The sequence below is a fragment of the Schistocerca americana genome, chromosome X (genome assembly GCF_021461395.2).
Source record: "Schistocerca americana isolate TAMUIC-IGC-003095 chromosome X, iqSchAmer2.1, whole genome shotgun sequence".
Classification (NCBI taxonomy): Eukaryota; Metazoa; Arthropoda; class Insecta; order Orthoptera; family Acrididae; genus Schistocerca; species Schistocerca americana.
The window spans coordinates 133,459,621-133,603,799 of NC_060130.1; the positions used below are offsets into that span (position 1 = coordinate 133,459,621).

A 144,179-nucleotide genomic window follows, 5' to 3' on the forward strand; every position below is an offset into this window, starting at 1 on the left:
CATCGATTCGCTACAGCCAGCAGTGCGAGGGTTGATAAGACACAACTCTACGTAATAGTTGATAATCAATTGTACTTTAAGAGAAGAGATATTATCTTGTACCGTATCATGTCGGAAGTGAGTATTCAGTGACTGTAACAAATATACATGACATTCCTGTGGCAGTGTATTGTTTCAAAGTATTTCGTCTTTTCAAGTTATAATAAACTGATCTAATATATTATGTGTTTTATAGTATCAACTCGGCATCCTACAGCGGCAGTCTAATAACCCACATCTGTGTCGAAGAGTGTTATTCCGTCTGGCACAACATCAACACTGAGTGGCTTCAGCTGAAGAAACATGTGAAGACACCACTGAATTGAGGCAATTAATAAGGGTAGAGGGCGTGTTACACAATATAATCGTCATGTCTCCTGGACGTAACAAATGTTTGTCCATTGTGTTCGTAAATGAAAATTTTAATGGTAATTTCGGTTTTTTCTTCTTACCTGATTTGTTTGTCCATTTGCCCTGTTTACTGCTTGTGGATTAAATTTGAACTAATGATGTGAAAGCATATACCTACTGACTCTAATCTTTTGAGTATATTTTGTGTATTATGTTTGCATCAATATTTTCATGTGTGTTTCCTGACTTAGTATTTGGTAGTAAGGCCTATTTCTCTAATCCATTAAAATAAAAATATATTGTACCTCAACTATCATTTGTGTGTTGCTTAGATAGACTCATTTCATAATGCTGCATCTAGTTCTCTAGTCTGGTAGACAGGGGACGAATATCTACGGAGCGAACAGAACTTTTGCCGCCAATATATGCTGCCTTCAAAGTCACGGAACTTTCTGGCACTTGCCTATGAAAAGGACCTGTTAATCCTTTCGAGTACTGCAAAATGCATCTGTGTCACTGTTACTAATAAATAAACATATAAAAACGTTATATATATGCATAATACTAAAATTTTCATACTTGTTCGGAAAATGTAAACAATAGGTCATTACCGAGAGTCACATAACATTTACCGCTCGGTGTTGACGACGTGCGCATTATGTTATGGTCGCTCCGTAGACATTCCAGTGATAGTGAGTGGGAGGTAGTAAATGAAGACACAGGCAGCTGTCTACAGAGTGGTTTATTACATGACTCAACAGTAAATAGACGGTGAGTGCGGTACTACGGTAGGAGCTACGGTCGCGCTACGAGTGGTGTCCGGCGGGCGGCCTACGCGGAGGGGGCGCCCGCGGGCTGGTGCGGCTGCTGGTGTGTGTCGCGGCGCCTGCGGCCGGGCCCTGCTGCGTACTGAGCTGCTGCCAGGCCCATCAGGTGCTTAGCCGCCTGCGCGCCCGAGAAGCCGCGGTTGATGCCCAGGTCCAGGCCGCGCTTCGCCCTGCAACAAGTTCCGTCACAAATGCAGACCTGCAACAAAACAGCACTCGGTGTTACGTATCACTCCACCTCTCGTAAGAAGCCAGCGAGCTCTCGCTGCAAGATTAGAGCAGATTCGGTCTCTCCCCGTGCAGAACGTTTCAGGCAGGTCGTACAATGCGGCTGTGGCTGGTTGGAAATCGGAATAGTCATCTTTACCCCGGAAAGGTTCTTTGCGAGTCGAAAACCGAGCTATCAAACTCCCGAACGTCGATCTTCCTCGTGTCACCTGGTGCAGGTTGGACATGGAGATTAGCTGATACTTTATAAAGCTGGGAATGGCGAGACTCTCCAAACTGTCACTGCAGTGAGGTGTAGTCTATCTGTATGTGGTTTAACAACAAAATTCGGAAAACACCGAGGAAGCAAACCGTGTTGTGCTCTCGGTTCAAATGAGAAAGAGCAAATGACGACTGGCTAAAAATAGTGAATATCTGTGCGTTTGTAAAAAGATCGATGCGCGAAACATACAGCTGCCACCGTTATACCTTTTGCAAAACAGAACTCGCCGAGAATGCGAGAAAATTTCGGTCTTACGTAAAATCGCTAAGCCAGTCTAAGGCTTCTCTCCAGTCACTCGTTGGCAATAGAAGACAGAGAAAGAAAAGCCGCAGTTTTAAATTTCGCGTTTAAGAAATCGTTCACCCAGGAGAGTCGTACAAACATACTGTGGTGTCACCGCCAGACACCACACGTGATAGGTGGTAGCCTTTAAATCGGCAGCGGTCCGTTGGTAAACGTCGGACCCGCGTGTCGCCACTATCAGTGATTGCAGACCGAGCGCCGCCACACGGCAGGTCTAGAGAGACTTCCTAGCACTCGCCCCAGTTGTACAACCGACTTTGCTAGCGATGATTCACTGACAAAATACGCTCTCATTTGCCGAGACGATAGTTAGCATAGCCTTCAGCTACGTCATTTGCTACGACCTAGCAAGGCACCATCTTCAGTTACTATTGATATTGTGAATAATGTACAGTCAAGAGCGACGCTCATCATTAATGGATTAAAGTTAAGTATTCCACCAGCTACGTCCGTTTTTCTAAATTCTAATTTCCTTGTCCTGTTCCAGACCCCACGCCAGCCTGCGTGAGCTAAAACGCGTGCCTTTCGGCTTCCTCTAGTAACACGGTGTTGGCTCTCCTGCCAACCACAACACATACCGTCGATTGACATTAGCACAGACTCCCGTACGGAGGACATAGTAATAGGCATCCCTGGCGTAGATAAACAACTGAAGGAGCTGATAACAAATAAGTTACCATGTCCAGATGGATCTCGATTCGATTTTACTCTACGGCATTGCGTTTATTGCGAATCTCTCACCCATTGCAAAGTCCCAAGCGACTGGAAAAAAGTGCAGATGACTCTTGTGTATAAGAAGGGTAAAATAATGGATTCGCAAAATTACAGACCAATATCATTAACACGGATTTGCTTAAGAATTTTTGAGCACATTCTCAGTTCGAATACAATAAGTTTCTTTCTTTGAGACGGGAAAGCTTCTGTCCATGAATCAGCACGATTTTAGGAAGCACCGCTCATGCGAAACTCAACTCGCCCTTTTCTCATGTGATATCCTGCGAACTACGAAAGAACGGCAATAGGCAGATTCCATATTCTTAGGTTTCCGACAAGCATTTGACACCGTGTCCCACTGCAGACTGTTAACGAAGGCACAATCATGCGTAATAGGTTCCGCGAGACTTCTTACGTAACAAAACCCAGTTTGTTGTCCTCGACGACGAGTGTTCATTAGAGACAAGGGTATCGTCAGGTGTGTCCAGGGAAGTGTCACAGGACCGCTGTTATTTTCTATATACATAAATGATATGGCAGACAGGGTGAGCAGCAATCTGAGAGCTGTTTGCTGATGATGCTGTGGTGCACCGGAAGGTGTCGCAGTTGAGAGACTGTAGTTGGGTAGAAGATGACCGAGGCCAAATTTTTAGTTGGTGTGATGAATGGCATAAAAATGTGAGCTATTCCAGATTAGTGGGAGAAAAACCCCGTAATTTTCGAATAAGACATTAGTAGTGTACCGCTTTACAGAGTCACAGTGATTAACTATCTAGGCGTAACGTTGCAGAGCGATATAAAATCGAAAGAGCATGTAAGGATTGTGGTAGGGAAGGCATAAGATCGACTCTGATTTATAGGAAAAATTTTAGGAAAGTGTGGTTCATCTGCAAAGCAGAGCGCATGTAGGACACTAATACGACCCATTCTTCAATACTGCTCAAGTGTTTCGGATACGCACCAGGCCGGATTAAAGGAAGACACTGAAGAAATTCAGAGGCGTGCTGCTAGAGTTGTTACAGGTAGATTCGAACAACACGCAAGTATTACGGTCTTTCTCGAATGGAAAACAGATTCTTCACACTGCTTGCAACGTAAAAAATGAAGGAATAATTGCCGAATACTCTGTCCGGATTCTAGACTAACTGAATTAAAAAAATATGTAAAAACATGTTGTAAGAGAAGAGAAGAGAAGTAATTTAGCAGTAGGATTGAATTTTCTCATTTAGAGAGGTAAAGGGCGATCTGTTTACTTGTTAAAAACCATTCAACAGCCAAGACCGCATAATTTTTTTATATTTAAGATAATCGGTTTCCAAGAGACTATGCTGTCATCATCAAGTCTTAAAATCTTTTTGTTCAAAACATGTTCATTTTACTCTGACGTCACAAACAAGTGAATTCGCACTGTTTAGAACATGTCCAGCATATGTAAACAATTGTGCTTTAGTGTACCACGTTTGGATATAGCTGCTGGCCGAAGTGGCCGTGCGGTTCTAGGCGCTGCAGTCTGGAGCCGAGCGACCGCTACGGTTGCAGGTTCGAATCCTGCCTCGGGCATGGATGTGTGTGATGTCCTTAGGTTAGTTAGGTTTAATTAGTTCTAAGTTCTAGGCGACTGATGACCTCAGAAGTTAAGTCGCATAGTGCTCAGAGCCACATATATAGCTGTTGCATAAGGTGCTTTACGTTTTTTAAATATTTTAGCAATGACAAACCATTTATAATGTACCGTTTTTATGCACTTGACATTTTGTGTGTGATGTCAGCGTAAAATGAACAAGTTTTACAACGAAAAGGTTTTAAGACCTGAAGATATCATAGTCTGTCGAAACCGGTTGTCTTAAATAAAAAAATATTTTATGCGATATGGGCTGTTGAACGGTTTTTACTTGTAGGAAGCAAGATTATGGAGGCTATATGAAGATAGAGGATTGTAAAACGTGGGATGTACAGGCTAAGAACCCTTTCCTCAGAAAAACAAAATTCCCTGGTGCCTAATATTGATCGGGATTAAGCAAGAACTATCTAACATTACCTATCTAGAGCACCTCACAGTACAAATGTGAAAAATAGGCAACAAGAAATTTTCAGAACTAAACATTAGTAGCATTTGATAAGTGACGCTAAAGCAGGGCGTTAAAATAAAATGGAAAGACAAAATGTGAGAAGAACACTTTTCAAGTGGAACAGGCAAGGAAACATGCCAGAGAAATATTCTTACTAGAGGAAGGAAGTTGGGGATGGGACATGTCCCAGAAATATAGGTTTATTTAATGTGTAAGTGAAGGGATCATCGCCTAGTACTCAAACTAAGAATACACAGGGTGTGAAATAACAATTTGACCGATGGTGTGGAGCAGAAAGTCAGGACCAAACGAAGAAATTTGACTACCGGAACTAGGGGTCGCAGTTTTTGCTTACGGCGCTATTTCTGGTTGGAAACGGTGATCAGTTTGAACATTTGCTACGATGCACTTACGTTAATTAAGTGGTAACAAATCTGTGAACAAGGGCATACTCATTTTACAGTTACTTTGACCTTTCTAGGACATAATGAAACATGGAAAATGGACATGTAAGTATTCTGATTTCTAAAGAAGTTCTGTATGGTACGTCAGCTAAGTGCGATAGACGTGTAAGTGATGCTGTAAGTTTTTCGTGTTCTCATCGTGACGATTAGCTAGTTCACATATTTTGTTTACGTATACTTTTCTGTGAGTTACATTTGATTTTGAGTAAAGGCAGCCATATGTCAGATTTCAATTACGTTCCTATAGCGCCGAATATGTGGAACTGTGACCCCTAGTTCCTGTACTCAAAGACCTTTGTTTGATGTTGTCTTTCTGCTCTACATTTATGGTCAAACTGTATTTCCGCAGCCCGTATAAATATTGAACTACACTTGAATTTTACCAGCGAATTAAATGTTCAAAGGAATTTTGGGTTGCAGCCGGTCGTCGTTTGCTCCACTCCACGATATTTCGGCTGGGGACCTGCCCGGTATCCCATCTAATACTCACTACATGGGGAAACGTTTCGGCAGTCTTCGGTGGTTCACTTGACGATGACTGACAGATGCCGACTCAAAACATTATAGAGTGTAGTAAACTGCGACTGACTGCAAGTCTGCAATTACTTTGAACATTGAGGTACATATCATAGAGCATCGATGATATTGTTTGGAAGAAGAAGAGATTCGGTCAGACTTGGGAAAAGCTGAGTACGGCACGCTAGATCGTCTGCAGACTGCAAAACAAAAAACAGGTTATACTCTTGTACTGGAAAAATGTTGGAAGATTTCGTTGTAGTATTCTTGTAGCCGAAACTTTCTGGCAAGATAGCCATTTCTACACAACTTGCGGGTAAATCTAATATATCAGAGAAAGGAGAACCCTGCTTTTTACTGAAACATGTTCTTCCAGTATGAAAACGTCGTATAGTTATTTAACTTTGCGAGTCGTAAATGGAAAGCTCTCTCACTGCCTTTGTTTAGTAGAATGTGAAAAATAACGTAAATCCACGCACTAGGTATCTAGAATACTGGTAGTAAAAATAATGGAGCTGAAATTTCGGAAAGAAACGTTGTCTTGCTTTCGTAAATCCTAAACGATAACGCTTAATTGCTAAAAAGAGGCTCGTGTCTTACATAGCAATCAAATCCGGCTCTGAAATCAGTAATTACATTCTTATCACATTTCCGCTGATCTCCACGTACTAATTGTTCTTTCTCGTCTGATAATTCAGCATCCTGTAGATATTCGTCGGAGAGATTGCTGCAAAACCTCCGACGTCTCTATCTGGAAAAGAAATTCTTCCACAGAGCCCGGGTTACGATATTGATCTCAGACGTCATTTGCCTAAACGCCCTCCGCACCTATCAGGCAACTAGGACTCTTAAGACTTTTTACGGAAAGGGAACAAACTGTAGACGACGGAAATACCAGTGGCGAAGTCTACATGGTAAATTTGGAAATTTGTGATAAGGACTATGGGACCAATCTGCTGAGGTCATCGGTCCCTAGGCTTCCGCACTACTTAATCTAACTTAAACTAACTTACGCTAAGGACAACACACGCACCCATGCCCGAGGGAGGACTCAAACCTCCGATGGGGAGGGGGAGGGGGATGGGGGAGCCGCGCGAACCGTGACAAGACACCTAATACCGTACGGCTGCCTACATGAAATCCTCCCTTTAACAATAGCTAGCTGATCAGTAGGTCTTTCCATTCTCACGGATCTATAACGTGAATCTGTTTACTTGTCTGTATAAATATAATACTGGAGCTTTATTTAGGCGTGATACATGTCTTCATGCTGCTATGTACAACAAGTAAACATCGCTGTTATTTTGTTGTCTCATAGATGTATTGAACCCAATATAAAATAAAAAGTTAACTACTTGAAGAGGCACTGAATAACCTAAAGATCAGAACATGTTACTCTTCCGTTGACGTATTACACGAAATATTAAAGTCCTTTATTGCATCAGTCACCTTTGGAAAGACAGGGATGAAAAGGATCTCATCAGAGATTACGAGCAGTCGTATCAGAACATGTGACAGACATGATGCCTTCAGTAAGTCAGTATAGAGATTCATGCTATTTACAGCGCATACAAGTTGTGCAGTTTGCTGCTCTTCAGATCAGGCTTAAGCAGGCGTACAGGAACCCTCAAAATCTCCACGTTTTATGAAATTCACCAGCATAGCTATTGACTGACACAGGTACTTGGGAAAATCAATCAGCTCATGATTTTTTTTTGTCTTTTTTATTCCTGCAACATATTCTGCATCTGCAAGTCATGTATGCCGGCCGCTGTGTCCGAGCGGTTCTTGGCGCTTCACTCCGGAACCGCGCCGCTACTACGGTCGCAGGTTCGAATCCTGCCTCGGGCATGGATATGTGTGATGTCCTTAGGTCCGTTGGGTTTAAGTAGTTCTAAGTCTACGGGACTGATGACCTCAGATGTGAAAGTCCCATAGTGCTTAGAGCCATTTGTAAGTCATATATGCTCTTAATACTCTAAGATGCTTAATTTAATCTGGTACACACATTCTTACATAAATTCTCCAATCTGTATCTCTAGTCGTCTTCCTAATAAGTCTGTTTCTTTTTAGGTTTATATCTCTTTTTTACACTACATTCTCCGAGACCATAATCACTTTAATTTTGAAGATGGTTTAGGAACACCACATTCTCAACAATGTATTTGTTATTTCATGAAATAAAGTCAGCCTCTTTTCTGTTAAATTTGTTCCTTATCGAGGCAATACTCTGACTGTTTTCTTTTGAAAGAATGTATTAAGCACAAAACTGCAAATGTGAAAATCTTGGGCCGGCTGGCGTGGCCGAGCGGCTCTAGGCGCTTCAGTCTGGAACCGCGCGAGCGCTACGGTCGCAGGTTCGAATCCTGCCTAGGGCATGGACGTGTGTGATGTCCTTACGTTAGTTAGGTTTAAGTAGTGCTAAGTTCTAGGGGACTGATGACCTCAGATGTTAAGTCCCATAGTGCTCAGAGCCAGCCATAAAAATCTCGGTAGTTACATTTCGGGAATAGGCTACTTGAACGTTGTAGAGACTGTCTGTGTTGAAGTAATTGGCCTATCTGTTCCAAACTGATACGTTAAGCATAGTATGTAATTTCGAAACAGAATAAGTCTGCCTTAATATCTCCAAGATGCACGTCAGCGGAGCGAATTCGGCGTTTACGAACAATCGTTAGTTGTAGACGTTGGTAGTTTCTGTTGTGGATTCGGTTTCCACCATTATGATTCTAGTCGTGTTTCTGCTCCTCTTGTGACAACGAAAGCGACGGGAACAGACATTCTAACTGTTAGTGTCTGTTACTGTGTACAGTAGAATACTGCTCGTGGGCAGTTTGTATTGCTCTTTGCCGTTCGGAACAGCAGTCAGCTTAACTGAGCGGAGACAATCTCCCAACGATATTTGCCCTCGATACGTAGACCTCGCACTAATCTGCATGCCTTGCGAGATAGCGATGTTTGAGTTTAGAATTTACTTTAGCCACATTCATGCCGGAGGTGGCCAGAGACTGTAGCGGACGTGCCACAGTTCCCCGCTTCCTAAAAGACTTTTTACGAGCAGAGTTCTTTCAGACGCGCCGCCGTATTCATAACGCACTACTAACGAGGGCAATAAATCGCGTCGGAAAGTTTAAAAACAATCACAAAGAAATCTCAACTACTTAGGAATTTCATTAACGGGAAAATAGTGGTATCATAAGAAAAGGATACACGCGAATCTAACCTGCAGAAGAGTAATTATTTTCAGAGAGAGAATCCTCGGGGAAATTATTACAAACCGTAAAGCCTTTAGAGTGTTACCAAGACTATTGTCACTTGAAGTAAACTGCGAAAATTTAATGGTGTTGTGCTGCAGAAGCAATATTTTCCAAATCGCTGAGAACACTCTCTAGCACTGCGGATAAGGTGTAAGCAAAAATCTACAAATAAATTACGTAATGGGCGCATATTTCTTGTTTATATATCACTTAAATTATCATAACTTTGTGAAACAAAGACTGAAGCTGCTTGTATATGTTCGGGGTTGATGTAAAGTGTCGGTTAAATGAAATATTGTACGTTTTGTAGGAGTCGTTACAGTAGTGAAAATCAGTACAAAGAAAGGTTCTTAAGAAAGTAAAGTATCCAGCATATATGTATCGAATTTATTATGAAGGTACTCCATACATATCTAACATAAACGATCATAACGAAATTACATAGTTTCTTTCATAACACGAGTAACAAAAATAAGGCGTTTGCATTTCCTGGATGGAAATTGGTATAAAGGCACTCACTGTCCTGTTGTGGTATTGCATGGTTAGTACTTTGGCCAACACCGTTCTTGTTAATTACCTCAAAGATTCTCTTCAGCATTGAATTTGTTAGGGTTTGTCGATCTTGCAATGAAATTGTCTCCCACTCTTCTCGTATCGCTCTTTTCAGCTCACTTGCGGCCACAAATTGACTTCTATTTCGACAAACACCAATTGCAAGTATTCCCCAAAGGTTTTCACGAGATTCAGGTCTAGGCTACGTACAGACCTGGGCAAGACATCGATATACTTCAAACCACTTTTTGTTGAACGGAAACATGCATAGATGCATTATCTTCTGGAAACATTAGACTTTCGTTCCCTAGGTCTTATACATTCTAATCCATCCTGTCTCTAGTATCTCAGTGTACATATTAGAGTTCATTCTAGCGTCCACCCAAGCAATTAGTTATTTACCTTTAGTGCAGAAGACCGGACAAATCATAATTATACCACCACCAAAATTTCTGCATACTGAAATCCATCCAGACAATCTAAATTAAACTTATTTTCATCTCTGAAGATGACTTTATCCTATTCTCAAGTCCATGACTTGTTTTGCAGAAATATCCAGTCTAGCCTGTTTATGTTTTGGTGTTAGAGCAGATTTCTGCAGTCTTTTCTTGAAAGCAAGATGTTTTCGTTTGACAATATTTCTCGTACACGTCTGACAATTACTGGTAACTGCAAATCATCAACAAGTCGAGAAGAATAACGATTTGTGGCTCTTGCTTTACGCAATGTAACCGTTTCGATACCTCAGATAACTTTCTACGTTGCCCATATTTTCCGTGTATCAATATCGCGCGCATAATCTAATGAAATTTTATCAATGTACTTGAACGGTTAATCTTCTTGACGATTTGACGATTAGAGACTTCCATTTCGTTCTACGCACGATTTTTGCTTTTTCATCACATGATAACTGTCTTCCACGTGACACTGTCACAATCATGGTCTATGTACGCGATACACATTGTCACTAATGGTGTCTATTTCCCATGTGCAGGAAAGGTAGTACGCACACACTAACACCGCACAGAGCCGACATCCATTATACCGAGTTCCACCCTCTACCATCTGAATTGATGTCTTGTTATATACTGTAATACTGACATCAAATGCTATAATCAGTGTACTGAATCTCATACTCTTGTATATACACTGTGCAGAACTATTGCAACCGACATTGTTTATTTTCCTACAAATGTTCATGCCTTTATGCTGATTTCTACTACTATATATGTCCTTAGTCCTCGAAAATTTTTCAGTTATAGGAAGGTAATTTGAGTCTGGTTTCTGTTCATCACGTATAGTGAAACTTTTGTGTACATAAGCAACGAGAGGATTAGCAAGACCACACGAGTGAGACACGTAATCGAGTGCAGATTGCTGTACTCAACACAAATATTTTTTTCGAAACAAATAGTGTTCAGTTACGATACCATGCTTCAAGCAATGTACAGTTATCAGAGATTCTTACACAAGTATTTCATGATAAGAAATAGATCTGAGCCAGTGAATTTTCTAACGTTTCGTAAAAACACTTCATACAAGCTCTAGAACACTTATTCCAGCTAAGATAGTTTATGGTCAGTCATTGACTTAGAAGTATTTATCTGATTTTCGTCCTAGGGTGAGTTAAACAGGTGGTTTGGCTCATTGACTTACGCTGGGTCTTCAGCGATGCTGCTTGTCTGTCGCAGCTTGGAAATCAGCTCCAGGATGCTAAGAAGGGGCGCTGTTTGCTCCATCTCGTAGTCTGACACGTAGTTGTTTCTGGAAAACAGAAAAGGCAACTGTACGCAATATCTTACCATCTCTTGCGCCACATGATTGTTTTTAATTATAATAATTAATATATTGTGCTTTATTGATCGCTTTTTATTTTCATAGACCACACACATTAAAGCGTTTCGGTTTAACCAATCGTAAGAATCGCTTTTAAAAGTGCAGCGATAGACAGCATCTTGCCGGATTGCTATGTACGAAAACGTACCATTGACAATTTCTATTATGACGGTGAACGCGTATTATAATTTTATTTCATTTAGCGACGTTTTCAACTGTAGAAAAATGTACAATTAACAGCAGCATAAGATAGTAGGATTTTGCTGTAATTTAGGTCGTTTATTGTACATGAGGCCATTGGATTACATTTTAATCGAGGCAGTTTCATCTGAATTTTCATACTGAAAGACTGTCCTAGATTGCACAAAGCTTTTTATTGGCTCAAAAATGACACGTTTCACGCAGGTAGAGCATCATGATGTTATCACGTGCAGTGTGGGTCGTCGGTCATAGCAGCACCGAGTAAGGCCACACTCACAAACTCTTAACAGTGTGTACAACGCGTGAGTGCGGATTGGCCACCAGCAGTTACCTATGGGGCCATGCTTACCGTTTTCTAGCATGCCCCTACACTGCGCTGACATAACTGACTGACCACAAGTCACGAAATAACCTGATGATGCCCTACCCTCTTAAGAAGCGTCGGTTTTGAACCAATAAAGAGCTTTCTGCAACCTTTTACCATAAATCACAACAGAAGGTTGCTGCACTACCACGCCAAAATAAACTGGAATAAATTTCATCTGAAGTTGTTTCCTCCGACTACATTCTTTCCATTATGAGCAGAGATAAATTTGGCTTCTAATCATTTACTTCAAGTAACTGACCTGCAGACTACCATTTACGTAATATGTGCATGTGAAACATGGAAGTGTGAGTATCGAAGAAAACGTGTAAAACCTAGTAATAGTGAGCACTATCATTCCGAGAGAATTACGAAGAAAGTAATGCACCGCATTTTTTTTTCTCAGCCGAAAACAATTATACGAATGTGGAACGTTACTTGTGTATTATCTGAAGTCTCCTGAGTGAGAGGGCCAAGTTTCCGTCACTTCCGACAGATAGCGTAGCTGAAGGACAGTTTCAAAATGGCGTCTATACAGTGGCGGATTTACATACAGGCCCACTAGGCACGGGCCTAGGAGCGGCGCCTTAAGGGGGGCAGCATTGTTTGCTCTGTACTCATTTTAACCTTGGACGTTTTAAAATAACTGCGCTTACAAACGACAACAATTTTTAATATTGTTAGACAACTTGCTAGTTTAAATAAGCCTTAAGAACGAAATTCAACAATACAAGCTTGGAAATATATATAGTTTACTTAGTGACTAAATGGAAATTTAACATTGGGTCTCTGTCTGGTATCATCTTCATGATTGTTCAAAATATTTTGAAGTAAGCTGTCAGGACGGCAATCTACAATACAATGTCTGAAACGTTATTATTCCGAGAATGTTGTCGGCTCCTACTTAACCCTACCATATCTTCCCCGTGAAAATACCGGAACCCCTGAAAAGCTGTGATAAACTAATCAGCAGTTTCTTAAATACTGTAACATGTGTGGGCCTCAGTACGTAAAACCCGACTCTACTTAAATTTCTTGTAGAAATTACGGGGAAGTATCAAGTCAACCCTCCATTTCTGTAATTAATGTGAAAGCTCTGTGGTCTTCAGTATCAGTGCTTTGATTTAATGACACCCATTTAACAAAACATGTTGATACTGGGAACGTTTTACATTTTTAAACACATGTGTATACGAAAAGAACATAAGCAGAATATCTAATAATGTGTGAAATATACTTCACAACAGTTTAAAAACTTTCTTTATTTATTTACTTTGTTACTTTCTTTGGCGAAAAAAGAAGAAGGAACCAACTTTCGTTTGTCTCATTTATTGTGCTGCAGCCTGCACGATATCAAAGTTCCCACTCTGTGCAATCGAATGGTACGTGGCATTGCAAATTTTATATTAAACTTCTGAGCTAAGCTTTTTTTTCTTCGAGGAAAGGCTATTTTTATTTTATGTTGGAATAAGAGGTGCATTTGCATTTAGACATAACAGAAGTGCTCACACAAACAACACACCACACCAACTGCCAACAAGACTACTTGAACTTTGTAGTCTGTCCACTCTGCACACAGAAACCGCTAAAATGTAATAAGAATAAGTGGGATAAGAGTCGATCCAGCAGAGCTCACTGCAAGAAATTGCGAAAATTACTTGCTTTTTAAATTAGAGAGACAGTGTCAAGAATATTCAGAACATATTTGCGTTCCAGCTAAAATTCCGGTGACGCGGGAAACAGAAAAAAAAAAAGGTTCAAATGGCTCTGAGCACTATGCGACTTAACTTCTGAGGTCATCAGTCGCCTAGAACTTAGAACTACTTAAACCTAACTAACCTAAGGACATCACACACATCCATGCCCGAGGCAGGATTCGAACCTGCGACCGTAGCGGCCACTCGTTTCCAGACTGTAGCGCCCAGAACCGCACGGCCACTCCGACCGGCTGCGGGAAACAGAAGCCAAAAAAGGGGCTATCCCGTTTTCTTTACGAGATGAGCTCCAGCCTGCAGGTGTGCTTCTACTGTTCACTGACAACAGAGAAACAGGCGGCAATGCAATGAAATTATTCTGCATTGTCGTTCTTTCATAGCACAGCCACGTCGAGTAATCCGAGTTGGTCAGTTCATCGCTCCGTGTTTAAAGGAAAAATCTTTGTGCTCGTGTGCCGTGTTTAAAATAAAAAGCTTTGTTCTCATGTGCGGCGCAGTACGATTGGAACTGGATACAGTCTTTCTTTCTTTCCTTTTACAAATTTTTTTCCTTTGTTTTGACTGTTGGTTGACAATTTTGTAAGCGCCTTAACACGAATAACAGTGAAAAAAGCAAACGTGCAAGATTAAGTGGTGCGGAATTTCGGAAATTATCGAAGGAAAGGCGAGAACGAGAAGCGAATGTTCTAAAAACGCTTGGCAGAGTAGATAAATTTTTCGCAACAAATTTTGCTGGTTCGACTGCGAGTTCAAGTAGTACGGATAATATTTCTGCCACTGCAGCTGTTGTAAAAAAAGTAAATACAGACGAAACAAAATTTAAAAATGAGGAAAAGCAAGTTGTTACTGATTTCAAGTTTCACGAAACTAAGTGTCGAGTCAGACATTACCAAAACAAATAACCTCGTTAGTGATGATCGTGCAGAATGGTGTGTCAATGAATGAACAATCGACATTCTCTTACCATGTGGCATTAATCAAAATTCTAACGGTGATTTTTCTAATTCAAGAAGACCAATAGGCGATAAAACCAGATATTTAAAAACAAATTATTTTACCGTAAACTTTTAAATGATGAGTAACTTTGCCCGATTTTCTAGTACAGTCCTGTAGCACCGGTGCTGTTTTTTGTGCACCATGTAAATTGTTCGGAGGTAAGGTCGCGATTGCTACTAATGGTATTGCAAATTGGAAAAATATTTCTAATATTTTATCTCATCATGAGAATTCACTTGAACACAAAAATTCTGAGTTATCACTCTTAACAAGAAAAAAAGTCACTTGGAATAATAGATAACCATTTCGACTTATATGTTGAGACAGAAAAAATGTACTGGCGCAGTATGTTGAAAAGGGTAGTGAAGAAGCTAACAAGACGTGGACTTCCCCTACGTGGACACGTTGAAAGATTCCATTCATTACACAATGGTCAATTTATGATGTCTCTTGAACTTATAGCCGAGTTTGATGCTTTTCTCGCAGAGCACATTGAACGATATGGAAAGCCAGGCAGGGACATACAAATTATCTTTCATCAACAATCTGTGATGAAATTCTTTCTCAACGAATAAGAAGAATTATCATAAGTGAAATGAAACTGGCCAAATATTTCTTCCTAATAGTAGATTCTACTGCAGAAATTTCACATATTGATCAATTATCTTTCATACTGAGAAATGTGAACGAGACTGGTGAACCTGTTGAACGTTTCCTTCTGTTTTTATCAAATCCAGGATACATGTCCGAAAACTTAGCTGAGGCCGTACTTAAGGTCCTGTCTAGAAATTCCATTGATATTACTGACTGTAGAAGCCAGTCATATGACAAGGCAAGCAAAATGTCAGGAACCTACATTCGTTTGCAGGCACGCATTAAAGAGCGAAATCCGAAAGTGCATTGTGAACCTTGTGCAGCGCATTCTTTGAATTTAGTCGGCACTTGTGTAGTGCTGCAAGCTGTTGTCGGGAAGCATGTTCATTTTTAAATGTAGTGCAAAACCTTTGTAATTTTTTCTCTGCTTCTACACAGTGCTGGGATAAACGTCTTTCTTTCATGAAACCAGAAAGCAAAACGGTAAAAAGTTTGTCAAAAACACGTTGGTCAGCAAGAGAGGAAGCGTGTGTAAGCCTATATGAAAACTGGGAGGGTGTTATCGATGCCCTCACACATATTGCCAATAACACGTTTGAAAAACCACTTGTGCGAAATGAGGCTTTAGGTTTATTGAATCAACTCAGCAGACTAGAAACAGTATTCATGATGACAGTTTGGAAGGACATACTCCAGAGAGTTAATAGCGTAAATCTGAAATTGCAAATTGTAAATGTTGATACTAAAATAGTGCACGAATTATATGAATCAAGTGTAGGATTTATTGCATCTATTCGTCGCATGTTCGACTATTATGAAAATAAATCCATGGAGATTGTGACTGATATAGACTATGAATGCACCTATAAAAGATCACGAAAATGCAAACTTCATGATGACGAAGAGGCGGACTCTGAAGAAGTTTTTCTGACTGGAAGGGAGAAATTTAGAGTCGAAACATTTCTCCCAGTACTCGACAACTTATACGCCGAACTAGTGAGGACGAAGGAAGGCTATGGAATACTGTTGGACTCCTCCACAGTTTTCAGTAACCTTAAGAACAGTTCACCTGATGATAATGCTGAACGTGCAGCAAAACTGCATGATACAGATTCAGAGCCTTCCTTCCCTAGTGAATGTGTACATTTTGAGGAACTTTTGAATTCTTCTGAGATTAGTAATATATCAGTCGAAATGAGTAATTTTTTACGAAAAGAGAGGTTACAGTCCGTGTTTCCTAATGGTAACATTGCTCTTAGAATATTTCTATGTACGGCACAAATTGTTCAGCAGAACGCTCGTTTTCGGCTCTTAAAAGACTGAAATCGTACCTACGTTCTACGTTGTTTGAGGCGAGACTGAACGCCTTGTCCGTTCTTCACCTCGAAGCCGACCTCCTAACTGATAACCGTCTGAACTGTGAAAATATCATCAACAAGTTTTCTGCCGTCAAAACCAGACGCAAACTTTGCTGACTGCTGAGTTTGTTTACTTATTCATATCAGTTTTAAAAATTTAAGATTTAATGTGATTTTTATTATAACTTAGGGCACGTTCATTGGATTTACAAACTACGTATTACCTGTTTATTTTACAACTACCTCGTTTACGTGCAGACGCGACCGGAGGCGCCCGACACCATCAAACAATACCCGAATTACCCGTTCCGCTCGGTGCTGTTCAGTCAGGCCGGCCGCGGTGGCCGAGCGGTTCTAGGCGTTACAGTCTGTCGCTACGGTCGCAGGTTCGAATCCTGCCTCGGGCATGGATGTTTGTGATGTCCTTAGGTTAGTTAGGTTTAAGTAGTTCTAAGTTCAAGGGGCTGATGACCTCAGAATTTAAGTCCCATAGTCCTCAGAGCCATTTCAACCATTTGTTCAGTCAAGTCAACTGAAGTATATTACAACTGATGCTTATTATTGGTGTCTGCTGAAATGTATAGTTATCGCGGAAATATACGTTATCGGAGAGTGCACTTTGATGAAAAAGTGTTAATAAATAACGTAATTCAGTTCTGTCGATAAACACGTAAAAGCTTTGCTAATACCGTTAGAAAGAGTTATGGTGAGAGCAGTAGCTGCAGTACAAAACTGTTCAGCCCTTACACGGTTAAAGGTATTATGTACATTTATTATGCAGCATCTAGCTACACAGACCCTAATGCTTTACACGTTAACAATTAGATTATAAACAAATTTGATTTTTCAACATTAGTCTGTAAAATTATGTAATAGCATATCCAGTTCTGTGTTTTTTCGTCTGTTTTTAGTTATTAGTTCGTGCGCCGAAATCTCAATTTCATTTTCATTTCTTACGCTTTCCTATAGATTCCCGTATTAATACCGAACATGTTTTTTTATCTGCTACACGTTCAAGTTATTAGCTCGTAAAACGACAGTTTAATTATAATTTTGAACTCATCTCTGTAAAACTGCGTATTAATTTCTAATGTACGACACGTTCGTTTCAATTTTTAGATCGAAACACAACTTTTTTATTTTCATTTTCAACGATTTCCTTTAAAAGCACATATTGAAAGTGAATATGTAACAAAAATCCGTTGTCTCCACCACACTCTACTGAATTTTAGACCATAAAAGAAAAGTTATTTTCCTTGTGTTCGTTTCTATTGTCTTTCGACAGAAGAATGTGTTAACACAATGCAGTTTTAAGTTTGTTTTATCCGCTGCAGTACAATACTGTTCAGGAACCACATTACATTTTGATTGAACGCGACTAGACCACTGACGAAATGATAATTAAATCTAGACCATAAGCTGCCAACAGGTGTTGATATACATCAACGGGGACAGTTGAAAATGTGTGCCCCGACTGGGACTCGAACCCATGAACTCCTGCTTAGAGAGCAGACGCTCGATCCATATGAGCCACCGAGGGGACAGAGAAGAGTGCGACTGCAGAGATTTATCTCTTGCACGCTCCCCGCGAGACCCACATTCCCAACTTAATGTCCACACACTACATTCGTAGTGCCCCTGCCCATTACACTCATTACTCGCAGCAAACAATCTTACCGAGTCCCGCAAGAGTTCGGGCAATGTGAATGGACCCAGCACAGAAGGACAAGGTCAATGGCCGGTTAGCCTTAACTATATAGACCGCTGTCGCCTCCTTCAGAACAACGAATAGCAGAGTACGGAAGCAGTTCACAGCGCTACCACCCAAAACGGCAATTGTGAAATGATCGGGTAATATTAATTATATAAAACATGTTTTTTTTGGGGAGGGGGCGCATATAGTATGGTGTGCTTAGGGGCGCAAAATTTTTAAATCTGCCACTGCGTCTGTAGGTGATGTACTTTACAAGCAACGTGCCGTCATTGAATTTCTCATTGCAGAGAAAAAAAACAGTGAAGGGAATATTCACAAACGCTTGTGTTAAGTTTATGGAGCCTCTGCTGGCGACAGAAGTACAGTTAGTCATTGGGCATGGAGGGTGAGGTCACCAGAAGGCGGTTCGGCGGAGCTCCACGATTTGCAGCGGTAGGGGAGACCATCCACAGCTGTCACATCTGACATGTTGCAGCGAGCTGATGTCATTCGCGAGGGAGGACAGACGCATTTCGACTCGGCAGTGGGCATCTGTCAAGGATTGACACAGTGATGCTCTGGCTGTGCCACCAGGACAGGGATTGGTAGCGACAGGGCATACACACCCTTGTTTCTCACTGGAGGAAGGCCATACAACGGGATGAAGATTACGTGGAAAAATAGGGTGTGTAGATAAAACACCATTCTTTAGTGTATGTAATTATCATTATGTTCGATAAATAATTGTTGAAGAATAAAATGCGGTGCATTATTTTCTGGGCAACCCTCGCAATACTGCATATGTCCCAACATTTATCTCAGCATTTACTCTTTCTTGTAGTTTTAGTTGTGTTACGCAGACATCCCTGGACAAAAGGAAGATGAACGAGAGACTTGTCTGAAAATTTTGAATGTATTCTAAGAGAGCTACGTAGACGAAGTTTTGAGTGTAAATAATATCCTTTTTGAAGTTACACACCACACAGTTTCCAGTACATGCTACCTGGTGGTTTATAGGAGTAATCTACAGTGACCTGAGAGGGTTGGATTAACGGTGGGGACGAGGAAGCCAATCTCGATGTTTCCAAATAGAAGAAAAATCTCTTCGTACATTAAGAATTTTAGTGTTTGACAGTGGAGTACATGATATATAAAATCCAGCTTCTATAAGAATGTCGAAACTGGCGGACACGTACTTCGTCTCCAGTGTAGGATGGCTTGGACCACGTCACTTTGTATCTTGTTTATTCACGCGTGTATTTAGTACGTGCATATATGTTAACGTACGAGACGGAAAGACTTGATAGAAAATATTTATAGCTTACGATAAACGAAACGCATCTGGAAGAGAAGTTTTAACGCGTTATGATACATCTTTCCATAGGTGAATATTGTACGAACTGTACTAATTTGCTGCCTTAGTTGATTAGGGATAATCACTAGCTTAATTTTCCTAAAGACTAGGTTCCTTTTGTTCTTCAGACGGTGCCGTGGCACTTGGTTTCTTACTCTGAGACAGATGGGAAAGGTGCCATAGCACATGCTGCTGATCAGTGTAGATGGTCATCTTTCTTGCTCTGAACCTTAGCTTCTAAGTTAGTTTTTGTTGCAGAGGAACATTAAAAGAGATGTTAAGCTATGCTTGGCTCCGCTTAGCCGAGCTCAGAAGAGAACTTTCAAGTTAGCAGGTTGTCTCTTAGTGCACATGAGTTTGGACCACGATATGTGTGTACTTAGTTTATGTCACGTCCTTTAACAGCGTCCAGTGGCGGCTAGATGCGTTGACGACCCATTTCCTCAGAGAACCGCTGTTGTTTCATCGTTTAAGTGGTACAAAATAAACTGAAACTCTCTGTACTTAGAATTAAGTGGTGGAAATGAAGACCAGAGAGAAATGTCCTAAGGAGCACAATTCTCAAAAAGGAAGTGCGTGATCTCGAAAGCTCAGAGCCGCACGAAAATGTGATGAGAATGTAAATCACTCGTCCCAAAAACAGTGGTATGAGCCACTCATATGCAAAACTGTGCGTCTTACGAAGAGAGACATTTGAGTGGTCACCTATTCAAGATCTAAGAGAGACTGCGAAGAAACATCCGGAACCGTGCGACTGCTACGGTCGCAGGTTCGAATCCTGCCTCGGGCATGGATGTGTGTGATGTCCTTAGGTTAGTTAGGTTTAAGTAGTTCTAAGTTCTAGGGGACTGATGACCACAGCTGTTAAGTCCCATAGTGCTCAGAGCCATTTGAACCATTTTTTTTTGCGAAGAAACAAAATAGCGATATAATAGGACCAAAAACACGCCAAAGACAACAAAATATTGCCAATATTGATGTATACTTCTTTATGTAATACTTGCACCGAAGCACAAGCCTATGTTGCACTAAAACTAGACTCCGCCCGAACAGGCTATGAAGGCGGAACGGTACCGACCGGCCGCTGTGTCATACTCAGCCCACAGTCGTCACTGGATGCGGATATGGAGAGGCATGTGGTCAGCACACCGCTCTCCCGGCCCTATGTCAGTTTGCGAGACCGGAGCCGCTATTTATCAATCAAGTAGCTCCTCAGTTTGCTCACAAGGGCTGTGTGCACTCCGCCTGTGTTACACTGTGCAAGGTTCAAATGGCTCTGAGCACTATGGGACTTAACATCTATGGTCATCAGTCCCCTAGAACTTAGAACTAATTAAACCTAACTAACCTAAGGACATCACACAACACCCAGTCATTACGAGGCAGAGAAAATCCCTGACCCCGCCGGGAATCGAACCCGGGTACCCGGGCGTGCGAAGCGAGAACGCTACCGCACGACCACGAGCTGCGGACACTATGCAAGGCAATAGGCGTCTTATGACGTGAGATACCAACTGGAAACGTAATTAGTGAGGCGTTTGATACTGAGCTGCTTGAATGCAGGAAATACGTTGAATGTGAAAACGTGACTTTAGTCAGATATGCACATTGTTCTGTTCCACTTTGTTTTTACTACTTCTTTGAGATCTGACACCTGAGCTTTGAATTCTCGAATAGCTCTGGAACACTATCAAGTCGACAGAAAAAGTTTATTGTTCAGCTAGCGTAATTATGTTAAGCAGAGGAAACACAGCAATAAGTCACGACATAGAAATGCGTGTGTTTTCGTTCCTATTATGTCGATATTTATGTGTCTCCGCCTTTCTCTCTTAGATCTCGAATATGTGATCATTTAGATGTCTCTCGTGGTAAAGCGCGCAGCGCCCAGTGTTTTTGGGAGGGACGATTTGAATTTTAAGCATTTTTTCACGAGGCTCTGAACGTTCCAGATCACGCACCTCCCTTGTCAGTGTCTGTGTCCCAGCATTCGCAGAACTGTGATTCTACAGCCTGTCTTCCCGTAGGTTCCATAGTGCCAGCAAAATGAGCAAAATACGTTGTTCTTTCCTGAAGAGACCAAAGCGTTAACTAAAAACGTGTCAGCCCGAAAGGTACGGTGTTGTATGTAAAATAATTCAGCAAGTAATCTACAGTTCATTAACAAAAAGTGAAACCAACTATTTTTCGTTTCGATACATTGGTTCAAAAGAAAAAAAAAGAGAGAAAACAGATTCCATCTTACTCGATCGAGTCCATTAACTCATTTTAATAAACTACTCTGCTATATAATTTTGTATCACTTTACTAAATTACTGGCCTAGTACAAAGCAGCTCTATCTTATACGAGATTTTTGTTCAGATAAAAACACTTCTGCTTAAAAGATGGGAAGTTATTGCATGGGAGCCGGTGTCATCTCTCTGCAGCATCCAGAGAAGGAACCTTCCAGTCCGATGTCTCCGTTCTTTGCAGAAGTAGTCTATTTCTCAGAAAATATCAGACCGTACCACACATCTGCTCTCTCACTTGCTCTCTATATTGCTTTCCCGCAAAGGGCGGTTGGCTTTTTGTCGGTTATATTCTGTGATTGCGGGAGTGGTTTACTTCTGATACGGGGTCAGTGTCGTCACTGGATGACGCCTACTTTACGAGAGCTACTTCCTTCCTAATGCGCGTTGTATGTTTTTCCCCTTTTATGGCTACTTACTTACAAAATTAATCTCACTTGTGTCCTTTAAACTTTTTAGCCGATCTTCCCGTCCTTTATCATATAATTTGGTAAAACTCTAATTTTGAAGCGCTTGAATATATGATAATGATCACAGTCATCTATTTTTGTTGAGTTTAGTACAGCCAGAAGCGTCTGTGGGAACCTATATTAAAATTTGCTGTGGAGTCATCCTAACATTGATGAAACGCTGTGTGAAAGAAATAATTCCTGATAGCTGGAGCCGAAGTTATTATGAATCGATCACGCTACATTTCTTCTCAATAGCCTGAAAAATTTCATAAATACGTATACTTTAAATCATTTATTTTTCATGGGACAGGAAGAAATTGGCAAAAAAGACTAACGATATAGGTAGTGGGGGGCAATGACACTTTGCTTTGATATTATACACAGTTCTGTCCATAGACGGAGCATAAAAGACCCAAATACATGTTGCAAGGGACGTTGTAACATCTGTAATCACATTAGCATCTTAATTTCCATTAATTTTTATTAGCTTTCTTTTAGTGTTTTGATATAGGGTGGCCAAAATGAGAGTGACAACGATAATTCTTTGAAGTTTGACACGAATTTAGTTACTCTACCTAATGTATCTCTTTGGAGCAGATGTTGGAAATGGCTGCAGATGATGTCGTGGCAGCACTGTGCGTGGGTTCTCAAAGCGTGAGATGCGTCTAGTAAGCCTAGCTCTGTCTGAGGGTACGCAGTATTCTACTGTAGCTCTTCCGGGAGTAAGGGTTATTTGAGTACGCCTGACTGTTCAGCTTGACCTACCGGCAAAAATTACAGAGAAAAACCTGGAAGTCTTGGATACCAGATTTTATGACTTTGTTGACAGTTCTCCCCTCCACGAATACCTCATGAACGCCACCGAGATTAGATGGGAGATGTGTGGTATTTTCGAATCTTCCTGAAACTATCCATACAACCGTTAGTCGGTTTGCTGTCGTCATCAAATTCCGCAAACACTTTTCGGGCCATTTTCGTTTTTTACACCCTGCACATACTCTTAGTTCTGATTTAAACTAAGACACTTTAATGATTTATTTTGATAAAGCTATAGCTGATCCCCCCACAAATTCATTTCCAATTGTCGCGCAGCTGACCTTGTCATCTCTGTTTCTTGTGGTAAGCAGCATAGCTTGTTAGGGAGGTGATACAACGAAATAATTTGTTATTGCATATGTGAAACAGGAGCGCATGTTGACTGAAATGCCTCCTGTACAAAAATAAAACAATCAAGTTAGCCAAAATCTCTTAGCTGCAAAAGATGATAATAACATAGAGCTTTCGAGATACGAATTTCATCAACTTTAAGAATGAATACAGGAGCTTGTGTGAGGGCCCTCAAACTATGTACAGTATAACACTGCTTCCATTTTGTTTTTGTACGTGCGGCTTCACTTAGAGGGGTATCGGTACACTGGATATTAGTTCCTATTTCTTACGACAGAACTAAAGCAGTGTCTACAGTTGCGAGTTCTCTAAGAAAAACTTTGGAGGTTCCTTGGATATTATATCAACCAGTCTTTTTTTGTATTAATTTTGTCTTCACTTCAGTTTTGATTTTTTCTTCTTGCCCTCTGAAGACAGGCCTTGCCACAAGATTTTCTTGCTTGGTTCGCCCTCACTTTCGGGATCATCCTGCAGCACACGTTTCTGAGCACTCGGTTGGTATTCCCTCATTTAAAAGAAATACCGGAACTCTAGTCAATCGACTAAATTAATAGCTTGTCGTCACCCAGTCCACAGTCAGATAAGCTATCAGGGTTGCCTGGTTTGTGAACTACTAACAAGTATGCCATTTTGGTCACTGCACAGAACAGATGTCAACAACCCAACATATGTTGTGGATGTGGATATTGTTAGCGTCATTTTCTCACAAGAAAATATTTAACGTAAATGACCTTATGCAACCGTTAAGTTCGCGTTCATGGATCGCAACGCACCAAATCGCATATGCTGTACTTCTCATTTTCTTTCCCAACACGAATTTGTCACTATGGCAACCTACTGGGAGAGCTTAAATACGAATTTGCATGTTTGGTTGTTTCATTTCCATGGCATTAGAAACTAAAAAATAATATACATGCAGTGAATGAGATAGAAAGCCACCAATTTATGACGGAGTGATCCATTACAGAATTATACGCTCGAGTAGAGTTAATTGGACTTCAAATGTGCTTCAGAAAATGTGTGTGTGTGTGTGTGTGTGTGTGTGTGTGCGTGTGTGTATGTGTGTGTGTGTGTGTGTGTGTGTGTGTGCTTGTATGTACTAAGGAATGACAGTTAATTATGAACTTTTCAAATGTTATTTTTCGTAAAAATCCTTTCCGACGCTGAGCTTGCAACGAATACTGATTTAGTAGCTGCAATTTTGGTTTAGTTCCTGTAAAATGACACATTTTACTAAACAGACATTCTCGATTATGAAACTCACAGTGCTGAAGTGGGCATCAGTTTGACCATCTGCGGCGAACAGCTCTGTGTGTAAGAAGCTACATGTAGCTAACTAGCGTTAACGTCTCCTGACTCTGCACGTTCCAAAGATTCGCCCAAGAGTTACTGCCCAGCACGGTTACATTTAATTCACGGGACGTTGTTACGAGCTTTTCCAACAAGTGCAGTGAGTGAAACCACCTCGTACAATTTGTTTGGAAACACTGCAAGTAGTGGACGACGAGCGCCCATTGTAAACGGCTGGCGACTGTACTTACGACAGTTGGTTCGCCCATGCTGGCCTCGCTGGGGTGACGAGGAGCAGGACTACTGCGAGCAGGGAGGTTACCAGGCCGGCGAGATGCATGCTGTAACACACAAACACCCACATCGCTTGCTAAACAAATTTAAAACAATTCCAAGATCATCTAAATAAAATACATCAGCTCAAATCGTTTGAATTTTATTGCTGCTAACCAGTTTCGGCTATTTAATAACTATAATCAGAAAACATTAAATGATGACAAGGACCCTGGAGCCGCTGTTGCTTCCAAGATGCTCCCAAGAATGGGAAGGCCATTGAGTACTGAGAGAGACTATGTCTGTGATATAGAAAGAAAAAGAAGTACTGTCACCAGAATATCAAAAGCCAAAGTAGTCCCATACTCAGGGAACGAACGTCGAGGAACAGATGCAGAAATTCTGTATCGCTGTTCCGGGCTAGGTACTAGTCCCTACATATCATGAAGTGTCAAATGTGTGTTCTGTGTCGTGTGGAGGATTGTGATGAATGCTTGTACAGTATATGTTGTTATGGATGAAGGAAAGCAACAAGGTGAAATACGTGCAGGCGCATAACCTACTCCTCTCGAATAGCGGCAAGGGGGCCACGGAGCTTAACGTCCCCATCCGACGGACGGATCACCTTCAATAGCGTCACATGCCCTTACTTCATGAGAAACTGTAGAGACATTTGGTTATTTAATCCGAGACTTCGCTGCAAAGACTGGTGATAGGGAACTTTACGATACTGTGTCTCTTCCACCTGCTGGCCAACTACTGGGAACGAAAATTGTCCACCTCGAGGATTCGAACCATCCTACTTCCGAGTACAGCGACAGCGCACAGTCGTGCGTTAGCCACCTCGGCTAAGAAGGCGCGTTCACCAAACTATAATGACAAAAGAGAATCAAAATAACTGTGTCGAATATGACGAATCTTAGCCCAAGTGCAGAACACATCACACGGCACAAATAAAACAAGAAAAAGCAGTACCAGACTGAGACTTCTTTTCGAAACTAGATAATCTTCAATATGTAAAACTGATATGACATTTTGGAGAGTTGCTCCTATAACCTTAGCCGCTGCGTGCTATCTTGCTCAGCAGGGAGGTGAATCTGACTTGGATCAAATGCGCGATGCAGATTAAGGACTGTTGGTATGGAACACTTTCCATAAAGGGTGTGGCTTTTAGCTGACGCTCGTTTAGACTAATGTTAGGCTGGCCCCCAAACTCAGCGTTAGAAAATATGACACACAATCAGCTAAGATACAATAAGGTACAGAAGTTCTAGGGGACTGATGACCTCAGATGTTAGGTCTCATAGTGCTCAGAGCCATTTGAACCATTTTTGAACCCTGAATCTGATATATACCTTAACTCCAATAATTGCAGTATCGTCGGACGTTTTCTTCTCTAACTTTCCTTTATTTCATGTTAATCATATTCTCATCCGTCCTTTTCACAAAATTACATGTCGGTAGCAAACGTATGCTTCTACGAAGACTCTTCATGCTTTTCGCATTCCCTTTTTCCGGAAGAACAAACAGAAAGTATGGAAAAATCAATTTTTTCTTCGTAAAAACGTGCATGTTACATGTTCATACATGTCTCCACATAATAACTTTATAGCTGTATCCATTTGTTGTAAGTATTAAATATATAATTGCAAATATGTTATAAAAATCTAATTTAATATGAAAGCAATGATATAAGCACATTGTTGTGGAATAATTTTATTTTAAAAAATTGCATCGTAAATGTTTCTCAGTAGTGTTACATAGTACACACAAAATGTATCATAAATCTGAATCAAACACTACGAAGATAATGTTTTCCTCTGTTTGTAAATGAGTTGCGGAGTGACATCCGAAACACAGAGCTGCTGAAAGCAGCAGGTGATGGCGCGGAAGCGGCAGAACCATATCAGCTTTAAAACGGCCACTTGGCGATGTGGAGAGTGGCCATCCAATAAAAGCAACCGCTCCAATGGAGCCTGCAGACTGCGTACAATTTCCATGCGCGAAGGAGCTGCAGGCTATGTTTCCCAATTGGCTGTTCGTTTGCGCGGTTTGTAAGTTGCATTGCACTCTGCTCTGCAAAGAGTACGGTTATCGTTAACAGCTGTTCTTTGTTCTGCACCCTCTTTTCATTTAACCTTTGTAAAAATATTGCTTAGAACGTACTGCACTGATAAGTTTTCGGACAAATCACGTCGTTTGATTACTTTTGTGAAAAGGCCAAAAGAAACTGAAATTGCCTCCCTCCTATGTGTTTTTTATAGTAGACATTTTCTGCTGTTTTGTGGCTTGTAGCCCCAAAACACTTGACAACCTCTTAAAACTTGAAGTATTTGTGTCCCACTCTAATGACTTGCTTAGCTATTGCTTTTTCAAAACAACTTTTAATGGCGTCTTCCATCTCAAGACTCTTTTGAGCACCGTTAATCAGTATACACAGGCGTCTCTGTAGTGGAGATACAAGCGGTGTTTAGTAGAGCGGGCTGTGTATCCAATAATAAATGGGACAATGCGGGTTGTGTACCCTTTTAGGTATGGCTACATGCTTGTAACGGTCAGTTCAAGCTTAGACTGCACGTAGATATTTTACGGCAAGAAAAGTTACCGACACAGAAAGTTATTCGTTGAAATGGCATACGCCACCACTGCTTCATTCGAATATTCAACGGCTGGCGTGAGACACGACACATTGAAAATTTGCAGTCGTTGTCTGCGGTCAGTATCATCAGCTGATGACCGACATGTACAACTTGTGGCTTGTAGTTACCCGGGGAGAAAGCAACAGAGCTTCACGCTGACTTTTTGGAGGTAGTAAGAAGCGCTGTGTGGACGCGGAGAACACGCGTTTATTCTAGGTGTCCGTTACGAAGAATGGTCCAAATACCCTTGCACTGCGGTGCGTGAAGACCACCAAGGACGCTATTGGAATGGAACCTGGGTCAATGGCGTCGGGTTCTCTTCACCAACTAGCGCAGGGTTTCCTATTGTCCAACCTTACTTGTAACATTTAGGTGATAGGTTGGTCTTTCCAGACAATATTACGCAAGCGCACTGTGCCCATCTCGTGAACACGTTCATTCAGAAGGCAAGAATCAGCTAACTGGAAAGGCCTGGAGTATCTGCTGAAATAACTGTACTGAGCACGCGTGGATGGGACCAGTTGACAGTGAAAGGAACTTTCCTCACACACTACGTTATCTTTGGCAGGCCAACGTCCGAGTGTGTGACAGGCTTGAGTAGCAAAGTCTAGTGGACAACTTGACAGGGAGTATAGAAGCATGTTACAACGCATGGTATTGAAATTTTATTCTTTCGTTCCCTGTTCTCCTTAAATATAATCCGACACACATTCGGGGATATGCAACTGATGCAAATCATTTGTTTGATCAGTTTATTTAGAAACGTACTGCCCACGTGTGGGAGTGCCACTACGCACTTGTTTTTAATTTAGCCTTAAATATTTTGGGGGGACATGCCAAATGCGGCACCTTGTCTCCATACTGTGGATTTCAGATTTAATTGCCGCCTCATTTATTTTGCTGAGTGCGCGGAGACAATGGCGCACCAACGATGTAGCCACTGCTGCGCAAGCACATACTACTCAAACATGACGAAACCTTTCTCGACGTGTTGTAAAAGAACCGGTGTTGATCGTGAAATAGAGTGTTTAGTTCACTCTGCAGTAGAGTGTGCGCCGTTTCAAACTTCCTGGCAGATTAAAACTGTGTTTCAAACTTGGTCTCGAACACGGAAACTCTGCCTTTCGCAATGCAGTGATCTACCGGCTGAGCTAATTAGGCGCGACTCACAAACCGCTCTCACAAGCTTACTGTCAGGCAGGACTTACCTCCCATCTAAAAAAACTTCTCAAAAGTTCTCCTACATAATCTGTAGAACCGATATTCTCGAAGGTATTACCTCCGAAAGACAAAGTCTTGGTTTCGAGTCCCAATCCGGTACACAATTTTAATTTGTCAGGTAATTTTACAACATTTAGTTGTGTGTACAGCATCATGTTGTAATAAAATTTTTGTTATTTTATAATTTATCCTTATATGATTCTACACTGAAGAGCCAAAGAAACTGTTACACCTGCCTAGGGCCCCCGCGAGACGCAGAAGTGCCGTAACACGACGTGGCATGGACTCGACTAGTGTCTGAAGTAGTGCTGTATGGAACTGACACCATGAATCCTGCAGGGCTGTTCATAAATCCGAAAGAATACGAGGGGGTGGAGATCTCTTCTGAACAGCGCGTTGCAAGGCATCCCAGATATGCTGAATAATGTTCATATCTGGGGAGTTTGGTGGCCAGCGGAAGTGTTTAAACTCAGAAGAGTGTTCCTGTAGCCACTTTGAAGCAATTCCGGACGCGTGGGGTGTCACATTGTCCTGCTGAAATTGCCTGAGTCCGTCGGAATGCATGGATGGAGGTGATCAGACAGGATGCTTACGTACATGTCACCAGCCAGGGTCGTATCTAGACATATCAGGGGTCCCATATTACTCCAGCAGCATACGCCCCATATCAGCACAGAGCCTCCACTGGCTTAAACAGTCCCTTGCTGACATGCAAGGTCCATGGATTCACGAGATTCTCTCCATACCCGAACACGTCCACCCGCTCGGTACAACTTGAAACGAGTCTCATCAGACCAAGCAACATGTGTCCAGTCATCAACAGTCCAGTGTCGGTGTTGGCGGGCCTAAGTGAGGCGTAAAGCTTTGCGTCGTGCAGCCACCAAGGGTACACGAGTGGACCTTCGGCTCCGAAATCCCATATCGATGATGTTTCGAATGGTTCGCACGCTGATAGTTGTTGATGGCCCTGTATTGAAATCTACAGCAATTTGCGGAAGGGCTGCACTTGTGTCACGCTGAACGATTCTCTTCAGCTGTCGTTGGTCCCATTCTTGGAGGATCTGTTTCCGGCCGCTGCGATGTCGGATATTTGGTGTTTTACCGGATTCCTGATATTCACGGTACACGCGTGAAATGGTCGTACTGGAAAATCCCCACTTCATTGCTACCTCGGAGTTGCTGCATCCCATCGCTCGTGCGCCGACTATAACACCACGTTCAGACTCACTTATATCTTGATAACCTGCTATTGTAGCAGCAGTAACCGATCTAACAACTGCGCCAGACACTTGTTGTCTTACGTAGGCGTTGACGACCGCAGCGCCGTATTCTGCCTTTTTACATATCTTTGTATTTGAATACGCACTCCTATACCAGTTTCTTTAGCGCTTCAGTGTATATCCAATCCATACTTCATCCGTACACAGTGTGAGACGTCTCACGCGAGCGGTAATTCTTCCGACCAGTGTATTAGCCCGGATGTGCACGTTCATAGACAGTTGTCCGACGCAGTCTACCCAGCCAGTCGGTATCAAAATATGAAGTACAGAAAGCGTGAACTTGGGATATGTGTACGAGCCACGCTGTCATTTAGGAGGAACTGGTAGGAAGACATTTGAATGAGGACGCTGTGAGTGTTTGTTGGTTATTTCACGGCTTTTGGTCGCGATTAATTCAGTTGTTTTCCTTAAGGAAGCATTAACGTTCGGCCCGTTACTGGCCATAGCGAAGGATTAGAGTGCGTCTCGCTATTTCCTCCCGTAACGTCAACATTTAAATGTATATAAACCGATTATAAAGCTCTGTGCCCATTAAACAAAGTGGACTAAGATTGAATAGGTTCTTAAAAGCGTCGTAAAGCTACGTTTGCGGGCCACGTAAGCACACATCGGTGCAATTTCGTCCGGCTACAAGCAGCTAGAAGCGCGGAGCCGCACCTGCCGAGTCCCTCTATGGCAGCGCTAGTGCCCACTCCGTCGCTTTTATCTCCAGGCGTAACAAGTTGTGACGCTACTGAAAATACTGCTAGGATTCATAATGTTCTATGTTGTTGTGTTGCTGTTGCTGTTGTTGTTGTTGTTGTTTTATGGTGGTCCTCAGTCCGAAGAATTGTCTCAAGCTGCTGTACATGCTTTACATAATGAGTGACCTCCATTCGAATATGCCTGCTGTAGCAAAGCGTTGGTCTCCCTCTACAATATTTTCCCACCACATTTCTCTCCATTAAAAAAGCAAACATTCCTTGTTGGTTCAGGACGTCTCATATCAACCTACCCCTTCTTTTAGTCGAGTCCTGCCATAAATATCTATTCTCCCCCAGTCGATTCAGTACCTCTTCATTGCTTATCCCATCCAGCCATCTTATCTTCAGCATTCTGCTATAACATCATATTTCAAAAACTTCTATACTCTTTCTGTCTTAACTGTTAATCTTCCACGCCTCACATCCATAAAAGGCTACACCTCAGACAAAACCTTAAATTTGTATTAAATGTTAAAAGTTCCTCCTTTTTTCAGAAAAGTTTTCCTTACTATGTAACAATTCTACATTTTATATGCCGCAAAATCATATTTGGTCACTAATCGGCTTTCCGCTTCTCAGACCATCTGCAAGTGACAACTGAATGTCGCAAACACAGACTTACACATATATTATTTGTACAGAAGATACAAAAATCACGAAGTGTTTACATAGCAAATCATTACAATAATTACATTAACTAAAAAGTGGTACTAAATAAAGCTTTTATATGGAGATTCAGTTAACAAATGATGTAACATAAGACGAATTTAATGTGAATCTAGCATTTTTCACGAAAACTTAATTTAACAAAGGAGAAATACGGAAATTGAATCTGATCTGGACTGGCGTTTTGTGTCATGTGTTTATTGATATCCAGTATTTCCATTAGGTTCATCTTTGTACTTTTCTTGAGAAAATGTAAAACTTCACATTCTACATCATGTTTATCTGTGTTTGCGACATTCTGTTGTCACCTGAAGATGGCCTGGGAAGCCGAAAGCTGGTTCGTGACCAAATAAACATAATATTGCAGAACATTAGGAGGCGTTTTTCTTTTAATAGTATTGTCATGTTCTGCCAAACACTGATGTAAAATTCATTTAATTTTATATCCCATATACCTTCGCTAACGTTAGTTTTTTAGATGCCCAAATAGCAAAACTTATTTACTGCTTTAACGCCCTCATTTTCTACTCTAATTCTTTCAGCATCGCCTTATTTAATTTAACTACATTCCATCGCCCTTATTTAATTAATATTTATCTTACAAACCCTTTTCAAGCCAATATCGACTCGGGGAGTGGCCGCGTGGTTTGAGGCACCATGTCACGGATTGTGCGGCCTCTCCCGCCGGAGGCTCGAATCCTCCCTCGGGCATGGGTGTGTGTGTTGTTCTTAGCACAAGTTAGTTTAAGTAGTGTGTAAGTCTAGGGACCTATGACCTCAGCAATTTGGTCTATTAGGAATTCACTTACATTTCATTCGAAGACAATGTCCGTTCCATTCAAATCCGAGTGTTTTGCCTTGTCTGCGAGAATCACAACGCCACTGGCAAATCTCAAAGTTTTTATTTCTTCTCTCTGAACTTAAATTCCCTTCAGAAATTTCTCCTTAGTTTCCTTTACTGCTTTCTCAGGGTGCAGGTAGAGTAACATGAAGGTTAGGCTAAGCTTTTCACTCCCTTCTCACTTACTGCGTCGCTTTTTCATGTCTTGGGCTATTATGACTGCTTTCTCATTTCGAGACAAGTTACACATAACCTTCACTCCATGTATTTTGCCACTAATGACTTAATAATTTCAAGTGCTTTTTTCTAAATCTACAAATGCTATAGATGTGGATTTGTCTTTCTTCACTCTGTTTTAAAACATAGGTCTTAGGGGCAATATTCCATTGTATGTGCCTTCGTTTCTCCGGAAACCGGATTAATCCTATTCGAGGTCTTTCAGTGGTTTCATATGTTTCATGTTATCTCGTTTAAAATTTGCGGTTGCTCTCACTGCACAACTATCACTGATCTATCTTGATAGCTAATGGCACCATCTACACGTATCTCACAACAGAGAGAAAAGAAATTCTCCACGTGAGCCTACAAGTAGTGCGCCAGAATCGAGAAGTGCTACCAGAAAAAAAGTGAAATAAGTTAGACGTTAATGTAGCGGACATTTGAGGTACGGCGTTAGCTCGTAATAGACAAGCCCGAGGAAGAAAATATAACTGGTTCTTCATCTGGCTCGGTAAGTACCTATATTTTTGTGGGCACCCGACAGCGCGCAGTCGTTAAGTGTTTTTCGGAAGAAGGAAGAAAAATCAGCTATGAGATTAATGATGATATGGGCGCAAAGTCAGAGCACAAGTTCAGACTGGATCAGGTTGACGCGGGAAATTAGACACAGACTTTTCAAATTAACAGAAATTTTCTTATTTTTACTGACCTATATTCCGTACGTATAAGGGATCGGCATGTTAATCTGGACTTGTCATGTTATTGATATAGGGTGGACGGACGCCGATCCTGCCGGCGCCCCTTCTCCCCTCCCCCTTACCCAGCCAACCGCCATCGGCCCTCCAACCCCTAGTGGGCGGAAATTACGTACAACATCTGTTTGCGTCTAGTGTAATCCGCGTGAAAGAAAAGTGTTGGAAATGTTTGTGAATCGTCTGACTGAGGCGGAAGGTGAGTATGAACGTAATGGGATGAGAGAAACGACTAGCAACCATGTCCAGGCTAGTCGCCACACTGGATCTCCTCGTTAAACTGCCGGCCGGTTTCGATCTGGGGCAGCGCAATTCCCCCCATCGCGAAAGCGGCGAGCTGACGCCCTCGGCTATTAGAGCTGGTGTTTCAAACTAATAGAAATGGAACTTGCAGGTCTGCGGAGGACGACAATTTGCAAAAACTGGATGAATACTGTAGTATGCAGGAAGGTGGGTGACGATACACAGTAGAATACGAATCCAGCAACCTTTTCTATGTCATTAAGGACGTAGCTGTGGATAGTTGATGAAATTATTTGTCTAAGTATATTCGGGAAACCACAAAACTCCAAACCAGGATGGCGGCACTGCGATTTCTGTCACACTCCCATACACTGAGTACCTAATAATGTACGCGTGCAACAATCGGTTTTAATGTCACATCAATACTTCCTATAACCAGCTGGGAAGCGACGTGATTTTTACACCCTTTGTTTACTTATCAGTGGTGTCCTCAATATATCTTCCCTCATAAGAAATACCTATCATTATTCCATAGCTGCAGTACCACCATGTAGGCTGTACCTCTGCGTAATAGTAATTTTTTCTCCGTATCTGTCTCCATTTCATCCATATGACTGCAAAGTAGACTACCCGGTAATCAGCGTATCAAACAAAACAGCTCTGCGTTCGAGAGGAGATGAAAGCTTGGCATTTTCTCTTTCGGGATATCCCAGCCGTTTTCTTTCTTTCCGACAGGGAACCAGTGGCACTGTCACGCTGTAAACCACGAGCGGCCAAGAATTCGGCTCGTGAGCCATGCACTGCTATGAGTACCACAGCAGTCAGCCTAGCTACACACTTCCCCCACTACCACGGCGTGCTGTCTGAGGCCTCGACATTACGATCACAGATTTACTTCAAACTTTGTACACCTTTAGTAGCACATTAAAACAACATAATGTGCAAGTAATAAGCTGCACTACTCTGGCAATTCCGAGAAAATCCCAAATCAGACGACCTAACCTTGTGAGTGTGACGAGGGGGAAAACTGCAAATGCGCCGCATTTAAGTGGCAATGCAGTGGCACTCCATGCAACTTGGCTTTATATTTCTTAACAACACAGATCACAATGAAGCAAAATTTTCAGTATTATATAATTATTTTTGACACGCTGAAGGCATAATATAATTTTTATCTGGTGCAAACTATCGGCCTGTGGACTGACAGACAATTTCACAGATTTTCGCACTCAGGTTTCCACGTAACTGTGATCTATTTAGTTTCGTAATCGAAAACGGTATTTCACAAACACACATATGTTGATCGAAATATTGTAGCACTTTTGTAACCTCATTGTGGAGACGTTACAACTCTACCTGTGAAAAACAGTGTAGGTGTCCTGAACAATCGGTAAAATGATTTGTCTTTTAAAAGGAAATTACACTGATCCTCAATCAGTTACACCTGAACGTGCACAGGGACGCTTTCAGCTGAAAAAGCAGATGGTCTCCAGAAGCTCGAAAACAGATGTGAGATTCGCAGTCCCCTCAAAATGTTTAGGAAACTGTTCCAGCATAAAGTCAAGCCGGTATAAGCAGAGAGGGCTGTGATGAAGACGTCAGCCAATTGCACGCGGACCGACCCCTCTCTAGGACGACAACGAGACAGCAGCGGCCTCTAGGCGAAGAGAACATAAGCGCCGCTCTCGATTGGTCGCGACCCAGTTGAAGACTAGCCAGTTCTGCGAGTTCTACAGCAGCGGCATCAAGAACAGGCGCTTGTATAGCAGCGACGTAGGAACTGTATTACTTCATTCGTATTAGAATTGTTATACTGAAGAGATTGCTTATTTTTTAAGTCGCCCTTCGCATGCGATACGGCTGTTTAACACAAAGTTAAGTACTGTAATCATTTCCTTTTGTAATAAACTTCATTAATACGGTTTGCTTGAATTGTCGTCTAACGATCCGAGAAGCAGGTTTTCTAGGCACCCCATATTTGACGAGTAGGCAGGACACAGCAGAAACTATCCTTATAATTCTTTCGAGGCCACAATGAATTCTTCAAATTTCGCGTTATCTTTAACGCCAGTGACGGTCTTTTCCGCCAAAATTTATTCTCTCCACAATACGATTTTCTTTTTAAACGCATCCACATCAAATCAGAATTTAGATGTTTCTCACTGCAGTGCCTTACCGTGGACAGTATGCAGTGAAGTCCACTTAAACTGCGAGGACTGCAATCCATTCGACATATTCTAATTTTCTTTCCTGAACTCCTTTTTCATTCATAAATTCAGTAACAGCGAGTTTCAAATCGAAAAATCGTTGCAGGCATGCCCCTTGACTTAGCCAATCTACTTTGCAGTATTATATAGCGTCACCAAACTCTTCGTTCAGTTCCATCGAAAACTGTTACAGCTGACCGAGGGATAATACGTACGACTTCATAAATTTTGCTATTCGTACCATCAATTTCTTGACGTGTTCCATGCCTGAGAATTCAGCGCAAAGTTGTTCTTAATGTACAGAACAATGAATCTCGTCTAGCGATCTTTGTAATTTTTTGTCCTTTCATTATTAACTAAATGCTTCAATTCTTTCTGAGCGGTATTATAACGTTTGAAAGGAGATTTGCAGTACCCATCGATTATGCGACTGAATAACAGATATTGTGAATTCTCATGCCTTTCTTCAGTCACTACTGTTCAGTTTTAAAGGCTTGTGACGATAGATCGCTCTTTTTGTGCAAACTGCCACTGGCCCTGCGAACGTCCTTCATGCCACGAAAAAACAGCGAAGTGAAAACAGCTTTGACACCACGATTCTGCCGAGCTGGAGAAAGTTGTGCCGACAACGGAAAAATGCCACACAGTAATACTAACTGAAATGCCGCGCTGTACTGAAAAAAATCGATGCAGTCGGAGCCTCGGCCCACACACCTCTCCTGAGCCATTTGGCACGCCGTGGCCGGCCCTACTGTAATCTGTCTGAGCTTTTCTCATTCCTTTCTGTTTGTGTTTTCCTCCTTCCGTCTCATCTGGTAATCTTATTCTATTATTTCTCGCTCTTTCTCCCATAAGTAGACTTCTGGTCCCAGTTTAATTCCCTTTGTACTGTTGCCCCTTTTCTGCTAGACGTCATTAACCCCATTCGACATGGAAGTAATGAGGCATTACTTAATACGGCGTTAATAAGACACATTTTTTTAAAATTCCGTATATTCATTACTGTACATATTATCATTACTATTACGAGGGAGTGCTGATAAGTAATGCCTCCAATTTTTTAAATTATGTTCTCATTATGTTTTGAGGTACTACATGTCATGCAATTCCCCGCTTTGCTGACGCAAGTTGCAGCCCTCTGCCGCTAGAGGATTCCCAACTATAGCACGTAACACGGTGTGAGAAACAGCGTGCTGTGATTGAGTTTCTAACTGCAGAAGAGTTCGTCCATACACGGAACATCCTGTCCTTCAGCATAACAATGCCAGACCACAGCGCTGGCACATCTGCAGCAGGCTGATGCCTCGGACTCACTGTCATCGATCCTCCTCCTCCCGACTTGCCCCATCCGTTTCCAAAACGTAAAGAATACGTTCGACGACTTCACTTTGATAGTGATGAAGCGGTGCAAGTAGATGCGAAGTTGTGGCTCCGTTAATAAAGTCAAACATTCTACAATGACAGTACCAACAAACTGGGTTCTCGTTGGGAGAAATGTGTTCATCGCCAGGGTTGCTGTGTCGAGAAATAAATACATAAACATGAAGAAAATGATGTAGAGTTTTAATAAAGTTTGCTTTATTTTAAACATTGGCAAGTTTCACATAAAAAATTCGGAGCCGTTACCTATCAGCGGGCTCTCGTATCATATCGCCCCCGTACTATAAAAATTTTAAGCCGCGCGGGATTAGCCGAGCGGTCTGAGGCGCTGCAGTCATGGACTGAGCGGCTGGTCCCGGCGGAGGTTCGAGTCCTCCCTCGGGCATGGGTGTGTGTGTTTGTCCTTAGGATAATTTAGGTTAAGTAGTGTGTAAGCTTAGGGACTGATGACCTTAGCAGTTAAGTCCCATAAGATTTCACACGCATTTGAACAAAAATTGTAACGTTGAGTCACTAAGAATGTTTACTAGCTAGACATAACCACCTATGGCGAGCTAACACACACTGGACAAGCGACAACATCGACAAGCTCCTGTAAATCAGCAACACCGACTGGATTTGCCAGCTGCCATTAAAGCTGACGAACGGGCTACAGCAGGGAAGCCGACAAGCTCGCACACTAACGCACAAACAAACCGCAAACACTACTCTAAACTGTGAATCCGATACATGACCTATCGGACACTAAAAGATGATGAGCCCAACTGAACAGGCGTGCTGATGCTGACCGAGGAGCCAACGCCGGTACCCTGCTGCAGCCGCCGAGTAACACCGCTCCACAACGTCAAAAGTGTCCTCCTGAATGGTACCCACTACTAACAAAGTATGACGTGTCGCAGGCAGCAAGAAAACCGCTAATGCTCTTACAACCTGATCCAACTATCGCAGAATTTTTTTCCCCTTGGCTTTTGCTTTGGCGCTTCTTTTCCTCTGCCCTTCAAACCGGTACCATTCGTTCAACTTTCGACCCAATCTATATCCAGATGAGCGCGTATTAATGATTAATCATAACCAGACATATGAAAACATCGCAGTACCCACATCCTGCGAGAACTCCCTTTGCGAAAACTAACCAATATGGAGAGATGGCGGTAGACCTTTTGTGTTGGCCATCATGCCGGTGTGGATGTGGAGGGGGCTCCATCCTATATAAAAATAAAACAAGAAAAATCACTAAGGATGTCGGCTGGGTGTAAGACGGGGTCTGAAGGCCTCAATCTTGCCAGGTGCTATAAATACGTGAATAAAAATACGTAAATAAAAATAAATAATTAAATAATGTCTCGGTTACTGCGCAAAGTCGATCGGAAACCCGTTTCACATAATCGCTGATGAACCTCCTACCCTCGTATATATTCACACAGTTTCTTTCATTTCCTTAAAAATCAAATAGTCAACGACATTTTACTTCCTACCACAACGGTGTAAAAGTGCCTAGCTACTGTTCGTAGCTTTCGTTGTTCATTACTCAAATTTAACCGCCATCAGAAAGGTATTTGTGCGGAAGAGAACTGATGTCGCCTCTTACTTCCAGTTTACAGCTACGTAAATCAAAGAGCACAATAAGCGCTCGGGAGTGGTTTTTTATTTGCCCGCGTAGCGGTCGTGGTTTCGAAGGAGGAATTTCTTGCACTGCGTTGACGCGAGAGAAGCGGCTTTGGGGGCTGTAAAGGTGGAATGAAGTTACACTGAATTGAAGTGCCGCCAGTAAACGTAATTGGTTACTGGAGAGGGTTAACGACTCGCCCAAGCTCCGAACCCCAAGTAGTATAATGAGCTCTGCTGGTCTGTCATCCTTTATAGCGTTGCGGTGTCCGTAGTTGCCGCGCTCTCAGTACTGGAAGCTGCCGCACACTGAAGTAACCGGACACTGATGAAGGTTTGTTTAGAGTCGGGCGTTTCTTAATCTTTAAAGACATTTACTCCAGTAGTATAGCTATCTAAGGAGGTCGTAGTGTGGAGGCTTGTAGGAAGGAAGTTCATATAAACATTTAACCTGTTTGGGTTTTTATCTGCCTTAATGTTGCATATGCAGAAATACTACTACAATATCGTTTTAACCTCTCTCCATAATACACTCCTGGAAATGGAAAAAAGAACACATTGACACCGGTGTGTCAGACCCACCATACTTGCTCCGGACACTGCGAGAGGGCTGTACAAGCAATGATCACACGCACGGCACAGCGGACACACCAGGAACCGCGGTGTTGGCCGTCGAATGGCGCTAGCTGCGCAGCATTTGTGCACCGCCGCCGTCAGTGTCAGCCAGTTTGCCGTGGCATACGGAGCTCCATCGCAGTCTTTAACACTGGTAGCATGCCGCGACAGCGTGGACGTGAACCGTATGTGCAGTTGACGGACTTTGAGCGAGGGCGTATAGTGGGCATGCGGGAGGCCGGGTGGACGTACCGCTGAATTGCTCAACACGTGGGGCGTGAGGTCTCCACAGTACATCGATGTTGTCGCCAGTGGTCGGCGGAAGGTGCACGTGCCCGTCGACCTGGGACCGGACCGCAGCGACGCACGGATGCACGCCAAGACCGTAGGATCCTACGCAGTGCCGTAGGGGACCGCACCGCCACTTCCCAGCAAATTAGGGACACTGTTGCTCCTGGGGTATCGGGGAGGACCATTCGCAACCGTCTCCATGAAGCTGGGCTACGGTCCCGCACACCGTTAGGCCGTCTTCCGCTCACGCCCCAACATCGTGCAGCCCGCCTCCAGTGGTGTCGCGACAGGCGTGAATGGAGGGACGAATGGAGACGTGTCGTCTTCAGCGATGAGAGTCGCTTCTGCCTTGGTGCCAATGATGGTCGTATGCGTGTTTGGCGCCGTGCAGGTGAGCGCCACAATCAGGACTGCATACGACCGAGGCACACAGGGCCAACACCCGGCATCATGGTGTGGGGAGCGATCTCCTACACTGGCCGTACACCACTGGTGATCGTCGAGGGGACACTGAATAGTGCACGGTACATCCAAACCGTCATCGAACCCATCGTTCTACCATTCCTAGACCGGCAAGGGAACTTGCTGTTCCAACAGGACAATGCACGTCCGCATGTATCCCGTGCCACCCAACGTGCTCTAGAAGGTGTAAGTCAACTACCCTGGCCAGCAAGATCTCCGGATCTGTCCCCCATTGAGCATGTTTGGGACTGGATGAAGCGTCGTCTCACGCGGTCTGCACGTCCAGCACGAACGCTGGTCCAACTGAGGCGCCAGGTGGAAATGGCATGGCAAGCCGTTCCACAGGACTACATCTAGCATCTCTACGATCGTCTCCATGGGAGAATAGCAGCCTGCATTGCTGCGAAAGGTGGATATACACTGTACTAGAGCCGATATTGTGCATGCTCTGTTGCCTGTGTCTATGTGCCTGTGGTTCTGTCAGTGTGATCATGTGATGTATCTGACCCCAGGAATGTGTCAATAAAGTTTCCCCTTCCTGGGACAATGAATTCACGGTGTTCTTATTTCAATTTCCAGGAGTGTATTTTTGAATGAGTAACTCTTAAGAACCCTCTCGATACTTTTAAGGGGGCTTTCATCGTCGTTATACGAACTACGAATTGGTGATGTATGTAACTGCTCAAGAAACTCCACTGGAAAACGTTATAAGAGAGGTGTTGTCCATCACGGAAAGTTTTACAACTGTTTCTCTCAAAGAGTAGTTACTTCCGCACATATAAGTCCCGCCAAATGGCCAAAACGAGAAAATAGAACTCACACAGTGGTTTATAGAGTGTCAATCTTCCCACGCACCATTCGCGAATGAAACAAGAAGGAAGAGTAAGGGTAGTGGTATTAGAGGTACTGACCGCCATACACCGTACGGTGTATTGCGTAGTGTAGATGTAGATGTACGAGGGCAGAATGAAAAGTTGTCGGCGTGGCGCTTTGCTTTTGTTACGTCGACGTATGTTGTGCAACAGTCAACTGACAATTTGATCTGTAAAATAAGAGGCGACTTGCTCGCCATGGAATTGCTCGAAGGTTTTACAATAATGATAAATTTGATGGCATCCGCTACTAATCCACTCCTATGCCTTACGTGTTTCCCATGCGGTGAATCATTCTTATTAGGTCAAGAGCCGAAAATATGTGCATTGTTGCAGTTCTTACTTAAGACCCCAGCGACCCTACGCTTATGGATAACAACTGTATATTTGTATGCCGCCCGTTTTTTGAGGACGGTAGTAACTCTTCAATGCTTTTCTAGGGAACAAAGAGTTTATCGAAGTAATAAGACTGAAATTTATACATTTTTACACCAACTACTTAAGGATCACTCTTACCCGCGGATTTTTTTATAGTAAATTGTTACTTTAACCAAATGTATTAGGTCTATACTACCTGCTAGATGCAGTTCAGCTGTCTCACTCGATTTACCAATACGTATAGCAACAGAAAGTATTATTTTTGCTAACAGGCTGCACATACCTCCCCAGAGCGAGTTAAGCTCAACTCCTCAGGCGACAATTTCAATGGGTGCGTTGAGAGCCAAAGAAAAAAAATGTGGGTTCCTTCATATAGATGTACTTTTATGCATATATGAGCGCACTAAAGAGCTTTCGCTCTCCTCATCTGGGCAAGAATAAACGGCTCTGAGCACTATGGGACTCAACATCTGTGGTCATCAGTCCCCTAGAACTTAGAACTACTTAAACCTAACTAACCTAAGGACATCACACACATCCATGCCCGAGGCAGGATTCGAACCTGCGACCGTAGCAGTCGCGCGGTTCCGGACTGAGCGCCTAGAACCGCGAGACCACCGCGGCCGGCAAGAATAAACGGTTCACCATTGCTATTGAGATCGAAAAATGGGAAAAATTCTACGCACTATCTCCTGGAACTCCGTGAGATGTTAAGGGAATACACAATAATCACAGTCAACGGAAAAGTCTCAGATAGCACGTATAATAACTTGCAATATAAGGGGCGATCAAAAAGCTTCCGTTATAGGGCATTGCTGCAGTGTATATGCAACCCAATGCGACTCCGATGCAAGTATATAAGCTCCGACATGTAGGCGAAGGGTTGTGTGGCCTTCGAACGGAAACTTTTTGATTATTCTTTATATATCTTAATTTATGTTTTTATTTTGAGTGAAACGTATTTTCGCCTTCAGATGTACAATTGTATATTTATTCTCTACTGGTTTCAATTATAACATCTTCACAGAAGAAAAACAATGTACATCAATGGATCAAAATTACATTTTCGCCGAATACTTCACAACCAGATGTGGAACATACGTAACTGTCATAACAGTCTGTCCGTATAAACATACTGTACATTAGCACAATTTACTTGTTGAGAACTTCACATTTAATAACTTGTCCACCAGCTCCCCTTCTCCTCTCTTGGGCACCATGTCCCTTCAGTCTGGGTGCGGTAGTCTCCGGTGCGCCGCCGTTCATGACCTTTAACCCTTAGCAGTAAATAATGAACTTCAATCAGTGAGCAGAAAACAGCTGGTTCTATATTTTTAACAACTAGCCTGACACCACCGGACGCCCACGTCCCGCCTAAGTCATATTCTCGATCCCTCCACGAACAAGTGTGAAGTTGTCAGCAAGTAAATTGTGCTAACGTACAAAATGATGATATAGATTATGTTCAGACAGACTCTTACCTTTGTAATATATGTTCAACATCTGGTTGAGTCGTATCTGACGAAAATGTATTTTTGATCTACTGATGTATACTGTTTGTCTCTCGTGAAGGTGGTTGTTATACCTGAAACCGATAGAGAATAAAAATACAGTTGCACAGCTGATGGCACATATATGCTTTTTTCAGAATACTTAATAGCCGTAGAGAGTCACCTCAGAAATTTTTACTATGTATATTGGATTCCCATACCCCTCACCAAACGAAGTACCTGAGACGTTATGACACTAGACTCGCATTCGGAAGCATGGGTTTCATATCACTAGCCAGTCATCCAAACTGAGGTTGCCCTATATCAGTCCAGACGTTTGCCTAACAGCCCGGACAGACGTACGTATTAAAGCGCTGCTTCTGGGAGAAGGGGTGTACCAGCCGGGATCGAATCCGCACGCTGGAATAACAACGAGGGCTACTGTACTGGCCAGCCTGGATGAGGTTTTTAAGCGGTTTCCGGACTGTACCCAAGTCCCACCTCAGTTACACGATTCGTAAACATTTACAAAACTTTTTCTCACTTTCACATGAATAATAATACACGCAGACAATTGGGGTACACGTAATCCGTTCTGGGGTGGGGGTAACGGGGTGGTGACAGGAAGAACATTCGGTCACCCCTTAAATTAAGTGTGCCAAATCTGTTCATAACCGTGCTGACACTGCGCCGATGAGGACAAAGGAACGAAAAAAATAAGAGGAACAAGACTCCAGACGCTTGCTAGGATGATTTCGTCAGATACGGTGACCTATTTCCTCCTTCACCCGTCAGTAAACAGATCTTGTGCTCTGTCTATAACGACATCATCGTCGACGCGACGTTAAACAATAGCCTTCCTTCCGTTCCAGTCTCTTTTTTCAGAGTCTACTTAGTTACCGATGCGTAACAGAAATGTGTAATTCCAATATTTCACTACTACACGACGTTCCTCCCAGGCCATCAGTTCTTGAACGTTAATTACAGGAAAGTAAACCTTTCACATGGAACTAAGGGAGACGCAAATTACGATAACTGGATCGTGATTTGCACCCACTTCCTCCAGAAGACGAAGCCATTGTCTTAATTAGTGATCCACGTCGACCAAGTTTCAGAGTAAAGATTGCAGTACAAACAATTTATGAAGAGAACGCTTTGCAAACTGATTAAAGGAAGGCGAATGTTTCCGCACTGTGCAGTGAATAAATTATCTACGAGCAGAAAGAATTTCGGGACAGCGGAATTAGTCTGGCATCCGTATTAATCTGCTGTTGCACTTTCAATTCCAAGCACGTTCCTGTGCTCCGTGACAGCAATTCCATTCCGATTTCTTTCGTAACAACCCCGTGTCAAATGCTGATCCGAATTTGAACACTGCGACGTGAGACGGCTACGAGACTGTGGCTGTTGACCGTCAAAACAAACCAAAGCACCAGCCAGGTGACGGCATAATGCGGACAAATTTCTCTGGTTTATTTGAACTGAGATTTAGCACAGCCCTGCTACACAAACCGCGGAAACGCGCATTGTTTCTGCAATCAGCGATGCATGTTGCAGCAAGAGGTAATTTGGCTTTACGGCAACAGCGTGGCATTGCGCACGCTTGCCGCAAAAGCCGCAGATGTTTATTTTCCTATGTGGCAGTCAGCCGCAGAACCACGACTTACGAAGAATGCTATATGCCACCAGCAACAGGATACCGACATCTCCCAGGACGAAATATTGCATGTTGCACTGTGCGCAGAAAGTAAAAGACGCGGAAGAATGAGTGAACCAGGTGGATATAATTTTTTTCTCTTCCAATGAACACACAATGTGGTTGCATTCATATCCGAAAAACTTTAGCACTGTTAAATTTTTTAAAAGGCAATGTATAATAAATCAAGCATCTCTTCAGTAGCGGTAACTTCTAAACAGGTTCGTAGTTTAGCCTCAGGAATAAATTGACATAGCATTTACACATTCTTGTATGAACAAAATCAAGTTTTGAAAAAAAAAGAAATACGACTACCATTTACTATCTTTTGTGAGTTAACGAAGACTTTGGACTTTATAGATAATGTTACATTGATAAATAACGTAGAGTATTATGGAATAAGATTTCACTCTGTTGTTCTATAGGAAACAAGAATGCGCTTTGCTCTGTCACGACTGAAGCTCTGAAAAGCTGGGTAAACTGCTTTGACTACTTCCTTTCTCAGTATACAAAAATGACTTATTACCAAGTGTGGCAGATAACAAAGAGACTGTCTTAATTGTCGGTAGTGAAAGCATAGTTGTTACAGATTCAGTTTCGAAACTGACTACTGAAACAAACAATCCACTGTAAGAAAGCATTTCTCACTCCATAGTTGAAAATTGATTCCCTCTAGTTGGTGCGTCTCTCTCGTAATTCTTACATGAGTGACATTCTACTCCATTAACTGGTATTATGACTATTGAAGTAGAAGATATCTGATTTCTGAAACTGAGAACATGTATGCACACATTCGTAACCTCTGGTGAGAAGTTGAAAGCAGCTGTCTCAACTATCAGAATATTACCCTCTGTTACCTCCTGCGTAAAGCCTGTTTATTTTCCATTCTTTCACTCACAGACGTCATATAATGTAAGGGGCAGTCAAACGAAAACGAGACAGATGTAAAAAAAGTAAGTAATCTCTGTATTATTTCAAAAGTAATCGCCGTAACTGTTACTACATTTATCCCACTGTGATACAGGACGGTGAGTGCCTTCATGCCTTGATGCCTACGGAACAATGATTGTACTCAGGCGTGCACCTATTTTTACGAAGCATCTTCAGGGCTCCAAAACTATGGAAATCGCATGTGGAGATACCGGGGGATGTGTAAGGGCTTCCCAGAGAATCTTCTGCAGCGTATACTAAACAATCTTGGCAACATGTGACCGAATACCGAAATGGTTTCCAACAATTAACCATGACCGTCTGCTTCCCCATTCCCGACCATGGTTAATATGCTGACATAAACATTTTCTACAATACATAGTTATTACTATTACTGTTATTTATTTATTCAATTATTGAAGTGCTCCTAGGAAATAAGAATAAGAAAATATGAATATATACGAACAACATTTAGCAACGGAAATACCAAGCATTCTCCTACTTGTGAGAGTAGCAGCTTTGACGGGAGGGAGTTCTTGGAACTAGGGTCTTAAAATCAATTTTATGATCAAGTACCGCCCTTGGTTATCAGAAGTGTTTCTTGGCAATTAGGTTTGGACGATAGGAGAAGGAAACTTTCTTAACCGACGTTATTGGAATGTACCCATCATATTTTAAAAATGACATAGAAAAACAGTTGGAGAAAGGTAAAAAAAGAATGCGCCATTATGGTAATTCAATTACTTAAAAAGTGTATGAAATACAGAACACAGAATATGTTGTCAGCCTCCCATCCGAATGTAGCCACATTACGTAATAGTTACAGTTACATTACTTTCTACGGCAGATGACGTCAGCAGGTGGAGCTGCGGGCTGAAATGTTCTGATTAGCTGTCACGGCGGTAGCTACTGGCTCGATATATCGTTGCTGCGATGTCTATTAACTTTTCAATCACGAACCACGACAGTATCTTAATATAAATCAACTTCGCTCCACGAACTCGATCTTCGCCGATCGGCGCCTTTCGGTTCCCAGATAGTTTCAGGAATTGGGGAAACTTGAGACATCTGTCAGTTTGAAAGCTAAAAATGTTGTAGCACGGAGAAGAATTTATTCAGTTCTCACTCAGGGAAAAAATACAACTTAAAGAAGTGTGAGCGACTGTTCAGTCACTGATCTTGAACTTCTTGCTGATTTCATTATCAGCAAAAATGAGGGTAAGTATCACCGAGTTATAAAACTGATGCTCCCCAGAGAAATACAAAGTGGTATGTACGAGATCCGGCATACATAACCCGTAAGTTGATACCAAATACAAGGCGGAAGATGTTTCTTACTGTTATCAACTGCTCACAATCTTGGTGAATTTGTGAACATAGCAGCTGATGATGCTTACGGGTAGAGTTGCGTTCTACCAAAACTACGGTTCCGCTGTTTTGGTACAGTACATAAATGACGTAGTAAATGGTAGGGTCGCGGGTAGTACTGTCCTCCCCTGGTAGCTGAGTGGTCAGCGCGACGGACTGTCATACCTATCGGCCCGGGTTCGATTCCTGGCTGGGTAGGAGATTTTCTCTGCTCAGGGACAGGGTATTGTGTTGTCATCATTTCATCCCCATCGACACGCAAGTCGCCGAAGTGGCGTCAACTCTAAAGACTTGCACCACGTGAACGGTCTAGCCGACGGGAGGCCCTAGCCACACGGCATTTACATTTTCTACTGGTAGCATTGGTGGCGAAAGAAACATAAATGAATGTGTGAAAGAAAAACTGGTAACCGACGACTTCTCTTTGTTTTTTGATTGTTGTTTTGCACAGTATTAAAATTGCACATCTTTCAGTATTAGTCCATTGTGTATTTTACACCCTTAAAAAACGTAAATCTCATTTTATAAGTAATAAAATTTAGTTGATAGCGTAACTTCTGCGCTTTCATATAACCAAAGCAATTTAATTTGATAAAAGTACAGATTACATGCACAAACATAAAAAAATCATTATAATTATTGTTGTAACATTCTTCATCATGATCAAAGTGTGAAAGCCTTTAATGAATAACAGAAACATGTTTTATATAAGCTCGACGAAGTATTGAAACAATGTTTGATATGTTTTTGTCTTGCATTTTTTCTAATTTTCCTTTTTTTGTTTATGAAATTGCAAAAATGGCTCTGAGCACTATGGGACTTAACATCTATGGTCATCAGTCCCCTAGAACTTAGAACTACTTAAACCTATCTAACCTAAGGACAGCACACAACACCCAGCCACCACGAGGCAGAGAAAACCCCTGACCCCGCCGGGAATCGAACCCGGGAACCCGGGCGTGGGAAGCGAGAACGCTACCGCACGACCACGAGATGCGGGCGATGAAATTGCACTTTATAACGCTGTATGATAAATATTTTTAGTTCAACATACCTCTATTTCACGTTACAAATCAACGATTGTCGTATGAAACCTGAATTTAAAATTGGCAACTTCAGTTTTTCTATAAATATTGTTTATTTTTAAGTAACAGATAGGATGTTAACTACATACAACAAAAATGTTTGGTAGCTTACGCTGGCCCTTTATATACTCTCATTCAGTTTTTAGGCGGTTCACCGATTCCGGATTGTGGGGGACTCAAGTACGACGCTGAGCACACTGGCAAACAAGCTGCTATGGACTGTTAGAACAGGAGATGTCAGTCGTCCAAGTTTCGATGAGGATACTCTAAATGTGAATAAGGATGATTTAAGACAAATAGTCAATAATGTGACACGAAACACTCTGTAACAGAGTTTACACACTTGAATATACTATCGGAGGCCAAAAAAATTCTAGTCAGCAATAAGAGCATGCTGAGTACATACACATTTCTCGCAGTGTGCACATTTGATGAAAGCGGGTTGGTCACGGTTCTCATGGAAACACTCTTCCTTTAACCGTTGTTCGAAGCAGTACTCCTAGGGTATTTGAAGTACTACAGGAAAGTCTTTGTGTAGCTCATTGAAAAAAATGCAAATTTGATTAAGTTGGACAAACGATTAAAGGCGCTAAGAAATGTGCCACATGTTATGTCATTGTCAGAAGCTACGATAACGGTATCTGTGATAAATTTCACAAAATATTTGTATGGACGGAAGAAGAAAACTTCGACAGCTTGCACAATGATTGCGCACTTCGCTGAAATCAGCGTCTAGCTGAATTCAGCGCTTTCAGGAACTGTAGAGCTGTATAGTACGTCATCTCTCTCTTGGCTGTCCGAGTGTCAAGCAATAGAAGGGCTTTAGTTTTTTCTTGTATATCTGGCCGCATTATTTTTTCTAGGAAGACTTTTAAATCCCTCTTCGACATATTAGCAGCTTTGCTACCAAATACCTTGATGTTGGGTAAATTTTATTAATGTTTGCAGGAAAATTGTCGGTGAGATCCGATACGTGGACATGCAAATGGAGCATCAGCGTACCATCCATCAGAATCCCAAGTATTGTGTGTGGTGGTCGGTACGGATCCAACCGCACCAAAGACGTGCTTGCATTTCTTCACTGCGAGAGTCCATCCAGATCGTAATTCCTTATTAAATCTTCATTGGTCGGCATTAATTATTTGACCTGGAGACAGACGTTTTTCCTCAATGTGAGATCTGATTTCCCTCGCGAATTGATAAGCTTATTGTTGAATATCGGTATCTCCTTCAACCAACTTCTTGCTAACTTTGTGGTTTATTTTACGACAAACAATCTTATTCTTACATTTAAATTCTTTACCCACGAGTTGGAAGCTTTGAACTGCAGTGAATTGTGAGGGTCAGTTCTCTTCTTTATTTTCAGTGCCCAAAGTCTCAATGCGCGGTCATGAATTATTGCGTTTTCTTGTCTCTTTACTGTAAAATGATCACATAATTCACTATTTATCATATCATGCAGAATTTTTGCGTTTGAAGAATGACGTTGTGTTTTCAAAGTTTTGCTCTTTATTTTCCTCTTCTGTGCCAGCACGGTTGTAATTTTCAGGCGAGGTGTCGTATCAATTGCTAATTCAGGATGGCACAGACGGGGAGGATCAACATTTACAGATTTTTTCCTTGGTTGTTTTGTCCATACCTTGTACGCATCAGACAGATATCATTCTGGAAATTTCCTTAGTTTTCTTGGAAATCCATAATCCGCCACTGGTGACAATTTTGCATTGCCCACTGCCATGGTACTATCATTTTATTTATCTGATACCTCTTCTTTTGATGCCTTTTCATCCAATAGATTAAAAGTGTGGTAACCTCTGCTATTACCGCATCGTCTTCTGTCAGCTGTTGCTTCATTTGTTCATAAATAACACGCTCTTCTCCTGTAGGTACATCTTCTGCAATATCAAAGTACTCCACTAACTGTTTTACAACTACTGCCTGTCTCATTATCTACGGTGAAACGCACTTCCACATCACGAAGACATCTACATCTACGTGATTGCTCTGCTATTCTCAATACAATCTGATTTACTCTAATAGCCAACACAAACCCATGTGGCTTCTGCGCTACTTGCAGAGTGACACGTAAATGGAGGACTTTAACAGAGAGGACAAACCTCCACCTATTCCTCCCTCTCCTGTCAATACCGTTACAGCATAGCAGCTAAAACTGTACAGAGAGTTCTTCTTCTTAGTCAGTAACAAAACAAAATCAATTGTGTTCTATTCTCCACGACAACTACCTTGGCATTCTCTTGTTAGTTAGGTGTTACATATAAATGAAGACTAGTGTGGATGTTGCTGTTACTTTCTTTAAATTAGATATTCACTTTTCACTTTACAAGAAAAAGAATGTATTCGCTGAGGCAAAGGATTAGCATGATTCTCTTCGTACCAGTTATTAAGACTGAAGGTTGTATTTAGGGAAATCATTATGCTTCAAAGTAAACGGTTCCTGCATCTCTTAACTTTATTTCTTCAATTGGGAATCACATCTACACATCTGAATTGTTCCATCTGTACGAACTGATCAACTATTTAAGTTATTTGGAAATTGCATAAAAAGCCCCCAATCACTATTCGCTGAAGATTTACACGGTTAGTTGACACGGTGCTTCAGCCTTAGAGTCGAGGCATTGCTAGAGCAAAGCACGCAGTGACCCCGTATTCCAAGCACCTTCCGGAGGAGTCATATTCAAGTCCCAGTCGGCAGTCCCTTTTTAGAGATTTGTTGTGATTTTCCTAAGTAATTTAAGAAGATTGAAAGGTTTGCTCGATACTGTCTTGGCACTTCCTTCCCCTGAACCACGTCTTGGCCCGTTCCTAGTTACGCTAGTGTCTATGTGACGTAAACCTGAGAAGGTAGGGACGTTCGCGATAGAATCTGATTTTAACAAATCGTTCCTGACTAATTGTGCAATAAACTTTCAATATTAATTGTGTCAGTTTGTGAAAACGTTGTCGTTCTACCTGATCTCTACATACAAACAATTAGACATCTGTGTCAGTGGCATAATTTCGTAGCATGCGTCGAACCACACGCAAAAGTTACTAGATAGAAAAAATAAAATAAAGTCAGGACGATTGGATAAGGTAAACAAGCTTGTATCTAGAAACATCCCCCAGGCTGTGGCTAAGCCATGTCTCCGCAATATCCTTTCTTCCAGGACTCCTAGTTCTGCAAGGTTCGCAGGAGAGCTTCTGTGAAGTTTGGAAGGTAGGAGACGAGGTACTGGCGTAATTAAAGCTGTGAGGACGGGGCGTGAGTCGTGCTTGGGTACTTCAGTCGGTAGAGCACTTTCCCGCAAAAGGCAAAGGTCCCGAGTTCGAGTCTCGGTCCGGCACACAGTTTTAATCTGCCAGGAAGTTTCAAGCTTGTATCTTCTTCGCATCAACAGATTTCGCATTGATGAAACCTTCTCTAGATATCAGGCGAGTGTCAGTAAAGTTTCAACAGCTTTAATACTCGTCCTTTCCAGGCTTTCATATGTGAAGTAGCAGTTTAGGAGACGAATGACCGAAACGACACTTGATTATGATCATTTGCATATTTTTGTACGTATTTATTGTAGTCGTGTACGAAATTATTTACTTTATTAAATATTACATTTTTATTTGACTATTGTATTTTCTTAGCTACAAAGCTGAGTAAATATAAAATTTAAAAACTCCAATGAAATTACTTTAGAGTTGTTTGTATACACACAATGCAAATATTGTTGAGCTCTTCGCAAGTCAGTGTGTGTACAGGATTATGTGTCATTAAATAAAATGAACATATAAAAGTGTAGCATACAATAAAGTAAATAGCCACATAAACGAGTTCAATTAACGAATAAAAACTGACCTAAATACATTCGATAAAGTGTCGTTCTAAAGTTTGCCAGCGAGCTCTGACTCGTGGTTTCGTTGTAATCTGTAGGCGCCGGGCATAAAGTAGCACTTCGGGCACGCTATCGGCTACCTCGGAACCTGATTTACATTTGGAATTTCCCTGTGTACGATTCGATGTGTGCTGGTGTTCAATATTTACGTGGACTGTGATGCTTTATTCTCTTAAAAAAGAAGCGCAACTAAAAGGCTATAAAATATCGCGCAAATCGTTTTGTAAACATTGGTGTATTGCATAGAAATTTAAATATAAACCTGACGTCAGAGAACTTCGTAAGTAGGTGAGAGTAAACTGGATGAGCCTACTTTTTACGGTGTTTGTTTGAAAAGTAGCTGTCGAGTAGTGATTAAGTGAAAAGATGAGCACGCGGGAAGGGGTACTTGAAGTGGTAACATTAGCCTTGCTTGCAGAGCTGTCTCGTCTGCCACAAAATGAGTATGCCCCCACGACACTCCTTTGCTGTTCGTCATTTGGTGAAACAGTACTCTTGCAGCCAAGTAATTTGGTGACGAACAAAGGGAAACAAAGGCATTATGCGTTGCTTGCTCCAAAGGCCAAATACGTTTCCTGTGTTCGCTCTCTGTCTGGTAGCTTCGTGCAGTTCTTTATATGTTCCTCTTTAGTTCCGAGAGTTAATCCATTGCGGCCCTTGTAGCAGTATTCTCTATTATTTGCAGGGAATAATGTGGATGAAAATACAAATCATACGCTGCAAATTACCAAACATTACACTTATATTGATTGAAGATTCGTACTGTTAGAGATATTTACAAACAAACAGATATGTCGTGTAACACCACTGAGCAGCAAAATGATTATTTGGAGTCGAGATCAATACTTCATTGCATTTTCTATGAGTCTGAAAGATGGAGAGTTACCGAAGACCGCTTAGCAAAGATCAGTGGGCACAAAACTAAATAATTAAAAACGGAGGCGATTATGTCAACACTAAGAAGACCGGGTGCCACTGTTGAGGAGTAGGTGATGGAAAGGTGTGAAAAAGCTTGAAGGAAGCGTGAAAAAATCAGAAACGTCTGAGCGAGAAAATGGCTGGTAACGTAACCAACTGGAGGCTTTCGAGGACGTCCTGTACTTAATTATGAATGAAATGAATGGATGATGATGCTGATACATTAGAGATCAGAGTCACACAGTAAGACAAAGGATGGTTAGAGATTGATGCCTTGTCGATACCTAGCACGATACAGACGGAGCATTAATTCCAACTGTACAACAACAGGGATAGGAAAACATTGAAAGGAACCCTCCTGGCAACCAAAGTGATTTAGGAAAACCATGGAAAAACCGAAAATAGTTTGTTATCATTGTAACATGTTATCTACCATGAAATTTCTATTAGGGACCACAGTTCAGTCGTACTCATTCCTGTAGGACACTTTCAGGGAGGTTGCAAGAGATTTTACTGCACTCTTTCTGGGCCACTCCGTAATGCTCCTACAGGCTAGTCCAGAAAAAAAAGATTGATTTTCAGTGGATAAGAAGTTTATGTTCTGGACAAAAAGTAGTCGGGCACTATCATGCTTAAATGTATTCCCAGGAGCGTGGTGAAATAAGTTGGAAGACGGATCAATCGCTATTTAGAACATCTGCTACTAGAAGTCTCTGATGACAATGTTTCGTAATAGTGGTTGTCGTTCCTCTAGTACACAGATTCATAATGTGCGACAAACCACAACGAGTCATATAATCGACATGTGACCAACACTCTAATACAACATAAGCGAGACTTTCTTAACAGTAGTCAGGTTACACCTTTTCAGCGACTTCTTCTGAAGCGTCTGTTACTGCTACAAGCAAACCAGCCGCAGAAATTTCGGGTTGCTTCAGCGTAAATAGCCATTCTTGTTATCCATCCTTTTGGAATCAAGATCGAAATCAAAAGGAGTATAGAAGGTTAATCATTTGATAACATTTCAAACGCGTTTCTCTCTTGTGTGCGAGCCAAACGGGAGATTTATCTATCATTTCTTTCTTTCTGGGCTAAAGGAAATGTATTTTTCTGCATATGCATTAAGTAAAACTATAGCTCTACTTCGTGCAGTATTTGAAGTAATATGCAGTCAGTTCCCATGGCGTGGATGTAACTAGATTTTTCCTCGTTTGAAGCTACGAGCACATCGAGGAATGTCTGACGGTTTCATTTTTTGTGCCACCATACTTCCTTAAAACAGATTCACAACTATTTTTTGGTTAGCGCGTTCGTATTTTACTCAGACCGTGAAGCCCAAGGCGCCAAACAATGCAGGATAAGTTTTCGTTGTAAAGAGGAAAGCAACTGACGGACGAAGTTAGGCTTGTTATGTGGACACGGAAGCCCACGAGGCACTATTATCTGTCGTCGTCGGTAACGACCAAACACACACAGAGTGCTATGTGCTTGCGGTTACTGCTGGAAACATGCGGCGAAGAAAACTTCACATTCATCATATCAGAGTTGATACTTACTATAAAAGAAATCAGTTATCAATCAATAATTTAGAGACTGTTCGTAGCACTTTAATCGACCGTGCTGATTTATTTGTTTCGCTACATTAAACAAAGCGTTCGACACAAACGAAACCTTTTCTCCTGATTTCATAATAATTAGTTTCTCACCGAGAAATGAGTACTGTTTCATTTATTAAGTATTATGCTGGCACTTGAAATAATAATTGCTTCGGCTTCCACATGGAAAACGACTTGACATGCGATACTGAATGAAGATTAAACTCAATGTAAGCCGTGCGCATACACTGATCAGCTAAAATATTACGGACAACTACAAAATAGCGAGATATCCCATTCTTGATATGCACAGCTGCAATTTCTCGTAATACGGATCATTGGCACGTGCCCGGAAGTTCACGCAAGGTACAGTAGTCGACATTTTCTGTGGATTACCTGGTGGTGAAGTCGTTTTGATATAGTGATACGGTGATATTCTGAAAAATGCCGAGTCCGTAGAGCAAATCACGAAGGCGTGCAAGTGTTCAGCAATAATGTTGATTTACCGGTAATGAACATTTTACCTGATGTCTTGTTTCAACAACCACAGCGTGTTACTAGCCTATGTAGTTCTCGTACCGAGAGTCGCTAACAGATATTATCCTGGAATATGACGCACCGTAACACAATCAGCGATGTCAGTGACAAAGTTTCATACACTGACACGACAAGCCACACACATAACTTATTAAATGAACGCAAACCAGCGTAAAATATCGTGGAGCTAAGGAATGCCAGAATAAAAATGGTATTGATAACAAACATCGTCAGCAACATAATAATAATTAATGTACATTATAATTATGAACTTCATTTTTCTAGTTTTATTAATGGCGAGGGAAGGCTCCGGTCTATGACCTATTACTTGGGATCATCCCGGCGTTCTCCTAGAATGATTTGGAAAAATCTGGGAAAACTCAAATCAGGATTAATGGATCAGGCAAATTATCTTATATACTGAGAAGCTTCCTGGCAGATAAGAACTATGTGCTGAATCGGAACTAGAACCAATATCCTTGTTTTGCCATTGACTTCAAATCCTGACTCGTAACGCAGTCTTAGGTTGGCAGGAAGCTGCACGACTGGAAACACTCTGATGGAGGGAGAATGATATATTTTGTAACCTGTATCCATTTTCCGAGAATAATTTTTGTACTCCTCAACGTACGTTAGTGATATGAAATTATAATAAGACAATAATGTGCGCGTATATAAACAACATTGCTATAGTCTATTCACTTCTGTGTATTAAATCCCAGTGACAAAATTAATTCAGCCTATAGTATTCTTTGCAGAGGATAGAACGACTTCGACAGAAGAAAATTATTTAGGTTGAGATTAAAAATTTTTGAAAAATGCAAATTTTTTTGGTGTGTTTTCAGTTGACATCTTGCAGTTCTATCATCGTGTTGCGAAACGTTTGCTCATTTTGTTTTACTGCCAGTTGCGTCATAGATTGTCATCTGTTCTACTTTGGAAACAGGGAACGTCTCCGAATTTCATTTTCTTGAGTTACGCATGAGTAGTGCTCTGTCATATGCTAGCAGTTTCGTCTCATTTATACACATTCTATAAATGTTGACTACTGCAGCACGTAACCGTGTAACGAGTCTCCTTTTTTCGTTGATATTGATCGTAGTTCGCTGATCCACCACTATTATTAACTAAAGTCGCTGAAATCAGCAGATTTTCCCATATTCTGCACATGGAGGCTACTGGATGATTTCTGAGAATTCCTGTCTCCAGTTATATACTTTTACAACAATAAGAAATATCTTCCGTGAGATTTGCGCGTACTGGTTGTGATAGCTGAGAGCACTTGTGATATTCTGGCTGACGAATATATGCATCGCAATCTGTGTCTTATGTTGCTTGATATTCAGGCTTAACAATTATATTTCCCTCTCTTTCTTGGTGTTATTATCTGTTGCCGGGTCGCACGCGATAGGCGCTCTGCATGCTCATCTCATCGTCATTTGCCATAAGATGCGAAGAAAAATCTTTCACGGAATCGGTCTAAGAAATGTGTAAAATCAGTTTAGTGTGCGACCTTGTTTTTTAAACGTTTTGTGTACTGTTACAGATACTCATGATACTTAGTCTATAATCCTACCTCGTTTACAGGATGTAACTTGTTGAAACGAAATATAATCTGGATTTGTAGAATGAGATTTGAACATATGTATCTCCTGTCACATAAGGGAAACTTCAGCCTGCGACTGTGATAACTTGACAATCTGAGATGTAAAATACGTCTTTTTGTTATGGAGACAACATGAAGTTGTGAGTGAAAAACATCATTAAAGTACATCACATGTCCCAGTCCCATAAAATATCAGCTTAATCTTTAACCGCGACAATTCAAAAGTTCTTACAACACATACTGAGCTTATTCCGAGGAATGATTTCGCGATATGAATTATTGTGTTTGTGAATTTGTGGCTTTAATTCCTTGCGAGATTGCAGTCGGTGTAGTCAATAAATATATTTTAACAAAAAAATATGCACTTTAACTAATTTACAGAGAAATTCTTGATTCGCTATTAGATGACAAAAACAATTATGCAACTTATTTAAAAATTAAGATTATCATCGTAGTGTGCTAATATCAATAAACAGTGTGATGACTGTATAGTCTTATAGAGACAAACATCAATTAGAATAAATAAAAACCTTTTTAGGTTTTGCAGTGACTGTTTGACAACATGCAGTATTCTCTAGTGCTTTATCGCACAAAAATTTCGCGAAACTTTGATTATTTTCAATCGCATATACTCATCTGCTGTCGGCGATTTTTTATTTACGATGGCGAATGTAAACTGTAGCTGCTGCAACTAATACGTAGTCACGACATTAGATAGTATGTAGCAACAGGCCCAGTCGGTCTCTAACAGAAATATACCAGTATGGGACAGTAGCATCGTGAGTATGGAGATCTCAAACGGCGCAACATTGTAAGCGGGACATTTAAAATCTGCTGTAAACTTCTTCCAGTCACAAGAGGTTGGGACAGTGCAAAGGTTTTATCCAAATTTATCATTTACACGTTAAAAAATTGCTAGTATAAAACTTGACCCAGTCGCATGGTTTGTATCTACAGCCATTGTAGTATCATATGATGGCAGCAAAACATAACCTCTGCTGCATGTTGGCACAGCAGTGGTTTTCATGACTCCACTTGTAACCGCTCTCTCACAGTCTGGAAAAAATATTCATTCCGTGCAAACTTCTAGCGAAAATATTTTTCATTATCATTCTGATATTGCAATTAAGGAAATACTTATGTGACAGATTGTTTTTGATTTTATCGACGATCCCGGAGAGAGAATTCAGTGATATGTGTCATCGGTACTCTAAAGATATACTAAACCCCTGCAGCTGAAGTTTTCAGAAAACTAATCGCCTGGTTTTAGGACAGACGTGTCTAAGTGATCAAATTCTTTAACTCTTCAATACATTACTATTAACTTAGTGTTGATTATCATCAACGTTAAACCGTAATAATTTGTCACGTCAGTACTTTGGTCTGTGTACTTTTTGCAATATTTTTTGGTACAGTAGGTTCTGTCAGTAACTATTTGCGGAAAGTAGCCCAGAAATCAATTGCTGCATTTAGTTCGTTATCGTCTAGGTACTGGTAAGAAAATAAGACCCTGGAACGGTAATTTCGTTGGTTACAAAACACTGCATCTGCTGTTTATCACTACTTTCCGTATTACTATACTACTGTTTCTAAGGGTATAAATTTCGCTAAACTCTGTCAGATACAAATTTTGGTGAACTGATAAAATAAAATCTGAGAGTGACATTTGTTAATGTTAGAGGAAAGAGTCACATTTATCTCTTCTCAGAAACAGTTTCTCTATGCTATGCATAAGCGCCCCTTTTCGTAAATAGTCCTTTAATGGCTGTATCGAAAATGTGTTTTACTTTTAACATGAATCAGCTAATTTTCATCTCTAAGTTTGCAAAACTCTTTGACTCTAAAGTCAGACAAAATTAGTATTATTGTCACATCGACACAGAGATCAATAGGTACGAATAAATAATTATTCCCTTCCGCGACGGAGGAAGAAATCAGTAGCGAGAGGCCTGAAGCACTCATTCTGTACTTCTTCCGGAGAGATTTAGGAAAAGATTAGAAACTAAAGCATAATGTGAAAGCAGTTTCTGGCTGATACGGAGGATACTCCTTCCCATGCTCATGCGTAAACTAAGTTATGTCTCGGAGCACATTTCTAGGTTCACGGTAGAGGCGCGGCACACATTAATATTGCATTGTAAATTAGCAACTCTCTTGCATAGAACTACATAATTTCTGATTGATTTCTGGTGACTTCTGTACTAAGATCTCAAGTAATAACTGTACAGTACATATAAAGGGAAGCAGAAAGTGGCTCACGAAATAGCCAATCAATAAAAGACAAAAGGAATTAAATCAAATTTTCTTGTAGTAAAAGCAACAGTGATTTAGGAATCGTAAGTAAAGGCTACGGAGTGTTTTACAGAATTTTCGATTGCAAGACGTTGGGTGTTACCACAAACATAAGAATAGCACTGTTACAGAAGATTCAGTTACGAAAAGCTTTCAGCAGAATGGGTATTGCGTTCATTGATATTGATCACCAACACATCAGAGAGCAAATTTCTCAAGATTTAGTGGACGGTTTCCGGGGGGAATATAACTGTTTGGAGCCACCAATGTGTTTCCGAATATGGCTTTCGAAACTTCCAACGTACTTGGTGTTGCTTGTGTTTGCGGTTATGTACGGTTTTAAGTAAAGTGCATTCTGGTTTGTATTATGACATAATTTGAGATTATGTTATACATAAAATAATTTTAAATTGTATTTACCAGCATCTTCACGGACATCTGCCCCTGTAGGACCTTTTCAGCCCGGTGCTCTTATAGCTAGAAGTATTTACTTTTCATAAGTAACCAAGTTTGTCGCCTAGGGCATCTACAGAGGAGAAAAGCCCTACTGTCACTCTTTCAAAATAAAAGCATAATTTATTGCATTTTAATAGGCTAAGTTCTTCGGAAAAACGTCATATTTCATCCCCCAAAAGCTGCTGAGAAACATTTTGTTTACCAACAGGTTTCGATATTCAGCTTGTCTGGAGGTTCCTTTATATTGACCAGTACATACGTATATTTTGCTTTGAGGATCAGGTATTTCGTATTAAATTTTACACTTTTAATGTATTCTATCAGTTTTACTTAGGTCCGTTGATACACAATATTTTGTGGAGATGATGCTCAATCACCAAAGATATCTAGAAATTATGTAAAAATCGAAACTGGTTGTGAATGAAGAATTATTTGTCAGCAGCTGTGGGCCTTTGTCCGTCTCTGATGAACTGGTTGTCAACGGTACGTTAGACACAATGTTTTTTTTCTTTTACTTATTTACATATTAATATCTCACTAAGTCAACTAATCTTTCACTCATTTTTGCAGGTTTACAGCAGGATCTTAACTCTACGTCAAATTAACGTCTTAGGACGTCTCCATAATCTGTTGTGACTCTCTTTCAATGAAGAAGAAGGATCTTTTCCGTAGAGACAGTGCTAATTCGGAAACATGTTAGTGATTCTGGGAAGGTGTCTATCATATTTTTAACCTTTTCAAGGTGGAAAATGAACCTTCTACAGGACCTTTTCAGCCCAGTGCTCTTATAGCTAGAAGTATTTACTTTTCATAAGTATCCAAGTTTGTCGCCTATTTCTTTAAATGAATAAAGGGCAACGCGTTCGTTGTTTATTAGAACAAAAAGCAAATTCTTTTATAAATATATGTAAGTTGACTCTGTGTACTTTGTGCATGGGCGGATCTTAGTTAGATGTAAACCGGTAATAATCTCAGAAGTCAAATCTTTAGTCTATTTGTACGATTATGATGCCAAATACAAATTTATAAAGTAGGTCACCATGTCCATCATCACGTTTTCGTTTAGCAGGACTGGCTTCAAAATCGTGAAACGACAGAGTCACTGCCCAGATTAATGAATCTGTTTCCTTAGGTTCAATATCGATTTCAGTGTTTCCTGAACTTTCTGCTGCAAAAGCTGTTTTTATTTTGTATTTATTTCTTTCTGTCCTTTCTTTTTCTGTTTATAGACTATTTAGTAAAGAAATAGTTGGTCATTTACTGGTAATGACGCAGTTCGGATGCATATACTCACTTGTGATTCAGTACGGTAGATTTTTGTTGTACTGTACTTCGCAGTAAACCACTGGAAACCACGAGACCGGTAAATAAAATAGTAAATCTGAGCTCAATGTAATATCGTAACTGGCTAACTTAATGGAAAAAATACTGACTGCTAGTCACAGGACTCAAACCCTTAGTCCCACGCGCTGAAGTCACGCACGTAGGCCCGGAGCCACAACGACGTGAATACTTGACTTTGATTGGGATGAGTAGGTGTGACAGACCGATAGGCCCAACCTCAGCACGTGCGGCGAGGTGCGACATCTGGTGACGTCATACGCTCATCATTGGGGTATTTCCCGACATTTGCGGCACCACGTGTCTTATATTAAATCACTTGTCTCAGTGTCATCTAAGTCGCTTCTGTGGTGTTTATGCGATAGTAAGAATCACCCTGTCTATATGAAACTGAAAGAATTATTTTTTGCTTCCACGCCTAAGTTATTAATAAGTGTTATTAATATCGACTATTAAGAGATTATTCGTTTGTTATCGTCCGTTGCCTTACGTTTTAAATGATAGTACAAGACAAAAGCGGTAGTTCAGGCAACGGACACTGCAGAGGTATTCTTACGTTTCTTCATGTTACTCTGAACGGTTGTAGGCATACCTTCACAATTGTGAAGAACCTGTAATATGCGAGAACAAAAAAGTGCAACACAACACAGAGTAAAGCAACAGCCCTCGGACAGACGCAGAAGTACTGTTATGTGGCTGCCGTCGCCTCGGAGACAGCTCAGCATAGCGTCATTGTGATGCCCATCCATTGTACACAGTAGGGGTGTCCAATATGCGGCCCTCGGGACACATGCGGCCCAAAGCAAGTATCAATGTGGCCCAAGAATTGAGCACCTATTGCACGACCGGCAAAAAAAATCCATAAAATTCCGTCTAAGTAAAGTTATGATAAATTGAATATTTCCAATTTGAACCTCCCACCACGCGATGATAGTCAGTCATTGTTCCACCCCTTTTTTTTGGAGTTTTAAGTGTATCATATGCTTCCCAAAAATAGTCTTCTCCCAATGTGGCCCATGTAAACTAAAGGACTGGGCACCCCTGGCATACAGTGAACCCATACACGCTGTGCATATCAGCCAATCCTTCATTGGTAAGGCTATTCGTACTGCTGTGTATCACTGTTAACGTAAAACTGCTACTGCCAGAATAGCAAACACGAGACATAACCGATCAATACTGGATACAAGTCTAAAGGCGAAGGGTGATGTCAGTATTACTGTTGCCAACAGCACATGCTCCGAGTTAAATAAATAAGTTAATTTTCCAACAAGATATCCAATGTATACCGTCGACATTTGAATTGTTGTCCAGATATTTTAGTGCGATACAGCTACAAAGATAAATCAAACAAAATGCAATTTCTCTGTATCGAGCCACCAGAGGGCACGAATCCTTTATATAAAATTTCTCACAAGATATCTCTTAAACAGCCTGCGGAATTTTGTAGGTGGAGTTCGGGTTCACCATATAAAGGGTGTATCACAATTTCTATTACAGGCTTCTGCGAGTTGCAGAGAAGACTTACTACATAAAGTGTTGATAGGGAACCCATGTACGGAAACGTACCGTTTGGATGTGAACTTATATTGAAGATCGGATCACTTTCAAATCTCCGGCTTTGCGGTACGCATACAGTGGAGACGGTGAGCCCTGACCTATGTGCTCTACAGGAGGCCATGGCATGGGCAATGTTTCGAGAACTCATCGTCGGGTACTCTTCTGCGTAATGAAGTCCAGAGTGCTGCGCGTTCGTGGAGTACCACAGTCAAAACCTCCTAGTTGCATACGTACCAGTTTCTCGCAGCCGTTCTTGGAGTCAGACAAGAATGTTATATGACGTCGTTATTACAAAAGAAACAGGCGACGGCGCTCTATTCTCAGTTTGTGTGCATACCGTGAAGCGGGAGATATGAAGTGATCCGATCTTCGATGTTAGTTTATATTCAGACAGGAAATTTCCGGACATACTTTCCTTATCAAAACTTCACCTAATAAGTCCCCTCTAAAAACCCTAGAAAACCGTAACGGGAAATGTGAAATACACTGTATGCTCAACAGAAGCGATGTTTGTCGTGGCAGAGACGAGAGATCTAAACGGAGAGGATAACAAAAATGGCGAAGGAAAGTAACTGTAACATTACCCAAAGAACCTCATTTTCTTGCGTCTGATGTTCTTTCATTTTTAAAGAAACGCTTTATTTAATTATTTATCAAGTACCTAATTTCTCCCTATTGGGAGTTTTCGAACTACATCAGAATAACCTAATGTTAAATGATCTGTCCGTCTGTGCGATGTAAAATTTGTAACATGTGTCCTAGTTGGTTTTACAAATCTCCCACTAAGGCAAACGTGGCGAGCTGGGTTGCTTTACCGAATTACAGCTGTGAAAGTTAATATGCTCTTCTGTGTTGAGAAAGGAACACGCTGTTTAGAATTTATCTATATTTTGCCTACTCAGTTGCATATTCATTTCTATAGTATTACTAGTTTCGATCAAAGTTGATCATCTTCAGATCTACAACTATTCGGAAATTCCCGTTATAAACTTCTTGAGCTTGTGAACGGAGTGAGTACATAATATTTTGAATAGGAACCCATGTTCGGAAACGAAACATTTTCTTTCTGCAACGGTTTCAGTTAAAATTTGTAACTCGTCCACGTATACTGAGGAAATGAGTTGTTTGTAATGGTTTGCACTTAGGGTAGACAGGATGACGTGTACTGCCACTGAATTTCCGTCAGAAAATGTGGTTTCACCATGATGGCGCACCACCTCAATCCTCACGTGCGGTTCGTAGATATCTCAACAGAGTGTATGGTGAAAGATGGATTATGAGGTGATCCAGCCGTGTGGCCGCCCAATCACCGGATTTAACTCCTATGGACCACTTCTTGTGGAGTCGTGTGCAAAGTTTAATATACGAGACTCCTGTAGAGATGGAGAGAACCTCTCCCGGGACGAGTTTTGGCCGCTGCACTAGAAACTGAAGAGGCACTAGATGGGATGGAGAGCGTGTACCAGAACATACTTCATACATACAATGTTTGTAACAATGCTGGTGAAACCCACGTAGAGCCGCTGTTGTAATACATCAGTACTGTTCTGTATGTACAGTATGCTGGGTTCTGTTTTGCTTTGGAATGATGTAAACACTTAATGTTTAAGTGTTAATACAAACAAATGTGCTTAAGTGATAAATGGATGTTTCGTTATGTTTCCTTTCGAATTGCACTGCGCTCTTCTAATTCAATTCCTCAAGCAGAAGTGGTTCAAATGGTTCAAATGGCTCTGAGCACCATGGGACTTAACATCTGAGGTCATCAGTCCCCTAGAACTTAGAACTACTTAAACCTAACTAACCTAAGGACATCACACACATCCATGCCCCAGGCGGGATTCGAACCTGCGACCGTAGCGGTCGCGCGGTTCCAGACTGTAACGCCTAGAACCACTCGGCCACCTCGGCCGGCGCAAACGACCTGAGACGGCTGCTCACATTGTCTCCTAAATCATTCGTATAAATAAGCAACAGCAGAGGTCTTATAACAATACTTTGGGGAACGCCAGAAATCGCTTCCGTTTTACTCGATGACTTTACGTCAATTACTACGGACTGTCTCCTCTCTGACAGGAAATCACAAATCCAGTCACATAACTGAGACGATATTCCATAAGCAAGCAACTTCACTAAAAGCCACTTGTGTGGTACAGTGTCAAAAGACTTCTGGAAATCTAGAAATACAGAATCAATCTGAAATTCCTTGTCACGTCTTCTGAAACCTTGGAGGTACTTACAAAAAGCCATGTTCGACTGCCGAGGCAGTGAAGTGTCTGCAGTGTGTGTCTAGTCACATCTGATCTGCAGCGGAGAGCAGATGTGGATCTGCCTTGAGGTGAGTTCAATTAAGTGCGAGACCAACCTGACGCGCCGCTCTAAATCGTGCGGTCTGGCCAATCAGCGGGCACGCGTGATTAGCTGCGACATGTGTGGCCCACGAGAGGCTGGGTAAACTCGCGTTCTGCTGCTGCCCTCTTACCGATAATCGAGCGTCCCTCGCGCTGCTGGCGACAACGTTTCACACGGGTTCTTCTTCTGCTGTTTCCTTTTATCCTCCCTCTCGGACCACCACCTACCGTGTACGCCATGTAGCCGGACCGAGAAGCTGGCCCTACAGATACCGTTTTTTTTACAAGCCTCAGCGTTATATCTGGCATTCAAAAACCACTCGCGAGGTTTTCATACTCTCTAGTTCGCTACGAGCAAACTACACTCCTGGAAATTGAAATAAGAACACCGTGAATTCATTGTCCCAGGAAGGGGAAACTTTATTGACACATTCCTGGGGTCAGATACATCACATGATCACACTGACAGAACCACAGGCACATAGACACAGGCAACAGAGCATGCACAATGTCGGCACTAGTACAGTGTATATCCACCTTTCGCAGCAATGCAGGCTGCTATTCTCCCATGGAGACGATCGTAGAGATGCTGGATGTAGTCCTGTGGAACGGCTTGCCATGCCATTTCCACCTGGCGCCTCAGTTGGACCAGCGTTCGTGCTGGACGTGCAGACCGCGTGAGACGACGCTTCATCCAGTCCCAAACATGCTCAATGGGGGACAGATCCGGAGATCTTGCTGGCCAGGGTAGTTGACTTACACCTTCTAGAGCACGTTGGGTGGCACGGGATACATGCGGACGTGCATTGTCCTGTTGGAACAGCAAGTTCCCTTGCCGGTCTAGGAATGGTAGAACGATGGGTTCGATGACGGTTTGGATGTACCGTGCGCTATTCAGTGTCCCCTCGACGATCACCAGTGGTGTACGGCCAGTGTAGGAGATCGCTCCCCACACCATGCTGCCGGGTGTGGGCCCTGTGTGCCTCGGTCGTATGCAGTCCTGATTGTGGCGCTCACCTGCACGGCGCCAAACACGCATACGACCATCATTGGCACCAAGGCAGAAGCGACTCTCATCGCTGAAGACGACACGTCCCCATTCGTCCCTCCATTCACGCCTGTCGCGACACCACTGGAGGCGGGCTGCACGATGTTGGGGCGTGAGCGGAAGACGGCCTAACGGTGTGCGGGACCGTAGCCCAGCTTCATGGAGACGGTTGCGAATGGTCCTCGCCGATACCCCAGGAGCAACAGTGTCCCTAATTTGCTGGGAAGTGGCGGTGCGGTCCCCTACGTCACTGCGTAGGATCCTACGGTCTTGGCGTGCATCCGTGCGTCGTTGCGGTCCGGTCCCAGGTCGACGGGCACGTGCACCTTCCGCCGACCACTGGCGACAACATCGATGTACTGTGGAGACCTCACGCCCCACGTGTTGAGCAATTCGGTGGTACGTCCACCCGGCCTCCCGCATGCCCACTATACGCCCTCGCTCAAAGTCCGTCAACTGCACGTACGGTTCACGTCCACGCTGTCGCGGCATGCTACCAGTGTTAAAGACTGCGATGGAGCTCCGTATGCCACAGCAAACTTGCTGACACTGACGGCGGCGGTGCACAAATGCTGCGCAGCTAGCGCCATTCGACGGCCAACACCGCGGTTCCTGGTGTGTCCGCTGTGCCGTGCGTGTGATCATTGCTTGTACAGCCCTCTCGCAGTGTCCGAAGCAAGTATGGTGGGTCTGACACACCGGTGTCAATGTGTTCTTTTTTCCATTTCCAGGAGTGTATTACTCCTACAGAGGAAAGTTCTGTAGGAAATTTAATGTAGTTAAATTCGTACAGAAGTGACCTTCAAACGGTCTTCCACCTCCACACTTATCCTCAGCGGGCAGGATTTCTAATACGTTGTTCGTGGCACTCCCTCCAATCGCTGTATAAAGATTTACGACTATTCGAACTATTTCGGATACTCGACCTTTTCTGGTCTCTACTGATTGGGCTATTACACCACCAACAAAGTCGGCTATTTCGTTAACATTATTAATTTAAACGTGAGCGCGAGGGCAATAAAATAAAATGACTTTTGTTAACATTACGCTAAAACTAATTGTGTTGACAATTCGACCCAAACTTAACCCTTAAAATCACGGTCGTTGCGTAGTAAGAAGGTCTTAAAGAATACAACGATAAAATTATTTGTGTTATGCTCGTAAAATTCAAAAAATTGTTAGCTAAAAGTGACACAAACGTCAATTTTACAATTTGTAAGTGCTCAATTAAGCCGGTGTCGTAATAAGGCTAGTCAAAGTAGACCAAACAAGCTGGAATGCGCAAATTTTTGGAGTGGTAGGAGAGAGAGCCATGAATAGTGTACTAGAAATCTTTACCGGTTGGCCGCGCGGGGTAGCCACGATGTCCAGGGCGTCTTGTTCCGGTCCGGACGGCTCCCCCCGTCGGAGGTTCGAATCCCCATCGGGCATGGGTGTGTGTTGTCCTTAGTGTAAGTTAGTTTAAGTTAGGTTAAGTAGTGCGTAAGCTTAGGGACCGATGACCTCAGCAGTTTGGTCCCATAAGACGTTACCACAAATTTCCAAAATTTGATCGGTGGGGGCTGAGTGTGGGAGTAAGGGGGGCGGGGGCAATCTTGCACACTGCACGTACACGCCGACCTTAAGCCACGACACACGGCAAGAGGGACATTATTGTCTCAGCAACGCTTTACCAATTCTTATGCCATGTGTTCGTTGTTGGTTCCTGTCGTCATTCTTATTAAAATATCACTGATCGCTTTCGACATTTTCTATTTTAACGCAATATTACAAACCAATGGAAATTTTACGAATAAAAATTACTCTTTCTTTAAAAAAGATATATTTAAAAACCAAAAATTTTAACAGTCTGGGATGGTTAATCGATATTGCGGTTTTCTTACCTGCTTGTTGGTAAAAAATAAAAAAGATCTGTTACAACTCAGGCCAAACAAATATCGAAAATTGTCGGTTATTCAGAACTAAAGTACCTGTATGGTTTCAACCGGTCGGTTTTTTCCATCCCTGTCTACTAGGAATGAAGACATGTACCGCGAAACAAACAAACAAATTATTTTTCCTAGGCGATAAATAAAACTTCATGGCTATCTCTTGTAAAAACATCTGTAATTAAACTGCAAGACCTCAAATTTAAGCAGCGACTGGCTTGGGAAGTTATTGGCAGATACCGCCACACTTGGTCCCTCAACCGACTCTGTTGCCAGCAAGGTGGCGAGGTAGTTACGATACTGTGATTACTTTGGCGAGGAATTAGGCTCTATCACCGTCCGGATTTCTGTCGGTTTCCCAAATCAGTTCGGCAAATGAATACTTAAGTAGCAGTTCTTTATATAAACCTTGTCTAACTTTGAGAGCTCTGTGTCTACTAACATCGACGTCGACGTCAAACATTTACATTCTCTTCTTATCGAACTTCTCACACTATACCTGAGCATCACCTCCTTTCATCTCTGATAATCTCAACGAAGGCCACCTAACCATCCAAGTAACGTCCAGATGAAAGACTTGCACCAGACCACCGAATCACATGATATTATTATTATTGCTATTACTATTATTATTATTATTGGCTATATGAGTGTTTGTATATGTTTTCCTCTACAGATCTTTTCCTCTATGGATTTTATCCTCTGCAGTTCCTCCAGTACCATGCAAACTAATCCCTGGTGTCTTAACGCAAGGACTAGCATCTTGTTCCTGCTCCTAGTCAGTGTTTTCTACGTATTTATTTCCTATGCGATTCTGCCGAGAACCTCCACATTTCTTATTCTATCTAGAGCGTAGAAATTACGAATACCTTTCTTCAACTTGTCTTTCATCTCGATGTCTTTCTTCCCTTTTGAATCAGTTGCGACGTACATTCCTGCTTGCCTTACGTATTTAATTTCTGAAATTATATCGTACAATATCGTATCATATCAAAAAGATCTCTTATAATAACCTTCTGTTTATTGTTTCCAAGCGATAGCGGACTTCTATCAGTATTTTTAGCACCTTTAAGACACTGGGTCAGTACAGAATTTTGATTATACAACTAAATTCGTTAATTTAGCATAAAGGTCCTTACTTCACCGGCCGGCCGGGGTGGCCGAGCGGTTCTAGGCGCTACAGTCTGGGACCGCGCGACCGCTACGGTCGTAGGTTCGAATCCTGCCTGGGGCATGCATGTGTGTGATGTCCTTAGGTTAGTTAGGTTTGAGTAGTTCTAAGTTCCAGGGGACTGATGACCTCGGAAGTTAAGTCCCATAGTGCTCAGAGCCATTAGAACCTTACTTCACCAAGTTCGTAAACTTATTACAAAAGCGGCAAGAGAACTATGTTTTGTTAGGCTGGAACACGAAACCCTAGCCTTCCTTCATTTCTCGCAGAAGCATACTGCGACTTTAGATTTGCCTCGTCTGCAATATCGAATGTCGATGCTTAGGGCGGGGTGAGGTGTGTATAATTTCACATTTAATATTTCAGGTGACTCGCACTCACGAAGGGCGTAGTCCATATCGGGTGGAACAGAACGTGCCTACTCCTCTAAAACGGTTTTCAGCGTTCCGCGCAGTCCCGGAAAAGTTTTATTGCCATTCCATACCGGATGTAGCGCAAGCGATATCACAGAACGTTGAAATTAGTGTTTAGGTGGTGGAATAATTGTGAAATGGAGGAGTCTTATATTTGCACTTCTCAAGTCGTCCCCTTATTGCTGTAATAAATTTCGTATCTGCCTCAAGAAATATCGAAAATTAATACAAACTAGGCTGTAGAATATGCGCTGTTCCAGTTTTTAAGCTTTCAACATTCCTAACAGTATTCACGACATGTTGTTATACGTCCACATATTTCAGTGGATTACGTTTAGTTGATTAGGTATAAATGTACACAACATACTAGCAGTGTACTTTCCGAAGTTGTTATCAGGATCATCTCGTCTTCTTACGCATAGATCCTGACAACAGAGTACCATACTATCTGAAAGTGCGTGCGAATTCTGAATAGTGTAACGGAGTGAGGTGGGCCAGTGGTAAGGCACTCGGGAGGACAGCGGTTTAAATCTCTGTGCAGCCATCCAAATTTAGGTTTCAAGGGTTTCTCTGCATCGATTAAAGCAAGCAATGGGCTGGTTCCTTAGAAAAGGACCTGGCCAATTTCCTTTCTCGTCTCCGCCTCTCATGTCCTCTCGGTCGACAAGACGTTAAAACTCTAATCTTCCTTCCTTCTCTCCTGAACAGCACTCTTTACCAGAGTGCGTCTTCATGTCGTTTACCGTTTCCATCCTTCCATTCGTGTATGTCGAGTGTCAGTTGTGTAAATATAATTGGGTGAGTGTATATTATATGTGATGTTGTGATGGGAAGGCAACTGCTACATTCAATAACGAGATGAAGGGCTGAAATTTTTTGTTTTAGTTTTAAACATTGTCTGATTTCTGCGGAATACCTCAATGAAAGTGGACTGCTATTGACTTGGTATGAAATGTGGCTGATACTTGAAATGTCTTAAGTATGACGTGTGACATCCCCTTATGAGCCGTTGCGTTGTTTTCTGTTCGTGTTATTATGGGTAGAAAGGAATGAAACTCAGGAAGGGAGATACATCTGGCAACGTTGCATATTACATTCTTCTATATAAATCGTTGGATCCCCCAGCAAAGAAGCAAAGTATTTCCGATCTAGTGCAGAGGTTTGGTGTTAAGTCGAGTCGTCATAAACCTATACACTGACATATCAGTTTCTTTTGCTGCCCAGACTCTAGCAACGCAAATTTCTGGCGTCGCCAGGAATCGAACCGAATGTTTAGTGATCTGTTTATCAGAGATCCCACCTACCATAACGAAATAGCTTTCATGATTAGGCCGCTAAACGCTTGTAGACCTATAGCCCTCTTCGTGAAAATATCTGGTTCGATTCCTGGCGATGAAACTTCCATGACCAGAATATGGGTAGCAGATGGAGAGAGGATGAATATCGTAGCAAGCACTTCTAATAAGTGGATCACCAGATTAAGATTTTCGCCGTAGGGGCAGTTGGCAGTAGGATACATTTCAAATCACTTAGCCTATCAATAAGAAGTGTGCGTTTCTAAGCCAGTTTCCTTATCGGCAAAGCTGCGTCCATGTTAGTTTCTTCCGCCACGTGGGCATAAATTGATTACGCACTGGCTGAAGCAGTATCATGCGTAGAGGAGCGTTATTTTCGACGACAGCTAATTTTTCAGCTAATTGTCACAGAAACGTTACGTTCGATGTTTTGAATGAGATCATGTAAAGAATCTGCAAGCAGCTTATCTAGCATATCTCAGAGCAAGTGCCCTACAACAACAGAAGATGTTGCAGTCCAAGTACACCTACATTTATTATTTCTATAAATATTTTTTATTACGATTTAGTACTAAATTTCTATACAGAGTTTTCTACGGAGTCCGGTGTTGCAGATTGCATACTGGATTTAATATATCACTGTGACTAAAATGGATAAACATTCACAGAAAATACAAAATGTTATCTAGGATAAGTTATAGCAGACAAACGTATAATCCGAACAATAGGTATAAACTGAGTGCACGGAAATACCAAGATCACAAATTTTCTACATAAAAATTCAGAAGACGTAATAAACGCCCGCCAGTGATGTTAAAGCTCTGATGACCCATGTTGGGTTAAAATCTATAAAAAAATTCTTTCCTGTTAAGAAAGCAGTCCCTGTAAATCATTACAAAATGAAAACTCTTTTCATTGTCAAGGAAGCGATGCCGACAGCTGTCTACCTGCGTTCGCAAGGACCGCTCCCGCCTCGAGTAAACGCGTTACCCTATCTGTGGAAAAACTTCGTTAACGAGTTAATTCCGCGAATCAGACATCGATTTTGTTGGAGCACATAATTCGTCCCCATTTCAACACGTCAAGTGCTTAAATACAGAGTGCGAGAGACGTAGATAGAAACTCTACTGCAAGCAGAAGTGGCAAAATGAAAACAAAAAAATGTGCTTCTCCTTTGACTCCCTCTTAATTATGCGAATATTTTGTTGCATGTTACAAGTTAATAGTCATAAACGATGTTGCACTCTTTTTCCGTATTTTGGTAGGTCGTATTAATCAGTAGTCAACAAGAATATTATCACGCTTATCACAATATAATAAAAAGTGCTCCTTAGTGGTACGAAGCATGTGACATACTGTCCAGTCGGAGAATATCCAGGTAGCCTCATTTTTGCCCCCTGTGTGCATTCCCTGTATTATGCAAATTATGTGATAACACGGGACGTAAAGATCAAGGTAGTTTGTAAGTTAAAATCTAAACCAGTTTATAGAAACAGGATACGTCAGGAGAAGAAAACGAAGGAAAATTTATTCACTAAAGCTCGTTGTTAATATTCCAAATCTCCGAAACTATTCTATTGGAAGATTCTAAGTTAATTTGCACGTGACGAGCCAGCTCACTAGGAACAAATATGATTAAATGTTTTACAATTCGTGTACGAGACCACGTAGGAAGCACATATCGAGAGGCAGCAAGATAATACCAGCTACGAATGAAAGGTACTTTCCCGTTTGAAATGGGAGACAGAAAATCCCTTTGATATTCTTAATATTGAAATTTGTTTTCCATGATTGCAGTCCTGAATTTAATGCTTCCTGTTGTAGTGACGTGGTTACATGAGTTGGGAGAAATAGTGGAACGTACTGGCAGAAATGTCTAATTCCACGTACTTCTTTTGTGACTTATTTGCAACACAATGACGTATTTGGTTTTTCACTGTTTGTTATGACAATTCTGGAAGTCTTCTAAATTACCATTATATATGTGAGAATGGGGTTCTCTATTAAATCTCCCATGAAGGACCTTAAACAAACTCACGAGTGCCAAACTTTCGGCGATTGCTTCTTTGGTGTATTCGTGACAACAGTCGCGAATCTACAAAGCGTATCTACAGCTACCGTGTGTAAAGGAATTGCAGCAGTGAGATATGATGCCAAAATATCGTCTACTAAACAAAATAGCGAAGAAAAAGCTAAGCATATTGATGGACAAAGGAGGAAATGAAGAGGGTTTTTACCTGTCATTTGAAGGCAGTTGGCACCCTGAGCTTAATAAAAATCTACAGTACACAGTGTTCACTAAAGCCGTCTAAGGGTAGTCGTTAAAACATACGGGAGCTGCTAGCGCCAAAGTTCGTGTAAAACAATTGGTGCAAGACGCACAAACGTAGAGTTCCTAACAAAGGAGGTTTGTTGTGTTGTCTAACGAGTCTACTTTTACGGCGTCCCCTTTGAGGGATGTTTCGGCATTTGGAGATCAGTAGCCAAAGAGTATCATCGAGATTCTCTCCTTCCAGCTGTGAAGGATGTTGGATGTTCTGTAGTTCAGTATACCAAAATGAACTGTTTCATTGCTTTTAAAACCGTGCTAGCGACTGACCAAGACGTAAATGAATGTGGAGATTTATTTATACAGTACAGGATGAGTGGGAATATCTGTGACCAACTTAGAGAGAGACAACAGATTTATTTTTCTCCAGATATAAGTGGATGTTACTGCAACTTTTACTGTTTTCTTTTCTTTTCACATAACTGATGTAGCTCAATTCATCATTTCACTGTTACACATTCCTATTTTAAGGTAAACTAAGTTCTCTCACTTTAGTTTAGAAAAAGATCGGGCCATTATAATTCAGACCGAGTTTTCAGTGTCTTTTATGATCGCTCTAAGGTCAGTTTTGTTAGACAGCACATGACGTGTTGTTTAATGGGCTATATAATAATGAAGAGAAGGTAAGTCATAAGTGATACAGTGAAATCAAATGAATTGTGTATTAACCGTTCAAGCAGTGAATATTTTACAAAGGGTATTAATTGTTTCTACCCTAAACTAATTACTTGCATTACATCTTTTGGCAGTGATTTCCAGACTTCTTAGAACAAAGTATATATACTGATAATTTGTTCAAAATCAGCAAACGTTTTGCACAAACAATTCAGTCTGGAGACGACGGTGTAGGGATTCACGACACTCGTAACACACAAACTTTCAAAAAATCTGGAGGGAGCAAATTAAGTGATCATACTGGTCATGCAAACGGTTCCACCTACCATACCTGCTACCCTTCACAGAAGTTCTTCAGTATTGGTCGTACGAGAAGACGATCAGAAGCGAGAAAGCGAAATGACGTAGAGAACACGGTGCGGTGGGAGACGATCAAAACAGATTATAATTTCTCTGAGACTTGGAAAAGTAGATGAAACACAGATAACATTTTTTAACACGACGTGATACCCTTCACAAAAGTCTTTTATGGATATTGACACATGGTGAAAGAGCCTGAACTTCTGACATGTAAAAAAGGTTTACTTTTCACGCGTCCTTACCAGGGGGATTGTTTTTGCTCCACGACAAAACTCCAACTCATTCCGCACAGGGTCTCAAATTTTACCTCACCCCCTGTATTCTTCTGTCATCACACCCAGAGACTTCTTCCTCTTTCCTCGGATGAAGAAATCATTGCGTGCTAGGCATTTCTAAAACGACGACGAGGTTATTTTCGAGTTGGAACGTTTCCCGAACGGCCAAAATGTAGACTTGTACAACGAAGCTCTCCGGCAAGTCATCCTCCGTTCACGTGTCGTATTTAAGGCTGAACATGTAGAAAAGGACTAGCACTATCAATAAGTTCCATGGTCGTAGATCGACTTTTTTTCGCGGTGGTAATTAAAACCTAACGGCGACCCCTCGTAATACGAGAACTATATTCACGTTCATCAGACTCATATTGGCCTTTATACCAAAGCATTGCGTTATAAATAAATAAAGCGTGAAGTACCAAACTGTTTGAAATCATTTGACATTAATTTACGTTGTGTAAGAAATTTAGTACGGCACTTGACTGACAGGCACAAGTGGAAAAGTTTGCTCATGTCAGCTACACGCTAATAAAAGTTGGAGTTAAGCACGCAACGAAAATGTCAGAAAAAAAGGCGTGAGTTTCTAACTAGTGCTCTTCCTCTCATTAAGGACAGCTCACAATTAGGAAAAAACTACGAAGAAGCTGCGTGGCCTGTGTCCCCCGGGCTGGCCAGCTTTGTGTCACGGCTTTCGCATTTGTTGTACATTACAGTTAGTATTAGCAGGCTTGCCACACGGCAGGTGCTGCGCCGGGCAGGGGAGAGCCCAGCGGCCAGCTTTTCCTTTGAAATATTCAACAACCCTCTATATATGGAGATTTTAGGCCGACGACTGACGTTTAATTTTTCACAAAATGTACTCTGATCCCGGATGTACGTTCTGCGGCGGAAAAGGTGTAAAACACACACATACACACACACACACACACACACACACACACACACACACACACACACATACACACACATGCACACACTGAACGTACACACAATGCTTGCCAAAGAGATTGTTTAGCACCAAAGAAGTGAGACATTGCACGTAACATGTCTCGCCATGAAAGCGTTTCTTCTCAGCTGATCGGCGGCATTAGACTCAGAGGTCACAGTGTTCACCATTAGGTACCGAACACGCTTGATTCACAAAATGTTGAAAATATTATATTTGGGGTATTATTGGACAGTATACAACGAATGATGACGGATGCTGTATCGTGACCAAGAATTTTGGAAGCCAGGTTCATCATCCAGTATTTCACACTGTACGAATCCTCAACAATGAAAGTGAAGTGTGGAATCTACCTGCTCTGGCGTTTACTCTGATCCATTTATTGGAACTGATAATTTCGGTCAACCTTAACGTTCTCGACAAAATGTCTGAGGTTGTTTAGGGATATTTTTTCAGTATTTTGGTACAAGGGACCAGGAGACTTCAGCGGCTCGTTTACGGAGTAATTGCAGTTCGTTCGAATTTTTACGAATTTGTATTCGTATTGCACTGAGAAAGATCTGCACAACAGTGCAAATGTCGGCAAAACATGCTGTGTGTCTTAGTTATTACACTGATTAGCCATAACATTACGACCACCTACCTAATAGCTGGTATGTACACCTTTGCGGCGATGCGTCGCGGCATGGAAGCAACGAGGCCTTGGTAGGTCGCTGGAGGGACTCAGGGCCACATTCGCACACAACTAATTCTTTTAAATTTCGGGGAGGGGGCGATGAGCTCTGACGCCATGTTCAGTCCCATCCCACATGTGTTTGATCGGCTTCAGATCTGATGAGCTGGGGGGGGGGGGGGGCAGCACATCAATTGGAACTCTCCACTATGTCTTGTGACATGACGCATTATCTTGTTGAAAAATGGCACTGCCGTCGGGAAACGTGATCGTCATGGAGTGGTGCGCGTTGTCTGAACCCAGTGTACGGTACTCCTTGGCCTCCATGGTGCCTTTCACGAGCTCCACTGGACCCACGGACGCCCACGTGAATGTTTCCCACAGTGTAATGGAGCCGCCGCCAGCTTGTCTCCGTCTCGCAGTACAGGTGTCAATGAGCTGTTCCGGAAGACGACGGATTTGCGCCCTCCCATCGGCATGATGAAGAAAGTATCGGGATTCATCAGGCCATGCAACTCTCTGCCACTGCGCCAACGTCCAGTGCCGATGGTCACGTGTCATTGTGTTAACATTGCCACATGCTTGCGTTGTCGGCCGCAGAGGCCCATCGTTAGGAGTGTTAAAGCACTGTGTGTTCAGACTCACTTGTACTCTGCCCAGAATTAAAGTCTGGTGCTAGTTCCGCCACAGTCCGCTGCCTGTCGTGTTTTACCAGTCTGCCCAGCCCAAAATGGTTCAAATGGCTCTGAGCACTATGGGACTTAACATCTGAGGTCATCGGTCCCCTAGAACTTAGAACTACTTAAACCTAACTAACCTAAGGACATCACCCCGTAGCAGTCGCGCGGTTCCGGACTGAAGCGCCTAGAACCGTTCGGCCACCGCGGCCGGCTTGCCCAGCCCACGGCGTCCGACATCTGTAATGAAGGGTGGCCGCCCAACCCCACGATGTCTGATCATGGTTTCACTTTGGTTTCACCACCTGTTGAAGACTCACACCACAGTATTTCTCGGACACCCGACAAGTCACGCAATTTTCGAGATGCTCGTGGGAAGCTTCCGGGCCACCACAATCTGCCCTCGGTCAAACTGAGATAAATCGCGCGCCTTCCCCATTCCACACACGGACAGCACTCTCACTGATACTACATGCGCAGTACCTGTGTCTAACTAGCAGTCATTCCTCGACATGTGATGTTGCTTTCGCCTGGACGGGTTTATGTCGATAGTAGGACGGTGGTCATAACGTTCTGGCTGATAAGTGTACGTCACTCCTATACATACTCTCCAAAAATATCTAAGTAGTCAAGAGCGGTTGGCGAGCACGCGAATGAACTTCAACATTTCTCATGGCACACACAATGGAAACCACTTGATCAGTATTGACACTAAAAAGGCTGAAGGAATTAGTGTTACCTCGTTGGATGAACCGATCTACGTATGTAAGTCAACATTCTCGAACTTAAACTTCCTGACGGTTTAAAACTGTGTATTGAATGGGAACGAACAATGGGAGATTTTCAGTTTGCGGATAACACAAAATGTTCATGGCCCTTGTCAGTCTGCCAGAATATCTCTCTTTTCTCCTACTCTTAACGAATTGTATGTAGCCACTCTGTAATGGACAGCTGGATTAATCTTTTTCCTTCAGGTGACTCTTTTGCTAACTCCGTACCTAATGTTTTATTTAAACGATTCCCAGTTAAATCTGGAGTGTTTAATATTACTGACAATCCAAGCAACATATTTAAGTGTTCCAAAGATATACCAACAGAAACAAATGTAAAGAAAACTTTCAGTAAAATTATTTATTGGTCTTCGTGTAAAGCGACTATCACGTAACTCAGAAGAAACCAATGGTTCTGGCTGTAGTTTACAAGACTGAATATAACTTAATCAACAACAGTTCATTATGGAGGAAAAGCAATATATGGAGAAGAACGTTTAATTATTTGGTGTAGTTGTTCATAAAAGCGTGATTTGGAAATCACATTTTGTAGATCACTGATATGATCAAATTCGGCTATGTTTTCTCTGCATGTGATTGTTAAACATGAGGATGTAAGTATCAAAAGGCTAGTTTTTATTTGGGTGTTTAAATTCACTATCGCCAAATGTACTATATTCGTTGCACAAAAACGTGCAGTAAGGATTATATGTGATATACATTTCCTGCAGACAGTTGTTTAAACAACTAGGAACATTAACATTAGCAGATCTTATTAGGTTAATAGTTACAACAGGTTAGAATTTACAACAACAAATTTAACACTAACCTTAAAATTGGCGTCAGCTCTTCAGGACTTAAACTGACTTTGACACGAAGAGAACAAATAATGTAAATATCTCTCCAATAAATTACAGGTCCTAACAGTCATAAAAACAATTAAAAAACTAACTGGAATAGTTGAGAAGACCTTCTTCCACTTCATAGAGGAACTTTTCCGAATAGGTAATACAAGTGAAAATAGGTGGTACATGTAGCACAAGTAGCAACTGCAGTCTAAATACATACGCAAATCTCTGGTGTGATTAATGTGTCCATATTATCACTTGGACAACGGTGTATTTGTAACACTGTTGACACGTCCCATATCAAATAAGAGATATCGCGAGTGTAGCTCATGAAACCTACTTCATTAACTTAAATATATTACGATGTTTCGCATTATTATTCAAGTGTCCAGTTATACATTAGAACAGTTTCTTCTGCAGTTGTCATCAAGAATACTAAATCGGCAGTGCAAATGTCAGCCACTAACAATTACTTACAAGTCGTCTGGCTTCCGAAACTGCAACTTGCTTCGCAATCGTCCTCGAGAAATATGAAGTGCCAGTGACATCGTCGCTTAATGAGGTGCACGACCTTATCCTGAAACTATGTATATTTACGAGGCAAGTGTTTACTAGGGTTTGGTGTGACTATTAACTTGGCTCGCCTAAAACAAGGCCTCATAAGCCGTCAGCTATTAAAAATGAGCTGCTGACACCAAATTAAGCCCACCTCATCGCTCGAATGGGCCGAGATTTAAGTACTGGCATAAATCCTGGCGCTGGACCTGTTGCGTTTCTCACTCCATTTGCTAAATGCCTGGCTTCAGCGTCAGCATGAATAATTGACGCGCTGCAAAACATGACCTGTGATGCTACAAAGAAGGCAGGCCAGCAGTCTGACCGCTGCCCTTTGTGTGTCAACCTTATAATTGCCAAATGCGTGGCTCAAAGGGAACGCACACGGAAGACACAAAGCAAACTGAACCGTAGCGATCGGGGGCTAAGATCAATGCGGAAAAGGTGAACAGGTAGAAGAGCTCCGCTCGAAGGCGCACACGCTAGCTCTTGCACCGCATCACATTCTGCTGTGCTCACTCGCTATCCTCTAGTTTATTTTTTATACAAGTTATCTTAGAAAATATATTTACTCTTGAATGACGCACAACAATGATACGAGACTTGATTGACAAAAAATACCTCCGTGGCCGCCGTATGTACAAAACTTGCACCACTGGCGCTAATATTGGTTTTAACTCTCCGAAAGCAATCAAAATTAACGATCGCTTGTAAACTCCATGGCACATTAAAATCGTGTGACGAACCGGGACTCGAAGCCGGAACCTTGCCTTATCGACGGAGCTATCCAAGTACCACTCACGACCCGTCGTCACAATGTCGAAAGTCGTACGTGGGTAGCTCAGTCGGTAAGAACATTGTCCACGGAGGCAAGGTCCCGCGGTCAACTCCCGGTCTGGCACACAGTTTTAATCTGCCAGGAGGTTTTAACATGCTGCATAATGGAAAGCTCATTCCAGAAATAATTTTTTAGTTGTTGTGGCAGGTAGTGAATCTTGTGTAGGAAGCTCGTCACTGCGTTTTCATCAAAGTGCAGTTTTTGTCAGCAGAGAGTATTGCTCTAGTTGAGATATTCAGATTCATGTAAGGTGTTTATGTTAATGTGTGTGTCATTACGAGCTATATTTAGTGTTAACTGAGATGTTAAGGAAGAGAAATGGAGCCACTCGAATCATATCATAGGCGAAGAGTGTGACGACCTTCGCCAACTTCAACAAAAAAAGATCAGACAACAAACACACAATAAAGGCAGGTTGTCTCCAGATTTTGAAACAGAATTTTCATCAAAGAATTGCTTTTCTTGGCTATCGAAAGGTTTCTTGGTATGCCCGCACGTGAAGCGAAAGTTCACAGAATCGATATGTAGCAGCTGCTCCTGTTTTCTTTGCCGCATTGACACTGCACACAGTACTAACCAGAAACGAAAAGGCAGTCCATGGCATACATAGTCACTACATCAAAAAATTATTAACTGATAGAATTATCTGTAAATATGATGTGAATTTCTTTTGTGCAGATACTGACACTCTTAGATGGTTACATAGAATACTCTGAGATTAGAAAAAGTGTTAAGTGATTTCCGAAATGACTAGTTCCATGTGCTTTTGTAATATATACAGTATATCAGGTGACTCCACAGACGAGTTTTAGAAGCTGAAGCTGTAGAGTATCACGTCCATCACACCCTCATAATGTACACCCTCCGAGTTCTACGTTCTTCCGAAACTGGAAAAAGACTTTCGGCGACGTTACTATAACTTCACTGTTTAAAACAGCCATAGAAAGAAGTTGCGGATACGGTATGTGGAGTTTTTACGTGACTAGTCCATCCTTGGAAGATGTGTATACAGTTATCTGGTGGCTATGTAGCAAAAAGAATGTAAGTGATTAAAGAGAATGTTTAAACAAAAACATTTATTTTTCATTCCTTAAATTATTACCATTCAGTCCGCCCCTAGTATCTGAGTGGTCAGCGAGGCGGAATGACGTACCTAACGGCCCAGGTTCGATTCCCGGTTGGTTCGGAGATTTTCTCAGCTCAGGGACTGGGTGTTGTGTTGTCCTTATCATCGTCATTTCATCCCTATCGACATGCAAATCGCCCAAGTGACGTCAACTCGAAAGACTTGCACCAGTTGAACGGTCTCCCCGACAGGAGGCCCTAGCCACACGACATTTCCATTTCCATTACAATCCAGTAACACATAATGACCATGAAGGCATTACTTTTCAGCGGTGCACTAAATACCTCAATATTACTGGCAGAGCACGCAGCTTAACATGCCAGTAAACGTCATTATTCCATTTAAAGTCTTCAATTTAGATACGTTATTGACGTGTAGGTAATTGAAAATGTTTGTTGTAGCCTCAATACACCATTGAAGGCATTTACATAACAGGGGAAAGCATATAAAGCCAGTGACAGCGTGTTTCTGTGGTTGTCGCATGTAGCTGAAATAGACTTAAAAATAAATGAAGAGGGAATGAAGGAACAAGGAAGGAAAATTGGGGTCTTAGGTCACTGGAGAAGGAACACGAAGTCGTACTGGGGAATCGGCGATGGCCTTTCAAGGGAATCATCGCAGCGTTCGTATTAAACCACCGAAGATCTGAGCCTCGATGAGCTAACGGGGATTTGAATCTTCGTCCTCTCGAATATGAATCCAGCGTCTTCTCACAGTGCTCTTTTGCTCAGTCTGAAGATGAAGAAACCAAATGCAAGTTAGAAGTATCTGTGAGCAGATTAAAAATGTGTCAAACATATTTCCAGTGACTAAAAGGATAGCTGATGAACTGCAGTCTCTCTTTGGAACAAATTGCATTTCCAGAGATCTGTATAAACTCAACAGGACATTTACACTGTTACGTCTTTGTGGGAATAAATACGGAAGTCCAATGAGAAAGATTACGTTATGTTGTTCTGTTTAAGAAATTTTTGTAACCGATGTCATAGACGATGGTTCCATTTACAAATTTTAAGTGTTCAGCCTCCTCGTAGATGAAAACTATGTATTTTTAACTTCAAGGCATAACAAACGCAGAATGAGGTACATAGCCTCATTTCATAAGTTGTTTCCATTTGGGGTGTGTCTACACTGAATCAAAAATATTTCGTTTTCTAGCAAATACGGAGTGGCCGAGCGGTTCTAGGCGCTTCAGTCTGGAACCGCGCGACCGTCGAATCCTGCCTCGGGCATGGATGTGTGTGATGTCCTTAGGTTAGTTAGGTTTAAGTAGTTCTAAGTTCTACGGAACTGATGACCTCAGAAGTTAAGTCCCATAGTGCTCAGAGCCATTTGAACCATTTGAACAATCTAGCAAGTACAACCCATGGTTCGATATTAGGATGTATATAGACCACTCAGTGGTGTAATGAGGCCCGAATTCCATTAATTACTGTCATGGTTTGGAGCAAAAAAGCCTTTATACTGAACTACTAAGCTCTTTGAAGGGTAATAATTTAAAATTGTAGATGAGAGTTTCGGAACTCGTAGAAAAGTCAACGGTTTATGTGGCGACTACTGAACGCAGTTTAGTCGAAGCTGTACCAATGCGTAGGTCTAATGCAAAAATGACAAATGGTAGGTTGAAGCGTGGGAGGTTCTATTTCTGATAGTAGGAATGGCATACTTTTCTTTAGATGGCAAATCTGGCATTCTGTAAGAAATAGGCAAAAGAAATCTAGCAAGAAGGCTGAGGCAATATGATCTGTCGTTGCGGCGGTGTGTTTGAAGACCGAACAGGAGGCGGATGGATGGCCGCGGTGCCCCGCCTCCCTCACCGCTCTGTTGATGGCACGTTAAACACTAGTCCTAACCCAATATTGATGTCACAAGCGGCTAACGAGCTCTCTCCGAGAGACCAGAACAAGAATAACGCGCGCTCACTTGAAGCTCTGTGTGCACCATACGATCGCAACTGGTTATCGATATTCATATTTGAGTGGAGGGAAAACAGCAAAGGATGGAATAGTCGTATGGAACACGGGAGAGTAACAAGTTCGTTGTAAGTCCTCTTAAAACCACAGAGAAAGGTTTTGAAGAAGTACATGGTAAAGTTACACCTATATATGACAAAGAGAATGTATTAATAACAACGCCAGTGTTACTGTTCCTGTTGTGTAACTGTAACACTTTTGGGCAACGTATTATTTCCTCTCATAAATGTCTCGCGACGACCACGACGAAACAGAGAAATTAGAGCTCATACTGACGTTTAACGACAATCGTTCTTCCCATGTGCCATACGTGGGTGGACCAGGTAAGGGGGAGTAGATAGTGGTACCACAACCACCCTCCACGGAATGAAGATGTAGACGTAGATTGCTGCTCTCATTGCCATCTCCAGTTTGTGGTGTTATTAGTGGAGGATATACGTGGAAGCGACCAAAATTGTGATAAAATTGTTATTGGACTTTCATTTACTACATGGTACTGAAATTTCAGTTCCTGAATATTATGTCCCAATTCCACTTCTCAATGTGATAATAATTAACAAAAGCTTGCAAGAGTCCACGCCACTTTTTTGTTCTATATCTTCTCATATTATTTATTTCTGCGTATTTTCTTCCAGTTTTACGTTGTCAAAATGTGGGGAATATTTCACTGTTTAGCAGATCCAGAACTTCTACAAAAGCGTGTGCATGGAAAAACTCAAAACCCTAATGAAAGTTTCAACTTTCTGATAGGAAGACCGTGCCCCAAGACAAAATTTGTTTCCACAAATGCTGAGGAAATCGTAGCGTATGATGCTTGTTTAGTTTTTAACTGTGCTAATCTTGGCGGACTACGGACTCTACAAAGATTAGGATTTGATCCAGGAGGTTTCACACTGTCAATATTGAAGGAAATAGATAGCTGAGAATTGATGGAGCTGACATTATTGTTATTCAACTTGAAAATCAGGTTAATCTAAGAGGACAAGCAAAGAAAAGACTGCTTGAGGATGAAGAGGAGAATGCATATTATTTGTACTAGTTCACCCAGATAAGGTAAGGCCTAATACAAACACTGTCAAATCTTTGATTTAGGTTTCCCGTGACTTACATTTTGGCAACTTTATGAACCTTTTCCTCACAAACCACTGACATTGTGATACTTAAATTCGGCATGCTATAACGAAACATACTGCGGAAGGAATTTTCATTTACTATAATAAGACATTTATGTAAGAGAAAAGTCCTAAGATTTGGTATATACTTTTCACAGTAATTTGGAAAGCTATCAAAAGAAGATATCGATATTCTCTTTCACAGATATTTTTAGTAAAGGTATATTAAACTTTGTACAAAAATATGTTAATTTAGTTCCGATAGATTTTTCAAAAAAGAAACATTTATACTCACCTTGTTGAAAAAATTTCAGTTGTTTGTAATTAAACCCGTATAACTTCAATAGCCATGAAAACGTATGTGTGTATCCATATATCAATCCATAACACCTGTGCCAAATTAAGTTACATTATCTTGGAAACTTTGGACTTTATAAGGTTTCTTCAAAGTACTGCAACTTCGCATACGTCCTCCCTTAATACGTTTACTCTTATTGTCTAGGTACGTATTGCAGTTCAACAAAATTATATGAGTTAGGCGGTGTGTGGCCGAGACAGAAACATGCCGGCATACGCTGCAGGTAGGGGACGCCATTAGCACTATTGTCCCCCGAGAACGTCTCTGATCACAGGATTACTGATCGCCACGAGCCGAAATGCCTCTATTTTCTTACTATTGCTAAATCTATGACAGTCACTGGGGGTTGTGGTAGGCCACAAGAAAATTAAGGAAGAGTCTTAAGAAAGGTCTGTTGAAATTATTGAAATTGAATTAATACGAATGTATACTGAATGAGGCCGATAGCGACTGAACGTTGAGAGAGAGTGTAATTGTAAAACTACGCACCCATGTATAGATAATTCATACGTATTTCAAGAAATACTCCTTTAAAAGACAATGGGTTTATGTTATGGAAAATAACAGAAGTTTGAATATAGATGTACGTTGCAGAGCGGTGGCTTTATTTAAGAAGAAGTGTGAGAGAAGTTAATTGATGCTTGTTATGTGCTTTATTTGACAACAATGTGATTATAATGAATGTTGATTTAACTATATTGCTGACATACTCAATAATCTGAAGTCATCGTCTATTTACTACGAAAAAACCACTTTGTTCCAGCATGTTCAGTAACCATGACCAGACGTGGAGATCCAATAGTCTGGGCCCCTCATTCACAAGACCGACAGCACTGGATTTACTTTGTGACAACAAACTCAACTAATATCACAGACTGAAAAAAACCAGCCCTACTGCGTGGAATAGGGATATAATTTGCTACAGGTATTTTTTTCGGATTGGGGTTATCTCATAATCGGTTAAACCTGTGGGATATCCAAAATTTGACATAATTAAGTGCAAAGGTGAATCGTTGGAAGAATTGTGAAGGATAGCGAAGGTATACAGCAGTGCAAGCAGACACTCACTCGTATTCTTCATCGGAAACGAGACCACAGTGGTGCTGCCATGAGCGTAATAAACAGGCGAGCGAAGAGTGTTTGCCTCATGAGTCATCATTTGTAGTATTGAAAAAACGTGTAGGTGTTTTCTACCAATCACGGGAAGCTATGTACCCATCGTGCGTGATCTGTGGCACCCATTCTGTGTGGGACTGTTTTAAAAGGGAGAAAGGTTACAATTCTGGTGTGCAAAGAGGAGTACACGATTGGTTTCTTGTATCGCGATGTTCTTGGGTAACCTGGCATATCCGATAATGTAGGGCTTTTGATCAAGGAATGATGACATCTTTCAAAGTGACGGTTTTCGCATGATATAACAGCAAGGACGCTCAACTTAGCAAATTTCTGGATCTGATCTGATGGTGGGGGATCATTGCAGGTGGAAAAAAACTACAAAAAATCTCATCAATACTCTGGCTTTCGTCCATAAAAGAATCACAATCGTGTGAAACCTATCAGTGGAGAGGGGCAAGAACATGATTTAAACAGTGTTCAATAAGCAGTTACTATACGATGACCGCACACTATTTAATGTGGAGTAACCTGCTTGGAACATTTCGGGCAAGACACTCGACAGAATTTGATCCATTGGGAGAATTGTGAGACTGGTTTGACTGTCTATAAAGTTGGTCGCTTTCAAAAAGCGTGTCCTGCTATTCCATAGGGTCGATGAAGTGTGTGGGTTCGCTACCAGGCAGACGAGAATTCCAAAGGGACTTTTGAAAGTCTGGAGAAGAGATACCCAATTCGTGACAGTTAGAGAAAGTTAGACAGATGCTAAAAGCATTCGGGTACAAAATGTTCTTTTACTTTTCAAAATCTCTTCTAAACGGCCTGGACATACACTACGTGATCAAAAGGATACGCACACCCCCAAAAACATACGTTTTTCATGTTAGATGGATTCCAGGTACTCCATATCAGCGACCTCAGTAGTCATTAGACATACTGAGAGAGCAAAATGGGGCGCTCCGCGGAACTCACGGACTTCGAACGTGGTCAGGTGATTGGGTGTCACTTGTGACATATGCGTGTACGTGAGATTTCCACACTCCTAAATATACCGAGGTGCACTGTATCCGATGTGATAGTGAAGTGGAAACGTGAAAGGACGCGTACAGCACAAAATCGTACAGGCCGACCTCGTCTGTTAACTGACAGAGACCGCCAACACTCGACAAGGCTCGTAATGTGTAATAGGCAGACATCTATCCAGACCATCACACAGGAATTCCAAATTGCATCAGGATCCACTGCAAGTACTATGACAGTTAGGTGGGAGATGAGAAAAGTTGGATTTCATGGTCGAGCGGCTGCTCATAAGCCGCACATCACGCCGGTAAATGCCAAACGACGCCTCACTTGGTGCAAGGAGCATAAACATTGGATGATTGAACAGTGGAAAAACGTTGTGTGGAGTGACGAATCACGGTACACAATGTGGCGATCCGATGGCAAGGTGTGGATATGGCGAGTACCCGGTGAACGTCATATGCCAGCGTGCGTAGTGCCAACAGTAAAATTCGGAGGCGTTGTTGTGACGGTGTGGTCGTGTTTTTCATGGAGGGGGCTTTCACCCCTTGTTTTGCGTGGCTCTATCACAGCACAGGCCTACATTGGTGTTTTAAGCACTTTCTTGCTTCCCACCGTTGAAGAGCAATTCAGGGATGGCGATTGCATCTTTCAACACGATCGAGCACCTCTTCATAATGCATGCCCTGTGGCGGAGTGGTTACTCGACAATAACATCCCTGTAATGGACTGGCCTGCGCAGAGTCCTGACCTGGATCCTATAGAACATCTGTGGGATGTTTTGGAACGCCGAATTCGTGCCAGGCCTCACCGACCGACATCGACACCTGTCCACAATACAGAATTCCGTGAAGAATGGGCTGCCATTCCCCAAGAAACCTACCAGCACCTGATTGAACGTATGCCTGCGAGAGTGGAAGCTGTCACCAAGGCTAAGAGTGGGCCAACACCATATTGAATTCCAGCATTACCGATGGAGGGCGCCACGAACTTGTAGGTCATTTTCAGTCAGGTGTCCGAATACTTTTGATCACATAGTGTACAAAATGCCTTATATCATGGTGGAGAGTACCATAACACCAACGATGTAGAAAGCCTTAGTAATATAACCGGACAGCATAGGAAAAAGGTTTCTTCGACAGAGACATTTCCATTAGTCCGCTGCATAAAATTGCTCACTGACAGTTTTTTTAGGGAGACAACTTATTAGGTTTTAACAGAAAGCCTGGGAAATAACTGGACATGAACTGCCTAAAAATTCCTCCTGGCATTAGTTTTAATTGTTGTACCTGAAGCGGGATTCAAGCTGCTAAACTTTCCAACAGCTTTCACAGTTTATCACATGATATTATGAACAACTTTGATTGATGGCTGTTGTAGTTTCTTATTGTTTTGATAGTCAAACCAGGTCTAGAATATTTTCTGAAACTTATGAAACAAGATTTTTCACGTAAATTTTTCTTCTGTTCTTATTCTAGCAACATGTATTTGTAGTATATGTCGCTAAATTGTTAATTTCTTCATTCATTTCTTCTATATTAAATAAACTCGCTGCAAGGACACCACTGCTAAATTTTTTGAAAATGTCAAGACCGAGAAATTTATACTTTGTCTATATAACGGAGTTCACTTACTAGACTATTTTCACGGTTGATGTGTCTACGGTATTTCCAGGTGATGGGGAGACATCTGAGAGAAAGTTATCGGCACTTAAATGTTCGTTCAGCTTGTTTTTTTAATCGAACATAACCCTGTTTTCGAGCAGGAGAGGCATATTTAGGAAAATACATTTAATGAAATCGAATCAGCCAGCGCAGTGACTTCGTTTCGCTAGCACTTTTACTTGAATTGGAAGATTTAATATCAGTCTGTTTTCTTCTAAGCCTGAGGACGCCACGTAACTTAAAACTTGCGTCTTAAGCTAATTTCAGAACAAGGAACCTGAGAAGTTGTGGAATAAAATGTTGATATTGTGAAACTAGTTATCTGTCCCTGTTGGTAATAAAAGAGTTTTGCATTCTCTCTTTCTAGAAGATATTCATTTTTTATTGACATTAGGCCAGTACTGATCGCAAAACAGATTTTTTGTATGTGTCACTTTCTTACACTGGACCGCAGAATACTATAAAAATTATCAACAGTCGTCTTACATTTGCAAGAAATAATTAAAGATAACTTACAGAAACACCACTATTAAAATACGCTTATGCAGGGCTATTGATTTTATATTTATACCATTGGCTTCTAATCAAGATGAAAAATAAGCTAAAGTGAATCAAAGGGTTCAGGCAAAGTTTATTCACTGCCGAGAGAGTTTTCTGTTCCACTCTTCAATCTCAATTCCACAGACGTTAGTGACCCCATTCGTACGAAAATAATTCTATAGAACGTTGAGGGCTTGTAGGATGTTTGTACGAGTACGCTAATCACTCGAAGTGTTTGCAAAAAATATTAGTTACAGTTAAAATTCGGAACAACTAGCCAGTATGGCTTGGTATAAATAAAGTTTGAAACTGACATTTACCGTTATTGGTTTACGAATAATGTGATGTTCAGTGTAAAGAGGCTTTTACTGCTTTTCTTAAGATCCTCCCGACGTCCACATGGAGTGGGATCTGCCGGTAGCTGTAAATCTTCAGAGTGGCGTTGTTGGTGTGGCACTATGTTATTTCTATAAACAAGATGGCCACTCTTCAACTTATTTTCGATCTTAGGTATCCATAAAGCAGTAAGAATGCCCTTGTAAATCTCTACCATCACCTCCACACTCATTGCGACAAGAGGCCCAAGTCGTCACCGCTGGGGCGGGACTGTTCTACAACATCCCTATCTTCAAATTTCAGTGTGACCAGTACGGAGACTTCTAGATGACGTTCACGATACCTTCATCATATTAACGAAGTGACTGACTGTCGAGCAAAGAAGCAGATCCTTACTGAATATCGTTCACACACTCTCCGTTAACGTGCGGTATCGAGCGAGCTTTGTAAGATTGTCAGTTTATGTACACTTTTGCTACGAGCTTCAGTCATTCTGTACATTAAAATAAACTAGTAGCACATAGAAACAAGGCATTCAGCGAAAACTCAGAACAACAGACACCTTGCCGACTGCAACTGCCGTCCACAACTAATTCTAATATGTTCATAACTGTCATGGTATTGGCGGAGAGAATCTGAGAGCAGATTATTTTCAACCGTAAAGTATATTTCGATCAACCCTAAAATTCGTTTTTTAGTGGCTACACCTGTATCAGTAGCTCATAAGCACTTCTTGGACGATGCGTGTTAAAGTATGCAAGTATTCAACCTTTCCATTAGGCTCCTACTAGAGTCGTTAATAGGAGTCTAGTGCAAATGATCACTCTTGGCGTGCTTTGATCCGAAAGAAGTGTTTATGAACTATTTATAAAGATTACTCAATCTAAATTGTTATAGCCATTAAACAATTTATGAAACATTGACAGAAATATACTATAATAAGCGACAATCGAGATACCCCTCCGATATGGGAATGGAGCTCTCTGATTGGGTGTTGCTGTGTTAGCAGTCCAGTTATCAGTTAGCTGCAGATCTCTTAGTTATCCTCACCTAGGTTTTGGCATTCTCCAAACAAACTCTCATTCACCCGGACTTCGTGTAACGTCCTATATCACCGTATAAACCATCTCTCCGCTGTTCTATGGTTCAATTACGACCTGTGCCTGTACACTGTCGGTTTGGTTGCGGGAGGGGTAGGTGGAGTATTGGCAGCTGATCGACAGTGGAGAAAGGTCGTCGTGCTGGGAATTCATTCGCGTACACTGGGAGTCTCCTCGGTAAGAGGGTCGACAGAATCCTTTCCATCGCTACACATCCCCAGAGGTCAGAATACCTATCGATCTTGGCAAGAGACTTCTCATCTGAAGAATGACATGAGAAACGGTGGACCCATCTTCTTGCAGAGTCTCCTGTGGCTTCTGGTCAGAGACCTCAGCACAACGAAACGACATGCTCACCCCCGCTCTCTCTAGGGGTCTGTGGACGCTGTCAGCATGATTTACGATACAAGCAACTTGGCTACTTCCTGCTTTCCACTCCGCAGCTGCTGCAGTAGGCTTGAAAAAAAAAAAAAATCTTTTGTAAATAACTGTGTCAGAAAAAAGAAGTGAACCGATGTTTTCGTTTTTAGTTTGGTGTCCAATATGCAAGAAATGGAGTACATACTGTAGCAACACCTAATTTTTAGTAATTTTTTTCATCATCAAAGGCGTCAGTACTTCGCACATGAACTGGCACACTTCAAGAAAAGAGGGTTTGCCACGAAGTTAATGCGTTACTATTATGTGGACACGTGAAAACATTATGGTGCTGCTGAAGGGCGTCATAAGAAATTATTGTTAATATTAAAAATGAGTGAAGCAGGATCCGTGTGAAGTCTTGCAAATTCTGTGAGACAGTTGCAGTCCTCAACCGAGTATTCTACAATAAAATCCTTCAGAGAGTTTGGCCGTGTCATACGCGACAGAAAACTGCCAGCGTTTCAGTTGCTATTACAGGCAGAGAGACTACTTGTGGCTGTTGTTACAGCTGTATGTAGAGGGTGGTCAGAAACAGTTTGAAAATCTTGTAAAAGTTTCGCAGAGTAGGCTGTGCTGAAAAATAATTTTTAAGAAATAAATTCGCTACCCTGCACCGTTTTACGAGTTAATGAGCATTGAAGTTAGCCAATCACGCCGTTGAGCGTGCTAATTCAAGCGGCAACCTGGAGACGGTGTCGCCGACCGTGTTCTTCGTTTTGTTTGGTAACGCGGGACAAGAGCGCGATGCAAAAATTGGACATGGGACGGTAGTAAGGATTGAACCCGAGCCAAAAACTGAGCAGTCTCGTGCGCTATCGTCTACGCTATGAGACCAACTGACAGTAATTGTATTTGGTGGGCCGCTCGAATTTGCGCGCATAACGGCCTGACTGGCAAACGTCAATGCTAATTAACTCGGAAACCACGCAATGTATAGAATTTTTTTCTTAAAATTTATTTGTGATCCCAACGTACCCTGCAACACCCTTAGAAGCTTTTCATACTGTTTCCGACTGCCGTGTATATTGTTTGCAAATGGTTGTACGGTCTGGTAGCGGTCAGTTACTGCAAGCCGGTGGGTAGAACGTGCTTTACGGAGTTGCCTAACCGCGCGCCTAAACGCCGGAACGCAGGCAACAAGAAGCACTCACAGGTCTCAGCCGTCATCGCCTCTACGTAAGCAGCATTACGTCACGATGGTAGCTTCCACCGGATTCACATGTGACAATCAATAAAATAAACATCATATTTTTTCCAGCAATAAGCATTTAACACGTACACATGACGATTTCCATGCCGCAGAGACCCACATGATTTTTAGGTATCACAAGTATTTTATACTTGTCAGACACGTCATTTGATGATGGACTACATGCCAGAATACCGGTCAGGGATACAAAATACTTTCGAAGTGCAACTCATCGTGTACAACGAGATGTCCTTTATCAAATTAAAACACAGTACGCTAGGACATCCCAGCTGTATTCAGATAATATAAAGAGGTAACCGCAACCACAAGTAGTCGTCCTGATGAAGGCTTCATGCACAAGCCTCATGTAATATCCTCACGTATCACGCGGAAGAATTGTTCTGAAATGGATTCCGTCCACGAAACACAATGAGCTTCAGGGGGGCAGTAATTAGGTTTTAATTATCACCTCGAGAAAATACAATTACGTAAGTAATTTTTTTTTCATTTGTAGCTACATGTTTTCAGTGCTTGCACACATAGAACTCCCCGCATCACAGTACCGTATCACACAGCTAGAGGAGAAAATTCAGCATGTCGCAGTTCTTTTGATAAGGATGGATTCAAGTCCATAGAGAGTGTCGTATTAGTCGTGTGCTAGGAAAAGATACTTGTTTCTGCATTTACTTTTTCATAAGCCTTATGAATTATCTTTATCTACTGAATTATGATGGCTGTGAGACAAGTTTTCGTTCAACTTCCAAAGATGTTTAAAATTCTATTAGCCTCAGCTCTTACTACATTATCTGGGTAAATGCATGTAAGCATAGCTCTGACCGTCAATTATGCTATGTGGCGCAAGCAGTGATAAGTTTAAAACCTTTCTATGTTCCTTCCTCTGCCCATCACTTTTATGATTTCCCGATGATTATATACGAGGGCGTGCTGGAAAGTCATGTCTCCGAATTTTTATGTGAAAACTCTTAAAGCTTTTTAAATAATTCAATCGTTATTAACATTCTAAATCCTTACTCTTCATGTAAACTTATTTGCAGCCCTCGGCCGCTAGAGGGCTGCGAATTGTAACGTGTGATATGGCGGTATATAAGATAACTATAAGGGTGGGTGAGAAACAGTGTGCAGTAATCGAGTTTCGAATTCAAAGAGTACGTCTATACGTGGAGTATTCTCTCCTTCAGTATGACTCTGCCAGATTACACACCAGGGATGCGACATCTGCACCAATCCGAAGTCTTGGCTTCGCTGTCATCGATCATCCTCCATACAATTCCGATTTGGCCCCATCCAATTTTTATCTTTTTCCAAAACTTAAAGAACACTTTCGAGAACCTTAGTTTTATGGAAATGAAGTGCAGCAAGCGGAGGTGGGATTGTGGCTCCGCCGACAAGGTCAAACATTCTAGAGACACCGTATCAACAAACTGGTCTCTCATTGGAAGAAATGTGTTCGTCACCAGAGCCACTAAATTGTGAAAAAAATATGTAGTCACGAACAATAATGATCTACAATGTTAACAAAATTTATTTTACTTAAAAATACTTCGATAGTTTTCACATAAAAAATTCGAAGGAATTACTTTTCAACACCCCCTGTCAAGGCAGATGCCGGGGTGGATCTTAAAACAATGTCAGGAGCTTCCTCGTCGGCGTTTTCTTTGAGCTTGCCTCGACGGGTCGTTAATCCTCGCAGATATTCCGAAACCGACGGAGACGGACAAACGTTGGCAGCGCGCGTGCGGGCACTCGCTTCCGGTTTCAGCGGGGCATGTTGAGGGGCGACACGAAAGTCGAGAAGCTAGGGCAGCTCGTCTTTCTGGAGCCATTAGGGTTGGTGCTGTTTCACTTGCAAGACAGGGCGGCGGCAACGGACGGTTCGTCACCCTCCATTTCGGGTCGACTGTGTCTGCCATTCCACCCAGACATGTCCAATCCCTCTGACACGCAAATAACGGCCCTCGCTCACTTCTGCATGCAACTCGTCTAATCGCAACAGGAAATACGCTATCTATGCGCCGTCACTGCCAGCGTGGCGAAAGAGCCTAAAACACTGTTCATAGTTTACGGTGTATTCGGGAAGATAATGAACGTCAGTTTCTGTAAATAATCTGATTCCGACCGAATTGTTTCCCCGTTAGTCATTAGAGTACTAAATGATAGTAAGTATTTATATCAACTACTTGCGAGTGGACACCACGCAGTTGATAAATATGAAGAGAGACCTTATTCGACTGGGTTGTATTTTACAGTTGTTCTTTATTAAGCACTACTAGGTCCGAGAGTTACTTATTTTCAAGTACATCTATAACAGAAGTAGACATCATCCTCGTAAAATAAAAATCGCGTTCTGCGCAGATTTACGCATGGCGCGCTATTTTTGTTTGGAGAGGATGACTGAACCACTCCCGAAAGTAGAATGGGTTAATGTAGTACAGTACTAAAGTACAACCAGGTGGAGAATGTCTTTCTTCAGTTAAGTCTTTAGACATGAATGTTTCACTTTGGCCTAGGTAGAAGCCGTCAGAATACCTAGACTTCATGAAGGCAGCAGCTGTCTTAGTCCGCATTCCTGGAATCCAGAGCTTACTGTTTACTTCTGCAGACCTCCAGATTTACAGATTCATTGTGTTACCCTAAAAACCATAATAATTAATATTTTCTTTATTATGCAGGAGCACCGGCTACACCGCTCACTGCATTCTCATTTACCAGTCATTCCTTTCAGGTAAGGAAAATGAATTAGTGACAGGTTGATGTTTGTTTCGAGATAATCAGAACGTCTGGTCCTCCTTCAGAATGTTCTGTTTTGGGCTGTTCTCACTTATAAAACAGTATATGGATTTAAACAAAATGATACGCTTGTAAAACGTGTAAGAATTGACAGCGTTGGTCATTTTAAAGGAAAAAATTTAAGGCGTGACGGGTAAACGGAAAGATTAGTTCTTCTGTTTTAGAACTGGACCTTAAATTTAAGCTATAGTGATGAATTTGTTACCGTTCTTAATACTAGCTTGACTCTATGAAAATTTTAGTAAAATGAGTTAAGAACTGAATCGTAATACATTTCTCAGAATTTAAAGATCACGTCATTAGGAACACAGTTAAAAGCATTTCGTGCGAGGTCGTTCTATAAAGAAGTGTTTCGTTTGTCTTACAAGTGTGGTCTTCAGTCCCAAGATTAGTGAAATGCGGGTCTCCACGCTGGTTTCTGCTGTGCAGAATGACTACTACAACCCACATCCATCAACACTTCCCTCCATTACCAAACTGACGTTTCCTTGCCATCTCGGGATGCGTCGTATCAACCTTCTTTTAGTTCAGTTGTGTCATGAATCTCGTTTTTCTCTTAGTCGATTAACTATCTCCTCATTAGTTATTCGATCTATCCTCTCAGTATTCAGCGTTATTTTGCAGCACCATTCTCTTCTTTTCTTAATTGCTTCTCGTCCACGTCTGTCAGTACGTGTGAGTATATTTCACGTGTCTCAAATATCTTGCTCAACAGGTACAGTCGTTTTATCATGATCAGCTCCCTCAAATATCTCAGTAATACCGAGGAAAAGTCGTCTACTCCAGAGGCCTTGTTTCCAGTTAGTTCTTCCAGTACCCTGTAACTTCTTCTTGCAGTATCCTACCTCCTGACTCTTCACCAGTTGCTTCCCATTCCGTTTCTATAATACTGTCTTCAGCTACATATCCCTTGTATAGCCCTTCTATATATTCCTTCCATTTTTCAGTTTCCTCTTCTTTGCTTAGTAGTGGGTTTACACCTGAGTCCTTGATATTTAAACAGTTACTTCTCTTTCCTCTGAAGATCCTTAACTTTCCCGTTACGGCTAGTCATGCATGCTTCTATAGACTTGTATTTCTCGTCCAGCCATTACTACTTTTCCATTTTGCATTTCATGTCAATCTCATTTTTAGACGCTTGTACGCTCTTTCACCTGCTTGATTTGCTGCATTTTTATATTTTCTTCTTTCGTCAGTTAAGTTCAATATGTCTTGTGTTTATCCTAAGATTTCTACTAGGCCTTGTTATCTGGTTAATCTTCTGCTGCCTTAGGATTTCATCTCTCAAAGTTACCCATTCGTCTTCTGCTATTTTCTTTTCCCCCATTTTAATCAATAGTTGCCTAATTCCCCATCGGTGCCTCAACAAACAGTGGTTCTTTCACTTTGTCCACGTTGAATTTCATTAGTTACCTACCTTTCTGCTGTTCATAACCGACAAATTATGATTAGAGTCCACATCTTCCCCTGGAAAAATCTATCTGATTTCGAAACCTCTGGAAGGTTCCACTTTCTTCAACTTCTTAAACGTTTACAACCTTCTTACATGATTATTAAGCCATGTGTTAGCAATAGTTAAATTATTCTCTGTGGAAAACTGGACCAGATCGCTTCCTCTTTCATTCCTTTCCTCAGTCCATGTTCTGCTACTATTTTTCCTTCTATTTCTTCTGTTACTTTTCCCATTGTTTAATTCCAGTCCATCATCACAGTTATATTTTCGTCTCCCTCAACTATCTAAATAATTCCATATTCCGAATACCTCATTGCATATAAAAGTTTATTTCTGTCAAAATCAGAGGATAAACGTTTATAAATTAAAATAAGCTGCCATTAAATGTCGCAATATATAATCGTATATGTTTATGTTTAAAAAAGTGTTAAAAGCGTCACAAAATAGCCCAGTTTTGCGGTATTATAAAATGTTTCCGAATCTCGTTGACTATCACGGAAAGTGCTTGTGAAATGCTGTATTTATTTTTCAATTTCTATGGATGGGTTCGCAACGAAAAGGAAAGGGTCATTAAGCTCAACATCCCTTTCTGAAGTATGGATCGCCGTCAACAATGTCACGTCATTGGTTTCTGCAAAGAGGTTTTGTGATTTAAACTAGCACGTTCACGCACAGTCTGGCGGTCGCAAATTATATACCATCTTCGCTATTTCCTCTGTAATTTAAATTCTGGCGACACAGATTTCTTCCACAATGAGGATCCTAAATCAAGCACTAGTCATACCTACATATAACCGAACAGTTACTTCTTGTGAAGGTTAACGTTTGATGAATGTGAACATGGTGAACTTAATATCAGTTATCAAATACTGAGAAATAAATACCGTCTTTTAACCCAATATAGTTTATACGCAAGGAGAGTGGATATAGAGGAGTACTGTCCTATGTAATACATGTTCAGTATCAATTATGTAAACGACAAAACAAGTGACCGACTAATAAACAGATCAAAGTTGTATTTGCTTGGCGAGATAGAGCAGTTGAACATTAAAAAAGTGCAATGCAAAAACTGTACGTAAGTTTATCGTTTTCCAATGCATTACTTCTTCATCTACTCACTTCAGAATGTGTGACTTCCTGAAGATCGTGTGGCTTCCAAAAGAAACGTTGTGTCCTCGGAATTTCTGTCCCCAGTGGTGGTAGGTCGGCGCGCGATGTAAGTAACAGCGAGTAACAGTATTTTACGAGAACAACGAAGCGCTTCCGTGGTTTACAAGCGCTGTAAATGAACCTAACTGCCTTATTCAGCCGTGCAAACGAACAGCAAACTTCGGAAGCCGTATACTGTCCCTTACGCCTCTACCAATGACCGCTTGCATTGTTGGAATCACATCCTAAGGGACGCAGACAATGGCGGCGACTCTGTAGCAACGTTGGTGGTAACTCGGCGTTGCTGGTGTGACATACAACCCAACTTGTACCGACGGCTTAGCTGTATGTCTCGGAAACATACCTTATTAAAGAAAAGAGAAACAATGTGCAGCAAAATATTTCCTTCTCTGCGCATTTCATTAACTGACACTCTATCGATGGCATACAATACAGTAATAGTCTGATTCAATATTCTGGTTCTTAAAATTTTTTTCTGGATTCATTATTTTGTTTACTTTCTTCATAACATTTCCTAACTCCATCACTTTCTCCGTTTTTGGACCGGACCGATTTAGTATTTATGTACAATAAGTAACAAATGATACAGATAGCTGAATATTGTACTATTTATCCAGCACATTACTTCTCTATTTAAGGCAAACAGCATGTTTCTTTATTAGGGCGAACACAATACATTAATTAAAAAGGAACACTGTATGCAAGAGTGTGTCTACCAGCCTTACAGTATGCTAATATACACAGTTCACATTCGTACACAGCTAACAGTTTGGAGGCTACTCTTCGCATCAGGTAAAGCCGTACGTATTTATTTGTAAAACAGATCAACTGTTGAACTAGATGACGCGTGTCTAAGTGCCACTCCCCTGCACCTTCTACAGCAGCAATCAATTAACGCATTGTATTTTGATGTTTAAAGAATGTTCTTCGATTAAAAGAGTTTGTTTCAAATTTGAAAGGGACTGAGAACGTAGCACGCTTAACTTTCTTATGGCGATGTGGAGCCGATAATGAGAGACGTACAAGTGTCACAGATTTTTTTTTTTTAACTCACCTGTGTCATGGGCGGCAGTCAGTATCTTCTGTACTCTGGATAGTCGGAATCAAATTCGTTCTGAGCCCTGCTAAAGTTTGAGGTCTTCATGTAATCGTTAAGTTGTTTTTCACGCTTCTCGGGCATAATACTCTGATGCTTCTCAGTTTCTACGTCCTCTACGCATCTTAAAAAGCCGCCCGGGCTAGCAGCGAGGTCTAGGGGCCTCTTGTCACGGTCCGCGCGGCTCCCCCCGTCGGAGGTTCGAGTCCTCCCTCGGGCATGGGTGTGTGGGTTGTCCTTAGCGTAGTTAGTTTAAGTTAGGTTAAGTAGTGTGTAAGCTTAGGCTCTGATGACCTGAGCAGTTTGATCCCGTAAGATCTTACCACAAATTTCCAATTTCCATCTTAAAAAATATAATGTGTATAACGTGGAATTTACGTAATATTTCTTTTACGTACGGCAAGAACGACCCATTTTCAGCTGTTGTCAGCACCTCGTGGTCGTGTTAGTGTTGTTGGCTATCGATCACGGGGCCCCAGGTTCGATTCCCGGTCGGAACCTGAATTTTCTCCACTCGGAACTGTGTGTGTGTGTGTGTGTATGTGTGTGTGTGTTGTCTTCATCATTATCGGCGCGCTTGTCGCCGAAGTGGTGTCAAACAAAAAGCGTTGTACCAGACAAACCAACAGCTCAGTAGGTGATTCCCAACCAAAAATGCCATACGGATTTTTTTTTTCGACAGTTGCCGCCTAAATTAGATACTGTATCTTTCTGGTTGGAGTCAGATGTAATTTTTACTGCTCCCCTGTCTCCAGTTTGTAGGAGATCGCTTTGTTAGCTCACAGTTTCTTTCTATAATGTCTTAACACGTCATTGGAGATAACCGACCACTTGGTGAGAATTAAATCAGCACGACAGAGAGTGACTATGTGACTGACCACGCCAAGTTTGGCAGTTACGTGATTTTGTAGTAGTCCAAAAAATTAAAAAAGTTAAATCCAGTAACGATTTCATTGTTTCCTGAAATACAGATTCACGAACACAGACATCACATCAAAAACGGCACTCCTCAAAGTAAAACCACTAGGTTCGGGACTTTTGGATTAGTAGATGATTGTCTCCGGGACAATTTCTTTTGTCTGAAAATTTAGAGTAACTAAACTTATTTAACACTAGGCTCCTCGACGATTGTCTGAATCGGGCTTGCTGAAGTCCGCTTTTCTAATATCATCCCTGGACATTTTATGATGGCTAGTTAGAAATAGCAAAATTAAGTAAAGGGAAAAGGTCTCAAACGCTGCGCTCATTGAGTGCCGTTCCGCGCAATTTGTCGACAAATCTATGATCCGAGCTTCAAGTAAAAGGCAAAGGAACAAACTACTGAACGTACAGAGGAAAGAGCCCACTATATAGAGAAGGACACCACGTACGTGGCGCGCATCGACAGAGTAAGTTAGTGATTAAAAAGTGGCTCATTGTGAGAAACATGTCAAGCTGTTAGTGTGTTGGCAAGGGAGAAATATATTGCCAAAATGTGTTGCAAACGAAAGAACGTATTATTTTTAGAAGAGGGATGAATACTGAAGGAAAAGGATAATTGTGACACATGATCGAAAGTTGGCTAGTAGCTACCGAAACCAAAAAAGTTATCAAAGTCTTTGATGCCATTATGAGATCAAGTGAGAAGTGACAGTAAAAAAGAAGTTACTTCGTGAACTAATTTTGCCGAAGCCAGCCAGTGTTCGGATGCAAGGACATTAGAAGAACGAAATTAAAGACGCGAGTAAGATAATGCATTGCTTACACAAGCAGCATTAAATATAAATCTGGGGAGTGTTTCAGTATAGTAGCGCAGCTTACGAGGACCCCAACGGAGGGAGTGGGCTGCAGCAGAGCCAAGGTGAGACGTTATTACACAAATGGCGCCCGTGACCGTCGCCTGAAGAGATCAAAGAGCAGGTCTTAATAGCGCCACCTGTCCCAGTCACTTACATTACTCGGGACAAAATATGTCACCGATACGAACTTTCCCATACCTGTGATGAATCAATAACCAGTAGTCAGAAGTCCTGAACGCCCGATCGTAAGGCGTACGTTCCAGTTACAACAGAGTGGGAAAATACGTAAACGTATGGAGCAGAATCGAAGCGAGTACATCGTGTGTGCTACATTGAATAGTATCTTTTCCTTTGCAAAAAGCGTAAAGAAGATTTCAATATGTACTGGAAGACAATACTAAATGACGCAGATGTAATTTTTCGTTGTTCCATTAAAGTGTTTTGCTTCCTTTAGCAAGGGCCTACGGAGCGAATGAAGTGTTATGTGACTCTTAATGTTTTTAATAAACACTGATCAGCCCGAACACTATGACCACTCAACTAAGATAATGTTGATGCAATTCTGGCGAGTAGAACTATTAAAATTCGTCGTGTGTTGGCTTGAAAGGTCTTGGCAAGCAGGCGGTGATATATGGATCTAGTCAGAGTCAAGTTTCCATTCACAGGTAATTCATTTTCTTCGGGTCAGGAAGCGTTCTGAACAGCTATCAACTGGCGCTTAGTGATGTCCTTGATGTTCCCAATAGTATAAGCAACCGGTGAATTAAGGAAGGTAGGGGAGGGATGTTGGAGGGAGATCTACGATTTGTCATTATTCTCCTAAAACCAGTGCGGCAACACTGTGGCTATGTGGCATGCGATATTGTCCAACTAGAAAAAAAAAGTCCACCGTGAACAAAATTAACAAGGGAGGAATATGTGTGCTTAGCAATTCATTCAAGCTGTCTACTGTGAAAAAAACACAGCTTCCATGGAGACTGAGGTTAATTTCAAGGTAGCACGAAACTGCTATCATCATGCAATGTACGCCCAGTAGTGTATGTTTCGAGAGCAGACTTTCCTCTGAAATATGTCTGACTTCCTTTGAAGCGTGATTAATTTCACCAAGCAGTTTCTTTTCATGTTTCCACGATGTTGCCATGACGGTGCTGTGCTCCGTCACGCCTTACCTGATCAACAATCAGGCGTGTGGGTGTCTGCTGAGGACTTCCATTTGCAACAAGGCACGACGATCAGCATGTTCTGGAAGCATTCCGCAGTATGTTACCTCATAGTGTCAGCTCTTTTTTCTGAAGGAAATATTACGACGTCTGCATTCTCACTATATTTTTAGCTAGCAGATTCAAGGATAGGTGCCCATCTTCGTTGGCTATTTAGGAAGGCAGCGCATAAGTATTCCAAGATCTTAGCCCAGCCGTCTAGCCAACACAGTATTCCCTTAGTTCAACCCCTCCTCCGCAGAAGGGCTAAAAAGTGGATTACTTCATTAAGCTAGAAGTCTCTGCTTAAAGTGGAGTACACCTTTGCTACTAATGCGTGCTTCGTTGCCGGGTTGTCTAGTTGCGACGAGAGCTACACGCAAATGTTCGACAAGTCCCTGAGGGAAACGCAACAAGAAATACGCAGCGTCATGGAAAAGCTCGCTCTTAAAATCCTGAGGTACGGTGCTCGAAAACGAGTCAAGAGAAATATTTCGTCCTTCGAGACACATTTGACGTAATGCCGATGACGGTAAAATCACAGAGATTCAATCTTAAACGGAGGTGCTCCGACAGTTATTCCTCCCCCGCAGCACCCGGGAATTTAACACTTCGTACTCACCGTCACTCGGAAGAAGGAAGGAACACTGAAATTTAACGCCTCGTCTACATCGAGGTCGTTAGAGACGGAACACAAGCTGAGAATGTTTCAAGGCTAGGGAGGGAAATCGGCTATGAACTTTCCGGGAACGATTTAGGCAATCTCGGGAAACCTGAATCAGGATGACTGAAAGCGGATTTGAGCCGTCGTCCTCTTGAAAGCGAGTCCAATGTGCTAAAGCTAAAAATTGCGCCACGTCGCTCGGTCACTCTGTCACACATCAAGAACTGACGTAAGGAGTACATATGTAAATGGAGGTGTAGATGTCACCTGACCAGTGGTTGTACCGTGATCCTGATAAAGTTGATAGTCCTTCGTAGTCGTACAGGACCTGTATTTATCCATTCCTAGAGAATTTGCCCACTCCTTGTGTATAGGAGTAATGAATTGGGAGTTGAAGATTATTCCTAATTTCACCCTCCGTATTGGTTCTTAGAATTTTTTATGTAGCTTTCTTCGAAGAAAGTGACGTTTTTCGTGGGCTGTCTGCTAGTTGAGCTTTTTCAGCTTTCTAGTGACATGCTCTTTCCAGACAAATAAGCCTACAGCAGTCTGCACCACCCATCACTGTGTACGTTCGACGTCACTTGTTAGTTCGCCCTGATGAGAATCCCATTTACGTGAGCCTCGCCAAAGTTCGATGAACCATTTATTTCGTACAACAACTACTGTTTCCCAGTATCTTACCAATAGACAGAAGACCGTCAGTTGCTTTGCCTACAACGCAAACACTACATGTCCCTATATATATATATATATATATATATATATATATATATATATATATATATATATTCCTGGAAATGGAAAAAAGAACACATTGACACCGGTGTGTCAGACCCACCACACTTGCTCCGGACACTGCGAGAGGGCTGTACAAGCAATGATCACACGCACGGCACAGCGGACACACCAGGAACCGCGGTGTCAGCCAGTTTGCCGTGGCATACGGAGCTCCATCGCAGTCTTTAACACTGGTAGCATGCCGCGACAGCGTGGACGTGAACCGTATGTGCAGTTGACGGACTTTGAGCGAGGGCGTATAGTGGGCATGCGGGAGGCCGGGTGGACGTACCGCCGAATTGCTCAACACGTGGGGCGTGAGGTCTCCACAGTACATCGATGTTGTCGCCAGTGGTCGGCGGAAGGTGCACGTGCCCGTCGACCTGGGACCGGACCGCAGCGACGCACGGATGCACGCCAAGACCGTAGGATCCTACGCAGTGCCGTAGGGGACCGCACCGCCACTTCCCAGCAAATTAGGGACACTGTTGCTCCTGGAGTATCGGCGAGGACCATTCGCAACCGTCTCCATGAAGCTGGGCTACGGTCCCGCACACCGTTAGGCCGTCTTCCGCTCACGCCCCAACATCGTGCAGCCCGCCTCCAGTGGTGTCGCGACAGGCGTGAATGGAGGGACGAATGGAGACGTGTCGTCTTCAGCGATGAGAGTCGCTTCTGCCTTGGTGCCAATGATGGTCGTATGCGTGTTTGGCGCCGTGCAGGTGAGCGCCACAATCAGGACTGCATACGACCGAGGCACACAGGGCCAACACCCGGCATCATGGTGTGGGGAGCGATCTCCTACACTGGCCGTACACCACTGGTGATCGTCGAGGGGACACTGAATAGTGCACGGTACATCCAAACCGTCATCGAACCCATCGTTCTACCATTCCTAGACCGGCAAGGGAACTTGCTGTTCCAACAGGACAATGCACGTCCGCATGTATCCCGTGCCACCCAACGTGCTCTAGAAGGTGTAAGTCAACTACCCTGGCCAGCAAGATCTCCGGATCTGTCCCCCATTGAGCATGTTTGGGACTGGATGAAGCGTCGTCTCACGCGGTCTGCACGTCCAGCACGAACGCTGGTCCAACTGAGGCGCCAGGTGGAAATGGCATGGCAAGCCGTTCCACAGGACTACATCCAGCATCTCTACGATCGTCTCCATGGTAGAATAGCAGCCTGCATTGCTGCGAAAGGTGGATATACACTGTACTAGTGCCGACATTGTGCATGCTCTGTTGCCTGTGTCTATGTGCCTGTGGTTCTGTCAGTGTGATCATGTGATGTATCTGACCCCAGGAATGTGTCAATAAAGTTTCCCCTTCCTGGGACAATGAATTCAAGGTGTTCTTATTTCAATTTCCAGGAGTGTATATGACATTATTTACTACAGGTGTATCTTAGTAAATATGAAGTCAACAACCATAAAAATTTAATTTCTAGTGAACTTGGCAGTTTTACATTTGTTTCCACTCAATAACAGTTGCTAGGCTTTGCACCAAGCCGATATTTTCTTGAGATCTGTTTGGATACTCAGCCAAGATTTTGCAAGGAAACATTTCCACGTAGATCACCACCCCAACCGACTCTAATCGTAATTGCAGCTAGTAGTGGCCGCTGACATTTATATGATAAAGAAATATGAATATAGCACACTTTCCGGTGTACACACGAAATTATTTCGGTATTTCTTGATAGTCCGCTGCTAGTGGTCTCGCTGTAGCGTTCTCGCTTACCGAGCGCGGGGTCCCGGGTTCGGTTCCCGGCGGTGGTCAGGGATTTTCACCTGCCCCTAGATGACTAGGTGTTGTGTCGTCTTCATCATCATCATTCATCGCCATTACCGTCGGAGGAAGACAACGGCAAACCACCTCCATTAGGACCTTGCCTAGTACGGCGATTCGGTTCTCCCGCATCGCTCCCCTACTCTCAGTTCCATTTGTTGATGACGCTTCCGCCAGGACACTGTGTTGCTTTGTACTTCTGAAGGAGTCAATAGAACTTGTCACGTAACATCAGTTTCGTCGGTTGAAGTAAGCCAGTGAATGTCACTTATGAATATCACGACGCCTCTCTAATTAATAAACTCATCTTTCACATAGGAAATAAATCGTTACATGTTACTGAAATTCTTCAGATGAGACATTATTGATAGAAAAACAAATACAAAAAGTTATTTCAGTACGCGAAATATTACTGAATGTAAACAACACCATTTGTGTATCATACGTTTGAAGACAAATTTGCTCAGTTTTAGAAAGTCATCGCGTGTTGAGGAAGTAGCGATGGACGCGTAATAACACATCCTCTGTGTTGTAGCGATATCTGTGCCCTCCTGCTGGCCAGTGACACTCGGCAAACGAGATTCTGTCAGCTACAGTTCTCACCCCCCTATGCAGCCTTATGTAAGGTATGTCAATACCAGCTACCCGTTCCACGTTGACGCTTTATTCTTACGTATTGCATACCTCAGAAGCAATCGTGCAACTAACAAGGAAGGAATATTATGGTTTAACGTTCTATAGCCGCAAATAATAAGTACATCCAGTACAGTGGAATGTAGCTTCGTAAATCCACCTTGTTTACGCGGAATCCGTGAGCAGAAGGTTTAATTGGCAATCAGTAAAGAAAATCATGTTTCTAAACACAAAAGCGGGTGGAGTATGAACTTGCGAAAGTCCAACCATTTAATGTCCCGCTAAGAGCATCTGTAACCAAAACCTTCGTCGTTTTTATATTTTAACCAAATGAGAGTGGAAATTTTTGGCAAGAAACTGCTGAAATTTTAGTTTCTTTCAAAGAAATACGACGGTAACCAGAAGACAGGAGAGAAGAATAGCTGTATACCCATTCATTTCAAACCGGAATTGTTTCTAAAGCTAACAACTGTGTTGATTTGTAAAGCAAAAGATCCTGAAAAACTGCGTTTATGTAACTGAAATACTTAAAAAAATAAAATGAAAATCATCTGGAAAAGGAGTATACGTGCATTGTAGCACGTGAAAGGTACTATCGTTTACTATAGAAAACAATTGGATATTCTTGTTAAAAGTTTGAAAGTTTTCGGAGCATAATGAATCATCTCAACAGTTCATTTACGAATATAGCTGACTGTCTTCTTTCCTATGAGCTTCTTAGGAACCGAAGGAGTGGAATTAAACTGACAGAATACTCATCCGTGTTCATTAATGTGTAATTTTTCTTCTTTTCCATCGTGGCGATGGCTGAGATACTTTTGTTTTACCAGTCTGTTAAAACTTAACATAGCAATTTTGTTGCAGGGAAGTGAAATTTGACTTTCACAAGTGTAAAATATTGTAAAACATTGAAATCACTTTAGTGCATCCAGTGCATGCTCCATCATCTCTACATTAATATTACAACCCACATCCACGTATTCATGCTTACTGAAGTGGAAGCTTAGTCTCCTCCTACACAGACACACAGTAACTATTTACTGCTGCCTTAGGGTGTGACCTATCGAACTACCCCTTCTGTTAGTCAGTTTGTGCTTCTCCTAGATTTTGTTTAGTACCAGTTTATTAGTTATTCTATCTGCCGGATTTAATCCCCAGCATTCTTCTATAGCACCACATTTCCAAAGTTTCTGTTGTCTTCTAGTCAGCCCTGTTGCTCGTGTACGTTTAACTTACAAAAAAGCCTACACTCCAGACACATACTTTTAGAAAAGACTGCTAGACACACAGTTTTATATTAGATGTTAAAATATTTATCTTTTGCAGTAAACTCCCTCTTACTACTGAAGTTCCACATTTTACACCTACTTACTTCTTATTTTGCTCCCCAAGTATTAAAATTCTTCTCCAGTTTTTAGTATTTTACTTCCTAATCTAATTCTCTAAGTATCACCTGAATTACTTCGAGTACACTCTATTATTGTTGTTTTATTTTTAATTTTCTCATTTTGCAACTTCTCTTCCAGACGGTATTCGTTCTAGTCAACTGACGTTCCTACTGCTTAGTTGTTTTTAATAGAATTACAATGTCGTTGGAAAACCTTAAAGTTTTTATTTCTTCCTCCTGAACTTCCCTCTTCAAATTCCTCTTTGGTTTCCTTTCCTGTTCTCTCAGTGTACATATTGATTACCATGGGGGATAGATTACATCCCTGTCTCATTCTCTTCTCAGCTGCGTCCTCCCCTACATGTTCTATGATTCCACAGACGATAGACTCTCCATAAAGAACTCTGTAATAAACTAGATTATTTTACGTTTGTTACAAATCGGGTGCACCTATCCGATGCTCAAGGAATTCTACAGTTACCTCTAATCATGCACCGAGACTGGAATGGTCTGCGGCCATATCATCCTGGAACCACAGGGTGCTGTGGACAGGTACCTGCTCCACTTAAACGCACTGACAGACGTACACCTCCTAAAAGCTGAATACCAATCATTTCAATGGAAATACTCACAGGAAACGAATATTGATGAGCTCTTATGTTTGTTCTCATAGTCCCATATGAGACTATTCCAACTGTTCAGATAAATGACGCCGGCCGGAGTGGCCGAGCGGTTCTAGGCGCTACAGTCTGGAACCGCGTGACCACTACGTTCGCAGGTTCGAATCATGCCTCGGGCATGGATGTGTGTGATGTCCTTAGGTTAGTTAGGTTTAAGTAGTTCTGAGTTCTAGGGGACTGATGACCTCAGAAGTTAAGTCCCATAGTGCTCAGTGCCATTTGAACCATTTGAAGGTAAATGACAAACGTAATGAAGGCCATATCTGTGAATAACATGAGTATGTGAAAGGCAGCGTCAGTAGCACGTTGGTGAAGAACCAGTGCACAAATTTTATACGGAAAGAACTCGAGAACTCCTTTTGTCTACATCTTTGGCATGTGATACTAGTGCAGGTTGTATTTCTGTAGTACCATCCAACATCTTACTCCCCATAACAGGCGCATCTCTCTACCGCGGAATCTTTAGACACCTATGTTCTTATATTTCGCCTCCAACAGCCTACAGGCTCAGGGCGAAGATTCCCTGTTTCTCGAAGGTATCGGTGAAGTGGAGCAAATGCACAGTGGGATGAATGTATTCTGAAAGGAAATTGATATTCACAGGTATCACAAACCTCTCTTTCACAATCCCTCACTTCACCGTAACAACAAAAAGTCTCACTGAAATTATGTAGGTGATAGTTAATGCTGGATTCAAAATATTACGTGTAAACAAGTACTTGGGGAGTTACCCTGACGAATGACCACGCAACCGGGACATATAACTCGAAGAGACTACGATATAATGCATGTACGAACCGTTCGATGGTGTCACAAATTTGCTCTATTGGACTGACGTCAGATGACCTGAGAGGCCAACTAAGAAGACGTATACCTGTGGAGTGTTCCTCAAATCATTCTGACACAATTTATGAGCGATAATATTCTGCACATTCCTGTCGGAGAGAAATGACGCCAACGGAATGTTGTAGGTGAACAACCAGGCCACAGAAGATTCCTGAACCGTTCGCCGCTGAAAGACGATTTCGTCTCATGTTAACATCCTCCACACTAGGATATCTTTACCATTTGCCCGAACGGTGCCCTGTTAGCAAGTGGCGCACATCGCCTCATGTGGTTTTATACGTTCTCGTACACTACCATCAGCACGTTCCAATGTGTACAGCGACTCATCAATCAAAGCAGTCTTTTTTCAAGCCTCGGTCGAATGGTGGTACTTCTGCGTGTCTACTTATCCCTGTGCCGTGTGACGTGGGAAGCTGAGGTACATGTATTGGCCTGGGACTTCTATATCCCACTGCGAAAATGTGGTTGTGCATAGTACGGTTGTCCAGTCTTTAAGCGTCGTTTTGTTTCCTGTACTGCAGCAACAGTCCATGGCCGTCCCTGTTATCGATACGTTCTTGTCCACGACAGCGACTGATGTCTCTGAAAAGTCAGTGGCTTCACGACTTCGAAAATGGAGCGTTCCATACGTCTCGCTCCAGTGACATGGTCGCAATCAAATGTGATGAAAGCGCGTAGCTTGCCAGAGTGCGCTAGGCTGATCCACCGTCCTTCCAGTAATTTCATTCCAGCATTAAAGCCAGTTCTGAAAGGTCTATGAAATTCTTGTACACGATTATCATAACATCTTCATTTCACTGTAAAAGTTTTTCAAATGGCTCTAAGCACTATGTGAGTTAACATCTGAGGTCATCAGTCCCCTAGACTTAGAACTACTTAAAGCTAACTAACCTAAGGACATCACACACATCAATGCCCGAGGCAGGATTCGAACCTGCGACCGTTGCAGCAGCGCCGTCCCGGACTGAAGCTCCTAGAACAGCTCGACAGACAGAAAGTTCCACATTTAGTGAATAGGTTGGATGTTCCAACAACTCGTACTTTAAATCCTTCAGATTTCATACTTCAAAAGCACCTGTATGGAAGCACTGTCCTAGTGAGAAATGTGTCTTTATCTTAAACAGTCGATGCCTCGTGTCATTTATTTTTTCAGCCAGAGGATCGACCGGACTTGCGTAGTAGTATACAGTTATTACTTTAGCCATTCCAAAGTAGTACATAAGAAACATCCTTTTTGAATCCCAGGAACGCATTGAACCCAGAACCGTTGACTTCTGTTCTGACTGCTGTTTGGTTTCAGGTTGAGCTGGAGGATCTCCGACCAGACTACAGAAATAAACCGTCGCACAAAATTAGGCGAACTATTTTTTTTTTAAAGACCCAGCGTATCTCAGAAGTTCTTCTTTTCATTTGCTTGTCAAACTTTCACAAATGTGGCACCCACCTTCCGTGAAGGATTTCCATCTTCAATTCTTCATGTAAAATGTACTACACTCCCCTTTATGATGTATCCATAACGTCAGTTATTTTACTTATTTTTATTGATCTACAGTCCATTAATATACTGTGCACATTTTTTGGAATTTTCGTCTGTTGATTTCGGACAACCTTCAACAGATGTGCGGCTAAATTTGAATACGCGAGAACATTTCGACTGTTTGAAGTGAAGAAACTGACTGCTAAAGCTCCACTTAGACGAATTTCCCTTAATCAAAGAAAGAAAAAGAATATTTTGACGACACAGTATTCCAATTTATCCATTTGCACGAAACATTCGCTACGCGACTGTGATGATAAACGGTGTAAGGAAAACTGTTCTACGTAAATATTTCACTACCGTTATTATGCCTGTCTGCATAACAAAGACAAATCTGCATTAATATTAGTGCAACGTCTGTACGAAGATGAGAATTTTTCGCCTGTTTTTTGCACAGTTATCGTTGAATATTGTCTGTTGCCCCAATAATACAAAAGCGACATTGATCAAACAGGACTGAGTACTTGTGACATAAATGTAAGAGAAAGTCAGCCGAATCTCAAGCGAATCAGAGGGAAAACTAAGGTGTAACGGAGGTGGCTTGTGAAGTTGAAGTTACGGTTGGCTCTCTAGCAGCGGGGTACCATTTCACGGAGCCCGTGCACGTTGCGCTTATATCTCTAGGCCCCAGCCTCACTGTCGTAATTTTAACTTAGAATAAATATGCGATCCTGTTTTCAGATGAATCGTTTCGCAAAGCAGTGGCAAAAAGAGAGATTGCAGCGCGGAACTGCGGTTGTATCTCAGAGAACAAATTCTCCCTGTGCGTGCGTCGCATAAGGGAGCTCGTGGACACTCTTTTGCAACCATTGCGTCCCGACCACCGCTAACTTGCGAGAAGATATACATCGCATACACCAACGTGTACGGGTGAGGTTTCTTATTTCGGAGGAGTCGGTATCAATTAGGGATCTGGCTATTCCGATTTCGCTTCCCTGTAGGGTAACTCAGTCATTTCAGGTGAATACCGATATGGATCCTTCAATACGGCGATTGTTAATACGTCTCCCACTCTTTTCGAACGGTGCTGGCTCTATGTATGCAGTGGAGTCGCGACAGAAAGAACATAGCACCAAGATAGAGAAAACACTTCATAATTCTAGACAGACAGGACTAATCTGAAGTGCTAGACATTGAGTTCTGCAGCCGTCTGAATACTTTAAGAGTATCGCATTTCTGATTTAAAAAACCTAACGTTGCGAAGTTCGTATAAAACGAATTTATTTTCAAGCTCATTTTCTAATTCTCGAGGAAACGTTATCTACAACATGAGCCTTTTCAAGGTCTGGGACAACAAATACGAACCTAAACAAAAATGAGAATCGCATACTCGATTTTTTTTGTCAGTAAAACATTTATTCCGAATGGGAATCCAGCGTTTCGTCCGGTATAAGTTAGGGCGTGTAAGGCCTTCCGGTATATCTAAAGGATAGTTTCTGACGGTGCCAGTATTGCATTTTTGGTAAACGAATAAAACTACGTAACGCCGTCCACCATACCACGGGGCTAGTAGATAACATAAGTCAGGGCCTCTTCTTAGAGAAGCAGATGAGGATAAGGAAAAATTTTCTAGTAACGTATCCGTTAATTACGGGTTCAGCCTTTAATATTTTGCGAGAAGCAATATTAGCAGGAAGTTTTCTCGTTACCTTGCATGTTGAGGTGACCTCTGCCTGGGTAAATGCTGAATATATTACGATGAGTGAACGAACCGATATTAACTTTCCTTTAGAGTAAATAGGAAGAAAAGCCAACCGCCACAGTTGAGAAAAAAATGAGTTACCTAAGACTTTTTAAAAAAATACTTTTTTGCATTTACGTGGATATGTTCCCTGATAGAAGAGGAATCCTTTACGTGAGGAAGGTTATCCAGACCACAAACAACATTTCTGGATGCTCTCTCTCCTCTCATTGATTTATCAGAATTTCAAAGGAAGAGCGTTCTTGCGGAAGAATGAATTTACTTTCCACTCGAATTCAATCAAACAATTAAAGCTGCAGACTGCGAGTAGAGATATCTCATTTTGCATTCCAGTACTACATTCCAGTATAGCATTAAAATATTTACAGAACTTAGTAGCTGATTTATTAGCTGTATTTTAATACCGTTTCTGCAATATGTAATAAGGACTGAAAGACCGATTCCTTAACTAAGCGTAACATTGCCTTGTGTTCGAGATGGAATATTCTCACTTAGACTTATGAAGGTAGTGTAAAGTCGCGACTGATATTTAACGATTACTGTAACAATCTCTGAAAAAGTCTGTCTTCGTATATCTCTACTGAATCATTACTATTATCTTCCATTTTAACGTATTCTCTGAGTGGGTACTTGTTGCCTTTTAGTTTTTGAGACATCCCTTCCATACTAGTACTGTTCATATAGTAATATGTTTTTCTGAGATAAAACTATTTTTGCCACTGTCGTTCTTTGTTAAACTGATTCTAAAGCCGCTTCTGCTTATTACTGAATGTTTATGACTGAAAAAATTGTTAATTTTGTTCTGCTTGTGGGCCCACCAGTGTACTTTCCGTTTCTCTTTTCTCTCATTTTTCTATTCAAAGGACACGTAGTCAAGACATATAGAAATATTATTCCTTGGTAAATAACTAAGCGTCAACCGTTTGATATCAGCGCTCAAGCGTTTCTGCTTTTGTTTCACATCTCACCAGAACTGCGAGCGGCTACCGTGGCTGCCTCACTGTTTGAACAGTTTCTTTGCATGGCAACTTCAATTTTGCGGTTAATTTTTTATGCAGAAGTTTTTTCTGTTGTAAGAAAGAAGAGCGTAAAATGGGATACAATCGCAGCAAGATGCAGACGGTAGATGTTTTGTGCACTGTTGCCCAGTTTTCACCTCATCATTTTATTCGACCCGAGTAAGAGCGCATATGCCCGCAGACAAGTAATTATTTGTCATGATAATATAGCGTCCAATTATAATACGACCGCTATTTTCGAATTACGGAAACCAGAAAGTTTATTCAAAGAAATCTCTCAAACTAAACTGATTATACATCGGTTTATTATTTGTCATTACTTAGTATGTTATATAGCTTTCCCTTTTTGTCTCAGAATTAAACTACCTATCGGCATCGGAACCAGTTTTGACTGAGTTCGAAGTAGTATATGACTGGGATTGTGGATGGGGTGCCGGCGGCGAGAGAGATGTCATGCCTGTCCAGCAGAATGGTGCTCAGAAACCAGTGGAAATTTCAGTCACGCTACTTGAGCAATTACTGGACACTAGTCTAGCTAATTATTCTCGTATCGCATCGGCCTGTAAACTTTGCAGCAGCAGATTCCTGAAAAAATTAAGTACTCCTACGAGTACTTTTCAAAAACTGTCGATAAATGGGCGAACAAATGCATTTAGAATTCTCATACGAAGGCGACAGGTTAATGCATCTGAAATGCAAACGTATTTTAATCAACTTTTTACAAAGCTGAAATTTACATGGGGGTATTGTCAGAACAGCCAACATCGTAAATGGAATCAACAAGGGTTAAAGCTCTTCACCTGAAGTGTAAATGGAATTTAAAACAATTCGCAGGGAGAAATGCTGAGTACACACGAAATTTATGCAACTTACTTTTTAGCGACAGGTTTAGGGAAATGCTGACAGCCATGTGTTCCTTCCTTTTGCACTTCTCGGAGGGACAACATAGCTTCCGTAGCGTGCCATTTTTAGCTTACTAGATGATGCCGTTATCTACGAATTCACTGTACGACGGCTAGCACAGGGTATACGTAGATGCGCATGTATGAATGTTGGGCTAACAGCTGTGATCGCTTCTAAGTGTGACGTAAAACTCCATGAATTTTTTTTTGTGTTGAGGACTCCGTCCCTCCCATTTTCACGCGCGCAAATTATTACATGAGTTTTCAGTGTTTTCGTTCTTTTTTTCGACATCGCGTTGGTAGCGACATTATTAGAAACGGAGCACTAGCTGAATTAGAAGAGACCGGGTAAATATATCGGTCGCAGGATAAATATATCGGTCGCAGTCTAGTTGAAGGAAACATTTCGACATTCATATGGGGATCAGAATAGCCAGGGGACTTCATGGATGCTCCACGAGCTTTTCTTGTCTCGAGATCTTTCTAATGATGATGGAGCCCTTCGAGAAGCAGACTTCTTGATGTTGTGATCTCGAGACATGAAGGGTTGAGACAGATTCAGGAATCATCGCTATAGTTCTCGTTGGAGTTTTGATTCTGTGTGATGGAACATTTCCGATAAGAAATATAATTTGACGAAAGATCAAACTTCCGAACTGACTGAAACGGTATGCCGACAGGGAACATGAGTCTCCCACTTTTTATTCTACTTTACTGCGGCGTGGAAATTTCTCTTAGATGAAAGATATCTCATGAACAGTGAGCAGTACGCCGATACCGACAAAGACTAAGGTTTCTTAATTTGCTGATAAACTGAGATATGAAAGAGGAACAAAAATTGATATTGTTATTTATATTTACATTAGACGAGAAGAGAAACTCGTCTCGTAACCACATTCTGAAATTAGTCATTTTAGATAAATAGATAGTGGAATACATGAGTTTAGTGCAGAACATTATAAGGCGTTTATTATCTGTACGAAGTGGTCTGTTCCCATTTATGAACAATCGCAGTTTATCGTAGCAATTTACTCGCCTGCTGCGTTTCTTGTTTTCTCTTAGTCACAGTTTTCATTTACTTCCTTGGAAAAATTTCTCATCAGAAATTTAACATATTACACCTAAGGCATTTCGTTTGTCTTTTAATCGACAAGAATCTTATTATAGGCGTAGAAAACTGCTAAGTGACTGCTGCATTACACAGTGCACTGAAATGTGCGTATGTTTTTATTTTTTAGAGACTATGTAAGTTAAATGAGCTACCGTCGCATCTGTATACGCGCTTTTTAGACTTTTTACCACTCAGCTAATACTCGTTCGGTTCAGTGACCGAGAAATCGGACTTCCAATCCACTACACTGGGAAATCTACAGCGGATTTAACGTGTATTAGTTTCGTGGGTATTTATACTATACTGTTTAATTAACGCTTAAGAGACAGGAATGTTATATATTAGAAGGCTAACCAACAACTTTCACGCCCTAAATGTTACCCGTATAGTTCTTTAAACTAATTAAATTATTAGTGTACCTTAAACCGTAATTATGCGCTTCTTTGTGGAAACTAGTGCACATTCGAAAGTCTTTTCGAGGGGAAAATTCGACAGTTAATAGTTCTGTGTTACAAACTTTTTCAATAAACAGTACAGTCTCTTCATTTTCTGGAGTTATTACGCTTGCAAACATTATTTTCAGAAGCTCAGTGCATTTGATAGGTCATGTAGTGCTCTGAATACGGGCAAAGGAATTGTTCTGTGACACTTGAGCCATTGACGGGAAAATGTCAGTGTGCGTTCGTCGGTCGATTGGCTTTGTGCATTACGCGAACCACTGCTCCGGACTGAAGGCTTCACAGAGCCTGCTCCAACTTCTGCCTTTAAAAGAAAACTGTATAAAGGGATATAGTAGAACGCCCGAATCTCTTTCCTGATCTGCAAGAGACACTCGACGTCCAGCACAAAGATCTCTGTCAAGAAAATTCTTAGATTCTAAACGAAGCTTAAAGAAAAAAAAACTGGGTGTTCAGGAGATGACCTGTTTGATTCCTGTTGCAGTTAAGAAATTTTTGATGTTTTTATTCCTCTATGTAACTGAGCAGGGGGATAGTGAGCACCGATTTTTACGAAACACGTTTTCGACAAGAGAGAATTATTTATCTACAGCGGACTTGTGCAGTTTTTAAAATAGTCTCTTCCATATTTTTAACCAGTTTGCCTGCAATCTCCCCTCGTTAACAAATCTTCAAATTACTTGTTTTGCCGTTCAGTTGTTAAAGATGAAACAAGAAAAGTTATGTTGGCTTTGAACAAGGGCGCAAACAAGTTGAAAAAAAAAACCATTGATTTCTTTGCGAGTGAGAAAATGTAAAGTCTTTTTCGAGAAATAACCAAGTATAGTGAATTCACTTTGTTGGGGTGCCTGTTCCCCATTTCCCGAAAAACGTACGAATTCAATTTGGCTGATTAAGCGGTATGAAAAATTTTAACAGTTTTTATCTATTATTACTTAATCACAAAGTATTTTCACTTTTATTGCAGTTAAAAATCCTCATCCAGTTATCTGAACTAAGCCACCAGTCGTTCTCCCGACATGGCAGCCAGCGCGAATGTTAGACGGGCTGTGGAATACAATGCTTGCACACCCTAACGGACAGTAATGTTCTCGTTTTATTTCTTAGAAAGGACGGCTTTACCCAACAAACAACAAAAAATATTGCTACCATACAGCGTGCCATAAAAAGATTATATGAACAAATAACCGGATTGTCATACAATGAATTTTTTAGTTTATAGATGCGAGTAAAAAGCAAGGAAGAAAGATTAGAACACATCCCGTCGATAACAAAGCCCTCGGAGAGGGTGCAGTAGGCTTGGCCAGGGATACGAAAAGAAATAGGGCGTGGACCAAAAGAAATTGGGCATGGTCTTTTTGGAACTATAATCAAGGCAGTCACTTAACTGTGACGAGGAAGCGTTTTATCAGTAAAAGATTGAATTTTCTGCAGTTTTGCAACTATTTTACGTTTTACATAATAAATGTCGTCGGGTTCCGAGGGGTAACTTAATCAATGCTTCTCGCTTACGGAACAGGTCGCTAAACATCTGTTTCACAGAACGCTGATCCTCCTATTTATTTTTCGTTTAGAAAATAAAATAAAACTCTTGGAAAGCGGGCGTATATAGAGTGGGAAAACTAAAACTGGTCTGGAAAATGTTTGAGGTGCCTTAAGGTAGGCAACCCAACTTACGTTATCCACACCTAGGGAACTGTATTACGGCGAAACTCCATAAGCTACTGAGAAAAGCTCATGTACAGAATAAAAGGAGATTGGCGCAAGCAAACCGTTCTGTAAAGTCTTATGTGAGAAGACTCTACCATTAGTGAACTCAGTGACGAACTTGCAGATGGCGCTCAGAATTGAGAGCTCGTTCGTATGTTCGTTCGTAATCGAAGCAACTCGAAAATCAAGGGTAGAATTTCGAGTTTTAGATTTTCATTATTGAGTTATTTTTTCTGCCCTTGACTCGTAAATGAATCCCAGTTTGTTAACAATTTCGACAGTCCCAATTTCTAGTTAAACAACACCTCAACCGTGAATTCTAAACATTCTTCTTTTCGTGTGTAATGAAAAGGAGGCAGCTAAATGAATTTTCGCGAAGTTACCTAAAAGTAAAGGAGTATCTGAAGTCTATGGGCTTTGGAGTATGCATATCTTTGAACTGTGCAGATTAATACGTAAACCCGGTAACCAACCAAATTCTTATCTAAAACATAGCTAAAAATACCAAACCATCCTGTACACATGAGCCCACTGTATCCCTTAAACTTTTAAACATTTTTTTCAAATGTTGATGACGTATTCTAAATGTCACTAAGGTACTTTGCTTCCCAACCGCTACAACAAAACAGACAGGCATTTGTTTTGTCGATTGCAAATTTCATGTCCTCACATACGGAAATGATCTTTATACTGAAAAAAATTACCATACGGCTGCTTGACTACTGAAAAAAATTACCATACTGCTGCTTGACAGCTCTTTGAACATATTACACGTGCTCTTGATCAGAAGGAGGCAATTACAAATCTGTAAGTGAATAACTTATATACACGCATAGCTACAGACCGACTATACGTAAAAATGACACTTATTTCAGCCGTCTACTGTGAATAGGAACCACAGAAGATGTAAATAACTAACTGTAATCGTGCTTGATTATTAATTTTGCGCAGTTAAGTGTAAAAAACTCTACAATGATAGTGCCTCCTCTAACCATAACCTGTTTGTTGTGTGACAGTATTTTACTATAAATTAACAATGATCATTTTATGAGAAGACAAAAATTCATTGACAACGTCACAATTTGCAGATAATACGACAAATTAATGAAGATTGAAAAAGTTACAAGATCGATAATAAATGGAAACGTGGATGGGAAAAGACTATCCTGAGAGAAACCCGAGGAAGCAATGCAAAAACGCACTGAAGATCTCAGCTCAGAAAACTATCCCTGTGCCGGTCACGTGGCAAGTGCGACGTCTCAGTGAAATCCTTGCTTTTAAGGCCTGGCCACAGGCGTTAATAGTGCTCTTAAATACGTGACGCAGCACTTCTTAAGTCTCGTAAATTAGATTAATTGGGGCAAAAGTGGGAGGAAAGTTTCTACTTATCGTAATTCGTGTTAAAGTGTCTCGCATCGCGCAGGGTATTTTTACACGGACTCGACATCTGAAAGTCTAAAGAAACCTTTTGCATCGCTCGAAAAAAAAAAAAAAATTATAAATCTGCTTCCAATGAAATTTTAGCCTGTGCTAACTTACTTTTATGTCACAATGAGTAACTAGAAACTTCTGGTATGGATCTAGTGAGCTGTACAGTCTGGTCTTCATAATGAAGGTTTTTGTGTTTTGCACTGAAAATAGAAATACCTGTTGGCACACTAATACAGACAGCATCGCGACAATAATTCCTAAAGTACTTTCTTCAGAATTATTTTTATACAAAGCATTAATGTTGTTGGCATTGCTCCTCGTACTGCAAGAATTTCTCCACATAACTAATAAAACAATTAAAAAAGCCTTTAAAGAACGAAATTAAATTTTAAGTAGGTAGGATAGACTTTATTTGACTATCTAAAATTAAAAAAATGTGTCAAGAAGAGCATCGGGAGATAGTAGTAAATCGTACGTTACATCGCTCTATTGTGAGACTGTAATATTTTGTGAGGACCATAAGAATTAAATTTCACTGGTATTGCATTTAGAGTATTTGCTATGTCATTTTCGGCAAGAGTTTCTTAGCAGTGGCTGATATTTTCTCGGAATTTTGAATATGTTAGAAGCCGCAGCGATAGTTATCTCTTTGAAAATTACAAGTGAATATCGACATATGCCTTTCGTTAGAAACTTCCGCTGCTGCTTATACACAGATTTTGGATCTGTCTCTTTTCTCACTCAATTTTGTTTCGTACCCATGTGATAACGGTCCACGTAGCGGAACTACCAAAAGTCTACAAACCCACTTACGTTTACATTTGGATAAAACACGGGTAATTCATGACGCAATCTTCGTATTAGGGAAAGATGAGAAACTGATAGACCTGAAAAACTGATAAGAATGTTACCCAGATTTTATAGAACGATATTATTAAGTCTGCTTTTTGCAGAACGGTCAGTTATGACGTAAATGCGCGATGACCAAATTGTTCAGAAATTGTCAAACAATCGTCGCTTTTCCATTTTTCGTTAGTTGGTCTGACTGGAGGAGAATGGTGCGACAGGATATAGCAGTAAATCTTGTTTCAAATAACTATTCATTGAGGATACTAAATATCGAAATTTCACAGATGTTACATTTCGAGAATTTGATATTCGATTTCCGGGAGTAGCTTCTTAGCAGTGAGCAGCTTATTTCGTAAGATTTTTGTCTTTTTTTTTCTCTGTGTTTGAAGTCGCTGCTACTATATTTTTTTGCAAATTGTAGGCAACTCCAGAAATATGTTTTTCGTTAGAAAGTTCACCACTGCTTGTACAAATATTTCGAATATATCTCTTTTGTCATTCGGTTTGGCTCTTTACCTATCTCGCAAATGGACGCTCCACGAAACTATCGAGCCTCTGTAGACTCATATATTGTTGGATGAAACAGTGGTTATTCGAGACATTGCTGAATAGTAAGGCATACTTTTCACGATCTTGTTAATGACGTCTGAGTGCGTAATGTATTATCGGCTCCGTAGCTGATAATGTATTCGTTTTGGGAACAGAAGTTCCACAACTACACTTTTTTGTTTCATTTTTTGTATTTATATATCGTTCTTTGCAGTTTGTTTCGGGATCGCAGCCCATTCCTGGTTGATTGTTCGGGTGACTACAAGAATGGGCTGCTTGTTGCAAAGAATGAAATATAAATTTTAAAAAATAAAGTGTAGATGGGGAACTTCTATTTTTAAAACAAAAAATTGCAGAACGGTTCGCTGTTAATAACTTACGAATCTGGGAAAGAGGAGAAAATGATTTTTGTGAAAAACTGATGCTAACATTACGCAATTTTTACGGAACGACATTGTTAAGCCCGCGTTTTGCCTAGCGACCAGAACTAACGTACGTAGTTCTGGTTCGAGACGAGCAAACCGTTCGTTTGTCGACGGTTCGCAGAGTGGAAGAGAGACTGTGGAGAGCTACAGGGAGGGGTGCGCGGTGCGGCAACCTGTTGTACTCACGTGCGAGACTGCTGGCGGCTGCGTGTGGCAAGGCGGGCTGCGAGCGGAGTGCGGACGCGGCCTGCGCGGCCGCTCTTATAGCGCGCGGTACCCCCTCCCGGGCCCGCGCCACCCCCACCACCACCGCACTCACCACTCGCGCCCACGCATGCACCTCCTCCGTGCTGACCACCGTTGGTCGAAGACGGGGCGGCTCGCCGGCAATTTGTAGGAGGACACTTACCCGTCGGCTCGATTGACGCCTCGTTATTTTCTCGTCGTTACCGACAGCCCTATTCTTTAAGACGACCTAATTTCTGACGACTAATTGCCTCTCTAACAAATCGACTCTTTTTACACTTTGCAGAAAACTGACGGATCATCTCTCTGATTAAGCACTCGTTGCAATGATTCGGTGGAAAACCGCGTCGGTGATTCGCTGTTTCACGGACGGTCGTCAAACAGACGAGTATAGGACTATATAATTTAAAAAAAAACATTCCGAAAAACACCGAAGGCTGCAGAGGAAGTGGTCTAACATAACAGTTTATTGGACGGGCATCCACAGCCAAGCTTTTGCATGTTGCATAAAAACAGCTGAAACTGTTGTAAACCCTTTATTAAAGGCACAAAGGGTTTCGTAATTTAAAGTACATCGTCAGGTGCAAATATAATAGTGATCGGGCCACTTTTACAGTCCAGTCCCAACTAATTCTTTAAATTTGGAAAATTTCGCAAAAAGCGATATCGTGGATTAAAAGGTGCCAATGAAACTGGAAGCTCAGCTGAAGCCACGCCGGAACGGAACGCAGCGACTACCGTCCACGCGGCCATACACACGCCAGCCGCTGCGGCTTCAGCTGAGGTTCCCCCGTAGGGCACGAGGATTAACCTGGGCACACAAACGCTGCCACTGGACACTCAGAGTACGCAAAAAAGGTCGCTTTGAATGTTCAGCCTCTATACACGTTGGGACACGCTGATGATGGCGTACAAACACATCAAATATGACATGCGACAGTATACACTGAGGCGACAGAAGTCATGAGGTACCTCGTAACATCGTGTCGGACCTCCTTTTTGCCCGGCGTAGTGCAGAACCTTCACGTGGCACGGACTCAACAAGTCGCTGGAACTTCCCTACAGAAATACTGAGCCATGCTGTCTCTATAGCCATCCACAACTGTTGCCGCTGCACGATGTTGTGCGCCAAATTACCTCTCGACTAGCTCCCATAAATGTTCGATAGAATTCGTGTCGGATTATGGTAATGAAAACATTCGTTCGAATTGTCCGGAATGTTCTTCAAACCAATCGCGAACAATTGTGGCGAATGACATGGCGCATTGTCATCAACAAAAATTCCATTGTTATTTCGGAACATGAAGTCCACTAGTGTCTGCAAATAGTCTCCAAGTAGCCGAACATAACCATTTCCATTCAATGATCGATCCAGTTGGACCAGAGTAGTCAGTCTATTTCATGTAAGCACAGCTCACCCCATTATGGAGCCACACCAGTTTGCACAGTGCCTTGTTGACATCTTGGGTTCTCGCCTTCGTGGGGTCTGTGTCACACTCAAACCTCCCCATCTGCTCGGACCAACAGAAATCGGGACTAATCTTACCAGGTCACGGTTTGCCAGTCATTTAGGTTCCAACCGATATGGTGACGAGCCCAGGAGAGGCGCTGCAGACGATGTTCTGCTGTTAACAAAGTCACTTGCGTCGGTCGTCTGATGCCATAGCCTATTAACGCAAATGTCGCCGAACTGTCCTAACGAATACTTTCGTCGTACGTCCCACACTGATTTCTGCGGGTATTTCGCGCAGCGTTACTTGTCTGTTAGCACTGACAATTGTACGTAAGTGCCGCCGCTCTCGGTCGTCAAGTGAAGACTGTCGGCCACTGCTTTGTCCGTGGTGAGGGGTAATGATTGAACATTAGTATTCTCGGCAACACTCCTGACGCTGTGGATCTCGGAATACTAAATTCCCTAACGATTTCTGAAACTGACTGCCCCACGCGTCTAGCTCCGACTACCATCCCGTGTTCAAAGTCTTAATTCCCGTTGTGCGGCCATAATCACGTCGGACACCTCCTCACATGAATCACCTCAGTGCAAATGACAACTCCACCAATGCTCTGCCCTTTCACACCATGTGTACGTGATACTAGCGCTATCCCACGACTTTTGTTACCTCAGTGTACGCGAGGGGCCGCTGGTGTGGCCGAGCGGTTCAAGGCGCTTCAGTCTGGAACCGCGTGACCGCTACGGTCGCAGGTTCTAATCCTGCCTCGGGCATGGATGTGTGTGATGTCCTTATGTTAGCTAGGTTTAAGTAGTTCTAAGTTCTATAGGACTGATGACCTCAGATGTTGAGTCCCATAGTGCTCAGAGCCATTTGAACCACTTGTACACGAGGGCGTGCTGAAAAGACTGCTTCCAAAGCTTTTATTCTGTTCTCAATATGGCTTGAGTTATTACATGTCATGAATATTACTCGTTACACTTTTCTGCTTCGCTGATGCAATTCGCAACCCCCTGCCGCTAGAGGGCTCCGAATTGTAGCGCCTAACATGTCGGTGTGTAACGTAACTATGTCGGTGCGTGAGAAACAGCGCGCTGCACTCGAGTTTCTATCCGTAGGAAACGTGCCTCCAATTGAAACCCATAGAACAATGAATGCAGTGTACAGTGACGATTCTATCGACATCAGTAATATGCGACGCTGGATTGTTCGTGCTCATAACGGAGGAGTCGGTGGTGCTAACCTCAGTGTGTGAGACAGAGCGCGGAATGGACGACAGCGTACGGCATCCGACGACACTCATCGGAATCGGGTTGATGAACTGATCACAGAAGCACGTCGGATAACACAGACACAGTCCTCAGATAAGTGTGGCGTATTACGAGAGCGTGCCCAGACCATCATTGCAGTACTGCGGTACAGTAAACTGTGTGCACGACGGAGCCTCGAAAGCTCACTCCTGACGTGAAACCGAGGAGTTTGGACATCTGTCAACGTTTTCAGCTATGGCTTCCATATCCCATAATGAATGGCTATTTCTGGATGGTGGGGCTGTTTCTCGCATCTGTTTATCCAGCACTGATGGCTGCAGTGTGTTCCGTCTACACGCTGTTAAAATCAGCGGCAGCCAACAGCGACTATTGTCATCAAAACATTTCGCCCATGGGAGTTGATCCGAGCTGCGTCTAAAGTACTTCGGTATGGAAAGAGGTGGCCTAGTGATTAAACCGTATGTCCCTTTTCTATTATTTATGTACGTTTACTGTCATTTAGTTTCTTTTTCAAATTTTCTGCATATTTTATATTTTTAAATTAAATTGTAATACGCTGTGTAGTACACTGATGAGTCAAAACGTTATAACGACTGCCCACAACGGAGCTGAATGAATTCTGGTGGGTGTACGCCTGCATGACTGGGTAAGGAAAATATCTTCGTGTACAAAACTTAAGAACGAAGTAGTGTCACTGCGAAGTAACAAATCTCGATGAAGCTTGGACCATACAAAGAACTGCTACAGTGTAGTTCAGGAGGTAATTATAGGCAATATGCAGTGAGACGAATAGAAATAACACCTTTATTCAAAGACAATAATGAATAATAAATGAAGTAACATTGGTTTATGATGCTCTCCTGGACATTACAAAATGGTTCTTAACTTGATGTGCGATCATCACGGACAGCAACGCATGCTCTGCAACGAGCCTCCATGCTGGCCACAGGTTAGCAAGGCGTTGTTATTCCAGTCTTCCACCTGCGCGGTTCACAACTGCTGGATGGTCGCTGGTGCATGTGGAAGTGCTGCAGTACCTCTCCCCGACGCATCCCACACGCGCTCGATGGGGCTTCAGTCGGCGGAACGGGCAGTCCGGTCCATTTGTCGAATATCTTCCCGTTCCGAGGGCTCCACAACCTGTGCTTCTCGATGTGGTCGCACACTGTCATCCATAAAAATGAAGCCAGGGCCGAATGCACCCCTGAGAAAGAGCTGTAGTATCACAATAACGTTGACCGGTGAGCGAGCCGTGTTCAAAGATTTAGAGGTCGGATGCAACATTATGACTCCCCACACCATAACACCTGGATCGACAAAACGATCATGTTTGACAGTGTTCCTGGGTACATTACGTATTCGCACCTCCCGCCATACGAGAGTACGTCCAGAATCACTCATCCGAGAAGAGCACGCGACCCCACGTGGCAGGTCCAGTCCCAAAGCTCTTGTCACCAACCCAAACCGTGATACCGAGTGTCAGTGGAACACAGAGTACTGCAGTAGCTGTGCCACTGAGGAGCTTGAGACTGCTTGGCGTGTGTGCCTTCTTGCCTGTTGCACATTGCGGCGTCATCTGCTGCTGCAGTTGACCGTCGTCCACGACCACCTCTCCATCGGGTAGCACTGCCTGTCGTTCAGAACGCTCCCCATGCGCGTGACATAATACCGCGAGCAATAAACTCCTGGGCTACACTCGTCATACATCTTCCAGCTACCTGACCGATCTTCACAATTTGAAATCATCCAAATGATGTTGACACTGTGCCATGTTTTAATGCGGAACACCACCACAGTGCACCGTAACCGATCTCTGATTCGCACACTGTCTTTCCCATTTCTTCAACTGCGGGGCAGCCCTATTTGGCGCTATATTAAGACTGACCTCACGCCATGTGACGTCTACCTGTCTGGAAGACGTCTGGCATCATATTCCCGCACTTTCATTCATTTCCACCTGGTAGTACGTTCTTTATCTAGCTTTTCTTTTAGTTCCGCATAGCAGTGTACATAAAATGAGCACAGTCGAATGAGCAATTATTCTAGTAACGGTACAGGTAACAAATGGGGACTTTGTCCAAGCGCAGATTGTCATGGCCCGGCGCTTGGAAACTAGATCCTCTGAAACAGTGAAGCTAATTGGCTATTTGCATACTACTATCATGAGTAGCTACGGATTACACGAGTAGGCGGCAAGATGTTGGACATCCACGCCTCATCACAGAACGTGGAAGTCGGAGGCTTGCCAGCTCTGTAAAGCTGGATAGGCGGCGGTCTGACTGCGGAGTACAATGGAGGTGCACGTCTATGTGTTTCGGAGCACACTGCTGCGCACATTGTTGAACATGAGGATCCGCAGTAAACGATATTATCGTGTTCTCGTATTGACTTTACGAGGAAAACAATTACGGTTGTAGTTGGCACAGGATCTGTGCGCGACGGCTACACGGAATATAACTTCTCATGCAAAGTGATAAAAAAAAGAAATAACAATAACTATAAATGCAAGTGTATGTCTTCTACTATATTGTTACGTCGAAACTACAATCATACGGAGGACAAGGGCAACGTCTCTGTGTGGTATCGATAGCTACGATGCCACTACTACGAGACACCGACGGCGCCCTGTAGCAGGCGCTGTTGAGATCTACGAGCTCCGCTGCAGATTCTGCCCATTTGATCAAGAGCAGACGGCCGGGACACTTCGCTTCAGCTTTGCTCTACATACTACGGGTCTCAGCATCGCACCTCATTGCAAGCTATGTAACCATGTATTAACTTGTTTTTCCACCAGTAAACCACTTTTACTTACGTGCAGTACCGACGTGTTTTTCCTGCTCCTGCTCCTACCCACGCGCCGCCTTCCAGGCGGGATACAAAACTCTGCGCTTTTGTCTTCTTGATAAAAGCTCACAATCCTCGACTTCATACGTGATGTCCGATAAGCGACGAAGGATACGATACGACCCAAAGTAGGCCTTTAGATCCGTTTCGATAGTCTTACTTTCCGCACAGGCGCAACAATACTAACCAACTCTACTGGGCTGTATCTCACTGGTCGGTGCTTGACATTGTAGAGCTCTCAGCCCTTCTTCTCCAGGATCCGCATACGAGTTAGCTACCTTGCTTCTTCGGCCCTGGTGATGAGGTTTTTTGCGTAGTCATCCTGATTATTGTCTGTTTGATACGAGAGTAGTGTAAACATTGTCGCTTCGACTTCTCTATCGTGGAGCAGTAAGATCGATGTGAAACCTGTAATGTTTTATCCCAATATCACAACGGGAATTATTGTATCCTAACCACTCTGTTCGACATCAACGTGCATCTAGAGCACATCTGCCGGGGTGCTATTAAAGCGTTTTCTGAAGTCCTTCGTCTGTGCATGATAGGCGGTTGTCATCCTGTGGGTGATCTCTCAACGTGAATGGATCTCTGATACTGGTCTGGAAAACCTTTCTACGACAGTAGATCATCTCACAGTGTGCTGCTTGCTTCAAAATTATGTTTTATATAGGAAAATTTTCAATTTATGGAGTTTCAGCAGTCGACGCAGCTGTAGTGACAGCATAGTGGGTGAGGTAGCCAGTGCAGATTATTGTCTATCACTTCCCGTTTGTCGACTTTAGGAACCTCCACAAAAGGTCGAATCCAATTCCGTGGAATGACGCTGTTGCAGACTGGATTGATACCAGATGGCCCGGAGTTAGTTGCGACGCGTGCTTCCGTCATTGGTATTCCTTACAGTGTTTCACATACCGTCTAACGCATCAGTAGAGACCTGGCCAGTGATATCCGCGTCTGGTTCTGTCTATAGTCTTCACGAAACCGAGGTGACCAGAAGTTCGAGTCTCGTGGAAAAACTTCAGGATAGCTGACCATAGATAATCTGGGATGACGAGCATGAATAGCAACCATTTCTGCCTATTGGATCATAGTTCCACTTACACAATGCTCCGTCAATTAATTGGAATTTTACTTCATTCGATTCCTTTTTTAAGGCTTCTATGGTTTTCAGAAATGCTGGATCTTCCCTTCATTCAGCGGTAATGTCATTTAATACAGCTTAGCTGAGATTTCATCCACATTGCTAGGTTTCACCAAAGAATTACTTGAAAGGCAGTAGGTGTTGATTTGTTTGTGTGTCATTTTGTATACCACTGTGATGTTATAAGCTGAAACCACAGTTCCCATCTCGTCAGTCAACCCGGTGGATTTTTCAATCTAGTCGGCCAGGAAAGAAAATGATGGTCCGTTACGACAGCAAATGGTTTACCAAAACTTTTCTGTCGAAATTTGGTGGTCCGAACGTCTGTAAGCACTGTTTTTGGCTTGTAAAGAAGTTCATTCTGAAAGCAGAAACTGAATCCTATTCAGCACCTTCCTGTATTTGTACTGGAACTGCCCCTATCTCAACACTGCTATCTTCAGTATATAGTTTCGTCTCGACATTTTCATGAAACCATGAAGGAACTGGAGATGGTGCTTGAGCCGTCTTCAGGACAAAGAAAAATTTTTCTTTCGCCTGTTACTGGAAAAGTTGGTGTTTCAGTTTCAATTTTTGGCATTCAATTTGTCCCCATGGAGCCACTGCAATAGTGGAAAGACGATACGACAGCGGGGATGAGGGTAATTTCGTGTCACTAATCACGATATGAATGAAAAGACAACACAACACTCAGTCCCAAGTTGAGAAAATCTTCGACCTGGCCGGGTATCGAACCCAGGCCCCTTGGGCTAGCAGCCTGTCTCACTGAGCCTGTAGCTTTGGAGGCGGGCAGATTTGGTGTCTCCCTGCAGTAGTTCTTGCAAGAGATGTGCCTCGATATTGAAGTTCTTTATGAACCGCCAATGGTACCAGCACATTCCGAGGAAACTTCGCACATTGTGAATGTACCGAGGAGTCTAAAAATCTGAAACTGCTCTTATTTTCTTTGAATTTGGACGGCTTCATCACCATTCGCTAGGTGGTTCTTGGGAGACGAAGAGGCACTTAATCGTATTCAAGTGGAGACATGCTGTTTGAACACACTTCAACATCGTTGTCATGCAGCCTAGATGTTCTTCATATCTCTTAAAAAAAACAACAACAACAACGACGACAACGTCCTCCCTATAACAAAGACACATCGTCTATTTAACGTGTCGTAGTGGGTTTTCCATCAAAGATGGCTGGACTGTTACACAGTCCAAACAGCTTAACTTTAAACTCATAGAGGCTGTCAGGAGTTATGAAGGCGTTTTTTCCCTCTCAGTCTTGTCCACCTTGATTGCCAGTTGCTTGTCTCCATGTCCGTAGTTGAGAAGTACTTTGCTCCTTTCCACTAGTCTAGTCTGAGATCATTGCGTGGCAATGGATAAACAACGTTCTTCGAGATTTTGTTCAGTCGTCAGTAGTCGACATACAGACGGCATATTCCGTCCTTCATAAGAACCACAGGAGAGGACCATTGCCTCCTTGAAGGTTCAATGTCATCTTGCAAGATCTTCTCCACTTCCTCCCGGATTATCCGTTGTTCAGCCAGCGGTACTCTATACGAGCGCTGGCTAATTGGTGGATGATCGCTAGTGTCGATACAGCGTGTAGCCACGGGCTGCTTGGTTTGTCTTTTCTCCACTCCTGATTTAAAAGCATCCGAAAATTGATGCAGAATGGCTATCACTCCCTGACGTTGTTCTGCGGTCAGGTCAGATATTATTGGCAGTGAGATAGTAGCTTCATCCACTGCGTTGTTTGTCGTGGTAGCGGACCACGATTTTTCGTCAGTGACACAATCTGCCCATCCTGAACAGATTCCACTGTCCCTGCGCACATATTTTTAGGGATGAGTTGTGGCTGTTAGTTCTGCTTGACACCTACAATGCTTATGATCGTCGCCGGCATGTAGATTTCTTTTGTGACCCTCAACAGCTTTTTAAAATTGACAAAAACTCTACAGTTTAACAGAGCACCTCGACTGACAGCTGGATCTCGTGTTCTTCATGACAGCGGGATAACAACGTCTTCAGAGGCAAACAATCGCCCAGAGCGATCTTTATTATCTGTGTTTGTTGGAATAGCTTCGTCAATCTGGAGTTCTGATCTTCCACAGTCCATGATTGCTTGTGATACCCGCAAGTAACCCCATTCGAAAATAAAATTATGACTATGTTCTGCTAAAACGACAAATTCGAAAAGCTGCGTTTTGTCGTTGATAGTTACTGGACGTATTTTCCATTTGTAACCTTCAGAAAATGGTTCAAATGGCTCTGAGCACTATGGGACTTAACATCTATGGTCATCAGTCCCCTAGAACTTAGAACTACTTAAACCTAACTAACCTAAGGACATCACACAACACCCAGTCATCACGAGGCAGAGAAATGTAACCTTCAGCAGAATCGCTTTTGTATCACGGAACATATTCTTCTTTTGGTGATGACGGTAAGCATCCGATATTACAGAAAAAGAAACCTCTGAACTGACTGGTGCCCGGACAGGTCGGCCGTCGATGATGATGTCAATGGAATTTCCTGACATCTTGGTGACTGTTATCCATGGAGGATTTTAATCCGTGGAAGCCTTACCTCCATAGACGGTCGTCTGGTTTGGTTTGTCTGAATTCGGTGGCTGGGCAAGGGGCTCGTACCGCTGTAAGGCGATGGGGAACGGCTACGACGTGTTAGGGAACTTCCCCATTCTGGGTTTCGCGAAGGACTTCGTCCCATAGGTCGACTGTAATCGTCTGTAGTCGACTGCCGTGAATAGAATTGTTGTGACTGTTGACTTTTTGTGGCGCATCAGTCCTCAAACACTCGTTTTCTTTCCCTGCAGTAGCGTGCAACTTATCCAGGGCATTCACAGAGAAAACATACCGGCGGGTTGTTCTCCGCCCTCGAAGAGTGTTTCTCTGTGGCGCATTGTACTTGGTGGATGGGTTGGTTGTGCCTACGCTGGTCAAAAGCTGGATCGTCGATTGACGGTTACAGCATAAGTTCGAGTTGCTCAAGTCAATTTTTCATGGCGCGTTCGGCTATTGGCGGTGACTGGTGCCAAAAATCGGCACACCTCTTGTTCGATAGTGTGTATTACCTTCTCACGTATGGGGTCGACATTCATTGCTGGTATCTCTTGTGTAATCGATTAATCTGTCCGACATTTCTGGCTGCCATATATTGCTGTATCTCTTCCTTTAGTATCTGACGTATGAGAGAGGCGAGCTCACGGTTGTCTTCCACAACTGCCATAGGGACCACATTCGGCAGTCGGTCATACATCTATCGTTCGACTGCTCTCTCTCTATCTCTCTCTCTTTCTTTTTTTCTTCTTTCCGTTGCATTTCCTCTGTTCGCTGGCACCTCTTGATGAATTTATCTGTCGCTGTGACTTCCTTCATAAGAACAGCTTGGTACATGTCTTCTGGGACTCCGTTTGTCACGTGAGAGAGCTTATCGTCTTCTGCTACATTTGGGTTTACGATGTGGAGCAGGGACAAAATTTTTTGTATGTAAGACTTTGTCGTTTCCCCATGGCGTTGGGCACTGTTCTGCAACTGTTCTTCCTCAAATCGGACTTGTTGCTAATCGTCGCCAAACCTTTTCTTCAGTTCGGTTCTGGAATTTGTTCCAACTATCGAGCTTCTCTTTGTTGTTCTATAACCACTGCTAGGATCTGTCGCCCAAGTAAGAGTGCCCATTTGCAAACACATCATGTCATCTCATCTGTTGTGTTTGGCGACGCAGTCGAATCCTTTCACCCGTTTCGTGGGATCCTGACAAGTGTTTCCAGAAAACACTGCTGGATGCCTGATGTGGGACTGACTTCGTGATTTTTTGCGACACACTTGTCTCCTGAATATACTGATCTTAAGAACGATGTACTGCTTGTATTCTGATTGCCGTCCGTGTAGACGATGGCTTTGAAGCCACCGTGATGTAGATCTTTTGAGGTAACCGGCTTCTCCACCAAACTATGACACGTTCAAACCTCAATAAAGTCTAGATTCGAAAGTAGGGTCTTCATTGAAGTCCAGTACTTAGAAGTGAGAGCACGTTTATTACTAACACCAACGTACACACAAAACAGAGCTTATCTCTTGGAGATAAGCTGTTTGTAAATATACTGAGTATTCCAGAATGCCGGAATTTATACAGCATCAAATATTCCTCAATATAAAAACATTACATTCATAAAATATTTCAACAAAATTCCAGGAATAATAAAAACTAAATAACAAATGATTTTCGGTGGTTGGATTTGAACTGGCGACCGGCACCATGCGATTTTAATCAGTATGCCACATTGCGTGTGCCACAGCTCTCCGCGATGTTTATACATGACAGCCTGCTTTCTTCAGACATTTAATGTAACACGAAGCAGTTTATGTATACCCTAGCAATATAGGAGTAAATTATCAATCTATTACGGTAACCAGTTGGTGGCAGATTCTTTCTCTAGTCTTGATAGCGTCGTAGAGCTAGGAACGCAGTTTGGCGTTGGAGTGAATCAGGAAAGCGCTCATTTCGTCCTACCACGTCGTTTCTTCCCTGTGTCCTGTAAATATCACAGACGTATCAGCTAATGTGTACTGCAGTCTGTACTTTCTTGAGACATGGGCTACCATGTAGTTAGCGTTTCAATGTACTCATCATTGTAAGCATCCGCAATCACTTGTAAATAAATGAAAGAAAAATACATACTGAATGACTCGCTTAACTGTTTCACCTGAAATATATTTTTCCATGTTAAAGACATTGACTATATGTTTTCAGTTAGACAAATAACCACAAGAGACTCTTGAAATTATGACAAACATTTCGTCATAACTGTGTTGACAACCGAGACAAAAATATCAACTTAACATTTTTGTAATGAAACTATGTACTTTTCAGGCTCCTGAATTGTAGATCTCCATCAGACTAATTCAGTGATGTAATTATAACGTAGGGTTGACCCGATAGCACAGGTTAACAATTTACTTCTAGTTGCGATTCTTCTGTCTTCTCGCGATGGAGTGATAGCGCCTAAGCATTTTATTTACGCCACCATCAACAGAATTGTATATCTGTGAAGTAAGAGACACTTGATAATTACACGGACCAGTCACATTAATGTGGCCACCTCCTACGTTCGACGTCAACGTGCACGTCACCGACTGCAGGTGGCGAGCACTAGCAATAGGGGGTATCTAATGCGGGTTGGGGGGACCCTGATAACAGTGCATTCGTTGTCGTAATGCAGAAATGGAGCGATTTATCTGACGTCCAAAAGCGCATGATCATTGGCTTTCGGGCCAAGGGTAGAAGCATTTCCGAAACTAAGAACCTTCAACATCGCAGCGCGTCAGCAATCGTTGGTTAGTATATTAGAAAAACTAAAAACCCGCCTCGATTGCGAAAAAAGCACCTAGTGTTAAACTGCAGCTACAAATGGACGCTCACTTACACGCCTGACCCGCTACCTATGCACATGCGCAAGACAAGGGAAGTTACTTGAATGCGCATGCGCATACGAATACCAGAAAGTTTATACGTGGGTCGGGGCTAAACAGCCCATATATTCCCAACCGTGGATCAACGTATATCAAAAAATGGAATGGTTAGATCAAATGACGAGCTAAATAGGAGTCCCATCACCCCCCCCCCCCCCCCAAGCTAGCTACTGGCTTTAGGTATAGTTTTTAAGAGTTCCTCCTGTTGTCATAGGTAGCTTCATATATAAGTTTCTTTACTAGCATAAGCAACCGTGTGATGTTATTTTTAGGTTTCATCTCCTATTTAGCTCGTCACTTGATCTATCCATTCCGTTTTTTAAATACGTTGATCCACGGCTGGGAATATATGGGCTGTTTAGCCCCGACCCATGTATAAACTTTCTCGTATTCGTATGCGCATGCGCATTCAAGTAACTTCCCTTGTCTTGGGCATGTGCATAGGTAGCGGGTCAGGCTTGTAAGTGAGCGACCATTTGTAGCTGCAGTTTATGGCAGGTCATGGCCCATCGAACTTAGGCCGGTGTGAGGTGGAGAGTACACCATTAAGTTAAGTAGTGGTTTTGACTTTATACATATGTACTGTTTGTGTTTTCCTTTTCTTTTTCCTTTATAAATGTATAGCTATGGTGTTCTTTTAATCATTGACAAAGTTCTTCTTAGGCAATTGTGGGTTTTATTGTTGTTCTGAAGAAGGTGTAGTTATCTACGCCGAAACCTGGGTTAACACTTAACACTAGGTGCTTTTATTGCAATCGAGGAGGGTTTTTAATTTTTTTGATACGTTTCCGAAACAGCAAAGTTTGTAAGCTGTTAGGTACTTAAAGTACAGCGCGCATGGCAAATTGGCCCCACCCAAAACTGGCGCCGAGGCAACAGTGATGCACCACGGGCCATAGATGACAGGAGTGGAGGACGGCTGCAGAGATGTGTACGGGTGAATAGATGTGCAGCTGTTGAGCAACAGATGAACTGAGGGCTACCAATAGTGTCTTCTCAAAGATGTTAAGCAAACGCCGCTGTGTATGGGCCACCGTAGCAAGCGGTTGGTTCATGCTCCCATGCTGACTGCTGTTCATCGGTGATGGAGACTGGAATTTGAGCTCTAGTTCGACAACTAGACGTCAGCGTTTTCAGATGAATCACGTTTTATGCTCCCTCGGACAAACGGCCGTTGCCGTGAATGGTGTGAAACGTCTGAAAGCAAGCACCCTCCAACAACCGCCGGAAGGGTCCAGACCGGAGGAGGAAGTGTTATGATCTCGTCATTCTGGAAGGCACGATAAATCAGCACAAGTATGCATCCATCCTTGGGGACCATGGAGTTTGTTTTTCCTCAGTGCGATGGCATCTGTCAGTAGGACACACAGGACTCGTTGTTCACGTACGTGGTTCGAAGGCCACTATGTACTCCCATGGCCACCAAGCTCCTCGGATTTAAACCCAATCGGGAATCTGTGGGATCACCTCAGTCGATCTGTACATCTCGTGAAGGTCCGCGCTGCAGAAGGTGGCTCTTGACAAGAGGTCGCATTAATGTGATTGGACAGCGTATATGCCACTCTTAGGAGGATTTCAGTTGAGGACGATGGACCGTTGTCAACGTATATCAAGCTAGTTGTGAGGGATGCCAAAATTCATGTACAATTTCTTCATTATAAAACATTTAATTTGTCTATTAGCTATCTGTGTTTACAGCTGCCACTTTAGTGTATCTGGGGAAGGTATTTCGTGTGACACTACCACGTCACCCTTTTCCTGCTTCATTGTCTAATAATGCACATAAACGGCGATCGTCGAGAAAACCCCACAAGATCTTACAAAACGTCTAAATGGATTTGATCTCCCCAGGAAACTATAAACAGCTCTGAAACGATGCCGTACGGGGCTTGGAAGGTGTTGCCTGTTCGTATGGCTAGGGGTTCCAGGAAGCCCCGACGTGTGAGTGTGTAGTCGCTACGCAAAGTACTAAGCACCTGACTGAAGAGAGTTGATTGCGAAAATTTCCTTGTGGACTCAGTGAACTGCATTTCGTGACACCAAGTTCTGTGGGGTTAAGAGACCTGGATATTCAGTTATAAAACTTTCGAGTGTTTGTTTTTATATTGTGTTCTTTTTATGTTGCCGCTCAGAGAGGCCGCGCGGTTTGAGGCGCCGTGTCACGGATTCCGCGGCCAATCCCGCCGGTGGTTCGAGTCCTCCCTCGGGCATGGGTATGTGTGTTGTTCTTAGCGTAAGTTAGTTTAAGTAGTGTGTAAGTCTAGGGACCGATGACCTCAGCAGTTTCGTCCATTAGGAATTCACACACATTTGAACACTTTTTTATGTTATGTATTTTTATGTACGTATATTTGATCGTTCGTACAAGAACGTAAATGACCATGTAGACCATACGAATAATAACGAAGAACTCGATGTTTTAAAAGTTTGTTTAGCGAGTCGTATGCAATGGATAGCGATATGTAGCATAATTCGTCTTGGAACGTGTACTCTCTCATTTTTCAGAGTAAATCTCTCTGCGACACACAACGACTCTCTTGTAAAGCTGGATGAGAATCTGTGAGTTGATATCTCATTTAAAAAACGAACTCGTGAAGAACTGCACTGTACTTCTTTGGAACTATTAATCGTACTTGGTTAGGGTCCCAGACAGACGAGTAGTATTCAATAAATAGTCGAGGAAGGGTTTAGTGAGCTAGCGTCCATAGAAGTTGCATTTATATAAACTTCTTACAGGAAATAATAGCTTTGTATCTGCCGTAGGTACAATGAGTTTTATGTGGTAGTTTCACTTTAAATCGTTCTACATGTACATTTATATACATACTTTGCAAGCGACAGTACGGTGCATGCCGGAGGGTACATTGTACCAAGACTAGTCTTTTCTTTCCAGGTCAAATCGCAAATAGAACGAGGGAAAAATGATTGTCTATATGTCTATATACGAGCCCTAATTTCTTTTGTCTTATCTTAGTGGTCCTTACCCGAAATGTATTTTGACGGCAGTAGAATAGTTGTGCAGTCAACTTCAGATACCGTTACTCTAAAGTTTCTCAAAATTGTTCTTCACGAAAAGAACATCGCTTACCCTCCAGATATTCCCATTTGAGTTCACAAAGAACCTCCGTAATACTCGCTTGCTGATCGAAGCTACAGGTAAGAAATCTAGCGACTCGCCTATGAATTGCTTTGATGTCTTCCCTTAATCCGACCTGGTGGAGATCCACACACTGGAGCAGTACTCAAGAATGGATCGCACTAGTGTTGTATACGTGACCTCCTTTACAGGTGAGCTATACTTTCCTAAAATTTTCCCAACAAACCGAAATCGACCATTCGTCTTCCCTTCTACCGCCCTTACGTGCTCGCTCCACTTCAAATCGCTTTGCAACGTTAAGCCTAAGATTCAGCTGACGTGACTGTGTCAAGCAGCACGGAATTGTTTATCCAAATCATCTCCATTAACTTACTCTTTTCTGCATTTAGAGCAAGCTGCCATCCATCACACCAAAAGAAATTTTACCTAAGCCGTGTTGTATCCTCCTACAGTCACTCAACGACGTTAACATATTCTTAGATTTTTCCCGTTGTAACTGTTCGTCGTAATTGATCTCTAATTGTGTAATTGACAATAATGTGCCATTCGGACTGTATATGCGCAATGCATTAGATTTGCTTATGCAGAGTGTCGACTGCCGGTCTCTGCACCATCTTCCCTCTATAAATTTCTGTCGTTGCAACTTCCCTCTATACAACGGAAGTACTTGCGAACAGCCTCACGGCGTCTCCGACGTTTCATATACCGTAACAAATAATGGATCTGCCACATTTGATTGGAGTAAGATCTCTGCAACTTTTTCACCTCGTTATGGTATTTTTAAGTACTCAGTTATTGCTACGAACGAAGCCTCAGTATCAGTTTGAAAGTGTAGCATGAGATGCGGCGAGAGCATCAGAACTGTATGCAGAAAGGTTTCAGGATAGACGCTATCCATTTTGTTTTACGTTAATCATTAGAGTCCAAATGCTTCACAGTACTCGAAATTATATCGCGAACAAATGTACTTGACATAAGAAAGTTAGGAATGCAGCTGCTGAAGCTGCCAGACTTGCAACTTCTTCAGTATTGCAAAGACTGAAAGACATTTTCTATGTATTTCTTATACATATAACTACCACCCTTTACGTATCTCATATCAAGAATTAAATGACAGTGATGGTTCGTCCACATCGTTGGGACTATTATCGACGAGTTATCAAGCAAGGTAATTATTTCGTGCAAATGTACGTAAGCTACTAATGGAACAGTTCCAATCCACTTAATGCGAATCATAAAGATGACAATAAACAACTGATCAAGTATCTCTTATGTCAGTGACCTAATGCTACTGTTGATGAGAGTCGCGCCATTTCATACATCCAAAGCAAAACAAAAGAATTCCAATTTGAAATATACGTTTACTCCATAGTTTCAGTCATACCAACGAAGAAGCTAAATTACTGACTGTTTCTCACCGAGAACTGTTATTTTTAAATAAAAAAGAAGTAATTTCAAATTAAAAAACAAAATTTGTTAGTTGTTTCGTAAGTTGACGGTAACACATTGGACATTATTTGAGAAACCCCGGATGACTGTTGGTGTAGATGATAACCGATTGCCAGTGTCTCCAACGAGCCAAATGGGTTTTGAGGCGAATGTGTTAAGAGACAACCCATAGATATGAGAGAAACAGCAATATTAACGCGGTGCACGCCGAAAATTAATAATTTCACCACACGGTAGCTAGAATTCATCAATGAAAGGTGTTTTCAGGATCACCTGTCATAAACGCAACACTTTTCACAATAAAACATACATTAGTTGAGCATCATGTAGCACGCTGCAAAATGCGAAGCAAATCTCTAATTACTGGGAAGAAATCATCTATTCCAATTTAATTTATTAGAGATCCCAATGGTATTGTAAATATCAGTTCTCTTGTATAAGTGAAGATCGTGTTTGCTAACTTGTTGCAAATAGACTCTCCGGCTTATGCCCGCCAGGCGTCATCTCAGCAACAGTATATCGTGTAATTGCGACTAAAGTTTGTTCTGAAAAGTTGTGTAAGCTTCTTTGCACAGAGTCTCCCAGCTTCTGAGGGCACGTTAGCGGCTTAGCCTCACCATCACTCCTTGTGTGCAAAACGGGACTTGCTGCCGAAAGCTTCAAAGCCTTTGCGCAAAGGACGGAAAGTTTTTGTTCACTTGCAGAAATATGAATTATTCACGAAACGAGACCGACACAAAAAGTAGCTTTCAACAGTATACGAATTTTTTAATGTCTCTGGCGCTTTATATATTTTCGTAAATTACTTGGTATACGAGGAACTGTTCACATCTGTTCTCTTATTTTCCGGTTATTGACGTATATTGCTAGTTAACATCTCAGATCTTGTCGGTACAGTTCTTAGCGAATTGAACAGATATTGCATATTTTAAACAATCACGAGGATATGGTTGTCGATATTATCATCTGAGTAACTAAGCGCGACGCATTTTCGTGAATGTTCGTTAATACTTCACTCTAAAGGAAGGAAGAAACTATTTTATAAAATTACGATGTTATATTATTTTTAAGAAACAAAACCCCGTATGATACGTAGCACAGGGCTTCTGGACTGCTTCCTACCTGAAAATATGGTCTGCAAGGGGGTTTTGTTTGTAAAGGTTAATGTTTTATGAGACGTGACTAAGGAAATGTAATAATGAACTTAAAAATGATTCTTGTTTCTTGGGTCGTATACAGGGAATCTGCAAAATAAGACATAATAAAATGAACTTTGTTCAGTCTAATCCTCACAGAACATTTCGAGTATAGTGCGCCCTGTTCGATTCCTTCCCAGTGAGGTAGCGTGTAAGAGAGAAAGTGAGAGAGCAAATGAAAGATGTGAGAAATATACATAACAAACTTGCAAATAACAATTGAGAAACTAATATGGAACTTAACATGGCACTATTAACTAGTTAAAAGAACTATTGACTATCCAAACAGAACAATACAAACTTATTTTAAGATGGTTCTCATCAACCGAGATTAGCACTTTAGCGTTCAGTCTACTGACACTAGTTTCATATGAATTGTATTTCTCCCATTTTGAAAGGCCAAGCGAAAAGCTGTCGATCCGGCACAATGAAAGCGTCGAAAAAATGAAATTCCCTATAAACGTCGCGCAATAATCTAGGTCAAGTGCAACTCGATCTGCACAATTTTTTTGTTTGGTACTGGTGTTGGCTGTTTGTATTTCACGGATATGAACCGAATATCTAGCCATTGTAAATCTGTTTGTTTCTGACGGTTTATCGTCAAAGAAAATTTATCCTATTTGGTGACGGGCTATAAGGAGTATCCTCCTCTACTGTTTACAGTTAAGAAGTGGACTATTGAATTCAAAGGTGACACTGCTGCTCTTGAAAATAATCCACGGGAAGAACGATCAAAAACTGAATCTGAACAGCAAAATAAAATGACAGACGGTTGTAGATTGCCTGCCACTAAAGGTATTAGAAATAGTTGCTATACGAATGTTAAGAGAAGGGATAGGATACATTTGACGTGAATAACTAGCTATAATAAAACTTTAAGAAGGTGCTGTGGTTTTTGATAGTAACCAAAAGAAAACTCTGAAAAGAAATTGTCAACAACGTTCGGAGCGTTTGAAGATAATTCTGCTCTTGTACACCAATTTGCTACCGTCGATAAGACAATGGTGCACCAGTTACGCATGGAATGCTACAGAAGGGGGTGGATGCTGCTGACCCATACTGCAATGCTACAGAAAGTTTTCTGGGGAGCAAAAAAGATTTTTGTTGTTGATTACCTTGCAAAGGGTTAAAAAAACCAGATAAAAGTCATGCATGTCTTCTAATTCCGTTCGATGTGAAGATGCGTGATAACAAGCGTGGATTAACTTTATTTCTTTAGGACAATGCACGCAACCATACTGGTAATTTTGGCACACGGAAAACTGCAGAATTTGAAATACAAATTTTGGGAACATCAGCACTTTTCTGCAAATTTGAAACTACTCCGAAATACGAAGGCATTTGTGGTCGTGAAATGTTTTGCATCCAGTGGAGAGGTTATGCAAGATGTTGATATACATTTTGCACGTCTTCCAGAATCTAACTTAAAGGATGGAAGAAAATCACTGCTGCAGTCACATTAAACAAATTTTTTGGCTTAAAAAGGGACTGCATCGAAGATAAAAAAGCCTAAAAGCGCATTGTTTCACTGCAATGAGATATCAAACTATAGTACTCAAATACAAGAATCTGGACTGTAAAAAATTGCATATGCACTGTGAAGATTTTCGCATATATGACCATGTAAAAACTGATAGCATCCTGTACAAAACACGCGACTGAAACCTATACCAAATTACGAAGCTTTGACCACATACGCCGCTGACATCGTCAAGGCAGCAGTTGACTGTCTAAGATGTGACAGAAACCCACTGGCGCACTTCATGTCGCGGTACCCTTGTGACCAGATAATACACCGTCGCCTGAGGTCACGTGCTCTTAGCGTCATTTTTCCCGTTACCATATACAATATAGTGCATAGTTGTCTGTAACATCTCACATTGTTCCGACATGAGCTAAGTGCGTAGTCGGTATCTCAGAAATGTGTGGGACAAGGGGTTACTTCAACAATGCTGTGAATCCAAAATTATATTTTTATTTTCCAGCACTCTCGTGGCGCTATATTCCAATACAAGACCGGACGACGGTATTTTTAATCTCTGTAAGCCACTGTAGAGTGTATGGAGATGGGTAATCTAAACCAATTTTATCAATTTTTCTTTCTTATTCTACCCGCGCAGAGAGCGACGGAAATTGACTTCTGTACGTCGCCACCCCTAATCTCTCTTGTCTTATTCTCGAGATGCCTGCGTGTGGTATATGGTGTTAGCAGTAGAACTGTCCCACCGTCTTCCTTGAATATCCATTCTCTAGATTTAAACAACTGAGTTTCCCGAGAAATACGTCATTTTTCTTCCCAAAACGCCAATATAATTTCTCTGAGAACCTGTGTTACGCTTTCGTCTCAGCTATACCGCGCTGTTACGTTCCTAGCAGCGCCTCTCTGAGTTCGTTCGATGTCTTTTGTTACACCTCTTTAATAAAATCTCCAAACGCTGGACACGTAACCTAGAACTGGTCTTTCTCAGTATCCTTCCAATAAATCCGATAGTTCCATACGCCTCCTTTCCTACTGCTCATCTTACGTCTTCTTCCTATTCCATATCGCTTCTGAGTATTAAACGACTTGACGTATTACAGATGTCAGATGTTCCTCACTAAACTTTTAATTGAATACTATCGGATTATTTCTCTTTGTGGTAGCCAGGTGACGTTCATTATACCAAATGGAATTTTGTCCATGTCTACATCTTCCTTTCGATAGTCCAACAATGCTGATAATGCTACTGATCCTGTCTGATAAATAATTTAAATTGACAACGCTTTTGTCCATTACACTCCCTTGGGGCGCACTCGATGTTACTTCCCTTCCTGTTAAATATTCGCCGTCTATTACAGAATATCGAGGTTTGTTAATCAAAAATTCTACTACTGAATAACCTATCTGCGAAGATACTCCGAGTGACTGTCTTGCTTATTAATCGACGATGTGTTCCATGGAAAACCCGAGATTTTGTATTGTGTTCTTCTACCTTCCTGTCCAGCACTGTGCTGATATTGTGATCTGAGTGAAAACTCTCACTCTGTAGCCAGGTCATCTAGGTCTATGACCTGCAAAATATGCGAAACAATATGTCGGTGCCAACTTGTTACTAATATTGACCTCGGTCTTTCATGTTCCATTGGCATCTAGAGTGAGAGCAAACCAAACAATTGTAGAAAAATGTTGAATGGGTGACAAATCTACTGTCACTTACCCCAATACCGATTTACTGCTCGTTTATCAACAGCTTTGCCGTTTAAGTATTTACATCTCTCATATTCTTCCAAATTGTACTTTAAACCAGAATTACCAGCCCTCAGCAACTAATATAAATTGCATAGGTGTTAATTTCAGAATTAAAACATCTGAATCACTCAACAACAAAAAATGTGAGCCTCTGTTTGTTCCAGAAAAAATCAATGCAGCTGAATATAATCATACAAAATGTACGCAATTCGGACGAAAAATGACTGTACTTGAAGAAAGTAGCAGTTCTGAAAGCTTCCTTGTGTAGCACGAGAAGCAAGGAGGCGTGAATAGTTTGTGCTGGGGCGGTGGGGTGGTCGACATGCCAATATCCATGTCACGTAGCCGCCCGCCTCATGCATATTCTGTCACGTTCTCTTCAAACTGAATTCTGACCTTCACGAACAAAGTTATATCATCCCTGCTGAATATGCTTCCTATTTCCCTCAGCAGCCAAGGTTGTGGGTATCAGAAACGTGCGCCGGTTATGCTACTCTTACGGTTGGTACGGCAATTGAACGTGTACAGGCGTTGATTCTGTTCCGTTCAATCATTCAAAACCCTCAGACCTAAGTAACGCACTAATGGCCAGAACCGTCAAATAGCGCTTAACTTGATAGAGTCTGTTCAGTTTGGTGGAATTAGCGCAGTTCAAGAAGCTGAAGTGATGGAACAGTTGGTTTAGACGTTTTCAGTGGGAATTAATTGCTTGCTGTGCATCTGCTGCTGAATAATTGAGGATGATGTTGTGAACTGATACCGAGTGAAGTGGTAACGTTGTTTCGGAGAAGTTAAACAGTTTCGCATGTTGTAGACAGAGTTTTCTATGAAATAAATTCTGACAATGATATCTGTAACACTGCCAGACTTCTTTTACATTTTATGAATTCTATCGAAACCATGAGGATGAAAAGTGAGGTATCAATGTGCAAAGGATTATAAGTGAGGCAGGATCGTTAACAACCGCACTTGATTGGCTGGGTTTTGAAAGGAACCGGAAAGGGATATAAGTGAGAGTGTTGGGTTCTGTATTGGTTAGCGGCAGCTGCTGCCAGAACGTTCGCCAGCTTTAATATTAGATGGAGAAAGTTCGGTGTGGAGCTACTGAACACAGTTGCTCGCAATTTTGTTGTTTCTCAACTTGGAGAAACATGTTCTTGCCTCTAGTTTTTCCAGAGCAGCTGGGAGAACTTTCGTGTTAGAATAACCGTTAGACACATTCGGGAAATGTAATTGACCGCCTTGGTAATACAACTGAATAGTTCTCGTTTTCGATACCTTAATTTATGGGTAGAGGAGAGTCTTGTACCTAGAGGATAGTGACATAGAAACACATGACCTTTTTTGGTCAGTACTTCAGTCTATCGACTGGTTTTAGAACCACATGAAGAAAAGCGCACTAGACACCGCCATTAGTAGTTTCCGCGGTTTTGTACAGTTTTTGTTGTTGCTAGACATGAGTTTGTGGTTTTACGCAGCCTTTGTAAATATTTCGATTTCTACACATTTACGTGCGGTATAATATGTTAAACCTATTTGGAAGATATTGTTAAATCTTCAATTAGAGAATTTAATGGCAAGTAAAAGTCTGTAATAGTTTTAAAACTAGTTATTAATATGTGGACGTCCGGGTTCGATTCCTGGCTAGGTCGGGGAATTTTCTCCGCCCAGGGAGTGGCTGTTGTGCTGTCCTTATCATCATCCTCTCATCCTCCTCTACTGCAGGTGCTGAAGTGGTGTCAAGTTGAAAGACCGGCACCCGGGGAACGGCCTGCCCGACGGGGGGCCCTGGCCACACGATTAAATAAAATGAAACATGTGGACGGTAAAACCATACGTCGTCGGTCGCATACCATTTTATATCTGGATTCAAAAGAAGGTCTTTTACCATGGACCGTTGGATATTTGTAAATTAACTGAGTATTGTTAATATCTTAACAAATTTTCTGTCTTGATAATGGCAGTTTGTGTTAGTTTCAAATAACTTAAATTTCAAAATATATTTAAGTTGTAATTAGTTTTCGATAATACTTCGGCTTCATTCGAGTTCACATACTGATCTGTAGTAGGGTCATAATGTAACAGAGAGGGTAACTAAATACAGTACTGAGAAGATTTTCTCGACTTTCAACGCTCTTAAATTTCAGTGCAATATTTGCTCCTTGATACATAACCATGTTGTACCTTGTAATATGCTTTCACATTTGGAAAAACCAACTTTTCCGGAGTAATTTTTATAATTTCAGAAAAAGCCTGCAGCATATAAAAAGTGAATGCCATCATTTAAAAATCGGATAAGAAAATATATTAAACATGTCTTAGAGAGCTGGCTAGAGGTGAAATTCTGTGAATTGTCCCAAGGGACAACACTCTCCCCTTACAGTTCAAGTTGTGTTACTGATGGTCTTAATACTAGCACAGATTAAGTGATATCCTTCTTCTGTGACTCTTTAGAGCCATTATTGTGTGTGAGACTAGTGTCTCTTGATTCATATGCTTCAGTAACACTAACGATTTAAGAAATGTTGTCAAGTACTACATACAGTGATCTCATTTGTTCCTGTACCTTACGAAACTAATACATAACAGAGTCATTGTTGGTAAGTATAGCTATTAATGGGTGGAGATAACTGCGTGGTGACGGTTCGTAATTTATTACACGTACCATTAATACTGCACGCATTTGAAAAATATGGTATTTAAAAACGATAGTCTTCAAGGCAACGTATCTAGATCACACATGTGAGGTAAACTAGACCTGTTCTTCACGAAAATGATTGTGCAGTGCGTCATGGATGTGCTGATGCCTGCGAATGGGAGAATCATTTTATTTTAATTACATGATATACTTAGCGGAAATAGTTAATACTGCCTCCGTTACTTATTTGTTCTTCGTCATCAGATTAACATTGGCTATCACTTTTCATCTGGAGTATTGAGAATAGTACAGGGTGTATCAAAAACAATCATCCGATTGGGCACATCTATATTTCTGAAGTTAATATATATACAGTATACAATGAATTTTGTTTTTTGATGAACGGGAAACTCAAAGAGTTTTTTTCCATACCTTTTGATAGGTGTTCAATATGTCCCCCTTGAGATGCAAGGCATATGTCAATGCGGTATTCACATTGTTCCCACTCTGCAGCGAGCATGACTTGAGTTACAGCGTCCACAGCTGCTGTTATGCGATGTCTCAGTTCATTCACTATTCTTGGTAACGGAGGCACATAAACAGAGGCTTTTATAAACCCCCACAAGAAATAATCACTACAGTCAGGTCCGGTGGCTTTGGAGAGCAATAATGTAAGACTGAATCACTTGGTCGATTGCGACCGATCCGTCGCTCAGTAATCCTTTGATTTAAAAATTTCCGCACTTCCAGAGGCTACTGTGGCGGTGCACCATCCTGTTGGT

At 41.9% G+C, this 144,179-nt stretch overlaps 1 protein-coding gene across 1 annotated transcript; it reads right to left on the reverse strand.

Moving 5' to 3' along the window:
* Window positions 1–1,127: 1,127 nt before the first annotated feature.
* Window positions 1,128–119,577, reverse strand: LOC124556776 (diuretic hormone class 2). The gene is made up of 4 exons (XM_047130785.1): window positions 119,540–119,577; window positions 25,140–25,229; window positions 11,239–11,346; window positions 1,128–1,387 (listed from the first exon to the last, which is right to left on the reverse strand). The coding sequence occupies exons 2-4, from the start codon at window positions 25,226–25,228 to the stop codon at window positions 1,222–1,224; spliced, it is 363 nt and encodes a 120-aa protein (XP_046986741.1). The 5' UTR covers window position 25,229; window positions 119,540–119,577; the 3' UTR covers window positions 1,128–1,221.
* Window positions 119,578–144,179: the final 24,602 nt, after the last annotated feature.

Excerpts from the sequence above, each read along its gene's own strand:
- LOC124556776 (XM_047130785.1), bottom strand. The coding sequence starts at position 25,228 with ATGCATCTCGCCGGCCTGGTAACCTCCCTGCTCGCAGTAGTCCTGCTC. Across the intron at positions 11,347-25,139 it reads GCATGGGCGAACCAACTGTC|AAACAACTACGTGTCAGACT; the intron begins GTAAGTACAGTC and ends TCTGTTTTCCAG. Across the intron at positions 1,388-11,238 it reads AGCATCGCTGAAGACCCAGC|GGCGAAGCGCGGCCTGGACC; the intron begins GTAAGTCAATGA and ends AACTTGTTGCAG.